We start from the raw sequence: 121,896 nt of genomic DNA on the forward strand, positions 1-121,896 counted from the left end.
CCTGCCTGGATTTCTGCGGTGTTTGCTTGATTGGTAGGGTGACTGTGCATGGGACGGTCCTGGCGAGAATTGCGGATTGTTCACTTCTGGGGGTGTGCGGAATTCTGCGTACCATTCCGGGAGGTCCAGGGTGTCGATCTGGAGGTCTTCACAAAATTTATTTAGATCCTCTGGGACTTTGAGCACAAATTGTTTCCCCAGGAAACTTGCTTGAAGTGCGAATGGGAACTTCCATCTGTAATTGATTCCCTTTTGCCGCAGCACCTCTAGGAGTGGCTTCAGGGCCCTCCTGTTTTTGAGCGTAATGGGCGACAGGTCCTGGAAAAGTTGTATTACAGCCTCCTCATGTACGATCCGTTCTTTGGCCCTGGCCTTTTGGAGAATGTCTTCCTTCAGGCAGTAGTTGGGTAGGCAGCATATGATGTCCCTCGGGGGGTTTCCGTCTGGTGCTCTAGGCCTGAGGGCCCTATGTGCCCTGTCAAAATCAATAGGGGATTGTTCTGGTCTGTCTATGAGGGTATTGAATATGGCAGTGAGAGTAGGCCTGATTTGTTCTTGGGATATAGTCTCAGGTACCCCTCTGATTCTGATATTGTTCCTGCGTCCTCGATTGTCTAAGTCTTCGATTTGCCGGTTCATATCGATCAGGTGTTGAGAATGCGTGGTTGCGATGTCGTCTAATCTAATCAGGGGTCTGTCTCTCCTCTTCCCCGCACGGTCTGATATTGCCAGTTGTTCCGTTAGGCGCAGAATTTCCATTTTGATGTCAGTGATCGCCGCAGCGAAGGAGCTTTTAATGTCAGCCGCGATGTCTGTCATGGCCGCATAGGTAAGCAAATGTTCATTCTTATTAGCGCCAGTATTTGAGTCTTCAGAGGCTGGTAGCGAGACCTCGTCATCCTCCATGTCTTCTATAATACTGTTACTCTGTGTAGGTGCTTTATTGGTGTTTCTACCGCCGCCAGAGTATTTAAATTTGCTTAGGTTTGCAGATGATGTTTTGCTCTGTGGGGTCCCCAAAGAGCGTAGGGTATGGTTATGTGTACTTCTCCGTGAGTGCGCTGACATAGTCAGTATGATCCGTTTTCACGTCTCAGGTCCCCAGGTCACCAGGGTTTTGTTACAGCATCACCTTAAAGGCTATACACCAGGCCACTGCCCCTATTGTAAGTTCCTGAAAGTAAGTGGCAGGCCAATGACTAAGTGGGGTGTACCTTAAGCACTGTAGTTGTTGTGGTCCTATTGTGCCCAGGACAGCTGGTCCTCTGGGTAGGCTCGTAAGGGGGTAAAGTAAGCTGAGTGTAGCAAGATGGCCACTGGCTTTTTATCTGTATGCCTGCTGGCACATATAGTCCCACAGCCTGCTTCTGACCCCTAAATGTCCCAGGTCTTGTCAGGTGAGGTGTCAGGGGGGGGCTCCCCAAACTTTACATCTTTGCAGGGTTCAGGATGTCCAGCAGCGGCAGGTACAAAGGGGGGGGCGGGGCTTTGCAGTACTCACTGTGTGTTGTAGGCCTAAGATGTGGCCTGTACTCCTGCGGAGCCTAGTCGCGGTTTGGGGCTCGCCGATGGTGGTCCTTAGCTTCCCTGGGCCTGCCCGGATGCTGCAGTACTCGGCCCCGGGTGATGCACTCCCGGGATACTGCGTCTCAGATGGTGGTGCGTGGCGTGGAGCGGCTCGTCAGTAGGCCCCAAGATGGCGCCCGTTACTGTCCACAGCCTCGCGGCGGCCCGCGGCCTCAATACTGTCCCCGCTGCACAAATAACACTCCGGTATACAGCCCAGGGTTCGTGGCAGCCGCCCCGTACAGGATGGGTGTTTGTTTGAGTGGAAATAGCTCCGGATGGCAACGGATTGCGATCGGCCTCCCGGAGCTCAGCTTCCACATGTCTGCTCTCCTCCTCGGCTGGACACGCCCCCTTCGGAATATCTTATTGTGTAGATAATTTTGTACTTTAATAGACAGGAAAAAACAGACATCCCGAAAAGTTACAGACATGGAAGCATTCTAAACAGTGATTATGATTTGACCTTATCAAAAAAAAAGATTTTCTAGTATTTCTCTGAGGTTGTATGATAATTATATAACATATATTTTGGCAAAAATATACATCCTAACAATCCAGCACTGGAGGTCAGTATGGCGAATATCTCCACAGCCACCATGTATTTCCCTCTGGTGCTCAGATAGGCCGGGATCATGGCAATCCAGACACTGCAGAACACCAGCATGCTGAAGGTGATGTACTTGGCCTCATTAAAACTGTCCGGTAATGTCCTCACCATGAAAGCCAGAACAAAACTCACAGCTGCCAGAAACCCCATATAACCCAACACAGAGTAGAACCCGATAACCGACCCTTCATTACACTGAACGAGGATCTTCCCAGGATAGGAGTCCATGTCATACTCTTGGTAGGGAGGAGACACTGACAGCCAAATAACACAGATCAGAACTTGGACAGAGGAGCAGAATATGACAACAGAATTAGAAGTCTTCTCTCCAACCCATTTCCTCCAGTAGCTGCCGGGTTTGGAGGCTTTGAAGGCAATGCAGACTGTGATAGTCTTGGCCAGAACAGAAGACACAGCGATGGAGAAGAAGACCCCAAATGACACTTGTCTCAGCATGCAGGTTATATCCACAGGACGTCCGAGGAAGAAGAAGACACAGAGGAAGCTCAGCAAGATGGAGGTCAGGAGGATGAAGCTCACAGTCCGGTTATTGGCTTTCACAATAGGAGCGTCCCGGAATATAATAAACAATGTCAGTATAGTTACAGCAGAACATAATATGGAGATAAAATAAAAAGCTAGAGCTATGATGTTTGTCTCATAGGAGAGATAGTCATATGTTTTGGGAATACAGATGAATTTTCTCTCATCCGGCCACATGTCAACAGGACATTTGTGGCAGATATCACTGTCTGTGGGAGAAAAAAAAAGCACAAAGTACAAACTTTCCATTATTAATCTAAATAAAATCATTGACAAAACATAATCAGGTACAGCATTATGTCTTACAGAAGAAGTCTTTTTTTAAACAATGGTCTATGATTAAACGCCTCCATGGTAAAATGCATTGGAGGAGGAACAGGATCTTTTGGATGATGTTTTATATAATGAATTGCTTGCTGTGAAACAAATGCTTATAAATAAAGAAGAATTTCACAATACTGCAGCTTTTCCTGTACTGAATTCTACCTGCAGGGTAGACCATTGTCAACAAGAGAAAAAGTGATAAGACATTAAAAAAAATTGAGTTGTGACTAGAGCAAGTTATGAGGATACATCTCCCAAAGAGAACACCTTTTACTATGACAACTGTCAATTTGTAGAGATTTTGAGACTCATTTTCTAAATGAGTTGTCCGGAAAGAAGTACCAGCCTCGCCAATTTCCTATGCACATGTGTGGTAGAACGGCACGCCGACACAATACAGCAGAACGGCTAATGTGCGTGTGCAATTCAGTGAAACGGCGAATGCGCGTACGCAAAACCTGAGCCTCCCACTGCCTATAAAATCCACTCTGTGCCATGGCCAAGTTGCTGGTTTGTCGTTCAGCTTCCTGCTTGTATCCTGATTACCCGTTGTGACCCGGGTTGACCTTGACTTGCGTTGATCTCTTCCTGCATCTGACCTTAGGCTTACCTCTTGGACCTCACTACTTGCCTCCTGTGTTTGACCCTCGGCCTATCTACGGATATTGCTTCCCATCTCCAGTGATTGACACCTCAGCCTGCTCCCTGACTCTGCCATTTGTCTCCAGTGCTTGACCCCTGGCTTGCTCGCAGACTTTGCCTCCAGTTATCTGTGTTTGATCCTCTGCCTATTTTACTGACTTCCTATCAGTCTTCAGCATTTAATCAGCCTGTTTACAGACCTGCTATCAGTCTCCAGCACAAGCCGGTTCTGCCTATCTAAGATTCTTGCCAGTCATCAGTGTTTGACCCCCAGCCTGTTGGACTAGCTGTTTGTCTACCTCCCTGAGCTTCAGCATCTTCCAGTTCTGCACAGCTGTCTCCTTTCCAGGGACCTTCACGCAAGACCTGTCCTGCCTGCTGGTGACTCATGCCTGTTTGTGCCCTTCACCCCCTGTACCATCTCCAGAAGTGGAGTGCGCTTAGTGGCAAAAGGTTACCACTCTCAGCATCTCGGCCTCAGTGAGTACCCATATCTGACAGCCTGTTCATCAAAAAATGAACATTATGGTTATTATTAAGTCCACGCCCCACACTATACAAGGCTGCCTGAACGTCGGCCCTGTGTAGTGTGTTTTTGTCGTGGATGGAGAGACAATGTGATTTAGATTGAGAAGGCAGGCAGGTTATTCAGTTAGCTGCATACATATATACATACACACAAACACACTGCATCCAGTGTAGCCTATATCTGACTGCAGACCATTCCTTGTGTACTTTATCTAATATACTTCAGGCGGTGTACACAGTACACAATACAGTGCACCCCTAGTGGAGTTGATATTACTTTTCTGGTAGTGTACATAGTACACAATACAGTGCACCCATAGTTGCTATTACACGTCTGGTGGTGTACACAATACTGTGCACCCATAGTGCAGTTGCTACTACTTTTCTGGTGGTGTACACAGTACACAATACAGTGCACCCATATTTGTTGTTACACTTCTGTTGGTGTACACAGTACCGTGCACCCATAGTGCATCTGCTACTACTTTTCTGGTAGTGTACACAATATATAATACAGTGCAGCCGTAGTTGCTATTATACTTCTGGTGGTGTACACAATACAGTGCAATCCTAGTGCAGTTGCTACTACTTTTCTGGTGGTATACATAGTACATAATAGAGTGTAGTGTGGTTTTGCTAAACACAATTTACAGCATGTCCAGAAGGCCACCAAGGAGAGGCAGATGCTCACAGGCCATTAAAAGAGGGCAAGCAGGCTCTGTGTCTACAGTCAACAGTGCTGGTTGTGGACGCGGTGCATCCTCTGAGTCAAAACATGCAGAAGAGTTGGTGGAATGGATAACAAATCCTCCTCATCCTCTGTCACCCAAGCTAACAGTAGTTTGCCTGCCAATGCATCTGTCAAAGCAGAATATTCCATCGGCTCCATGTCAACAGTCACTCCTTCCCTAGCCCCACCATCATGCACAGAGGAGTCCCCCAAACTATTCGAGCACAGTGTCGGGTACATGCTGCAGGAGGATGCACAGCAATGTGAAGGCTCCGATAATGGTACCCAGGTTGAGGAAGGGAGTAACACGAGCATAGAGAGAGGGGGTGCCCAAGAAGGACAAGAAACTGGCAGTCATGTTCCCCCAGGTGTAGCATACTGCCAAGTTTGCTCCAGTGATGATGAGGAAGGGAATGATGAGGTCACTGACTCTACTTGGGTGCCTGATAGAAAAGAGGAGGAGGAGGCCCATCTCCAACGAGGCAGGATGCCCTCCAAGAGGCAGCTTAAGGGCAGCCACACTATTGCATCCCACCGCAGAACTAAGCAGGTGCAGGGCGCTGCTGACTCCTCGCATATTTTGAAAAGTCCTTTGGTGTGGACTTTGACATGTGTGCAGCAGATCGCACCATTGCTATTTGCAACCTATGTCTAAAGCATATCAAGCGTGGCCAAAAATGCCACTTGGGAACCACATGCTTGACCAGACCTTGAGCAAGTACCCGGGCTTACAGGATCTCCTGAGGCAGGCCAGGAAAGTCTGTGGTAACTTCCGTTGGTGTTATAATGCCAGTGCTCAGCTGGCTGACCTTCAAAGGAAATGCAACCTGCCCAAGAACCCCCTCATTTGTGACATGCCCACCAGGTAGAACTCAACGTTGGTAATGCTGCAGCTGCTGCACAAACAGCAGGGGGCCATCAATGAGTACGGGTATGAGTATGGCACCAGGACAGGGTCAGGGGAGCTTGGCTTTTTTTCACCATGCCAGTGGCTACTGATCAAGGATACATGCACTGTCCTGTCACCATTTGAGGAGGCCATGAGGATGGTGAGCAATGACAGTGCAGGCATCAGTGATACTGTTCCTCTTGTCTTCCTGTTGGAGAACACGCTTTGTGGAATAATGGACAGGGCAATTGAGGCAGAACAGCTAGAGGAAGAGGAGGACCTCTTTACCTCTTAAGACCCTTTATCCAGATTGTATTACTGCGGGCCCACCGACCACACAGGAAGAAGAAGAGGAGGAGGAGGTTTGTGTCAGCATGGAGGTGGAGGACAACACTCAGCATTAGCAGCAGTCTTCAAGGGATCGTTTAATCCTCAAAAACCCATGGAGTTCTACGTGGCTGGGAGGAGGTGGTTGCGGATCATGTGATCCTTAGTGACCCAGGGGACTCAGGATCGAATGCCTCTGCAAACTTATGCTGCATGGCCTCCCTGATCCTGCAAAGCCTGTGAAAGGACCCTAGGATTTGTGGTATCAAGGAGAGGGATCATTATTGGCTAGCAACCCTTCTTGATCCACATTACAAGGGTAAGGTTGCAGAACTTATCTAGCCTTCACAGAGGGAGCAGAGGATGAAACATCTTCGGGAGGCCTTACAGAAAGGTTTGTGCAATGCTTTTCCAGAGCCTGGGAGGTTACAATTTCCTGGTGCAGAACAACGTGTTGCTGAGGCTTCGTTCAGTCACAGAAAGAGCGGTGGAGAAGGTGGCCGGCTGACCGATGCCTTCAGACAATTCTTCAGTCCTCAGCACCAAGGTCTTATGGTTGCAGCAACCATCGCCAGCGTCTGAATTACATGGTGCAGGAATATCTAATGGCAAGATCAGACTTGGAGGCCTTTCCAACAGAACATCCACTGGGTTACTGGGTCTTGAGGAATGACCACTGGCCAGAGCTTGCTCAATATGTAATTGAGTTACTGGCCTGTCCTGCATTCAGCGTTATTTCTGAACATACATTCAGTGCTGCTGGAGGCTTTGTAACCGATCACAGAGTGTGCCTGTCCACAGACTTTGTTGATCAGTCACATTCATAAAAATGAATCAGTCTTGGATCACCAGCTACCAAGCTTCTTATGCTGATGTAACCAATTGATTTTTCTATGGATGTGGGTTCCCTTGAAGACTGTCTATGCTGAGTGACTATACTATTCCTCTTCAATATTCATGATGCTACCTTCTAAGAATATTTTTGGTTCAGGGAACCACCACAATTGCCTAAGGCCCAATTTTCCTGCCCCTGTTTAACAGGGGCATGTAATTACAATTTGTGATCTAATATTTCACAGCAGGGCTCATTTCTGTGCTCAACAACAACATCTGTGAGGGGTTACAGTGTTTGTGGCACCACTGCCATTGCCTAAGGCCCAATTTCTTTGCCCCTGTTTAACAGGGGCATGTAATTACAATTTGTGATCTAATATTTCACAGCAGGGGCCGTTCCAGCGCCCACCAAGTGTAACTGTGAGGGCTTACAGTGTTCTGGTACCACCAACACCTAAGGCCCAATTTTTTCCATAGTATATACAGGCAGTCGCCTACTTACAAACATCCGACTTACAAATGACTCCTACTTAGAAACGGAGGGAGACAACAGGAAGTGAGTGGAAATCTACCCCTAGGAAGGGGAATTCTCTCCTGTAAGAGTTAATATGGGAAAAAGGTGTCTCCACTGATGCTTTATCACCAATCCTTGTTTCCCTAATAACCCCACATTTTCAAAATCTAATTGTCATTGGGACAGAAAGCGAGGTGGAATCTTCTGAGCGACCCATGGCATTCTTAAAGATTTTCATCTATATTCCCGGGACCCGACAATACATGACAGCCACAAGCAGTTTTAAATGACTTTTATTCCTTAATGCAGGACTTGGGTCCCCAAAGACTTTTTATGACAATAACTTGCATATTAGCCTTTAAAATTCGCACTTTTGATTTTTCACGTTTGGGTCCCATAGACTTTAACGGTGCTCGCACAAACTTTGTCGGTCCGCATGTTCTGCCGCAAACCAAACCTGGGGTTGTTTGGCTCATCCCTATTTACCAGTAGCAAATAGGCTGCATGAACCCTCTGTCATATTGTCCATCGGAATATCCGACCGTGTGTACAAGGGCTTACACTGTTTCTGATACCATTCATAGAGATATCTGACATTGTATGCCAATAACTGGTTAAGCCTTCAGCATGAAGCAACCAGAGAATTGATATTATTATTCACTTAAATAAAGATTTTATTTTAGTCGTTGAGTTATTTTACTCTTCTAGTTTTCCTCAGACGTTTCTCTCAGAGTATAAAATAATCTCATATTGTATATAAAGTGCTGGAGATGATCCCTCCAGTTTAGAGGATGCACACATCTGCCGGTGATGTCCTCTGTCATGGACGGATTTCTGGTCCTCATTGTCCTCTCCGGTATTCTCTCCATCCTACAAGGATTTCATTCCATGCCATCTACATATGATATTCATGGCCCTGCCTGTATCTTCCCTCCTCAGGAGCCATTGTTTGAATACAAGTTCTACCAGACAGGAGATGAGATCATCGGAGGACTCTTCTCCGCACACATCGCCACTGACAGGCTCAGACTGACTGATGATATATATGATGGATTTTATTGCTGTAACCAGTCAGTATGTTTTTATAATTTTCTTGTCTATATTTTATTGTTTTAGAGACATCACAGAACAGCGTCCAGCATCAGGGGTGAGGTGCTGGACTCATTATTACACATTGCAGATTTACAGTATTTGTATGTATGTGTATATATGCAAGTTTATATTACTGCACACGTCTGTCCTCAGTCCCAGGTACACACAGCACACGTCTGTCCTCAGTCCCAGGTACACACATCACACGTCTGTCCTCAGTCCCAGGGACACACATCACACGTCTGTCCTCAGTCCCAGGTACACACATCACATGTCTGTCCTCAGTCCCAGGTACACACAGCACACGTCTGTCCTCAGTTCCACGTCTGTCCTCAGTCCCAGGTACACTCCGGCCCAGGTCTGTCCTCAGGCCCAGGTCTGTCATTTCATGTAATAATAATCCTATTATCCCCCTAATAATTGTATCCATGCTATAATACAATTCTACAATCCTCATAATAATAATTGTATACCTGCTAGAATAAAATACTATTACATCCCCCCCCCCCCAAAAAAAAATAATAATTGTATTCCTGTTATAATTAAATTATATTATCCCTCCAGTAATTGTATCCTTGCTATAATTCAATCCTATCACCCCCCCATAATAATTGTATTCCTGCTATAAAAAAAAACCTAGTATCCCCCAGTAATTGTTTCCCCTCTATAATAAAACCTTATTACCCCCATCAATAAGACCGGGACTTCCAATTCTGAAATGAAAGAGGACGGAATGCCCCCAGAGCTCCTGTCACTCTTCAGTATAAAGGGGAACTCCGGTCCTTGTCTGTGGTGGAACCTTCCTGTTAGATATCCTCAGATCAGGACTGTACTTTATAATATAGAAGGTAATAGAGATCGTTCTCCTGGCTCTGACTGGTATGTACAATGTAAAATGATCTCTGTCATGTAGCTGTGACATTCCTCACCCCCCCCCCCCCCCTCCCCCATCACTGTGCATTGTATTCATCATCCATACAGAAGAAGTCTTCAGGGAAGAAATGTGATGACATTGTAAGGAGAGAACGGAAGGGGGAGTTCAGCCTGTGTGTGTCCCGATCGACATGGGTGTCAGCACTCCAGGCACCAGCACACACACAAACACACACACACACACACACACACACACACACACACTACAGGAGGACACCGAGAACACTCACATTTACAGATCATCTGATAATTGGGAATCAACAATTTATTACTTTATTCCCTGAAAATGTACATATTGTTTATTATCACAGATACTTATGGAGTACCATCAATTTACACTAATATACACACATACACACACACACATATATATATATATATATATATATATATATATATATATATATAATATATAATATATATATATATATATATATATATCTATCTCAATACATTTCTGTTTATAATGTACATCATTACAAATATTCAGTAACATAAGTTAAGACTATAAAAGATTGGTCGAAGTGGTAAGATTAACCACTAGCCACTGCCATTATACTGCGGCACATTGGCTCATTCCCGCAAATCACCATAGGTGTACATCAGCGCAATTGTCAGTTAAAGTGGCGCAGTGCCGAATTGCAAGAATTTGGCCTGGTCATTAAGGGAGAAAACCTCCTGGGACTGAAGTGGTTAACACATATAGTAACCGTTTGCAACAAAAGGAAGGGTTAACAGATGTTGATGCAATACTTGATAATCCAATCCTGCCTACCCCAATATAGTTCAAGCTGTAAGCAGTTCCTGTTCATCAAATTAACTAATTTTACAAGGAACAAAGAATGTCGTGTTAGGTTATGAACCACACAAAAAAAACAAAAAAAAACTCAGATTTAAGAGAATTGTGAAGGGTTAAATTATTTAAAATATTTAGAGGCTCTAGGGTGAGAGAGTCAAGCTTTCCATTTTTTTTTTTTAAGGTGATGGAGTAGATCTAATGCCGTATACACACGACCAGACTTTGACGGACTTGGTCCGGCGGACCTCAGCTGCAAAGTCCATCGGATTGTCCACCGGACCAAGTCCGTCAAAGTCCGGTCGTGTGTACGTGGCATTAGATCTACTCCATCACCTTAAAAAAAAAAAAATAATAAAAATGGCAATGACTTTCAAACGAACGGACTTGGCCACACACGATCACTCCAAAAGTCCGCCGGATTGGAATGCGATGACGTAAAATAAGGAAGTTCATAGCCAGTAGCCAATAGCTGCCCTGGCATCAGTCTTAGTTCGTCGGACTAGCACACAGACGACCGGATTGTCTGCTAAAAGCCGAGTCCGGTGGACAAATTTGAAACCAGTCTTATTTCTAGGTCCGCCGGACTTTTGGGAAGAAGAAGTTCACTGGAGCCCACACACACGATCGAATTGTCTGACGGACTCTGGTCCGCCGGAAAGTCCGATCGTGTGTACGCAGCATTACAGGCTAACATCAGTTCAAATTGTGCTTGGAATGTTTACTCTAGCATTGACATTTGATAGATTAGACGTGTCAATGGATTTCCATAAGCTGGTTATATTCAGTCTTACCCCTATTAATATATGAACTACAATCATTCTATATATCAAGGGATATTTATTGAGATATATTCCCAATAGCCGTAGCAGGAGTAAGCTTAGTTGGGTTTTCTGTAAAAGGTAGTAATGCATAGTTTCTGGAATTCTGTATCCTACCACAGGTTTTTACAGCTCCGTAGAATGTGTTAAGGTTACCAGTTTGTTCACAACATCTCCAACAATTAGGAGATGTGGAAAGGTATATTTTTGATAGTTTGTAGGGGGCCAAATACCATTTGATTTTGTATTGTTCGTGTGTTGTCCCAATGCTCAATACGTGAGGAGGCTTTACTGGATATCTTTATAGCATTCTGCCCTTGGTCCCACAAAGACTCTTGATCTAGGTCCTTCTCCCATTTGATCACAGAGTTTGTATTTTCATTTGATTGGGAAGCTGTTATTTCGTAAAAAAAAAAAAGAGAGAGATTCTTTTCTTTTTTTTTTTTTGTTCCACAAATTTTTTATTGGTAATGAACAAAGCGGAAAAAAAAATTACAATTTGTAAAAATACAATTTCAGTAACACTTATACAAAATATATCAGATATTTAAATTTTTTTTAGGAAAGCTCATTAACCTAGCAGTGAGCAGATAAGTGCAGCATATCAAAATGCAAGGTAAGATATCTATTTTGTAATTGATTCAAAGTTTACAAGCGAAACAGATATAACAATTTTTTTTTTCTTTAACAAGGTTACTCATAAAAAGGCAGGGGGGGGGGGGGGGTGAGAGGGGAAAAAAAAAAAAAGGGGAGGATAAGAGGACAAGGGATATTTTGTGCTTAGCGGGCCAGTTTTGTTATTCTTTCTTTTTACCTTTCATTCTTTCCTGATTCTTGTCTATGTGAACGTACACAACCTAGTTGAATGATACAGATTTTTTCTTTTTTTTTTTTTTCTTTCTTCTTCCTTGGTGATTACAGTATGGATGTTTTGTATTCCTGAGTACCTTTATATTCTATCCATTTAAGCCAAGTTGAGGTAAAGTTTGTCATTCTCTCCTGTGAGATACTTATGAGTTCCTCAATGGATTCTATAGAATTGATTCTTCCGAACCACTCTTTTTTTGACGGAGGGGTGGTTGATCGCCAATGACAGGGGATACAATGTCTGGCAGCGTTTGTCATAAACATGGTTAGGGATTTTAAATACCTTTTTTTGGGGATTGTGTTATGGTGTAATAAAAAGTGTGCTGGGTCGAAGTTTATCGTTTCTGAGGTAACTGCTGTGATGGTTTCATGGACCATTTTCCAGAACGTCTGGATTTGTGGACAGGACCACCAAATGTGTATCATCGAGCCTTCCTCTCTGTTACACCTCCAACATCTGTCAGAGGTCTGAGGGTAGAATTTGTGTAAGATATTGGGCGTTCTGTACCATCTTGATAAAATCTTGTATCCGCATTCTTGGGTGGCGACATTAAGTGAGCCTTTGTGGGTATATGTGAAGATGGTTTCCCAATTTTCTTTGGTAAGAGATAAATTAAGGTCGTGTTCCCATGCTAGGCAAGACGGGGTGGAGAACTCTAAACCGTCACCAAACAGTGAATTGTACAAGGTAGAGATGTTGTGTCTTTGTGGGTGTTTTTCTAGACATAGGATCTCGAGGGTCGTAGGAGTTTTGGAGTTTAAATGAGTCATTTCAGGTCTAGAGAGAAAATGTCTTATTTGAAGGAAGGTCCATTGTGAAATCAGACTAGGGTCGATGTCCTTGTTTATTTCATCGAGGGACAGAAGTTTGCCATTACGGAAGAAATGTTTGGCTATCACTTCTTTGTGTGGCCATTTATCTAGGAATGTTTTTCGTTCATTTCCAGGGGGGAAGTCAGGGTTATTTCTGAGTGGCGTTAAGGGACTGATCCAAGGGGTAGGGTCATTTTTTCTATAGGTATCATGAAATGTTGCCAGAGTGGGGCCTATAAGGGGGTGAGATTTGATTTCTTTTGAGTGGTGTTTGGGGCTTATCCAAGGTAAGTGATTGATTGGGTAGGTAAATTGCGCTTGTTCTAAGGACACCCAGTCCTTGATTGGTTGGTGTAGATTCCAGTCAACTATACGTGTTAGAAGGGCTGCCTGATGGTATTTCCTTAAGTCTGGTAGTGCAATTCCGCCTTTGTTTTTGGGGAGGTTTAGTCTCGTATATTTAATTCTGGGAGGTTTACTTCTCCATATAAAGGTGGAGCTTGCTTTGCGGAAGGAGGTAAAAAAGGAAGATGGCATTCTAATAGGAATTGTTTGCATTGTGTAGAGGAATCTGGGTAAGATTGTCATCTTTATCAGTGATGCCCTGCCAAACCAGGATATGTTTAGAGAATTCCATCTTTTAAGGTCTTCTTTAGATGTTTTTAGTAAAGGTAAGAAGTTAAGTTTGTATAGATCATTGAGGTCGGAAGGAATTTCAATTCCTAAATAAGTAATATTTTGTGAAGACCACTTGAATGGAAAGTTTTGTTTGCACAAGTCTACAACGTTAGAGGGCAGTGATATGTTTAATGCTACTGATTTGGAATGGTTGATTTTTAAATTGGATATTAGCTGGAATGTTTCAAGTTCTTGGATGATATTGGGTAATGAGATATGGGGTTGTGATAAAAAGAGTAGCATATCATCAGCAAATGCGGCAACTTTATAAGAACGGTCTTGTATTTCAATTCCCTTTATATCTGGGTTGGATCTAATTTTGTTCAGGAGTGGTTCCAAGGTGAGGACGAAGAGTAGCGGAGATAAGGGGCAACCTTGTCTTGTGCCGTTTTTCAGATTGAAGGCATTCGACAGGTGGCCATTTGTGCGAACTCGTGCGGTTGGGTTAGAGTACAGTGCAGCAATATAGGCTCTCATCTGGGGTAATATGCCGATATTTTTCAATACTGCATCTATAAAGTCCCAGGCCACTCTGTCGAATGCCTTCTCTGCATCAAGGGAAAGGAAGAAACCTTGTTTTTTTTTTAGAGGTCAGCCAATGGTGTATGTTCAGGGCTTTAATTGTGTTATCTCGGCCTTCCCTACCCGGGATAAAACCCACTTGATCTAGGGAGATCAACGATGATAGTAGGGGTAATAGTCTGTTGGCTAGGATTTTGGCGTATATCTTAATATCAACATTTATTAAAGAAATTGGTCTATAGTTTGTGACTAGGGTCGAGTCCTTTCCATCTTTGGGAATAACGGTTATATGTGCCTCCAGGACCTGTTTTGGGGGATGTTGTTCTAAGTGCAGTGACTGGAATGATTTCAAGAATCTTGGTTTTAGTATGTTGGTGAAAGTTTTGTAATATTGTAGGGGAAGACCATCTGGACCAGGGGCTTTACCTATTTTCATATCTTTAAGGGCCTTGTCAAATTCTCCACTATTAATAGAAGATTCGAGTTCTTGGGCGATGCTCTCTGCTATTTTAGGGGGGCTATGTTTCTCTAGATAATCTTGGATAAGTTTCGCTCTGACCTCTGAATTAAGGGGATATTTGGGATTAGAAGGGATATTATATAGAGACTGATAATATAATTCGAACTGTGTAGCTATCTCTTCATTTGAGGAATATGACACGCCTTGATTATCTCTTATCTGATGTATAGTGGAGGCGACTCTCTTGTTTTGGATCGCCTTCGCGAGTAGTTTTCCACTTTTGTTTCCTTGTTCATAATATATTTTGTGTCTTAAGATATATTGTCGTTTAGCTTTCAAATTCAATTCCTCAGTGAGTAGAGCTCTTGCTTTTGTCAATTCCTCAAACGTAGCGACCGCCACATTTTTTTTATGTAGAAGTTCTAATTTGTGAATTTGATCTATTAGGGAGTTGATTCTAATTTGTTTCTCTTTTTTGAGTGTAGTCAGTTTCTTTATGAATTCACCTCTAATGACGCACTTATGGGCTTCCCATTGGGTGATGGGAGAGGTGTCATCATTGTCATTTCGGGTAAAGTAATCGTTCAATACCTCCTCAAAGTGAAGCAAGTCAATGGGGTCTTTCAGGACAGTGGTGTTTAGTCTCCAGGTTTTAGTTCTGGAATTTTTTTCCGGAAATGTCAGTGTTACTGTAATGGGATGATGGTCAGAGATAGTCATAGGCTCTATTGTTGAATTCTTCAGAAGTGTTAGGTCTGGTTGTGAAATGAAAAAATAATCAATTCTTGAGTATTTTTGGTGAATTGAAGAAAAATAGGTAAAATCTTTGGTTTGAGGATTGAGAGTTCTCCACGTGTCGTATAACAATAAAGATTGCAACTGAAGTTTTATTTGCTTCAGGGCCCTAAAGGGAAGGCTCGAAGTACCATTTGAGGTGTCTGAGATGGGATTAAGGGGAGCGTTAAAATCGCCTCCTAGCAGAAGAATGCCAGAGGCAAAGTTTGTTAGTAGATCTTTGACTTTGCGAAAGAAAGCAACCTGTTTCGAATTAGGGGCGTAGATATTAGCTATTGTGATTGGGTGAGAAGACAATCTGCCTTTTAGGAAAACATATCTCCCCTCCGGGTCTATCATTGTATCTTGTATCTGTAAAGGGGTTTGTTTCGAGATAAGAATAGAGACTCCTTTCGTTTTCCCCTCTGGATTTGTGGAATGGAATCCTGTGGTGTAGTGCTTGTCACACAGTTTGGGAACATTATTAGATTTGAAGTGAGTCTCTTGAATGCATACAATATTCGCTTTATGTTTGTGGAATTCAGAAAGGAATTTGGTTCTTTTAGTGGGTATGTTGAGCCCTTTCGCATTAATAGATAAAAGTTTTAATGAAGAAACTAGTGATTGTCGTCTCTGGGGAGGCATTATGAAAATTGACTTCTTGTGAAGGCAAACTCGGGGAGTTCTTGTAAGGGGGAGGAGAGAAAAAAAACAAAAAAAAAAAACAAAACAAAAAACAAGCAAAAAAAAAACCAAAAAGGGGAGTGGGGGAGAGCCCCTAGGAGTGGGATGAGGGAGGAGGGTAGGAAATTTGGGGTTTACCTAGTAAAGGTAATAAAAGAATACACCGGAGGAAGGATTAGACCTGCTAATCCGACCTGTATTTATATGCCGGCAAGGTCAAGGAGTGAGAAAAAGGTTCACTCCTTGTGTGGGTACGAGGTCCAGAGGTGAACAGCTATGTGTCAAGGTGTAATTTAATTTATAAAGTGTTAAGTTTTTTGTGTGTGAGTCCGGCACCCAGGGAGTTTTATTGGGTACATTGTGACAAAAAAGAACAGGGTTGTAGTGTTGAGAGGTGTTGTGGGGAGGGAGAGTTAGGCTTATCTGCTCTTGAACGTTTACATTTAATGTCATAACCTTGGATGTCTTATTCTGATCAGATTTGCGGATGTGTGACCACTTGTTAAGTATGGGCAGGGGTCTCTCATGTTTGTAAAATTAAGAGAGATCATTCTAATGTCGTCTGAGGGTGGTGTTGTGAAGAGTGGCTACTAGTTGGTGCCCTCATACCGTTAGGTAAGATTAATGATTATAGTGTAATGTGTGTCAATCTCACGTGGTAACATAAACATTAGAAGAACAATTATAACAACAGTTTCTTTTAAAGTGGAAAAGGAAAAATGAGGCGCATTGAAAATCCTGCTAGACCAATAGACATTCAACAATGAGAATAGATTCCTAATAATTATTGCAATCAGTATTACAATTCTATTGATGTCCTCCCTGCGAAAAATATCGGATCGTTATGGATATTAGAACTAATAAGTAATGACTTTCTTGAGCCCAAGAAAAGTATATACTAGAAGAATTCTCAATACGCCCAAACAGACAATTTAGAAGAACCGTAAGGAGTAGGTCTACTTATAAACCATCCCTATAGTCTTCAAACAAAGGTCAGTAATAACAAATAACAATCAATTTTGTAGAAAACCATCTAGTGAAGCTAGGACAGAGGTTGTTCCAGTCGCCAGAGAATGTAGAGTAATTAAACCTTAGCTGAAGAAAACCCAAGTCTCCTAAAAGGTGGCATGACGAATCATTCTAACCGTAATGTTCCCAATCTCAATTGTACAGAGTAACACTTTGCAGAGCTAAAACCCTTCCCTCTCTTGGAAGGACTCTGTAACCGACCATGAAGGACTTAGAGGTGTTCTTAAATGGTTCATAATCTAGAGACCTCTTGTAATAGAGTCAATGTTGTGGGGTAGACAAATTAGTTCTGCCCCAATTGTACAGAATTAGGCACAGTGTCTACTGTCGTGTACACGCATGTTCAGTCATTGTTCAGATGACTAAATAGCAAGCCTTTTCATGGAAAGTACTCACAGTTCGGGTTTCGAAAAACTCTCTCAGGTGGCTTACCTTTGGGGTGTAATTTCTTACCCTGGTATGAATATGAAGGAGGATGACTCGCTGGGTTTGCGTGTTGTCAGATCAGAAGGCTCTATCAGACGATGGGGAGCCATGTTTTGGGAATAAGCAGGAGGCCAGAGAGAGAGGAGAGAAAGAAAAAAATAAAATAAAGCGAAAAACAAAAAGAGAAACATAAGGTATCAAGAGGAGGTGATAGATGACCATGAGATGTAGGCCTCTGGATGTTGAATCTTCATTGGAGGGGAGGGAGGGGTTGTATGATTGAGGTTCAAGGTGATTTCTGTGAGTGGGATATTGAGCTGCATGACTTCAGCTAGTTGGCGATTTGAGGTTATCTTGACATTGCAGTGGCGGAGGTCGACATTAATATTTTAGGTGTCCATCTGGTCTTGTCTGTCGATACGGTCTCTTCTTCTGGGTGGGGAGATTCCTGGGCTTCCGTGTGCTGCTCCTCTTCCATAGTGTGGGGCTGACGGTGATCTCCGACGGCGATCTCTGTTTATCTGCGTTCTAGGAGTCGCATTATTTGTGATTTCGATCCAATTTTCGTGTATCATGAAGGAGTTGTACCATTCGGGCACATCCGTATGAGGGAGGTCAAGCGATTCGCAGAATGAGTGTAGGTCATCTGGGGTGCGTAAAAGGGCTGTGTGACCTCTCCATGTAGCCGACAGGCAGAACGGGAATTTCCATCTATAAGGTATCCCTCTGGTCCGAAGTTGGTCCAGAAGTGGGCGCAGGGCTCTGCGTTGCTGTAGAGTGATATTGGAGAGATCTTGAAAGAGCTTAATTTCATTTCCATTGAAAAGCACTCTGTTTCTCTCTCTTGCTTTTTTCAGAATGGCTTCTTTCAAAGGGAAATTTACTAAACAGCAAACTATGTCTCTCGGTGGGTCCGTGTCTCTACCCCTCGGTCTGAGGGCGCGATGAATTCTTTCAAATTCGATCGGCGAATCTGGGGGTCTTTCTAGGAGGTCATTGAAAATAGATGTAGCAGTTTGTGCTATAGGGGTCTGGTCTGTTGCCTCTGGGATTCCACGGATTCTGATATTATGGCGCCTTCCTCTATTATCGAGGTCCTCGATATGGCGGTGCATCTCTATTAAGTGACACAGGTGATTATCTGATGATTTTTGTATTTGTTTCAGGGCATCAGAGTGGCGTGCTGTAGTTTGTTCTGCTGCTCCAAGCCTTGCTGACATGTGCTGGATATCTGTCTTTAAGTCAGTGATGGCTGCTGACAGTGTAGCTTTAATATCCAGAGCTACAGCTTGGAGATCTGCCAGGGAGAGGGCCTGAGGGGCTGAGCAGGTCTGGGGGGATATAGCCTGTAAGGCTGTGTTTGCACCAAAGTTGTGAATGCCTTGTGGGCTGATCGCGCCGTCCGCCGCACCTCCGGAGGTGCCGAGCGGGGTGGGCGGCTTAGGCGAGGCCGCGGCTTTGAGGCCTTCTCCCTGCGCCGGGCGGAACATCGCGGGGATGTTAGTAAGGGGTGTCTGACCTGCGTCGGCGGTGTCCCGGGATCCCGTGGTGCTCCGGTCTCCCTTTCCCATGGCTGGGGACTTGTTAGATTGCCCTGTGTGTTGATTTTTCGCTCCCTGGATGCCGGAGGAGTTAGATTAGGCGTCCATCGCTGTCCACGGCTAGGCCACGCCCCCGATTCTTTTCTACCTCATTATTTTTTTGTAAAGTATAGCCAGATTTCTAGAGGAATGTCTATGGCGTTAAACTCTTAAGTGGTGTGTTTGGTGGCTTTACATGTATACTATTCAGGTCACATCAGTCCCTGTACTCAAGGAGCTTACAATCTAAGGTCCATAACTCGCATTCGTATACTAGAGAAAGTTTCCCTACCAGCAAGAGTTTGGAGTGTGGGGGGAAACCCACACAGGCACAGGGAGAACATGAAAACCAGTGCTGTGGTTGGGATTTGAACTGACAACTCTAGTGCTGCTAGCACTGGTAGTTCATCCATAAAGGGTGCACCCTTCTATCCTGCCACCTGTCTATCAACATAGCTAGATTCATGCATCGCAAGACGGAATAGCACCAAATATAGTAAATAGATAGAGATTATTATATATATATTATATGATGAATATGAAAATAGAGACTAGAAATTGGTCTGACCACCCGAGTGTACAAAATGGAGCACAGGGCCTGGCAGCAAAAAGTATAAGCCCTTGTACACACAGTAGGAAATTCCGACGGAAAATGTCCGATCGGACCGTGTTGTCGGATAATACGATCGTGTGTGGGCTCCATCGGACTTTTTCAGTCAGAATGTCCGACCAACAAAGTTTGAAAGCTGGATATAAAATTTTCCGACAACATGGTCTGATCGGACTTTGTCCGATCGTTTGTAGAGAATTCCGATCGGACAAAGTGCCACGCATGCTCAGATCAAATTATTCGGTACCTAAAAATCTCCATAGGTGAAAGTTTACATATTTTTTTATGGTTAACAGGTTAGAGTTACAGAAGAGGTCTAGTGCTAGAATTATTGCTCTCACTCTGATGATCGCGGCGATACCTCACATGTGTATTTTGAATACCATTTACATATACGGGCGCGACTTCCGTATGCATTTTCTTTGCTATGCAAGCTCGCGGTGATGGGGGCGCTTATTTTTATTTTTTTACATTGCTTCCATGTTTACATCCAGGAGACTGGAACAAAGCCATTTCCGGCTTCATTACAGTTTGTCACTAGCCTCAGGAAGTGGCGGATGTTTGATCGGGCCCTCCGGTGCAACGGGAGGCTCGGGAAGAGCGGCGAGAGGCGGGGACGTGCCCTCCCGCTCCTCCAGGATAACAGCCGAGCGGCTTTTAGCCACATCGGTTGTTATTCCCTGGAAAGCTGATCGCCCGCTCTACAAAACGATACCAGGGTGATGCCTGCAGCTGCGGGCATCATCCCGGTATAACCCCCAAAAGCTGCGTACGCTCGGCAGGAAGGGGTTGAAAGATAACAGCCTTCAGGATGTCTAATGCCACGTACACACAATCGGAATTCCGGCCAGAAAAAGACAGATGAGAGCTTTTCATTGGAAAATGCGACCGTGTGTATGCTCCATTTGAATTTAGCTGTCCAAATTTCCACCAGCCAAAAATTGTTAGCATGTTCTCAATTTTCCCGACGGAAAAACTTTCTATCGGAAATTCCAATCGTGTGTATGCAATTCTGACACACCAAAACTCATGCATGCTCAGATTCAACTACGAGACTGAAGCTATTGGCTACTGGCTATTAAACTTCTCTTTTCTAGTCCCTTTGTATGTGTTGTACGTCACCGCGTTCAAAGCAATTGGAATTTGGTGTGACCATGTGTAGGCAAGACAGCTTGGAGCGGAATTCCATCGGAAATTCTGTTGGGAAAATCAGAGCTTTTTACACACGGCCGGACTTTCCGACAGAAAATGTGCAATCGGATCATGTTGTCCGACCGTGTGTAGGCTCCTTTGGACTTTTTCCCTCGGATTTTCCGATGCACAAAGTTTGAGAGCAGGATCTAAAATTTTCCGACAACAAAACCAATCGCATAAATTCCAATCGTATGTAGACAATTCCGACAGACAAAGTGCCACGCATGCTCAGAATAAACTAAGAGACGAAAGCTATTGGCTACTGGCCCGTTTATAGTCCCGACGTACGTGTTTGACATCACCTCGTTCAGAACGGTAGGATTTTATGACAACTTTGTGCAACCGCATGTATGCAAGACAAGTTTGGGCCACAATCCATCAGAAAAAAAAGACGGATTTTGTGGTCGGAATGTCCGACCGTGTGTACGGGGCATAACAGTATAGACTGCTTACAGCAGGCTTTACCACTCAATTGTGTAAAAATCAAATGCCATTAGGTTATTTTCCCTCCAGGTCTAATGTTATTCATTTATACAGAATAGAGTTAATCAGAAAGATATTGAAATATCACATTATGGCCAATAATTGGAGTTGATGATCACCAAAAAAAAAAACTGAAAATTTTAAAAACTTACCTGATGGTAATTTTCCTTTCCTGATGCAAAGCATGACAGCATACACGAATGGGAATAGACTCAGCCTCCCGCCCAATCAGAACTGGTTATACTATATAGTCACCTCCCCCTAGGTGGTATGCTCGTAACTATACTCAAATGCAAAACGCACAGGGGAGGGACCTGTATGCTGTCATGCTTTGCATCAGGAAAGGAAAATTACCATCAGGTAAGTATAAAATGTTCAATTTTCCTGACACAAAGCATGACAGCATACACAAATGGGATGTAGCACGCCCACATAACCTATAAGGGAGGACCATGCTGAAGCGTGAGGAGGAGGAGGAGGAGACCGGCAAGAAGAACCAAAGAGGGGGACAAGACCCCCAAAGTTGAAAGAAGACCCCCGGACAGCGGCGGCGAGGAAGAAGAAAGCCGGGCTCCTCTGCTAGTAAAAGAGCAGAAGATAGTAGAGGAGTCCGGCGAGAAGATCCCCTAAGATGGAAGAAGACCACCAGAGCTGTGCAATAAATTATTTTAAAAACATGTGTTGAGTTTTTTTTTTTTTTTACACTTTTTTTTCACCAGGTGAATGGGTAGGGGTACATGGTTGGGGGGCCGGGGGGGTGGGCGCTCGCTCGTCCCCACCCCCTTTCCTGACCGACCGGCCTGCGTGCTTAATGTCAGCGATGCTTGTCGCTTATCGCGAAAGGAAAATAAAAATGTTTCCTTTCCCGATGTGAGCTGGCTCGACGCTGGCTCCCGCGACAGAGATTGACACAATATCGCTGGCACCTACTGTAATTGGCCTTCCCTTAGGGTTTTCCAGGACCTGGAGGATGTTGCCCACATGAAGAACCTGAAGCCCTTGCTTCTACAAGAAGAACACTATTGGAAGCAATGTTCTGAAAAATGTGGAAAGGTCAATGGTTGCTGAACGAGCCCGAAGTGAAATTCTCAGAAGACTGGGCGTAGCAAAGTGCGCATGTACACAACAGCTAGATCTAGAGAACTGTTGAGGTTTTATCCGATAGTTTTGAGTCATTGTTCTCAATGATTCCATATGACGTTTTGGATCTTGATCCTTTGTTACACATCCTGCCTGACAACAATGGACCAATTTGTTTCCGTTGAACAAGATTTGGTAACATTTGCTTAAAGCCTTGATTGCTCTAAGGAACCATAGTGGGAATTAGAGGATTTGAAAGCATGGGAAGAGATTCTATTGACTTCCTTACTGCACCAAGTGCAACTTACCAGCGCACTTGGAATCTTCCATTGTTGTCCAAAGGTTTTGTTGCAAACAGATCATAACACAAAGACAAGTGCTGCATGCAGGGGCGGATCCAGAGTCCAGTCTCGGGAGGGGCACTGCTATAAAATATGTTTTTTTGGGGGCAATTTATATGGGAAATGGCTGGTATTGGCGCTTCAATCATTACAGCATCATGGTTGTTATGGTGTCAGGATGATTGAAGCGCATCATTTCTATTATTACATTGTAATATAAAATTAAATGGTTCAACTCACCATAATGCAGAATCAGTTGGGGCCCTGAGGGTGTCACTTGCTGTGTCGCCTGCCACCAAATGCAGATTGTCACTTGCCACGTCACTTGTCACCAAATGCGGATTGTCACTTGCCACGTCACCTGCCACACATTGCGGATTGTCACTTGCCACACAGCCTTCTGCTTTTTGGGAGAGCAAGTGTATGTTATGGGACTTTGGAGTACAATGTTTTATGCAAAAATGTTGTTGTTTTTTTTTTAGCTACACTATGGGCGTATATGCTTTTTATTTGAATTTTTCATCCTGCTGATGAACCAACCTAGACTGGATAACATTTATCACTTTGGAGCTTCCCTTCATAAGGAGATGTATGATGGTCCACAGGATCTGGTAAGAGGATTTAATACTTGGTGTCACCTGGTGGTGGAAGCACTATGAATTGTGATTGCGGGGACACTGGTGGAACAAGTGAATCCTGGATAATTTTTTCATTTGGACTTTCTTGTTTCACATATATTTTTCCTTTTTAGCCCTTGTGAATGGGCTCTAATACACACTTATTTACATATTTGATGTGAGTTCTTTATACATGTTTTTTCACCAAATAAGTTTGAGGCCATTATGATTTTATTTTTGTGTTTTCACAATATTGAGTTCAAATTTTTAGCACTGTTTCATATTTTTATCACAATTCTTGTCTCTAGCATCACAGATTGTCCAACCTGCAGAGGAATAGCTAGTCACATTCAACGCCCACCCATCCAAAGTCACCCAACTTCAGAGTCCTACAAGTGTGAATGATGATGACCTCCATACAGAATTTAAGGCACAAGGAATTTTCTTCTTAAAAATAGAGCTATAGCTGCCAAGTATAGTTGGGTAAAAATGGGCTTAAATTCAAGGACACTGTTAAGGTTTACACCCCTGTCAGTCTTACCCAGGGCATAAGATTTACACTGCCTTGAAAAAGGATTCATACCTCTTGACATTTTCCACATTTGAAAAGTGTGGGGGTGGGGGATTTGTATTCAGCCCCCTTTTACTCTAATACCCCTAACTAAAATCTAGTGGAACCAATTGCCTTCAGAAGTCACCTAATTAGTAAAGAGAGTCTATGTGTGTGTAATTTAATCTCAGTATAAATACAGGTCAGGGATAAAGTTGTGGAGAAGTATAAAGCAGGGTTAGGTTATAAATAAAATCTCCCAAGCTTTGAACATCTCACGGAGCTCTGTTCAATCCATCATCCAAAAATGGAAAGAGTATGGCACAACTGCAAACCTACCAAGACATGGCCGTCCACCTAAACTGACCGGCCGGGCAAGGAGAGCAATAATCAGAGAAGCAGCCAAGAGGTCCATTGTGACTGTGGAGGAGCTTCAGAGATCTACAGCTCAGGTGGGAGAATCTGTCCACAGGACAACTATTAGTCGTGCTCTCCACAAATCGGAAGAGTGGCAAGAAGAAAGCCATTGTTGAAAGAAAGCCATAAGAAGTCCTGTTTGCAGTTTGCGAGAAGTCATGTGTGGGAAGCAGCAAACATGTGGAAGAAGGTACTCTGGTCAGATGACACCAAATTTGGACTTTTTGGCCTCAAAGCAAAATGCTAGTGTGGTGGAAAACTAACACTGCACATCACCCTGAACACACCATCCCCACCGTGAAACATGGTGGTGGCAGCATCATGGTGTGGGGATGCTTTTCTTCAGCAGGGACAAGGAAGCTGGTCAGAGTTGATGGGAAGATGGATGGAGCCAAAAACCGGGCAATCTTAGAAGAAAACCTGTTAGGCCTTGTACACACGGTCAGATATTCCGACGGAAAATGTCCGATCGGACCGCGTTGTCAGATAATCCAACAGTGTGTGGGCTCCATCGGACTGTTTCTGTCGGAATATCCAACGGACAAAGTTTGAGAGCTTGGCTATAAAATTTTCAGACAACATGATCAGATGGGACTTTGTCCGATCTTTTTGTAGAGAATTCCAATCCGATAAAGTGCCACGCATGCTCAGATCAAATTACGAGACCAAAGCTATTGGCTACTAGCCGCAACGTAGTCCCATCCTAACGAATTAACGTCATCACGTTCTGAACGATCAGATTTTCCGACAACTTTGTCCGACCGTGTGTATGCAACACCAGTATCGGACAAAATCCATTGGAAAAAATCTGATGGATTTTGTTGTCGGAATGTCCAACCGTGTGTACAAGGGCTTAGAGTCTACAAAAGACTTGAGGCTGGGGCGGAAGTTCACTTTCCAACAGGACAACAACCCGAAACATACAACCAGAGCTACAATGGAATGGGTTAGATCAAAGCATATTCATGTGTTATGCCGCGTACACACAAGCAGACTTTTCAACGGACTAGGTACGATGGTCTTTCCGACGGACTTTTGACGGAGTTCTGACGGACTTTGCGAATGAATGAACTTGGCCACACACAATCACACTAAATTCCGACGGATTTGAACGTGATGACGTGCGACCGGACTAGAATAAGGAAGTTTGAAGCCAGTAGCCAATAGCTGCCCTAGCGTCGCTGTTTGTCCGTCGGACTAGCATACACACGAGTGGATTTTTGTATAGGAACTGGGTCCGGCGGAGTTCCGGAGGAAAAATTTGAAACATGTTCCATTTCTAAAGTCTGTCGGATTTTTGCAAATCAAAAGTCCGCTGCAGCCCACACACGATCGAATAGTCCGCCGGAATGGTTCCGTCTGACCTTTGATGTCGAAAAATCCGCTCGTGTGTATGGGGCATTAGAATAGCCCAATGCACGGATCTTCACTGTGTTTGGGCGTTCGTCTGAACACACAAATAGCCAATGTTTTATGGAAACTTATGTACAGACCAAACCTTGAGCTCATCCCTAGTAGAAACTTCCCTGATAGATTTACTTTAAAAAAAAAAGGAAATGTTCTAATGCAAAATTAACTTTAATGGCATCAGAGGTGAGGTTCAGACTTGTCAGGATTTTGGTTTTATGGTGAATCTCGTTCGTTCTAAATCTTTGATCCTGGCACATCTTTATATGAATTTCCCAGAGCATATTTTTGAAGAGTGGACCTTCAGGTCATAGCCAGCAGGCTTAGAAGGACCAATTATGCCGCGTACACATGACCGGACTTTGAGGGACTAGGTCCGACGGACTTTCGGTGGAGTCCTGACAGACTTTCTGAATGAAAGGACTTGGCCACACACAATCACACCAAAGTCTGACGGATTTGAAACGTGATGACGTACGACCGGACTAGAATAAGGAAGTTCATAGCCAGTAGCCAATAGCTGCCCTAGCGTCGGTTTTTGTCCATTGGACTAGCACACACACGAGCGGATTTCTCGGTAGGAACTGGGTCCGGCGGAGTTCCGGTGGAAAAATTTGAAACATGTTCCATTTCTAAAGTCTGTCGGATTTTTGAAAATCAAAAGTTCGCTGCAGCCCACACACGATCGAATGGTCCGCTGGAATCGTTCCGTCGAACCTTTGATGTCAAAGTCCGGTCGTGTGTACGCGGCATAAGGGAGCATTTGGATGAGCTGACTCTAACATCATAAAAGTGGCGATTCAGAACAGCCATATGGGTTACATTTACTGAAGGCAAATATACTGCTCACTTTGCAAGTTGCTCTCTGCAAAGGGAATTTACCCCAGATCTTAAATGAAATTGCACTTTGCAAAAAAATAAATAAAAAATACCCAAATCATGTACAAGGGGGAAAAAATGCTTTTTTGCTTGTACTTTATTGGATGATAGACGTTAACAGAGCTGAACTTACCAAGTGAGCAACCTATTTGTCTTCAGCAAATCAGTGTCAATGTACTGAAGCTACTGTAGGAAGAGGACAGAAAAAGCTGATATACTGCATAGGGAGAGAATAGGGGGCAGGTCAGTTAGGAAACCGTACTTTACTTTTTGAATTAATGTGTGAAAACTTTTATTCATAATCGGATCCCATCTAAAAAAATGTATTCCTTTCAGATTCCCCAAGCTTGGGGCAATGAGCCGTGTCCTCCGGGATCCAGCAAAGTACCGAGTACTACCGACTGGAGGATTGTATTCCTGCTATGATCACTGTGTGGCGGTTTCTGCTAGGGAAATCTCCAATAAAACAGGTAAAAAATTCCAGCATATAGCTATCCAACTGCTAAAACCTTATTTATACCAAGTATTAACGTGTTCATTTCATTTTAAAAGTGTTTTTTCTTTTCTTTTTTGAATCCATTGACCCTTTTGCTGCCGGGTCCATATGGCGTACAGACCTGACAGCGGGGAGTTTACACACAATCTGGTAGCTGCAGCAAACGGGATTGTGTGTAAATCTGACAAGCAGATTGCTACCGCCCAATTGCTGCCGCCTGATTGCTTCTACACAGGGCCGTCTTTAATATTGATTGGACCCTGGGCAAACATTTTCTTTGCTCCTCCCCTCATGCAATTTTGCTCTCCACTGGCTTTAACCACTTCCCGACCGGCACACGCCGATGTACGTCGGCAGAATGGCACAGGCAGGCAAATGGGCGTACCTGTACGTCCCTTAAAATTTGCCGCCCTGCCATCGCGAGCGCACCATCGGTCGGGACCCCCGTGAGTCCGGTCACGGGTCCTGTGGACTCGATTGCCGTGGGCATACCCGTGATTGTCTCACGGGGCGGCTGAACTGGGAGATGCCATTGTAAACAGCATCTCCCCGTTCTGCCTAGCAACAAGTGACGCTGATCTCTGCTCCATGTGATTGGAGCAGAGATCAGTGTTCACTAAAAGAAAGCCCAGCCCCCCACAGTTAGTAACACACCCCTAGGAACACTTAACCCCTACACTGCTACCCACTGGTTAACCCCTTCACTGCCAGTGTCATTTACACAGGAATCAGTGCATTTGTATAGCACTGATCGCTGTATAAATGACAATGGTCCCAAAAATGTGTCAAAAATGTCCGATGTGTCCTTACACAGTATACACCGATCGTTACCGGCCGATTTTTCGTTCTTGCTCTTCTGTAGTGGTTGTTGCCTGCGTGCTCTGAACCCAGTATACACCGCTATATCCATCTATATAGCTAGCTATCTTGCTCTTTTTAAATAGAGCTTGTAGTCAGTGGTAGGAGATTGTGCGTGCTGTCTGCGTGCTCTGAACCCAGTATACACCGCTATATCCATCTATATAGCTAGCTATATTGCTTTTTTTTAATAGAGCTTGCAGTCAGTGGTAGGAGATTGTGCCTGCTGTCTGCGTGCTCTGAACCCAGTATACACCGCTATATCCATCTATATAGCTAGCTATATTGCTTTTTTTTAATAGAGCTTGCAGTCAGTGGTAGGAGATTTTGTGTGCTGTCTGCGTGCTCTGAACCCAGTATACACCGCTATATCCACCTATATAGCTAGCTATCATGCTCTTTTTAAATAGAGCTTGCAGTCAGTGGTAGGAGATTGTGCGTGCTGTCTGCGTGCTCTGAACCCAGTATACAAATCTATATCCATCTATATAGCTAGCTATCTTGCTTGTTTTAAATAGAGCTTGCAGTCAGTGGTAGGAGATTGTGCGTGCTGTCTGCATGCTCTGAACCCAGTATACACAGCTATATTCACCTATATAGCTAGCTATATTTCTCTTTTTAAATAGAGCTTGCAGTCAGTGGTAGGAGATTGTGCGTGCTGTCTGCGTGCCCTGAACCCAGTATACACCGCTATATCCACCTAAATAGCTCTTCTCTAATTGAGCCATCTGCCATCTGCAGGAGTTAGTGGGTGTTGTGCGTGCCTCCAGCACAATATACACTACTCAATTGCTGGTTTTCCCAACTCCCTTCAGGCCATTACCATTTCAGCCGCAACATGCCAACGACTAGGTAGAGTGGATGACCAAGCCCTCTTCATCCTCCTCATCCTCTCTCACCCAGGCTCAGGGTACTAGCAAAGCAGCTGCCAACGCATCGTCTTCCCTCGTCTCAATGTCATCATCAGTGACTCCTTCCCTAGACCAACCACGTCCTCCTGAGGAGTCTCCTGAACTCTTTGAGCACAGTGTTGGGTACATGCTCCAGGAGGATGCCCAGTGTTTTGTAGGCTCTGATGATGATACTCAGCTAGAGGAAGGCAGTAGCGTGAATGCAGAGAGAGGGGATGCTCAAGAAGGACAGCAATCTGGCAGTCATGTTCCACAAGCTGCAGCATACTGCCAGGTTTGCTCCAGCGATGAAGAGGGAGGGGATGATGAGGGCACTGACTCCACGTGGGTGCCTGGTACGAGAGAGGAAGAGGAGGAGGAGGCACATGTCCAACGAGGCAGGATGCCCTCCGGAGGCCAGCTTAGGGGCAGCACACCGACTGAATCACACCGCAGAGCCCCTTCCTGTGCAGGGCGCTGCCTCTGCGCGTTATTCTAAAAGTTCTTTGGTGTGGGCCTTTTTTGAGACGAGTGCATCAGATCGCACCGCTGCTATTTGCAACATATGTCTCAAGCGTATCTCGCGTGGCCAAAACATCAGCCGCTTGGGCACCACATGCTTGACCAGACATATGTTGACCTGCCATGCAGCTCGTTGGCAAGCGTACCTCAAAGACCCACACCAAAGAACAAAGCGGACCTCTCCTTGCTCCTCATCAGCTGGGATCTCCAACCCCACTAGACCTTCAGTCCTCTCTGAAACATGCTCTGATAGGATGAAGGTGAAGAATTAGGTATGTCACAGCCAAGTGCTTCCAGGCACTCTGCTAGCAGTACACCCACGTCCGATTATAGCAGGCAAATGTCCCTGCCCCAGCTGCTGGACCGGCGAAAGAAGTTCACTCCCAGCCATCCACATGCCCAGCGGTTGAATGCTAGCTTGGCTAAATTGCTAGCACTTCAACTGCTGCCTTTTCAGTTGGTAGACTCGGCCCCCTTCCGTGAGTTTGTACAATGTGCGGTTCCTAAGAGGCAGGCCCCCAAACGCTTTTTTTCATGGAGGGTGATTTCGGCTCTCTACCGGCATGTGGAAGGCAATGTCCTTGCCTCACTGGACAGGGCGGTCAGAAGTAGGGTGCATATTACTGCTGACTCATGGTCCAGCAGGCATGGACAGGGACGTTACCTGTCTTTCACGGCCCATTGGGTCACTCTTCTGGCAGCTGGGAAGGATGCAGGACAAGGTGCAGTAGTGTTGGAGGTTGTTCCGCCACCACGCCTCCAAAATACTACTATTGGTTGTGACACACCTCTCTCCTCCACCCCCTCCTCTTTTTCTTACTCCATGGCCTCTTCCAGTGCTCTGTCCTCAGAACCAGCGGTGCTCCGTAGGCGTTCCAGGGGCTACGCAAGTACGCAGGCAAAACGATGCCATGCCGTGCTTGCGCTGGTTTGTTTGGGGGACAGGAGCCACACTGGGGTGGATGTTTTGTCAGCTCTGCAGGGGCAGGCCGAGAGGTGGTTGACGCCGCGCCAGCTTAAGCCAGGAATGGTGGTTTGCGACAATGGCACCAACCTCCTCTCCACCCTCCGACAGAGACAACTGACCCATGTGCCCTGTGTGGCTCACGTCCTTAACCTGGTGGTGCAGCGGTTGGGCAGGTACCCAGGCTTACAGGATGTCTTACAGGATGTCTTGAATCAGGCCAGGAAAGTCTGTGTGCATTTCCGCCGATCATTGAATTCCTGTGCTCGGCTGGCTGAGCTCCAAAAGGAGGTGAACCTGCCCAAGAACCACCTTATATGTGACATGCCCACCAGGTGGAACTCAACGTTGGCCATGCTGCAGCGGCTGCACACGCAGCAGAGGGCCATCAATGAGTACCTGTGCGACTACAGCACCAGGACAGGGTCAAGGGAGCTCGGTTTTTTCTCACCACGCCAGTGGGGCATGATCAGGGAAGCATGCATTGTCCTGTCACCGTTTGAGGAGGCCACAAAGATGGTGAGCAGTGACAGTGCATGCATCAGTGACACTGTACCTCTTGTTCACCTGTTGGAGCATACGCTGCGTGGAATAATGGACAGGGCACTTGAGGCAGAATAGAGGCAGGAAGAGGAGGACTTCCTTGCCTATCAAGGCCCCCTTTATCCAGACGGTGTTCCTGCTGTGCCACCCATCACACAGGAAGAGGATGAGGAGGAGGAGGAGGAGGATGATTGTGTCAGCATGGAGGTAGAGGCTGGCACTCAGCATCAGCAGCAGCAGCAGTCTTGTAGGGATGATTTACAGTCCCAAGAAACCCGTGGACTTGTACGTGGCTGGGAGGAGGTAGCTGCGGATCATGTTGTCCTTAGTGACCCAGAGGACTCCGGACCGAATGCCTCAGCTAACCTACGCTGCATGGCCTCCCTGATCCTGCAAAGCCTGCGGAAGTATCCTCGTATTCTTCGGATCAAGGAGAGGGACCATTACTGGCTGGCCTTTCTCCTTGATCCACGGTACAAGGGTAAGGTTGCCGACCTTATCTTCCCATCGCAGAGGGAGCAGAGGATGAGACATCTCCGGGAGGCCTTGCAGAAAGGTCTGTGCAACACGTTCCCAGAGACTGGGAGGTTACAAACTCCTGGTCCTGGACAACGTGTTGCTGAGGCATCGGTCAGAAGGAGCGGTGGAGAAGGTGGCCGTCTGACCGATGCTTTCAGACAATTTTTTAGTCCGCAGCCCCAAGGTATGATCGGTTCCAGCAACCATCGCTAGCGTCTGATTTACATGGTGCAGGAATACCTAGGGGCAAGGTCAGACTTGGACACCTTTCCCACCGAAAATCCTCTGGCTTACTGGGTCTTGAGGATGGGTCACTGGCCAGAGCTTGCACAGTATGCAATTGTGCTACTGGCCTGTCCTGCATCCAGCGTTCTTTCGGATCACACCTTCAGTGCTGCTGGTGGCTTTGTTACCGATCACAGGGTACGCCTGTCCACCGAATCAGTTGATCAACTGACCTTCATCAAGATGAATCAGTCTTGGATCACCCACAGCTACCAAGCACCTGAAGCTGATGTAACCGAATAATTTTTTTTTAAATATCGCATCCCTTCAAGACTGCCTATGCTGATGCTGAGTGACTGTCCTGTTATGTTGATTGTCTATCCTCTTCCTCCTCCGCTGATATGTTGGAAGAACATTTTTGGTACTGGGTGATGCCATCAGCCCAATTTTTCTGCCCCTGTTTAACAGGGGTGTTTAATTACAATTTTTGATGCAATGCTTTGCAGTAGGGCTAATTCCTGCACTAAAACTAGAGTATATGGGAGAGGTTGCAGTGTCCTGGCACCAGCACCAGTGCCTAAGACCCAATTTTTCTGCCCCTGTTTAACAGGGGCGTTTAATTACAATTTTTGATGCAATGCTTTGCAGCAGGGCTCATTCCTGCACTACAACTAGAGTATATGGGAGAGGTTGCAGTGTCGTGGCACCAGCACCAGTGCCAGCAGCCCAATTTTTCTGCCCCTGTTCAACAGGGACATGTAATTACAATTCTTGATATAATATTTCACAGGAAGGCCTGTTCCTGTGCCCACCCAGAGTAACAGTGAGGACTTATAGTGTTGTGGCACCAGCACCACAACCACCAAAGGTAAATTTTTCTACCACTGTTCAACAATGGCATGTAATTACAATTCTTGATATAATCGTTCACAGCAGGGCGCTCCAGCGCCCACCAAGAGTCACTTTTGAGGGCTTACAATGTTGTGGCAAAACCAACACCTTGTTCTGCCATTTCTGCAGAGCATATAGGGCAGGCCCCTACTTTCAAAAATCCAACTTACAAACATCTCCTACTGCAAATGGAAGGAGACAACAGCAAGTGAGATGAAAAAAGACGGACGGCAAAACAAATTATACAGGGGTAATAACCCTTCCCTATGTTTTCCAAAAAGCTTAAAAATAGTTTTTTTGACTGGAGCTACACTTTAAAAATGTACCAATGTTGAAAATTACAAACAGATTCAACTTAACACAACAAACCTACACAGTCCCTGTCTTGTTTGCACCGCCTGTATACTGCTGTTCTGAGTATATAGGGCCTGGGGGCCACACGCATTTCCTTTTTTTAATATGGGTACGGGGTTTCCCTTAATATCCGTACAAGACCCAAAGGGGCTGGTAATGGGCAGGGAGGGCTACCCATGCCATTTTTCTCAATGATTTTCAACCATATTGCCGGAACCAGATATTACATTAAAACCGCAAGCAGTTTTAAATGACGTTATTTCCGTTAAATGTCATTTTGTGCAGGGACTGTTCTAAACACGGGAAACACGTTACACTTCACAGGCATACTATAGACACCCCCCAGGCACGATATTTAAAGGAATATTTCGCTTTTTTCCCCCTTTAATCGTCATTAAAATCAGTGCTCCCGCCAAAACGGCAGTTTTTAAAACTTTTTTTTGCATTGACCCATGTCCCCTGGGGCAGGAGCCAGGTCCCCAAACCCTTTTTAGGACAGTATCTTGCATATTAGCAGTTAAAATTAGCACTTTTAATTTCGAATGTTCGAGTCCCATAGACTTCAATGGGGTTCTAACGTTCGTACGAATTTGGGGTCCGTTCGAAAGTTCTGGTGCGAACCGAACCGGGGGCTGTTCGGCTCATCCCTAGCGACCACCCACCCGAGACATGGGTGGGGCAAACCTTTACACGGTAGAACTTTTAATCGCAGGCTTGTTAGGCTTGCGGTTCTAGGGACGTTTTTGACCGTGCGTGGGCGTCCTGTTGGGCTGGGGATGTTTTGTCAAAGCTCTGGGTGGACGAAAAAGCCGTTTGTGAGCAGAAAATAATGGGCATTGCCTATGGCGTGGCTCCTTAGCTTTCCTGGCCTGTGGGAGTAGGGTACTCTCACCACCGATGGCATTTTTAATAATGTCATCTAATGAGGCCCCAAAGAGCCAGTCGCCAAGGAAAGGAAGATCCGTCAGGGCTTTTTGGATGCCTGGTCAGCAGACCAGAATTTTATCCAAATTAGGCGCCTCAGCACCACAGCTGACACTGAGGCCCTGGATAACAGAGGAAGAGTATCCAGGGCTGCATCACAGACCTACTTAAGGCCTTGCACTAGTTGGTCTGCTAGTTCCACTCAGGCAGGGGAAGCCTGTTGCTCTCTGAATTCGTGGTGCGAAAGTTTCGCCCACTCAGTCAGTGTCTGCGACACAACTGTGGATACCAGTACAGGTCGCAGGGCAGACCACACAACCGTAAACAAGGAACGAGTCACCGCCTCGGCCTTCCTGTCCGTGGGATCCTTGAATGCAGGAGTCTCCTCAACCGGGATCGTGGTTACTTTATTTAACCTGGATACTGGGGGGATCAGGACCGGAAGAGCCGACCACTTCTTGAGAAGGCTTTCCTCAAAAGGGTAACGCACCGCCATGTATTTGTGGACTGAAAAGGTCCGTTGCGGGCGACCTCATTCCCTGTAAATGAACTTGTCAAAATAAGTCAGATACGGGAACACCTTAGGTGAACGTGCTGGCTTGCGGGACCCAAAAGGGACCAGTACATCAGCAGATGGATCCGCTGGCTCCTGAATCTTCAGGGTATCATGCACAGCTGTGATAAGTGCTCCAACTAACGATTTGTCGCACCCAGACCCGGATGGGGACTCATCCTCACTGTCCGAACGGTCCTGGTCAGCGTCGTCTGACAAGACAGAGCAGGGGTCACCAGCCTCAGCACGACCCGAGTTTGCGCCAGAGCTCTCCCCAGAGGACAGGGAGCAGGGGCTGCTTTTTATCACCTTTCTTCCCACGCACCGCCTCTATCTTGGCAACAAATGAATTGAGGGCCGCCGTCAGGGTGTCCATGGGAACTGCACAGTCCGCAGGTGACCCATTTGCAATTTCCTGGATTTCGGGGGGGGGGGGGGAAGAAACACCAGTTTCTGAAGCCATGCTGACCCTACCCTGTCTGCCACCCGAAGGGGACTTAGGACAGTGACAGTCCCACCCTCCTTGCTGCCGCTGACTGAGGAGTTCTAACCCACTGGACTCAGCGCCCTAAGGGGTTCCGCGCTGTTCACAGCAGTGCCTGTAGACTCCTAGTGCTCCCAGGTGCAGAGGAAACCAAAACTGTGTCGGTGGCAGTCCGTCAGAACAATCGCTGAATGATCTGAAAAACGTGCTCAGACTACATAGAGGGGCCGCCCAGCGTCCAGTAACGACAAACAGGAAGCTGAGAGCACATGTAGCTGCTGCTAGAACACTGAAACGTGCTCAGGCTTCTAGAAAATGGCCGCCCGTGTCCTGAATAGGAAAGCACCTGGAAAATGGCCGCTTTGTGCATCGGAATTGTGTACACACAATCGGAATTTATGACAGATCTCAAATTTTGTTTGTCAGAAATTCCAATGGAAAGTGTCCAATGGAGCCTACACACAGTCTGAATTTCCGACAATAAGCTCCCATCCACCATTTCCCATGGGAAAATCTGACCGTGTGTATGCAGCATTAGATTGCATAGTGTATGGCCATCTTTATACAAGCACATAGGAGGGAGTGGACAGAGACACTCAGTTGTCAGGCCTCGTTCACATCTCCATGTAGTGAAAACTTACCTTCCCACAGGTGTTTTTCTTTTTTCTTTTGGTGCTTTGGAGCATTTTCACTTGTCACACATTGGGCAGCCCATTAACCTCCCTGGAGGTATGAGCAGATTTTTTAATCTCAAAGCGGAACCTTGTATTCCATAGAAATTAGGCGTTTCATATTGTAAGCCTGTAATTCTTAAGCTTCGTACACACGATCCGATTGTTGGCCAACAGAGCGTCTGATTTTCTTTCTTCAGGAAGTGTGCCTGGTTCTTGTCTTGCTTTCTAATGTTACACAATTGTCAGCCAATAAACATGAACATAGTGATGTACTATGAGGAATTTCAGCTCTTGAGTGCCACCCTTTGGGCCCCTTCTGGTAATTTTGTTGGACAACAATTGTCAGAAGGAGCTTTTAGGACAACAGCCTGTCAACAGACAATCCCCTGCCAACAATCGTACCGTGTATACGAGGATTTAGGAATTACTCACTTAAAGCGGAGGTCCACCCTAAAGTGGACCTTCCGCTCATTGGAATCCTCCCCCCCTCTGGCGCCACAATTGGCACCTTTCGGGGGGAGGGGGGTGCAGGTACCTGTACAGTACAGGTATCTGCACCCACTTCCGGGAAAGCTCTCTGCGGAAAGGGGCGTAGATTACGCCCCATTCCGAAAGTCCCCCTGTTGCCTGGTGGGAAACACACAGATCCCAGAGGCAGCGGGTCCATCCTTATTGCGCAGCGCGACTCGCGCATGCGCAGTAGGGAACCGGGAAATGAAGCCGAAAGGCTCCACTTCCTGATACCCATACCCAAGATGGCGGCGGCAGCACCCGAGAGATGATCGAGAGATCGGCTTCGGGTGCTGACATCGCAGGCGCACTGGGCGGGTAAGTGTCCTTATTTTAAAAGTCAGCAGCTGCAGTATTTGTAGCTGCTGGCTTTTAAAAAAAAAAAAAAACGGCGGAACTCCCGGCAGGCTCCCGCTTTAAATCTGTCCAAACAAGAGTCTAGTAGACATCCCGGTTATGATAAAGTTTGAAACATAAAATTATAACATAATAAATAATTCTAAATAGTTATAAAAAAATAACAATAATAAAATACATTTCCGCAAGAATCACTACCGCTCAATTCTGCAAGTGATTCTAATTTATTATCGCTGTTTTCTAGCTGGTCTAAAACCACTTTTGACATAAAGGGACACTTTTTGGTTGCTATGGACAATCTCCAGTTTCCAGGCAGAAAGAACACTATATATAATATAAAACTGCATGCAGGGCACTGGGGACAAAAGGGAGGTGAAATGATTGATACATTCATGTAATCTGTAAGATTACAGTGTACAGTATGTGTTATATTTTTGTACTTTTTGAATTTGCCCCCCTGGGCTCCACCCCCCCATGCCTCGTGACATTTGCAGGGAACGGAGCCCGGCACACAGAGGCATCAGTTTATTGTGTGTTTGCCGAATTTGGGGAACCTTTCACATGTAATGACAACACAAGTACAATGTACATTTGCAGCATTTCTGAACCGCATGGCAAAGCACAAATTTTCTGAGCAGTTTGTCAGGCATTGGGAAATACACAGATGCGAATGGAGCCCCGTTGTTCTTGTGTAACTGCACCAATTTCACTTTCAGGCCCCATTCACACTTATAGTATGGGACGCACATGTTTTTTGGCTCATTTTTCCCATGACACACACAGGGCAGCCCAATGATTTCGATGGACTGTGCTTCACGTGGCAAAAGTAGCTCATGGGACATTTTGGCGTGGTGCAAGTTGCATGTTTTTTTTTGCTGTGTTTGTCACCTGTTTTTCATGTGGCAAAATTTGTGTTTGCTTCTGTGTTTGGGGAGCCATTAACAATAATGCCGCGTACACACAATCAGATTGTCCGGCGTACTTAGTCCGCCAAAACGCATTTCAGCAGACCATTCTATCGTGTGTGGGCTTCAGCGGACTTTTCCAGCGTGAAGTCCGGCGGACTAAGAAAGTATTTTTGCACTCCAATCTTCCCGTCGGACTTGGGTTTCAGTGGACAATACGTTCGTCAGTATGCTAATCCGGCAGACTAAGAATGACGCATGCTCAGAAGCAAGTACGAAAAAGGAAGCTATTGGTTACTGGTTATTGAACTTCCTTTTTCTAGTCCCGTCGTATGTGCTGTACGTCATCGCGTAAGCGAACGTCGGACTTTCTGTGTGTCCGTGTGTGGCCAAGTCCGTTCAGTAGAAAGTCCGCTGGATTGTATGTCGGATTGTATGTCGGACTAAGTACGCCAGACAATTCGATCGCGTGTACGTGGCATTAATGACACTGAAAGTGCAACTAGGTGATTTTAGGTGTATAAAGGTGATCATACATTAGGTGACCATACATCTGATTGTACAATCTCTGTGCAATCTCCTTTAAAGCTACAAAAGTATGCAATAGGAGGACACATCATCTACCAACCACTCTGTATCCAATCAGGCAGGCCTTTGAATTACATCAGGGGTGTCCCATAGGCTGCATGTGGCCCCAGGGAGTTTAGCATGCAGCCTGAGCCCATCTGCTTAGAGACATGATGGGGGCGCTGTGAAAACGTAAGGCCCGTACACACGATCAGAAAATCGGAAGTAAAACTTTGTCAGATGAACAATCTGACTATTTTCTGATCATTAGTACGGTGCTGTCGATAGCCGAGTCCGAATTTTCGGATGACAAAAACTGGATGTGGATGCTATAAAACGTTTGTCGAAATGTGAACATAATGTCTGATTTTCGTTTAATCAGCACAGTTTTCATTCAAACAAAATCGTAAGAGCAAGATTAGGAATGCATACAAAACTATTCAACACATGACATCACTTCTGAAGTGGAATTTTCATATATGAGACTAGCATGCAACAAAAAACTGATGAAAATAATCTGATCGTGTGTACCCGGCTTAAAGTGGTTGTAAACCCTTACAACCAACTTTGACCTACAGGTAAACCTAGATTAAGGCTTACCTGTAGGTCCAAGAAATATCTATATTTACCCGAAGACAGCCACCGCTGTCTACGGCACATGCGTCGTAGACAGCGGCGTGCAGGCGCACTGGGGCTGGCCGCAGATCGTGGCGATATGCCGCGAGTGTGAAGTCACTAGGGCTGGCCGCAGATCATGGCGATATGCCGCGAGTGTGAAGTCATCGTGGCTCTCGCGAATCACAGCGCCGGAGCAGCGAGACCCGGAAGTCGCTCAGGGATACATGGCAGCGACGAAGAGGAAGACGGAGGACCACTTCGGGGGCTTCATTCTCAGGTAAGTTATTCATAATGAGCTAGTATGCTATGCATACTAGCTCATTATGCCTTTGCCTTACAGGGTGTACTTTAAAAAAAAAAAAAAATTTGCCTTTACTTCCTCTTTAAGATGAGGAGTGAACTGAGCCAACCCCGACTTTCCCCCCAGAATGTCCATGAACTTTCTAACCTCCGTCTGGCCACAAAAACATATTTGAGCTAAACACTTCTTCCAAGGAAACACTCTCCTATCCCGCGAAAAACTAGCAGCACAAACGAAAGATCGGAAATTCCCTCTATGGATATACTTGCAAATGCAACATTTTCTCTTAGATCCAAAACACAGCCCACACTGGACCAGACCTCTCACCCCCATAGAAACATTATGTTCGGAACCCACACCGCAAAGACATCTAATTTCCACCATCTACTCGCTTCTTTTTGCTAACCACCCCAGGAAGCACAAAAACTGCCAATATTGGGAGAAAGAACTCTCAATCACCATCACAGGTGACCAATGGGAACAAATATTTGAAAACACCCTCAGGGGCTCAATTAACGTATAAACCCAAGAAAATGTTTACAAGATCCTCAACCGCTGGTACAGAGTACCAACCCTCATCAACAAATACACACCCACAACATCAAATCTATGCTGGAGATGTAAATCCGAACCTGGCTCCCACGTCCACATCTGGTGGTCCTGTCCCATAATCCCAAAATTTTGGATGGAAGTCCACCACATAACATCAAAGATAACTTCTCTTACCTTGGACTTCTCCCCCCGCGCAACTATTATTATACCACACCACATTACCAAGGCAGCTATACTTTAAATCCCTGACAATGCACTTGCTGAACGCAGCTAAACTATGCATCCCAGTCTTATGGGGCAAATCCAGGGCTCCTTCAACCAAAGACTGATTCCTCAGAATCAACAAAATCGCCAAAATGGCAGAGCTCATAGACATTTCACAGGAAAACATCACCAAACATAATACCCGATGGGCTTGCTGGTCCCATTTGGAAACCACTCTAGATTACGCATGCAAATACACGTTACCTAAAAGGACTCCATATCTCACCCCTCCAACAACCCCATAACACTCCTCCATATATTAAATGCATGGAGGGGTTGAGGGAGGATGGGTTGAGGTTCGGGGCCAGATAGGAGGCAACCGCCGCCCCCCCCCCCCGACTCGACCAATTCCACCCTCTCATACCCCAGCCGTACTCACCCCATACCCGTCTTAGCGCCCCCCTTATAAACTCAATTCCTACTCCTGTACACAAACGAGCACATTCCCCACCTCCACCTTCCCTCACACAACCAACGGAATCAACCAAGACAACCAGCTGGACTGGTGACCTCGACTCTTACACAAAACACAAGATACACACAACAATTGTCTTAACCAAGGTCAGATAAATACCTACCTTACATCTCTGCAAAAGCACCAAAGACCTATACAATACATTCTATTAAACCAGATCAAAGGCCAAGACAACAATACCCAACAGGTACGCACTAGCTCAGAAATCCGACAAATCCACCACGCGGGTAGACTAAACTTTAACCCAGATTACAATAAATCTCATAACATAAACTCCCCAAGTAAACACTACCATATGCTATTATGTCATTTCAGTTGACGTTCTTGTTTTCTTATTGGAAAATTGTAAAACTTGTATACATCTTTAATCCATTGGATTCGTGTATCTACTGTTTTATTTGGATATATTTGTACAATAATCCTTGTTTTTCTTCAATAAAAACTTTATTGGAAAAAAAGATGAGGAGTGAAGGATGTGTGCTAATGAGGTCAGCTGGTAAACTCCTTCTTGCGTTTTACTGGTCTTTCTGTCTCTGTCTGTATACCAGGGAGTCTCTGAAGCTTTCTAAAAAATACAGCAAGGGCTAAGCAGTGGAAGTCCATCCATTAGGGGCACATGGGCACAGCCCCCTCTATTCTTAGCTGCCACCCCCTATTCACCCCCTAGCAATGTGTCCGGGCCCCTTTCAGGACACCGGGCAAATGAATTGTGTTTTTGAAGCACCCGATTAGAGACAAAGGCTCTAATAGGCTTCAAAATGGGGCGGGGCTCATGACGCATAGCATTGCGCTAGTAGCCCACCCAGGTGTTTCAACAGTGAATTAATATTGGCTATTGAAACACTGATCCTCAATTCGGTCAATCAGAAATTGTTTTCCTATTGGCCGAAAAGTCCCAAATGGCCACCGAGGAGGAGGAAGGAAACAGAAGCCGCCGCAATGCCCATAGAGAGCAGGGGAAGTGGAAGACGCCGCCGAGCAGGGGAAGATGCTGGTGAAGCCCGGGAGAAGATGGGGTAAGTGCTCCAGATCCGACCGACCGGGGGGTGTGTTACTGTTTGCCACCCCCCAAAAAAAATTACCACCGGCCACCACTGGTGCTAAGGTAAGGCCATGCTCTCAAAATTCAAAGAAAGCTAGTATTTTTCTGCAACCGAGGTACATTATAGGCATATTGGTACATAGGGGTTCTGGATTTTAGAAAAAAAAAAACTTAACTTAGCCTTTAAAGCTGAGAATACATTAAGGAAAAAAATGTGTTTGCCTGCCTACAGAACCACTGTAAATATAGAGTAAGGCTTTAATAAAATTCTAAGTAAATAAAGGGGAACAGATTATGCATTTCTCAAACTGATTGGGTTTTGTGACTCGGCTGAACAGGGGCAATGGCTATGTACGCCATGAAAGGTTGTTCAGAATTTACGGTGGAGAACCAGCAAAGTTTTTGGCCAAAGTTTAAGATTCACAAAGTTCTTCTATCCCAGGCATTCACTTGCAGAGCCCCGAACCTCATCCTTACAGGATAAAAAGAAAAGGGGGGGAGGTGGGACTTTAAATGAAGTATGTCAATTGAAAAAAAAAAAATAATAAATACATGTGAGTAGATGAATTGATTTAGATTTAATTTATAATCAATAACCCCTAGGGGTAGTCCATGATCTGAATGCATAAAATGGTAGTACAGTAGTATAAATATTACGTGGATCAATTTGATACTCTCTCTATTTAACTGAGGTTCCACATATATTAATATTTCTCATATTCATTTGCCTTTTTAGTAAAAACATGCATCCCACCCCTGATGACTGGCAAGAAGCCAAGAAACGCGTCGGGTTCTCAAACTAAGGATGCCCAATTAGGTTTATTTTAATCCTTGATAATATCAATTTTTGTCCTATAGAGTTTGTACTCATTCATGTGATTTTATGATTTTGATTAGTAATTTATGTATTTCTGTTATGAACTGCATCCATGTATGTCCATTGACTTGTCTATACTCCAGATTCTCTGATTATTATTATTATGAAAAAATATTAATTTTATATCTATATTTATATTACTGTATTACCATTGTATGCATTCAGATCATGGACTAACCCTAGGGGTTATTGATTATAAATTAAATCGAAATCATTTCATCTACTCACATGTATTTATTATTATTTTTTATTTACAATTGACATGCTTCATTTTAAAGTCCCACTTGCCCCCCTTTTCTTTTTATACAATTTACCCGGGATGCAAGCATGCCATTGCTACTTGGTACTGCGGGAGGTCACTTCTCTTAAATCTCATCCTTACAGGGTTTGTAAAGGTAAATAAAAAACAAACATGTCTATACTTACCTACTCTGTGCAGTGGCATTGCACAGAGCAGCCGGGAACCTCCTCTTTTCAGGTCCCCCACTAATGCTCCTGGCCCATCTCCTCTATCCAGTGCCTCCGTGGGAAGCCGCTTCCTATGTGGGCACTTGTACGTTCTCGCACCCGAGTCCCCCTGCTGTATCCAATGGCACAGACAGAGGGACTCGGCCCTGCCCCCCGCTCCATCGTCAGTGGCTCCCGGTGCCCCAGCGAGATCCAGAAGTGAGGGAAGAAATGATCTGCCGTCATGCACGGTGCTGGTCAAAAGGGGTCTCAGGTAAGTAAAGGGGGGCTGGGGGGGGGCGGCGATGATGACACTTCAACATTTTTTTTATTGTTTAGGCTTTACAACCCCTTTAATTCACAAGGCTTTCACAAACTATGTGTCATTTAGGTAAATCTACTTTAATGAAAGGTCTGATATGTGTCATGTTATTGATTATTTCAGGTCATTTAATAGTTGTAAAATGTTGTAATATGCGCTGTTTTCCTCCTGCAGATAGTGACCTCTGCCACAAATATCCCCATGAACAGTGGCCAGATGAAAGAAAAGCGAGTTATATCCTCAAAACCTATGAATGTCTGTCCTATAAGATGGACATCATGACTCAGGCATTTGAAATTATTGCCATATTATGTTCTGCTATAACTATACTGACATTGTTTATTATATTCCGGAACACTCCAATTGTGAAAGCCAATAACCGGACTGTGAGCTTCATCCTCCTGACCTCCATCTTGCTGAGCTTCCTCAGTGTCTTCTTGTTACTAAGACATCCTGTGAATATAATCTGTATGCTGAGACAAATGTCTATTAGGATCTTCATCTCTATCGCTGTCTCTTGTGTTCTGGCCAAGACTATCACAGTCTGCGTTGCCTTCAAAGCCTCCAAACCCGGAAGCTACCGGAGGAAATGGGTGGGAGAGAAGACTTCTAATTTTGTTGTCATAATTTGCTCTTCTGTTCAAGTTCTCATATGGTTGTCAGTGTCTCCTCCCTACCTAGAATATGACATGGGCTTCTATCCTGGGAAGATCATCATTCAGTGTAATGAAGGGTCAGTTATTGGGTTCTACTCCATGTTGGGTTATATGGGGTTTCTGGCAGCTGTAAGTTTTTTTTGGCTTTCATGGTGAGGACATTACCGGACAGTTTTAATGAGGCCAAGTACATCACCTTCAGCATGCTGGTGTTCTGCAGTGTCTGGATTGCCATGATCCCGGCCTTGAGGGATATAAAGGTTGGCTGTGGAGATATTTGCCAACCTGGCCTCCAGTGGGTTTACTAGCATAGCATAGCTTGTGTGTGAGGGATATCTGGACTGTTCAATGTACCTGATTTGACCTGAGGTGTGGAGTAACAACAATGCTTTACCCTCTGATGCTTCTCACAGGTACCTGTGATAGTCTTTAATAAATCCTCAAGTCCCTTAAAAATCTTTTGAATTATAATTGCAGGCTTTGAGTAAAGGCCAGATTTTTTTCTTAGCCCTTGTACACGCGGTCGGAATGTGTCCGATCGGACCGTTTTGTCGGATATTCCGACTGTGTGTGGTCCCCATCGGATTGTTTCCGTCAGAGTATCCGACGGACCAAGTTTTCCAACTTGTTGATAAAATTTTCCGACAAAATGCTCCGATCGGACATACTCCGATCATGTGTAGAGAATTCCGATCGGACAAAGTGCCACACATGCTCAGATCAAATTCCTACACCAAAGCTATTGGCTACTAGCCTGAACGTAGTCCCATCGTAACGAAATAACGCCATCACGTCGGATTTTCCGACAACTTTGTCCGACCGTGTGTATGCAACAGTTTCGGACAAAATCCGACAGACAAAATCCGGAAATTCGGAATGTCCGACCATGTGTACAAGGGCTTACACAGGTATCTGCTCCCCCCTCCCCCCTGGAAGGTGCAAAATGTGACACCGGAGGTGGGGGAGGGGGGGGGTTCCGAAAAGCGGAAGTTCCTTTTTTGGGTGGAACTCCGCTTTAAGCAATTATGCATTCAAATAGAACATCACTTTCCAGTGTAGACTAGTTGGGCCTAAATGTATATTTAAAGATAAGTATTGATTTTAAATACCCTATGAAGGAAATAAGAATAAAAGGGGTTTGATATTTGCAAGGTGAACAGGTTGGGGGGGTATGGGGGATTGGGTGATAGTTGTGCAGCTTGTGATGGAGAGGAGCTGTTAATCAGATAATCGCTTCTATGGTCCATGATCCAGGGTTCCCACCATTTATAAAATATTAGGAATTTACCATGAGCTTTAGAAATAGAGTATGCCATATGAAAGGGTTTCTTGTGGATTTGCAGAGATGAGTTAATAGTAAGGGTTTATCAAAAAATTTCCATAATCTGGTTACAGCAAGTCTAGAAGCAACGAGGATATGTAGAAGTAGTGTACTGTATGCTTTTTGGATTGGCCACTGTTCTAGTCCTACCCCCAGTAAGACCTGTTGTGGGGTGAGAATCTGTTGAGCAGTGGACAGGACCACCAGATGTGAAGTAACAATCCACTCTGTCCGCAATCCCACCAGCAGTTGAGAGAATAATTAGGATATATATGAGTTCGCTTAATCCGGGGTATTGTACAAAAAATGAAACATTTTATGAAAAATCTGTTTTACTAAGCAACTAAAAGATCTACCGTATTTATCGACGTATAACACGCACCCCAAGTTTAGGAAGGAATTGAAAAGAAAAAAACTTTTAGGAGGGAAGTTTAAGGAAAAAAAACTTACATTTAAATGCCCATCAATGCAGCCTTATCAGTGTCATTTCCAGCCTTGTCAGTCATTTGCAACCCTGCATTGCAGCCTTCCATTGCAGCCTTGTCAGTCGATTGCAGCCTTGTCAGTTATTTGCAGGCTTGTCAGTGCCTTTGCCATTTTAAAAATGGTGCCGCCGAGATACAGAGAGGATGTCCTGTGCCTGTGTCTCGGCCGCGCTTGTTCTTGGCAGCTTTCAAGTATTTTCAGCCGCACTCGGCCATTCTCACCTATTTTCTGCTGCACTCGGCCGTTCTCTGTGGCTTTCTGCTTCCGGAAAGCCGCCGAGAACAGCCGAATGTGGCCGAAAATAGCCAAGAACGGCCGAAAATAGCCGAAAAAATTACTGTATAAATGTCACTGGCAGGGAAGGAGTTAACACTAGGAGACAATCAAGGGGTTAAATGTGTTCCCTAGGTGCATTCTAACTGTGGGGGGGGGGTGGGACTTACTAGGAGGAGAGAGAGATCGTTGTTCATACTCAGTATGAACACACAATCAGTCTCCTCTCTCTTGAGAGAATCGGGATCTGTGTGTTTACACACACACACCGATCCCGGTTTTCACTCTGTCACAAGCCATTGCGGGTGCCTGGTGGTCATCGCACGAGCCCCCTAGGGGCCAAAAGGCAAAGCGACATAAGGTAACATTGTTTTGCCCAGGGGAGCCAAATCTGCTGCAGTAAAACCGTGGCGGCTGGTCCAGAAGCGGTTAAACACAACTACTTTGCTTTCAATAATGGCATCTATCTTCAATCTATGGGTACTGCTTTGGCAAGTAAAATGGCACCCTAGTACGCAAATGTATTTGTAACAATGCTTATAAATTTCTGTATTGTAATAAGTAAAGTTTTATCAGAAGAAAGGCTCCAACTGATGTCCTTTTTTTATTGTTGCTGTTAAGACTGTTGTTTGGTTTTGCAAGAACCATGCTCCAATGCATTGTGGGGAATGTAATGAATGAGGAAATGACTCAGATGTAGATTGCCAGAGAAGAAACTACCTACCCACAATCCCAACTTACCTACCCACAAGGCCAAGCCACAGAACTGCTTGCTGGGTAGGGATATAAAGGAGAGAGGCGTGGCATTCTTCGCTCTCTCGAGACAACATTAAAGACCTGCCTGCAGGGAGTTGTGGGTGTGTGACTCCGGCCGGGTTGGTGTGGAGCGGAATTGCTCTGCCTCTACAGAATTCCGGAGCACAGTTGTGCTGGATCGGTGTACGGATGGATCGGAGGACCGGAGATAAACAGCGGGTTCCTGCATTACAGTCAATCAGAAGGAGCGGTGTGGAGGTACGGCGCCAGCTTGGAGTGGGACTGAAATATCAGGAGTGGAGCGGGACAGGCGTCTGGGCCCTGTGTGGTGAGCGGGCAAATGCCCAACTTGATTTAACATCTTATTGCTACACAAACTTAATACAGGAAAGCTAGTGGAACCTATAGTCCCACAGGAGGGCTTCACTCAATTAGACTGTGCACAGTGAGGCCTTAGCCCTTGTACACACGGTCGGAGAATCCGTCGGAATGTGTCCTATCGGACCGTGTTGTTGGATAATCCGACTGTGTGTGGTATGCATCAGACTGATTCCGTCGGAATATCCGTCGGACCCAATTTTCCAACTTGTTGGAAATATTTTCCAACCAACTGGTTCGATCGGACATACTCCGATCATGTGTAGAGAATTTTGATCGGACCAAGTGCCAAGCATGCTCAGATCAAATTCTTACATCAAAGCTATTGGCTACTAGCCTGAACTTAGTCCCATCGTAACGAAATTACGTCATCACGTTCTGAATGATCAGATTTTTTGACAACTTAGTCCGACTGTGTGTATGCAACAGTTTCGGACAAGATCCGATGGACAAAATCCAACGGACAAAATCCGACGGATTTGGTTGTCTAAATTTCCGCCCGTGTGTACAGGGGCTAAGAGTTCGATTTCCGTTATCATCAAGTGGATGCGGTGTTGCACCCTATAGTAAGGAGAATTTATACCAGTGCTCTAGACAAGCATACAGTTCCTTGTTATCATCTTTTCTGGATTATAAATACTGTAGTCTAATAAACTAGCTGAAGAAAGTAGACCAAAGACTTTATTTTTATTACTAGAGTACTCTTGCTTCTTTTATATGCTATAAGAACTGCAATTACAACCTAGGGGAAGCCCTTGAGTAGAAGTTTTTGCCAGGTCACCTGAGACCAGGTGACAGATGCACTCCATAGGAGTCGGAAGTGCACCACTAAGGTAATGGACCTTTGAACTGACTGCTGCGGATTGTACCCAGGAAGGTTCAGGAAGCAGGTCTACTGGATCACTAACACAGATCCCAGTTGGAGCTAGAGCATAGATTCCCCAGGGCGCGGAGTCTAAGAGCCAGCAGGTGTTCACCAAAGCCTCCAGTGGTGAGGATGGACTTTGCTGCAGTCTGGCTCCAGGTCGCGGCCCCTAGGGACTCACAGCTCATGCTCACGGTAGACTACAGGACAAGGAAACAGCAGACTGGAACAACAAGGATAGTAAGGGGATAAGGCAGAGGTCAGGGCAACTAGCAGACAGGAACAACAGAGTACACGCCAAAGGTTCAGGGTCACAGGCAGACAGGGATGGTTGGGGACATGCCAAGAGGTCAAGGTCACAAGCAGACAGGAATCGTAGAGAATACGCCATGGTCGGTAACAGAGACAAACGTAGAGCACACGGCAAGCAGGAAACAGGAAGCCAAACACACAGTGAATACACAATGGTTGATCAGCACCGCTGGCTTGCTTGTGCACAGGTCACTCTAGGGTTCCCTGATAGGGCCTGGGGTGGAGCCATGCTTACAGGAGAGGTTATAAAAAACACCAGGTGGAAGTGGCTGGACTCTTAGCACATGATGAGAGGTAGGGAAACAGAGGAAGATTACTGCAATACCATGAAAGTTTTAAAATATATATATATATATGTGCTGCATTACATTTTAGCAACATATTAGAAATTGCATTTACAGTTTGGTGGGTGTATGCATTGCTACCATTGGTTATTAGTGATATCTGAGTTTAAATACTGAATACATACTGTTACCATTTTGTTAGAGTAAATTCTCTAAGTGGTTCAGTACTTTTTTGTACACTCTTATTTGTTGACACTGAATCACAGTATGGAACCCGAGGTGCCAGAGGTAAGGGATGATCTGAAGAGTCGGGGTAACCAGTGGGGTACAGAGTTAATCAGCAGCCCCTACTGGGGTGCCACGCTACATATTTATGGCTGACCTGGAGGACAAGTTCCTGAACAGTTTAAAACAAAAGTCATAGAGATATTATCGCTATATTGATGATATTTTCATCATATGAACAGAAAGTGAAGGAAATCTAAACCAGTTTTACTTATTCATCAACACTTTTCGCCCATTGATCAAACTAAAAATTGAATATTCAAACCCACACATCAACTTCCCAGACACCACAGTATACAAAAGGGATGACAAGCTTTGCACGTCAATATACATGAAACCCACCGATAGATGCAACAATCTCAGAACATTAGCAGATTCCTTCCATAATAAAGGTTACAAGGAAGAAACCATCAATACAAGCATTAAAGTGGCCTCAAAAACCTGAAGAGAAAGTCTCCTCCAATACAAAGAGAAAAAATAACCATGTACCTCTAGTAACCACTAGGGATGAGCTTCGTGTTTGACTCGAACATACGTTCGACTCGAACATCGGCTGTTTGCACGTTCGGCGAATACCGAACGTTATCGGGTATTTGCGCCAAATTCGTGTGGCGCTCATGGCCCACAATGCACTGCGCCATCGCAGTGCATTGCTGGCTCATGATTGGCCAAGCACGCATTGTGTTGTGAACCCGCATGCTTGGCCAATCACAGCGCCGGCAGCGAGGAGAGCCATGATTGGCCACGGGCAGGATGCCTGTGGCCAATCATAGCTCAGGCTGTGTAGTACACGCCCCACACTATATAAGGCCCCCAGCGCGGCAGCCTTGTGTAGTGTGTTGGTGTCTGTAGGAGTTAGTGGGTGTTCTCTGTGTACCTTCAACACAGTATACACCGTTTGTTATCGGCAGATTTTGCGTTCTTGCTCTTCTGTAGTGGGTGTTGTCTGTGTGCCCTGACCGCAGTATACACCGCTATATACACCTATATAGCTAGCTATATTGCTCTTTTGTAATAAAGCTTGCAGTCAGCTGTAGGAGATTGTGCCTGTTGTCTGTGTGCCCTGACCACAGTATACACCATTACTTCCACCTATATAGCTAGCTATATTGCTCTTTTGTAATAGAGCTAGCAGTCAGTTGTAGGAGATTGTGCCTGTTGTATGCGTGCCCTGACCGCAGTATACACCGTTATATCCACCTATATAGCTAGCTATATTGCTCTTTTGTAATAGAGCTTGCAGTCAGCTGTAGGAGATTGTGCCTGTTGTCTGCGTGCCCTGACCGCAGTATACACCTTTATATCCACCTATATAGCTAGCTATATTGCTCTTTTATAATAGAGCTTGCAGTCAGCTGTAGGAGATTGTGCCTGTTGTCTGCGTGCTCTGACCACAGTATACACCGTTATATCCACCTATAGCTAGCTATAATGCTCTTTTGTAATAGAGCTTGCAGTCAGTTGTAGGGGATTGTGCCTGTTGTCTGCGTGCCCTGACCGCATTATTCACCATTAAATCCACCTATATAGCTCTTCTCTAATTGAGCCATCTGCCATTTGCAGGAGTTAGTGGGTGTTGTGTGTGCCTCCAGCACAATATACACTACCAAATTGCTGGTCTTCCCATCTCCCTTCAGGCCATTACCATGTCTGGAAGGCCAACAAGGAGAGGCAGACAGGCGCGAGCCGATAAAAGAGGGCAAGCAGGCTCTGTGTCTAGAAACAACAGTGCTGGTCGTGGACACGGTGCATCGTCATCATCAGCAGGTGGCCATGGGACACGCTTGTCCTTCTTTTCGGCAGCTGGATGTGTTGAGCCGCATCATGCCGAAGACTTGGTAGAGTGGATGACCAAGCCCTCTTCATCCTCCTCATCCTCTCACCCAGGCTCAGGGTACTAGCAAAGTAGCTGCCACCGCATCGTCTTCCCTCGTCTCAATGTCATCATCAGTGACTCCTTCCCTAGACCCACCACGTCCTCCTGAGGAGTCCCCTGAACTCTTTGAGCACAGTGTTGGGTACATGCTCCAGGAGGATGCCCAGTGTTTTGTAGGCTTTGATGATGATACTCAGATAGAGGAAGGCAGTATCGTGAACGCAGCGAGAGGGGATGCTGAAGAAGGACAGCAATCTGGCAGTCATGTTCCACAAGCTGCAGCATACTGCCAGGTTTGCTCCAGCGATAAAGAGGGAGTTGATGATGAGGGCACTGACTCCACGTGGGTTCCTGGTAGGAGAGAGGAGGAGGCACATGTCCAATGAGGCAGGATGCCCTCCTGGGGCCAGCTTAGGGGCAGAACACCGACTGAATCACACCGCAGAGCTCCACCTGTGCAGGGTGCTGCCTCTGCGCGTTATTCTAAAAGTTCTTTGGTGTGGGCCTTTTTTGAGACGAGTGCATAAGATCGCACCGCTGCTATTTGCAACATATGTCTCAAGCGTATCTTGCATGGCCAAAAGATCAGCCACTTGGGTACCACATGCTTGACCAGACATATGTTGACCTGCCATGCAGCTCGTTGGCAAGCGTACCTCAAAGACCCACACCAAAGAACAAAGTGGATCTCTCCTTGCTCCTCATCAGCTGGCATCTCCAACCCCACTAGACCTTCAGTCCTCTCTGAAACCTGCTCTGAGAGGAATGAAGGTGTAGAATTAGGTGTGTCACAGCCAAGTGCTTCCGAGCACTCTGCTAGCAGTACACCCACGTCCGATTATAGCAGGCAAATGTCCCTGCCCCAGCTGCTGGACTGTCAAAAGAATTTCACTCCCAGCCATCCACATGCCCAGCGGTTGAATGCTAGCTTAGCTAAATTGCTAGCACTTCCACTGCTGCCTTTTCAGTTGGTAGACTCAGGCCCCTTCCGTGAGTTTGTACAATGTGCCGTTCCTCAGTGGCAGGTCCCCAAACACCACTTTTTCTCATGGAAGGCGATTCCGGCTCTCTACCGGCATGTGGAAGGCAATGTCCTTGCCTCGCTGGACAGGGCGGTCAGCAGTAGGGTGCATATTACCACTGACTCATGATCCAGCAGGCATGGACAGGGACGTTACCTGTCTTTCACGGCCCATTGGGTCACTCTTCTGGCAGCTGGGAAGGATGCAGGACAAGGTGCAGTAGTGTTGGAGGTTGTTCCGCCACCACGCCTCCAAAATGCTACTACTGGTTTTGACACACCTCTCTCCTCCACCCCCTCCTCTTCTTCTTCCTCCATGGCCTCTTCCAGTGCTCTGTCCTCAGAACCAGCGGTGCTCCGTAGGCGTTCAAGGGGCTACGCAAGTACACAGGCAAAACAATGCCATGCCGTGCTTGCGCTGGTTTTGTTTGGTCGACAGGAGCCACACTGGGGCAGATATTTTGTCAGCTCTGCAGGGGCAAGCCGAGAGGTGGTTGATGCCATGCCAGCTTAAGCCAGGAATGGTGGTTTGCGACAATGGCACCAACCTCCTCTACGCCCTCCGACAGGGACAACTGACCCATGTGCCCTGTGTGGCTCACATCCTTAACCTGGTGGTGCAGCGGTTCTTGGGCAGGTACCCGGGCTTAAAGGATGTTCTGAAGCAGGCCAGGAAAGTCTGTGTGCATTTCCGTCGATCATTTAATGCCAGTGCTTGGCTGGCTAAGCTCCAAAAGGAATTGAACCTGCCCAAGAACCGCCTTATATGTGAAATGCCCACCAGGTGGAACTCAACTTTGGCCATGCTGCAGCGGCTGCACATGCAGCAGAGGGCCATCAATAAGTACCTGTGCGACTACAGCACCAGGACAGAGTCAGGAGAGCTTGGTTTTTTTCTCACCACGCCAGTGGGGCATGATCAGGGATGTATGCACTGTCCTGTCACTGTTTGAGGAGGCCACAAGGATGGTGAGCAGTGACAGTGCATGCATCAGTGACACTGTACCTCTTGTCCACCTGTTGGAGCATATGCTGCATGGAATAATGGACAGGGCACTTGAGGCAGAACAGAGGCAAGAAGAGGAGGACTTCCTTGCCTCTCAAGGCCCCTTTTATCCAGACAGTGTTCCTGCTGTGCCACACATCAGGAAGAGGAGGAGGATTGTGTCAGCATGGAGGTGGCGGCTGGCACTCAGCATCAGCAGCAGCAGTCATTTAGGGATGGTTTACAGTGCCAAGAAACCCGTGGACTTGTACATGGCTGGGAGGAGGTAACTGCGGATCATGTTGTCCTTAGTGACCCAGAGGACTCCGGACCGAATGCCTCAGCTAACCTATGCTGTATGGCCTCCTTGATCCTGCAAAGCCTGCGGAAGGATCCTCGTATTCTTCGGATCAAGGAAAGGGACAATTACTGGCTGGACCTTAGGACCTATTATGATGTCACAGTCCCAGAGGATGCTGGGACTGTGACATCATACTGGGCGGGGACATCATCCGGTGATGTCCCTATATAAGTCGCCACGCCACCGCCTGTAAAAGAGCTAGAAGAAGGCGTGGTGGCCCAGCAGAAGAACCGAAGAGGGGGACAAGACCCCCAAAGTCGGAAGAAGAGGCCGGCGGCGAGGAAGAATGCCGGGCTCCTCCGCTAGTTAAAGAGCTAGCAGAAGATAGTGGAGGAGTCCGACAGGAAGACCACCGAAGACGGAAGACCCCCAGAGCTGTGCAATAAACTATTTTAACCCTGTGTTGTGTTGTTTTTCTTTGTACTTTTTTTCACAGGTGAATGGGTAGGGGTACATTGTACCCCATACTCATTCACATAGGGTGAGGGGCCAGTATCCGGGGGCCCCCTTATTAAAGGGGACTCCTGGATTCCGATAAGCCCCCCGCCCGCAGACCCCCGACAACCAATGGCCAGGGTTGTCGGGAAGAGGCCCTTGTCCTCATCAACATGGGGACAAGGTGCTTTGGGGTGGGGGGCCGCGACGCATCCCCAAGGCACCCCCCCATGTTGAGGGAACGTGGCCTGGTACGGCTCAGGAGGGGGGGCGCTCGCTCGTCCCCCCTTTCCTGGCCGGCCGGGTAGCGTGCTCGGACAAGGGTCTGATGTGGACCTGGGGGGGACCCCCACGCCGATTTTTTCAGCGTCGGGGTTCCCCTTTAAGTCCATACCAGGTGTCGGGGCCAGCGACGCATCCTTTGCGGGCCCCGCCTACCTGGAGACATGCTCAAAATGAGCGGACTTTCCTCCGCGTGTGTGGGCGAGTCCGCTCATTTCAAAAGTACGGCGGTTAGTCCGGCGGACTTAGTACGCCGTATTAGTCCGCTGAAAAAGTGCCGTGTGTGGGCAAGTAGCCCGTTCGGAAAGTCCGGCGGACAATCCGGCGGGAAGTCCGCTGGATAGTCTGCTACGTGTGTACGCGGCATAAGGGTGCAAATTTTTGATTTCACTCCTCACTACCTATTAGTTTCGAAGGCCATAAAATGCCAAAATAACACAACCCCCCCCCCCAAATGACCCCATTTTGGAAAGTAGACACCCCAACCTATTTACTGAGAGGCATGTCGAGTCCATGGAATATTTTATATTTTGCCAAAAGTTGCAGGAATATTACAAACTTTATTTTTTTTGCACAAAGTTGTCACTAAATGATATATTGCTCACACATGCTATGGTCATAAGTGAAATTACACCACAAAATAAATTCCGCTGCTTCTCCCGAGTACGGGGATACATGTGTGGGACTTTTTGGGAGCCTAGCCACGTCTGGGACCCCGAAAACCAAGCACCACCTTCAGGATTTAAATATAAAACACTACCAAAAAAAAACTGTTAGCGATCGCAGGGATCAGGCCTGACTCTGCGAATGCTGCAGTTATGTGTTTAGTGTTTTGTAAGTGACAGTGATCGATCGATACTGCACTTGGGTGGGCTGGGCAGAGGGGCAAAACGCAGGTGCCAGCAGGTATCTGGGCTGATCCCACTAACAGTGCATTTTTTTGGAACCCTAAACTGCTGGGGACGCTAGTATAGATCTGATCAGATCAGATATTGATCTGTTCAGATTCTATACCACTACGGGAGGTGTATGCTTTGCGCGTGGGTGTTAGCGGTACTGGCACAAACCTAGCGCTGCCTGGGGCGACTCAGACCCTATCTGACCCTAAAACCTAATTGATATCACACGCTGGGTGATCAGGGGGTTAAACCTTTATTGGGTAATAAATGATGGGTGCTCTGATGCTATAAAAAGCAAACTAACTAACCAGAGTCACCCGTAACCCTTATACTGTGATCACTGGTGAAAGGGTTAAATAGGGACAATCAGGGGGTTAAAACATTTATTAGGTAGTATATGGGGGTCCCTGACGCAGGTGCGTTACATCAGAGGGGGGCGGGGTCACCCATACGTCACTGGGGAAGCCCGTGGCTTCCCTTATCAGCGTCAGAGGGGGCGAGGTCAGGTGACGGGTGGCCCCGCCCTCCTAATATAAGAAACGTCAGCGCTGGGATCCCCGCAGTCTCTCCGCAGTGGAGACAGAAGAGGGATGCATTTTTGGACAGCGCTGGACTGAGAGATCCCCCGTCGCTGGATCAGATCAGCCATCACTGGACCCCGGAGAGATGATCATCCATCGCTGGATAGCAAGAGTGGATTACCACCGCTGGAATCTTTTTTTTAATTTTTTTTTTTATTTTTAATAAAGGAATTTTTCAAAAGTGTGTTTGTTTTATTTAACCATTTTTACACTTTCTTTGTGAAATGGTAGGGGTACTTTGTACCCCCTTACCATTTCAAACAGGAGGGGGGGGCGGGATCTGGGGGTCCCCTTGTTAAAGGGGGCTTCCAGATTCTGATAAGCCCCCCGCCCGCAGACCCCCACAACCACCGGACAGGGTTGTGGGGATGAGGCCCTTCTCCACTTCAACATGGGGACATGGTGCTTTGAGGGGTCACAGACCCCCAAAGCATTCTCCCAATGTTGAGGGCATGTGGCCTGGTATGGTTCAGGAGGGGGGGCACTCTCTCCCCCCCTCTTTTCCTGCGACCTGCCAGGTTGCGTGTCAGATAAAGGGTCTGTTATGGATTTTTAGGGGGACCCCCACGTCAATTTTTTTAAAAAAAATTGATGCAGGGTTCCCCTTAATATCCATACCAGACCTGAGGGGTCTGGTACGGATATTTAGGGGGATCCCCACGTCAATTTTGTTTTTAAATTTGACATGGGGTTCCCCTTAATATCCATACCAGACCTGAAGGGCCTGGTAATTGAATCTAGGGGAAACCCCACGCTTTTTATTTTTAAATTTTTTTTTTATTTTTTATCAATGAATGAATTGTCGGCTAATACAGAGATCACTCATTGAGTGTTCTCTGTATTACTGGAGCCGACAATGGAAAGTGATTTTAAAAGACTTTTTTTCCATGCAAAATGACACTTTGTGCAGGGACAGTTCTAAGCCCGGGAAACATGCGCCCCTTCACAGGCATACTATAGACACCCCCCATGTACGACATTTAAAGGAATATTACACTTTTATTGTTTCACTTTAATCATTATTAAAATAACTGCTCCCGAAAAAACGTCCGTTTTTAAAACTTTTTTTTGCATTGATACATGTCCCCTGGGGCAGGACCCAGGTCCCCAAACACTTTTTAGGACAGTAACTTGCATATTAGCCTTTACAATTAGCACTTTAGATTTCTCCCATAGACTTGTACAGGGTGTTCCGGCTTTTCGAATTTGCCGCAAACAGCCCAAATTATTCACTGTTCGCTGAACAGGCGAACAGGCAATGTTCGAGTCGAACATGAGTTCGACATGATTTCAGCTGTTCTCCTGTTCGCCGAATAGTGAACAATTTAGGGTGTTTGCGGCAAATTTGAAGGCCGCGGAACACCCTTTAAAAGTTTATGGGAGAAATCAAAAGAGCTCATTTTAAAGGCTTACATGCATGGTATTGTCATAAAAAAGTGTTTGGGGTCCCGGGTCCTGCCCTAGGAGCCATGTATCAATGCAAAAAAAGTTTTAAAAAATGTAAAAATGTTTTTTTTGGGAGCAGTGATTTTAATAATTGTTTAAAGTGAAACAATAAAAGTGTGATATTCCTTTAAATGTTGTACCTGGGGGGTGTTTATAGTATGTCTGTAAAGTGGCTAAATTTTCCCATGTTTACAAAAGTCCGAGAGCAGAATTACATTTCTAAAGGGAAAAAAAGTAATTTAAAAGTACTCGCGGCTATAATGAATTGTCGGTCCTGGGATTACACATAAAAGTTCATTGATAAAAACGGCAGGAGATTCCACCACAGGGGAACCCCGAACCAAATGAAAAAAAAAATGTGTGGGTGTCCCCCCAAATTTCATACCAGGTCCTTCAGGTCTGGTATGGATTACAAGGGGAACCCCATGCCAAAATTAAAAAAATAGCGTGGGTTCCCCCCAAAAAATCATACCAGACCCTTATCCGAGCACGCAACTAGGCAGGCCGTAGGTAAAGAGGGCTCAGACGGACCGAAAAAGAAAAAAAAAGCTGCATATGATCTGCCTCCATGGGAGACACCTGCCTTAGCCTCTCAGGTGACAGTTTTTTTTTATAACTGAGGGCGGGGCCACACAATGACATTATATTATAGCCACGAGTAGTTTTAAATTACTTTTTTTCCTTTCGAAATATATTTTTTCTGTCAGACTGTTCTAAGCATGGGAAACATGCACCACTTTACAAGCATACTATAGATCGCCCCCCAGGTACGAAATTTTAATAAATATTTCACTTTTATTGTTTCACTTTAAGCATTATTAAAATCACTGCTCCCGAAAAAACCTTTTTTGCATTGATACATGTCCCGTGGGGCAGGACCCAGGTCCCCAAACACTTTTTAAGACAATACCACGAATATAAGCCTTTAAAATTAGCACTTTTTATGTTCGTGTCCCTTAAACGCTTCAGCCCTGGAAGCGTTTAACCCCTTCCTGACCTTAGCACTTTTTGCGATTCGGCACTGCATCACTTAAACTGACTATTACACGTGCGACGTGGCTCCCACACAAAATTGACGTCCTTTTTTTCCCACAAATAGAGCTTTCTTTTGGTGGTATTTGATCACCAATGCGATTTTAGTTTTTTTGCACTATAAACAAAAAAACTCATTCTTTTTTACATTTTGCTATAATAAATACCCCCAAAAAATATATAAAAAAATCATTTTTTTTTCCTCAGTTTAGGCCGATACGTATTCTTCTAATCCAGTAGGCCCATCTAATCCGATACATATTCTTCTTATCCAGTAGGCCCATCCCTACTGGCTGTATATATATATTAAATACACCTCCCTGAAGTATAGACTTCAGAAAGGAAAAAGAAAAAGTAAACCAGGAATGGCCTGCAGTCAGATTTAGGCTACAATGGATGCAGAGTATATGTATGTATATGTATAGATATAGATGTAGAGAGAGAGATAGAGAGAGATATGTATGAAACTGGCTGTATGTGTACATACAGCCAGTGTGTGTGTGTGTGTGTGTATATACACTGCAGCTAACTGAATTACCTGCCTGCTCAATCTAAATCACACTATCTCTCTGTCCACACCAACAACACACTACACAGGGCTGACGTGCAGGCAGCCTTATAAAGTGTGGAGCATGGACTTGGTCCCCCTGAGCCATGATTGGCCAAAGGCACCCTGCCTTTGGCCGATTACGGCTCTCTTAGTGCAGGTCATCGTGCATGCTTTGGCCAATCTCGCAGTGAATTATGGGGTGTTCTGTGGTGCTCGAATTTGCCACGAACGCCCCATAATGTTCGTTTTTTGATGAACGGGCGAACATCTGATGTTCGAGTTGAACTTATGTTCAACCCGATTATCAAGATCATCCCTACTGCAGGGGATGGCACAGGAGCAGCTTCACGGTTCTTTGCAGCCTCCCACTCACGTTCTATCAAGTACCTTCCTTGTATCAATTATTGGCTTGACTGGAGGTCTCTGGTACATCCTCCCTGGGCAGTGCTTGACACATGACAGTACCAGACCCTTCCTGCTAGCTGGCTTCCTCCAGCATCCTGATCAACTATTTGTATCCTATAGCTAAGGCCCAACTCTCTGGCCTTTCTTGAAGGTTGATTACTGTCCAAGTGGCAATATTGTACAGCAAAGGGAAATAGGCCACTGGACAGCAATATGGCATAGCAAAAAGGGAAATGATTCCCATGGCAGTGATATGGCAAATCAAGGGTTAACAGTCCACAGAGTGGCAATATGGTACAGCAATAAAAGTAGGTTCAAGCACTCACACTGAGAAAGCCAGATGGTCCTGGGCAGCTGGGGAGGTGGTCTGGGTGGGGGGAGACTGGTTAAGGATGGTCCATGGAGATATGGACAAGCATATGCTGGGTCCAGAAAGACAGGAGCAGAAGATGCAGACAGAGAGACAGCTGTACAAAAAAAAGGGACAGCTCTGGGAGTTCCAACCTTAATCTTGGGTCCACACAGGCACACACAGCCTCTTTTTCTCAGCTGTGCCCTGCCAGAGACACTCCAACTGTGCTCCTGATGTGGCTGCATGGGAAGGGGGTGGGGTATGTTTCCTGGGCAATCCAATGCTCAGGATTATGCCCCAGCTCAGATATATATACCTGAGCCAGAGGGCAGTAGTCAGACTCTTGTTGCTAGTCTCCTGAAGGTTACCCATGCCTGTAAGGAACTCCTGGAGCCACTCTGTGTCTCTCCTTGTCCAGCTCTGCCTGAGCCTTCTGCTCCTCTCTCTGTTTGGACCCAGCGATTCTCTGCCGGAGGACCTGCCTCCATGGACCAGCCTGGGCCAGTCTTCCAACACTCAGACCACCTCACCAATTTCCTGGGACCGTCTGGCTTCCTCAATGTGAGTGCTTGAACCTTTCTGTAATGCAAGACCCTGGCATCTATGGGAAGGAGGTCTGTGGTTGGTATGAGGACAGGGGCGTAACTATAGGGGGTGCAGCAGTCGTGACCGCAGCTGGGCCCTGTGATGCAGGGGGCCCATGCAGCCCCCTCTACATATGGCCGGCAGCAGCATAGGCAGCTAGGGGTACCAGTGCACCATGCATACGGGTGGCTGGAGGTGGAGGGTGACTAGCAGAGCTCCATGCTCGACTATCGCACTGGCTGCTCTTTAGTTGTGCATTCCCCGCATGAGCTGTGTCCTCGACTGGCTCCTCAGAGTACCCCTCTCCTGCTCCATGCATTGCCGCTCAGTCCGATGTCTGTTCTCCCCAGCCAGAGTCCCGCCCCCCCGAGTCCGGCCCACACTGCACTGCATACCTCTCCCGGGTAAACAAACTTTAAGCACACAGATGCAGTGCAGCCCTATAAGAGACGGCTCCCCGGAGGACACTGCAGGCTTGTCTGCCAGCCCCCCTCCTCCCCGTCGTACACAGATGATGAAAGGTCTTTCTGGGAGATATGCTGATTGCCCGTCCAGCACACTGGATGGAGCCCAGGCCAACATGGATGAGTGCGCGGCCTACAGCTTGGTAATGGTGAGTGAGAGGACCCCATCCCCCACACACCATTACATACCCCTTCCATCTCCCCCTGGGGACAGGGACCCCTTCTCACCTGGGGGCAGTAACTTCTTGTTACCAAGGCCCAATTTTTCAGCCCCTGTTTAATGGGGGCATTTAATTACAATTTTTGATGCAATGCTTTGCAGCAGGGCTCATTCCTGCACTACAACTAGCGTATATGGGAGAGGTTGCAGTGTCGTGGCACCAGCACCAGTGCCTAAGGCCCTATTTTTCAGCCCCTGTTTAACAGGGGCGTTTAATTACAATTTTTGATGCAATGCTTTGCAGCAGGGCTCATTCCTGCACTACAACTAGCGTATATGGGAGAGGTTGCAGTGTCATAGCACCAGCACCAGTGCCACCAGCCCAATTTTTCAGCCCCTGTTTAAGAAGGGGCGTTTAATTACAATTTTTGATGCAATGCTTTGCAGCAGGGCTCATTCCTGCACCACAACTAGAGTATATGGGAGAGGTTGCAGTGTCGTGGCACCAGCACCAGTGCCACCAGCCCAATTTTTCAGCCCCTGTTTAACAGGGAGTTTAATTACAATTTTTGATGCAATGCTTTGCAGCAGGGCTCATTCCTGCACTACAGCTAGAGTATATGGGAGAGGTTGCAGTGTCCTGGCACCAGCAAGCAGTGCCTAAGGCCTAATTTTTCAGCCCCTGTTTAACAGGGGCATGTAATTACAATTCTTGATATAATATTTCACAGCAGGGCCCATTCCTGTGCCCACCAACATTAACTGTGAGGACTTATAGTGTTGTGGCACCAGCACCAGCACCACAACCACCAAAGGCTCAATTTTTCTACCACTGTTCAACAATGGCATGCAATTACAATTCTTGATATAATCGTTCACAGCAGGGCGCTCCAGCGCCCACCAAGAGTCACTTTGAGGACTTACAATGTTGTGGCAACACCAACACCTTGTTCCGCCATTTCTGCAGAGCATATAGGGCAGGCCCTTACTTTCAAACATTCAACTTACAAACGTCTCCTACTTGCAAACGGAAGGAGACAACAGCAAGTGAGAGGAAAAAAGATGGACGACAAAACAAATTATACAGGGGTGATAACCCTTCCCTATGTTTTCCAAAAAGCTTAAAAATAGTTTTTTTGACTGGAGCTACACTTTAAAAATGTACCAGTTGAAAATTACAAACAGATTCTACTTAACACAACAAACCTACACAGTCCCTGTGTTGTTTGCATCGCCTGTATACTGCTGTTCTGAGTATATAGGGCCTGGGGGCCACACGTATTTCCTTTTTTTAATATGGGTACGGGGTTCCCCTTAATATCCGTACAAGACCCACAGGGGCTGGTAATGGGCAGGGGGGCTACCCATGCCAATTTTCTCAATGATTTTCATCCATATTGTCGGAACCAGATATTACATTAAAAACGCAAGCTGTTTTAAATGAGTTTTTTTCCGTTAAATGTCATTTTGTGCAGAGACTGTTCTAAACACGGGAAACACGTGGCACTTTACAGGCATGCTAAAGACACCCCCCAGGCACGATATTTAAAGGAATATTTCACTTTTTTTTCACTTTAATCGTCATTAAAATCAGTGCTCCCACCAAAACGGCCATTTTTAAAAACATTTTAGGCATTGACCCATGTCCCCTGGGGCAGGAGCCAGGTCCCCAGACTCTTTTTAGGACAGTATCTTGCATATTAGCCATTAAAATTAGCACTTTTTATTTAGAGCTTTCGAGTCCCATAGACTTCAATGGGGTTCTAAAGTTCGTACGAATTTGCAGTCCGTTCGAAAGTTCTGATGCGAACCGAACCGGGGGGTGTTCGGCTCATCCCTAGTTATAAGGCTGTATGGCTGCCCTTTTCTTCAATAGAATCACCCTTGTAATATGGTGTTTTGCCCATTGGTGTTCTCATGTTTGAGCTGACTATTACATACACTTACTTATGGTATTACGGAATATGGTTCTTGCCTTTGTTACATCTGTTGTCATGGTAGTGTTTGTAATTATGGAAGGGTTGACAACATTCGTAATTTCCGCCGTCTGATGGAATTACAGCGGACCAAGCGGTATGATAGGATGAGTGGTTACTATAGAGACCATTCACTCCGCATTTAAGAATGGGTGCCATGTCATTTCCATGTCCGCTGATGAAGTACCGCTTCTAGGGACGTAACATAGGGACGGAGATCAAGTGACGTCACCCGCGGCTATCGCTGTAGTCATAAATCCTGTCTTGTAAGTGTGCAATTTTATCTATGGAGAACACTATGGTCTGTCTTTTTGCTTACATGGTATAGGAGATATGACTATTGCTACATAATACCAATTGTGAATGTCTCGTGGATCTTCCAGCGGCTAATATTTGAATATGAGGAGGTCTGGCTACATGCTGTACAGAGGAAATCGTGGATGTGAAGGCTGATAATTAACCTTGATGATCAGGCGTGTTTGACCCTCTGTAACTCAAGGGTCCACGCCATGAGGTGAGCGGCCATTTCTGTCATTGGTGGAGGTTTTATTCAGCACTGAGTCACTTTATGCATGGTTTGATTACTCACCATTGAAGATTCACACGTGGATTACTCTTCATATGTGTTATCTGGACATTCATATAATTTAAGATTCATTATTTTAATTAGTTTTATTTCATTATTATACATTTTGTTAGTATAGCGCTGCACTGTTTGATTGAAAGATTAGTTTGAAGGCAACAGAGTTGATCTTTCTCCTTACAGGAAAGGGGCCCAGGTATTTCAGACCAAGGTTCGTGGAGGGACACTTAAGTTTCAGATTTGCAGTGGATAACCAGACCTTGTCTCCTGGTTCCAGACTACAGTTACCCCTCCGCTTCCTGGCAATTTTTTTTTTGTTGTTGTTTGCCTGGGCTTTAGAGATGGTATCTTGAAGCAATTTGTTGTTGGAGTAGAAAAAAATCATTCTGTCTTGAACAGCAAGCACAGAAGATTCCACGGGTATTTCAGGCAAAAAGGGAGAGTGGTAGCCGTAGTTGGCGTAAAAGGGTGTTTGTTTAGTAGCAGACTGGATGGAGTTATTGTATGCACATTCCGCTAGTGGAAGAAGAGATGACCAATCATCCTGTGAGAAAGAGGAGAAACAACGCAAGTATCATTCTAAAGCCTGTCTGGTTTTGATGTTCAAAGCTTCACAAGGGGCCCTCCAAAATCTGGAAGTGAACTGTACCCCTTGATCAGAGATACCATGTAGTCTCACAATTCATCAGATGAGTGTGGAGGCAGTCTCGATGGCAGAAGGGGTTCTTTGTAAGGGTACAAAGTGTGCCATCTTGGTCAAAAGATCGATCATGACAAATATGGTGGTATAGTTTTAAGACAGAGGGAGCTCTACATTGAAATCCATGGATATCATGCTCAGGAAGGCATTCAAGTAGACCCCAAGTTTTGGTTCGATCAGTCTTGCTGCATTGACAAATTACACAGGATTTGACATATTTATTACAGTCCCGTATTAAGTCTGGCCACCAAAAAGAATGGGAAATTAGATCAGTCCTCTTGTGGATCCCAAAATGGCCTGCCAAGAGTTGATTGTGGCAACGCTTCAGGACGGAAACCCTAAACTGTTCCTGGACAAAGATCTGTTCATTATGGTAATAGAGCCGTCCTTTAGCTGGAGAGATAAGTCTTGAGCAGGGGGGTGATCCAACAAATCAGCTCTTATTCATTCATCACTCTTATTATATCATCAGGTCTGATTGGAGAAGGAGAAAGTTCTTGGTCGGTAAGATCGTGTCTGGTTCCGAGGGTCGAATGGGATCGTGGAACATTCGTGACAGTGTATCTGGTTTACCATTCTTTGAACCAGGGCAGAAGGTAATATGAAATGTGAAGCGGGAGAAGAACAATGCCCATCTTGCCTGCTGAGGTCTAAGTCTTTTAGCTGTTCTCAAGTACTCAAGGTTCCTGTGATCGGTGAAGATGAGTATAGGGTGAAGAGTGACTTCCAATAGGTAACGCCACTCCTCAAGGGCAGCTTTAATGGCTAACAATTTCTGGTCGCCTACATCATCGTAATTCCTCTCAGATGGATTCAATTTCTTGGAGAAGAAAGCCACGGTATGGGGTAATGATTTAGGGCCCTGTGGTTGCGATAATAAGGCCCCTACTGCATTTTATGAGGCGTCCACCTCCAGAACATAGACCAAGGATGGATCAGGATGCTTCAGGATGGAAGCCGAGGTGAATAAGGCTTTTAACTGCTCAAAAGATACTTGTGCTTTTTCCAGGCTTTCATCAATATATTTGTGCAAGGCCTCCAGTTCGGGTTCCGAGAGATGGTAAATTCAGCTGAAGGGGATCTCTGCCCCTGGTAAAAGTTCAATGGGACAATCGTAAGTCAGATGGGGAGGAAAAGTATCTGCATTCTTTTTATTAAACACATCCAGGAATCCATGGTATGCAATGGGTACTAACTTCATAGTTTCAGGGTCAGAGTGGATGCTGAGGAGAGAAGCAGAATTAAGTCTTTTCCGGGTAGCAATGTCTCTGACAATAATTGGAAGAGAAGGAGATATCTCCAGTAAGCCAATCAATAAGAAGGTTATGGGCCTTTATCCAAGGTAATCCCAGGATAATAGGGAACAAGGGGGAAGTTATGAAATCCAAACAAAGAAGTTCCTTATTTTCTGAGGAAGTCTGGCACAGAATGGGTACAGTCTTGTGTGTAACTGGCCCTGACTTGAGACCAGAGCCGTCCGCAAGATGCACAGTAAATCCCTGTATCTTGGTGCATACAAGAAGTTGATGCAGAGTCCACAAAACAGCCGCAGGCTCCAGAGTCTATAATTGCGGTTACAAGAATAGTCCTTCCCGGTAACTGGAGCTGGAGTGGAAGAGGGAGATGTGGAGATGTAGAAGATTCCTCCCAGGAAGATGCATCATGTGAGGAAGACTAGGAGCGGGCGTGACAGTTTTTCTTATAAGACAAGTCTGAATGAAATGGCCTGCCACTCCACAGTAAAAGCACAGTCTGTCATGTTGTCACTGGAGGTGTTCAGAAGAGGACAGAGGTGGCTTTGGAAGGTTTCTACGGGAGATTTGTGGTACTCTTTACTCTTGTGAGGCACCCTTGGTATTCTAGTAGTAACTGTAGAAATAGAAGCAATAGTTTTTGGGGGTGCAAGTGGCTTGGTATTAACCCTCTCAGATTGCCTTTCATGTAGCTGTCAGTCAATTTGGATGACAAGATGGATCAAGCCTTCCAGAGATGTGGGTACCCCTACATGGGCAAGTTCATATTTTAGTGTGTCAGAGAGTCCAAGACGAAATTGATGATGGAGAGCAGCTTTATTTCACTGAGTATACATACTCCAAACACGGAAGTCAGTTACATAGTCCTCAATGGATCTTAAGACGTGTTGGAGTTTACCAAGTGTTTATTCAGCAGTCTGCTGGAGGAAAGGATCAGCATAAAGTTGGGACATGGCTAAGAAAAAGGAGTCAGAGGTTGTCAGAGCCAGATCATGTTGTTCTCTAAGACGATGATCCCAGGAATTTGGTTCATTTAGTAGGAGTGTGATGATGAATCCCACTTTAATGCTTTCAGATGAGAAAGTTCGAGGTAACAAGGAAAAATAAAGTTCACAAGCATTTTGGAAGGTACGGAACTGTTTGCGATCCCCTGAAAAACGCTCAGACAAAGGCACTCTGGGTTCAGGAGGAAGAATGGTTTCACTGAGCAGGCAAAAGTCTGTTTACACAAAAGAACTCACAAGAGCAAGGAGGGGTCGAGGAAGGTGAGACATTAAGCAGGTTTGGTAGTCGACCTTCCATCCGGCCAAGGTCCTCTTGGAGATTCCGTACAGTATGGGCTAGTGCAGAAATTGATCAGCAGATGTCCATAAAAGGCGAGGCCTCCTTTCAGACTCCATTGTTGGCTGACTGATACTGCCACGTACCTGGTCAGAGTCTGAAGTGACAAGGTCAGCCCCTCTTGTATCTCAAACCCAGGTCCCGCTGAGAGTGGAGACAGAAGGACCCAATGGATAGGAGGAACACGAGTGCCTGCAGATGTAGCCATGGAAGCTTGAAGAAGATGATGCCATTTTGGGAATGCAGAAAGTTGCAGCAGGTCGCAAGAGCAGAGTTGCAGGCACCCGGAAGACAGCGTTGAGCCAAACAGGAGACAGAAGCAAAGTCACAGGGATAGCCGGGTTTAGAAGCAGGTGGACAGCAAGGTACCAAATCATCAGGCAGGAGCAGGGTCAAATAGGAAGCTGGGATCAGGAGCCAGTAATCAGAGATGTAGGAGAGTCCAGAAGCAAGGTCAAGGTTCAGCAATGGATATCAGGCAAGTAATAGCAGGATTCAACAGGGAAAGGGTTCAGGAACAGCTGAAGATCAGTCAGCATCTGTTACAAGTCAGTGCACCCCTTAAATAGGCCGTCTGGTGCCAAAGGGACGCGCAGACACTCTCCTATAGACACGCACTCTCCTTTGCGCATGGGCATTGACGCACCTGTGATCCGCAAAGTTTCCCATGCTTGCGCGTGAGCACAACAATAGTTCTCTTAAAGGTACTAACATAAACGCATCTGCTGCTGAGCTTTAGTCAAGCAATGTTTTTATATGCCGCTATCAGTGCCCAGGCTGATGCTGAGTAGAGGTGCCTTGACAATGCCTGTATTCAATACCCATATTTCGCTTACGTGCCCAGATATGCTGCTGTTTCTCTCCCTCGGTCAGACTTAGAGTGAGTATTTTAAAGGCAGCCACCTTGCACTTGTGCTATGTGTAACGGCTGCGCAAAGCCATGCCTCCCACGACGTAGAACGGCTCCTCTCTCTTTTAAAAAAAAAAAACGTTTCCTGCGCGTGTGCGCAGTGATCCCTATGATGGGAATCCCGGGGGGGGTATCAGGGGGGAAGAGAAGCCCACCCCAGGGGCATGCCCAGTGCCATGCAGGCAGGGGTCCCCCGAATCCCAACTCAAGGACTGACAGTAGTGTAGTAGGAGCAAAGCTGTCCACAAGCAATGCTGACACTGAGCCTGGAGAAGCATGGTAATGTTGCTTCTAGGAATGTTTATAACGTTGCAATCTCTAGTGGTAAAAAACAGTCATGACAACATCTTACTCAGATTTTAAAAAAGTCCTTAGGAAAAAACCCAGGATCTTCTTAACTTACCCTTCCTGCCACAGGGTACTGCTGGAAAAATCACAGCGACCCAATCTTCACCCATCACGTCTGATTGGTGTCATGCCAGACCTTCAAGGACAGGGTCCCCTCTGTACATAGGGTCCACTGCCTTGGACCTGTATAGCGTCCTGCCAGAGCAAACCTGTGGTATAGCAATGTGACCAAGGTGCTGGATCCCAGGGCCCAGCTCTCCTGAGAGAAGCGTTACAGGCAAAACATCGTTCTTCCATATCGAGGCTCACGTACCATCCACTTTAGCCTTTGTTTTTGGCTCTTTGAATGGATCCGATAGCATAGCCCCCTGACCCTGTCCAGGCCATCTATGGAGCACTTTTTAGCATAACATTAACCATGACTAACACCTTTAGAAACTGGTGAAAAAACTGAGGTACTTCCTGTATGGGAGGGGTTATATAGGGAGGGGGACTTCCTGTCTTTGATTATGCCAGTGTCCAATCACCTGAAGGTGGCCTATAACCCACATAGTAATTACTATGGCTGCTCTGTGTCCCGTGATGTACGATAAAGAAATCATTTTTACCAGAAAAAAAAAAACATGCAATATATATATATTTGTTGCATGTGTTTTTTTCTGGTAAAAATTATTTATTTTTATAAAAGAAAATTGAGTACACCCCTCAAATTTTTGTAAATATTTTATTCTATCTTTTCATTTGACAACACTGAAGAAATGACACTTTGCTACAATGTAAAGTAGTGAGTGTACAGCTTGTATAACAGTGTAAAATGTCTGTCCCCTCAAAATAACTCAACACACAGCCATTAATGCCTAAGCCGCTGGCAACAAAAGTGAGTACACCCCTAAGGGAAAATGTCCAAATTGGGCCCAAAGTGTCAATATTGTGTGTGGCCACCATTATTTTCCAGCACTGCCTTAAACCTTCTTGGGCATGGAGGTCACCAGAGCTTCACAGGTTGTCACTGGAGTCCTCTTCCCCTCCCCCATGATGACATCACGGAGCTGGTGGATGTTGGAGACCTTGCGCTCCTCCCCCTTCTGTTTGAGGATGTCCCGCAGATGATCAATAGGGTTTTGGTCTGGAGACATGCTTGGCCAGTCCATCACCTTTACCCTCAGCTTCTTTAGCAAGGCAGTGCTCCTCTTGGAGGTGTGTTTGGGGTGGTTATCATGTTGGAATACTACCCTGTGGCCCAGTCTCTGAAGGGAGGGGATCATGCTCTGCTTCAGTATGTCACAGTACATGTTGGCATTCATGGTTCCCTCAATGATCTGTAGCTCCCCAGTGTTGGCAGCACTCATACAGCCCCAGACCATGACACTTTCACCACCATGTTTGACTGGAGGCAAGACACACTTGTCTTAGTACTCCTCACCTGGTTGCCCCCACACACGCTTGACATCATCTGAACCAAATAAGTTTATATTGGTCTCATCAGACCACAGGAGATGGTTCCAGTAATCCACGACCTTAGTCTGCCTTCAGAAAACTGTTTTCAGGCTTTCTTGTGCATCTTTAGAGGAGGCTTTCTTCTGGGATGACAACCATGCAGACCAATTTGATGCAGTGTGTGGTGTATGGTCTGAGCACTGACAGGCTGACCCCCCCACACATTCAGTCTCTGCAATAATGCTGGCAGCACTTATACATCTATTTCCCAAACACAACCTCTGGATATGATGCTGAGCACGTGCACTCAACTCCTTTGGTGGAGCATGGCGAGGCCTGTTCTGAGTGGAATCTGTGCTGTTAAACCGCTGTGTGGTCTTGGCCACCGTGCTGCAGCTCAGTTTCAGGGTTTTCGCAACCTTCTCAAAGCCTAGGCCATCTTTACATATGTAGAGCAACAGTTCTTTTTTTCAGATCTATAGAGTGTTCTTTGCCATGAGGTGCCATGTTGAACAGCCAGTGACCAGTATGAGAGAGTGAGAGCAATAACACACAATTTAACACACCTACACCCCATTCACACCTGAGACATTGTAGCACTAACAAGTCAATTGACACTGAGAAGGGAAAATTGGCTAATTGGGCCCAATTTGGAAATTTTCGCCTAGGGGTGTACACACTTTTGTCGTCAGCTATACAAGCTGTACACTCACTACTTTACATTGTAGAAAAGTAGTCACATGAAAAGATCTAATAAAGTATTTACAAAAATGTGAGGGGTGTACTCACTCTTGTGAGATATATACTGTATATATATATATATATATATATATATATATATATATATATTAGGGAAGTATGTGTATGTCTTGAAAAGGAATAATATTATTTCTGAACTACTGGAGTGTGATGAATAAGAAATATAAAAATAAACCAACTTTATTAGATCAGTTAGCCCTTGTACACACGGTCAGAGATTCCGACAACCAAATCCGTTGGATTTTGTCCGATGGATTTTGTCCGAAACTGTTGCATACACACGGTCGGACAAAGTTGTCGGAAAATCCGACGTGATTACGTTATTTCGTTACGACGGAACTACGTTCAGGCTAGTAGCCAATAGCTTTGGTGTAGGAATTTGATCTGAGCATGCGTGGCACTTTGTCCGATCGGAATTCTCTACACATGATTGGAGTATGTCCGATCAGAGCATTTTGTTGGAAAATTTTACCAACAAGTTGGAAAACTTGGTCCGTCGGATACTCCGACGGAAACAGTCCGATGGAGACCACACACAGTCAAAATATCCGACAAAACGGTCCGATAGGACACATTCCGTTGGAATCTCCGACCTTGTGTACAAGGGCTAACACTATCTCATATGGATTTAAAGCTTTAAGACTGATGTTTCTTTTCTTCTGTTCTTTGTTCTGTAGTGTAAATCGGTGTCAGTCGATGTGTAGAAAATTCCGGTGATTGTGTCTCCTCCTGAGCAGATCTGCCGGTGACTGAGAGGACCTGCTGTGTGCCATGAAATGCTCTCCGATGTTCTATGTCTGGTATCTGCTGATACTCGTACTTCACATCACATCTTATGGAGTAATGTTGACCCGGAGCTCTTCACCTGGTTGTAGACTTTCTATGATAAGGCCATTGTTTGAGTATGAATATTACCAGGATGGTGATGTCATTATCGGAGGATTAGTCTCTGCTCACACAAACAGCGATACTGATTTTTATATTAAAGATCGATCAGATATGTTTCCAGATTTACCTGCAGTCATTTCCATATGTCAAAGGTAAGTTTCTATTTAACATCTTTGCTCTCTCTGTATAACAACTTGCCAACCGCTTGACTGGGAATATACGTCATTACTTTGACATTAAAAAAACAGTGTAAAGGCTGCGGCCAGATGCTATACCCCAGTATTTTCTTTATCCTCAGGCACCAGACTTTCTCCACTTTTAAAAATGATGGGAGAGGTGCCCCCCCCCCCCCACACACACACTTTCCGGTGTTTCCTGGGCTTACAATACCGATAGCTGAGTCTGGGAACCATCCAGCCCTGGCAGCGGCTAGCCATAGAGATAAGCAAGATGGCTGCCACTCATCTCTATGTCCTTGGAGGACCAGAACGATGTCATGACATCACTTCCGGTTATCAGTCCAAAGAACACATGTTTTCTCTTAAAGCCAAAGACACATTTTATTTTGATCTTCTGCTTTAAGGCTACTTTCACACCCCAGTATAGAGCCGCTAGTTTTAGCAGTGACTTTCGACTGCTAGCGGGGCCCTTTTAACCGAAGAAAGGGTTAAAAGCGTCCATTCTGTGTCACTTCCGAATCGCTTTTCAGGCACTTTGGAAGCTCTGCCCGTTTATTTCAATGGGCAGGGGATGGTGGAGAAGTGGTGTATACACCGCTTCCCCACCGCTCCAAAGATGCTGCTTGCAGGACTTTTTTTTTTCTCATCCCACAAACGCGCAGGAGGCACGAGAGGCGCTTTTCAGGTGCTTCACATGCGGTATTTATAGCACCAAAAGGACTAAAATGCGCTTCAGCGTGAAAGGGGTCTTAAGGGTGGAGGAGAGATTTGGGGTCTTTTAGAACTCCAGATTTCTACATAAAGAGGACCTGTCATTTTATTATTGTTATCACAAGGGATGTTTACTTATGATAGCAATAAAAGTGATTAAAAAAAATAAAAATAAAGAGCTAGTGTAAAAATGAAAAAAAAGTAATACAATTTTAAAAGAAGAAATTGAAAGCGCCCCCGTCCCCACATGCTCGTGCACAGTAGTGAACGCATACGTAGGTCACACCCACATATGTAAACTGTGTTTGCGTTACACATGAGAGGTATCACCACAAACATCTGAGTGAGAACAATAATTCTACCACTTGATCTCCTCTGCTGTATCCCTACTGCCCCGTACACATGGTCGGATTTTCCGATTGAAAATGTGCAATCGGATCGAGTTGTCAGAAAATCTGACTGTGTGTGGGCTCCATCTGACTTTTTCTGTCGGATTTTCCGAGGCATAAAGTTTGAGAGCAGGATCTAAAATTTTCCGACAACAGAATCCGATCGCGTAAATTCCGATTGTGTGTAGACAATTCTGACGGACAAAGTGCCACGCATGCTCAAAATAAACTAAGAGACGAAAGCTATTGGCTACTGGACCATTTATAGTCCCGACGTACGTGTTTGATGTCACCTCGTTCAGAGCGATCGGATTTTCCGACAACTTTGTGCGGCCGTGTGTATGCAACACAAGTTTCGGCCAAAATCCGTCCGAAAAAATCTGATGGATTTTGTGGTCGGAAAAAATCTGACAGATTTTGTGGTCGGAAAAAATCTGACAGATTTTGTGGTCGGAATATCTGACCGTGTGTACAGGGCATTAACCTGTAGAAATTTTAAAGCGTCACCAAAGGAGATTTTTAAGTACAGTAGTTTGGCGCCATTCCACGAGCACAAGCAAATTTTAAAGCATGACCTGTTAGGTATCTATTCACTCTTCATTGGTATCATATATTTACTTTTCATATTATTAAAAAAAATTGGGATTTATATTATGTTTTTTATTAATTTTCGTGTATTTTTTCCAAAATAATTGCATTTGAAAAACCTCTGCACAAAAACCATGTGACAAAAAGATGTAACAACCACCATTTTTTTCTCTAGGGTCGATGCTAAAAAAAATATATAATGTTTGAGGGGTTCAAAGAGAAAATTGAGTACTGTCCGTGATACTTTTTTTATATTTGCACTAACATACAATTTTTCAGGACAAGCTTTCGGGGTATGTCCCCTTCATCAAGGGGTTCTAAGTAATTTTCGAGCAAAAAAACACTGAAAAAAAGGCCTGGTCCTTCAGTGGTTTTAACAAAGAGAACATATATAATGTTTGTCTTCATTTTTACTGTATCATTTTATGAAAATGTATAAATGTATCTGCTAATGTTTTATATATGCTTTCCTAATTAGAATACAGTATATGTTTCTCCAATATACATTTAATACATGGGGCTTAAATTATATTTTGTCTTCAGGATGCCATTCTGGGATTTCTGATTAATAGTAGGGTGTTGTGTGCCTCCTGCACAATATACACCTGAAGCTACCCCTTATTGCTGGTGTTCTTGCATTTCAGTAACACAGGCAGGCAACTGCAGTAATTACAGTTGGTGTACTGTGTCATCTGCTCAGAGTGCACCTAAAGCTACCCAATTGCTGGTTTTGCCATTACCCTGCAGGCCATCACTATATCTGGAAAGCCAACAAGGAGAAGCAGACAGTCACGAGCCAATAAAAGAGGGCAAGCAGGCTCTGTGTCTAGAGGCAACAGTGCTGGTCATTGATGTGGTGCATCATCATCAGCACGTGGCCATGGGACAAGCTTGTACTTATTTTCGGCAGCTGGACGTGTTGAGCCGCATCATGCCGAAGACTTGGTAGAGTGTATGATCAAGCCCTCCTCATCCTCCTCATCCTCTCTCACCCAGGCTCAGGGTACTAGCAAAGCAGCTGCCAACGCGTCCTCTTCCCTCATATCAATGTCATCAGTCACTCCTTCCCTAGACCCACCATGTCCTCCTGAGGAGTCCCCCGAACTGTTTGACCACAGTGTTGGGTACATGCTCCAGGAGGATGCTCAGTATTTTGAAGGCTATTATGATGATACCCAGCTAGAGGAAGGCAGTAGCGTGAGCGCAGAGAGAGGGAATACTCAAGAAGGACAGCAATCTGGCAGTCATGTTCCATCAGCTGCAGCATACTGCCAGGTTTGCTCCAGTGATGAAGAGGGAGGGGATGATGAGGTCACTGACTCCACGTGGGTGCCTAATAGGAGAGAGGAGGAGGAGGCACATCTCCGACGAGGCAGGATGCCCTCTGGGGGCCAGCTTAGGGGCAGCACACCGACCGAATCACACCGCAGAGCTCCGCCTGTGCAGGGCCCTGCCTCTGCGCGTTATTCCAAAAGTTCTTTGGTGTGGGCCTTTTTTTAGTCGAGTGCATCAGATCGCACCGCTGCTATTTGCAACATATGTCTCAAGCGTATCTTGCGTGGCCAAAACATCAGCCGCTTGGGCACCACATGCTTGACCAGACATATGTTGACCTTCCATGCAGCTCGTTGGCAAGCGTACCTTAAAGACCCACACCAAAGAACAAAGCGGACCTCTCCTTGCTCCTCATCAGCTGGGATCTCCAACCCCACTAGACCTTCAGTCCTCTCTGAAACCTTCACTGAGAGGAATGAAGGTGTAGAATTAGGTTTGTCACAGCCAAGTACTTGCGGGCACTCTGCTAGCAGTACACCCATGTCCGATTGTAGCAGGCAAATGTCCCTGCCCCAGCTGTTGGACTGTCGAAAGAAGTTCACTCCCAGCCATCCACATGCCCAACGGTTGAATGCTAGCTTGGCTAAATTGCTAGAAATTTAACTGTTGCCTTTTCAGTTGGTAGACTCGGCCCTCTTCCGTGAGTTTGTGCAATGTGCGGTTCCTCAGTAGCAGGTTCCCAAATTCCACTTTTTCTCATGGAAGGCAATTCCAGCTCTCTACCAGCATGTGGAAGGCAATGTCCATGCCTCGCTGGACAGAGCGGTCAGCTGTAAGGTGCATATTACCGCTGGCTCATGGTCCAGTAGACATGGACAGGGACGTTACCTATCTTTCACAGCTCATTGGGTTACTCTTCTGGCAGCTGGGAAGGATGCAGGACAAGGTGCAGTAGTGATGGAGGTTGTTCCGCCACCACGCCTCCAAAATGCTACTACTAGTTGTGACACACCTCTCTCCTCCACCCCCTCCTCTTCTTTTTCCTCCATGGCCTCTTCCAGTGCTTTGTCCTCGGAACCAGCGGTGCTCCGTAGGCATTCAAGGGGCTACGCAAATACACAGGCAAAAAGATGCAATGCCGTGCTTGCGCTGGTTTGTTTGGAGGACAGGAGCCACACTGGGGCAGATATTTTGTCAGCTCTGCAGGGGCAGGCTGAGGGGTGGTGGATGCCATGCCAGCTTAAGCCAGGAATGGTGGTTTGCGACAATGGCACCAACCTCCTCTCCGCCCTCTGACAGGGACAACTGACCCATGTGCCCTGTGTAGCTCACGTCCTTAACCTGGTGGTGCAGCAGTTCTTGGGCAGGTACCCGGGCTTACAGGAGGTCCTGAGGCAGGCCAGGAAAGTCTGTGTGCATTTCCGTCGATCATTTAATGCCTGTGCTTGGCTGGCTGAGCTCCAAAAGGAGTTGAACCTGCCCAAGAACCGCCTTATATGTGACATGCCCACCAGGTGGAACTCAACGTTGGCCATGCTGCAGCTGCTGCACACGCAGCAGATGGCCATCAATGAGTAGCTGTGTGACTATGGCACCAGGACAGGGTCAGAGGAGCTTATTTTTTTTTTACCACGCCAGTGGGGCATGATCAGGGATGCATGCACTGTCCTGTCACCATTTGAGGAGTTCACGAAGGATGGTGAGAAGTGACAGTGCATGCATCAGTGACACTATACCTCTTGTCCACCTGTTGGAGCATACGCTGTGTGGAATAATGGACAGGGCACTTGAGGCAGAACAGAGGCAGGAAGAGAAGGACTTCCTTGCCTCTGAAGGCTCCCTTTATCAAGACAGTGTTCCTGCTGTCCCACCCATCACACAGGAAGAGGACGAGGAGGAGGAGGAGTAGGATTGTGTCAGCATGGAGGTGGAGCCAGGCACTCGGCATCAGCAGCAGCAATCTTTTAGGGATGATTTACAGTCCCAAGAAACCCGTGGACTTGTACGTGGCTGGGAGGAGGTGGCTGCAGATCATGTTGTCCTTAGTGACCCAGAGGACTCCGGACCAAATGTCTCAGCTAACCTACTGTGCATGGCCTCCCTGATCCTGGAAAAGATCGTATTCTTCGGATCAAGGAGAGGGACCATTACTGGCTGGCCACTCTCCTTGATCCACGGTACAAGGGTAAGGTTGCGGACCTTATCTTTCCGTTGCAGAGGGAGCAGAGGATGAGACATCTCTGGGAGGCCTTGCAGCAGGTCTGTGCAATGCGTTCCCAGAGACTGGGAGGTTACAAATTCCTGGTCCTGGACACCGTGTTGCTGAGGCTTGGGTCAGTCACAGAAGGAGCGGTGGAGAAGGTGGCTATCTGACCGATGCGTTCAGACAATTTTTTAGTCCGCATCCCCAAGATATGATTGGTTCCAGCAACCATCGCCAGTGTCTTATTTACATGGCTAAGGAATACCTAGGTTCAAGGTCAGACTTGGACACCTTTCCCACCGAAAATCCTCTGGCTTACTGGGGCTTGAGGATGGATCACTGGCTAGAGTTTGCACAGTATGCAATTGAGCTACTGGCCTGTCCTGCATCCAGCGTTCTTTCTTTTGTACTTTTCAGTGCTGCCGGAGGCTTTGTACCCAATCGCAGGATGCGCCTGTGCACCGACTCGGTTGTAACCGAATATATTTTTTTGAAATGTCACATCCCTTCAAGACTGCCTATTTTGATGCTGAGTGACTATCCAGTTATGTTGACTGACTATCCCCTTCCTCCTCAATGATCCTGCTGATATCTTGAAAGAACATCTCTGGTTCTGAGGGACGCCACCAGTGGCTAAGGCCCAATTTTTCAGCCCCTGTTTAACCACTTCCCACCCGGCCAATGCCCATATACGGCCGGGTGGGAGCCGTCTACTTCTGATAGGATGTTCAGGAACGTCCTTCAGAAGGAGCGGGATCGCGCGTGCGCGTGCCCGCACAGTGGCGCGATCCCGATGTGCTCGTGTCACCCGAACACGGCGCATCTCAGATCAGCAGGAGGGCTCTGTGATTGGCCCTCCTGATCACATGATGGCCGTGTCCAATCATGGCCGTCATGTGATGTAAACTGGGGGGGCTACCCATGCCATTTTTCTCAATGATTTTCATCCGTATTGCCGGAACCAGACATTACATTAAAACCACAAGCAGTTTTAAATTACTTTTTTTCCGTTAAATATAATTTTGTGCAGGGACTGTTCTAAACACGGGAAACACATGCCACTTCACAGGCATACTATAGACACCCCCCCCAGGCACAATATTTAAATATTTCACTTTTTTTTCACTTTAATCATCATTAAAATCAGTGCTCCCGAAAAAACGGCCATTTTAAAAAAAACTAAAAAAAAAATGTTTTCAAATTTGAATTCAAAATGTATTTGAATAGTTTTCTTTTTTCCAAAGAGAATAAAATAGAATATAAAATAAAGGAACAAAACTGAAAAAAAATATAACAGAAAATAAAATAATAGAATATAATGAAATATAAATGAATAGAATAGAATGACAAAAAGAAAAGAATCAAATAGACTATATTCATCTTCTGATAGAAAATAATAGAATAAAAAATAATATAATTTTAAAAACAATAAAATAAAATAGAAATAATATAACCATTTCCCAAAATTCAAATAGAATACATTTGAATTTGAATGGAAAATAATAGAATATAAAGTAACAAAATAATATAGGAAAAAACGTAGAATCAAACGAATATAACCATCCTCCTATTCTAATCTATTCTTTTCTATCTTTTTCACACAAGATGACCACTCTGCAACTGTTCAGATGCTCCGTATAAAAGTCGCAGACCTAGAGGACAGGTCGCGACGTAATAACATTAAAATCAGAGAGGTTCCTGAGTCTCTGGGCCCCCCTGAAATAGTCCCATACTTGCATCAGCTATTTCACAAACTCATTCCGTCATTGACGACAAATGATGTGCTGATCGACCGTGCACACAGGATACACAAGCCACAGCATCTACCGGCTTCAGTCCCCAGAGACATATTAGCACAAATTAATTTCTTCCACATTAAGGAAAATATAATGCGTGCCGCGAAATCTCTGCTCACCCTCCCAGAGCCCTTTGCTAAAATCTCTCTGTACAATGGCATCTCGGCAGCTACCTTCCAAGCATGCAAATCCTTTGCTCCAGTAACGGCAATACTCAATGAGCATAAGCTACCCGATAAATGGGGTTATTCTACCAAGCTACTGTTCATGTACCACAATCAGCAAGTTTCCATACACACCCTCAAAGATGGGGGTGTGTATGGAGATGGGCTCAAGCAACTGAATAACTAAGGAATTATCTCTCATGATCTCCCAGCTATTCCAAAATCAGGGCCACCATCCAGAATCTCCAACCTCTGGGCATCGAAAGCTCTGCCATAATGGTAACATGTCTTGATCCAACACCCTCCATAGAGGAGGGATCTATCTCAGACTGGATTATATTGTATTATATTATACACAGACTTAAGGACTTATCCTAGGCACTCTTATGCCACCGTGCTCCAGCACCAGCTGTCCTACTACCAGCGGCCCTTGAGCCAGAGTTGTAGGGGAGGCCTTTCTCTACACGTCAGGCTCACCACCAGGTAAGTGACAACACCACACTGCCCACCCCCACTCTTCTACCACTCCACGCCCCCTCACCAGCACCTGCCGATATACAGGTGCCCTAAACCCCCACTGCTGTCCTCCCTCAGGCTCCCTTTGATCCCTGGCACATCGGGATGCCCACGGCCGCGTGCCAGGAGAGCAAAATAACCAAGGAGAAAAGGAAAGAGAACACCTGTAAAGATCCATTCTGTGCGATCAGGAGCGCTGCACCAACAGGAAGGATCAGGGGAGAGCACAGCCCGCACCTTCTCTCCTCACCGTCCGGTTCTCTCCCCACAGCCCAGTTCTCTCCTATTCACTCCCAGCGGTGGATTGGCAGGAGTAGTGATGTTTTTCTCTCACTATTCCTGTTAGCTGCGGTGCCCCTCTCAATGTGGCGCCCAGGGCACATGTCCCCCTAGTTTCGGCCCTGACTGTATGTACATAATGAAAAAATATAAACAATGCAATTGAAATACAAAGTGTATATGATCTTAAAAGGAAAAACTGACAAGAGAGTATATATATTTATATATATATATATATATATATATATATATATATATATATATATATATATATATATATATATATATATCAACGGTCTCCCTCGGGTTCCATAAAGTAAATGGATTGGAAACAAATCCAATTATCTTGTGAGTCCCAAATCAAACAGATGCTGATTTCAAGGTGTGTGGACACTTTAGTATGAAGACACCACCGTGCTCAAAAGTACTAAAATTGTCTGCTTACCAGACCCACATAGGTCACAAGTAGTGATGGACGAACTTCCGACGGGACGTTTCGCGAACGCGAAACGCGAACGGGCACAAACGTTCGCGAAAACGACCGTTCGCCGCGGGCTCCATTGACTTCAATGGGAGGCGAATTTCGCAAACCTTTAGGTCGAATTTGCGGCCACGGGGTAATTATTAGGGGGTAGCACGTAGTCCCACCACCTGGACAATAGCATAATACATGTATGAGGTGAATTTGGGATCGATAACTACAAGCATTTTTTTTTTATTTGGGAAATTGTTCTGACAATTCAGGACTATGGAGCTAATGAAGGCAATGGAGGAGAGGGAAGGTCAGGGACCAGGGTAGGCAAACAAGAGGGTGCAGGAGATACAGAGCACTGACAGCAGCACCGTAATACAGAGCACTGACATCAGCACCGTGACATACAGCGCTGACAGCAGCTCCGTGACATACAGCGCTGACAGCAGCTCCGTGACATACAGCGCTGACAGCAGCTCCGTGACATACAGCGCTGACAGCAGCTCCGTGACATACAGCGCTGACAGCAGCTCCGTGACATACAGCGCTGACAGCAGCACCGTGACATACAGCGCTGACAGCAGCTCCGTGACATACAGCGCTGACAGCAGCTCCGTGACATACAGCGCTGACAGCAGCTCCGTGACATACAGCGCTGACAGCAGCTCCGTGACATACAGCGCTGACAGCAGCTCCGTGACATACAGCGCTGACAGCAGCACCGTGACATACAGCGCTGACAGCAGCTCCGTGACATACAGCGCTGACAGCAGCTCCGTGACATACAGCGCTGACAGCAGCTCCGTGACATACAGCGCTGACAGCAGCTCCGTGACATACAGCGCTGACAGCAGCTCCGTGACATACAGCGCTGACAGCAGCTCCGTGACATACAGCGCTGACAGCAGCTCCGTGACATACAGCGCTGACAGCAGCTCCGTGACATACAGCGCTGACAGCAGCTCCGTGACATACAGCGCTGACAGCAGCTCCGTGACATACAGCGCTGACAGCAGCTCCGTGACATACAGCGCTGACAGCAGCTCCGTGACATACAGCGCTGACAGCAGCACCGTAAGCAGCCCCAGGAGGAAGTCAGCACAGCACAGGGATGGTGTGATCCCCTCATAATAAGAACCCCCAGGAGGAAGTCAGCACAGCACAGGGATGGTGGGAGCCCCTCATAATAAGAACACCCAGGAGGAAGTCAGCACAGCACAGGGATGGTGGGAACCCCTCATAATAAGCAGCCCCAGTAGAAATATGACACCGCTCAACCTCTTCAAAGAGGAGGGTAGGGGCATATAGTACGGTGTGCTTTTTTGGGTCAGGGAAGTGAGCCAAATGAATTAAGAAGGTCTGTGTGCTTGATTCCAAAAATTGTTTATAGACATATACATGGTCTACTGATCACATGTGTTGAATTCCTCCGAGATCCATGCCTCATTCATTTTTAGAAATGTGAGGTAGTTAACACTGTGGTGAGCTAGGCGAGTACGCTTATCGGTCACAATCCCCCCTGCTGCGCTGAACGTCCTTTCGGACAGGACACTGGATGAGGGGCAAGCCAACAGTTCGATTGCAAATTGGGCAAGCTCTGGCCAGAGGTCAAGCCTGCCCACCCAGTAGTCTAGGGGTTCATCACTCCTCAGAGCGTCCACATCGGCCGTTAACCCAATGTAGTCGGACACCTGACGGTCTAGGCGTTCCCTGATGCTGGATCCGGATGACACCTGTCGATGGGTCGGCTGAAAGAATGACCTCATATCCGAAGTCACCAACACATCTTCAAACCGGCCTCTTCTTGCAGGCGCTGTTGGATTGGTACCCGCAAATCCTTCTCTGGGAGTGGGAATTGCTCCTCTGCCAGCGCACGCAAAAGCAGAATGCAGCATTTCTCGAAGCAAGGCCTGGAAGTGCTGCATTCTGACAGCCCTCTGCGACGGCGGTAACATTTCCGCCATTTTGTGTTTGTACCGGGGGTCTAAGTACGTTGCCACCCAGTACTGGTCCTTGACCCTCATGCTTTTTATACGGGGGTCCCTATTAAAACACTGGAGCATGAAGGCCCCCATTTGCACTAAAGTGGAAGCGGTGTGGTGGCCTGGCTCCTGCTCATCATCCAGGATAATGTCGTCCTCTTCATTCTCCTCTCCCCATCCTCGCACAACAGGGATCCCAGAAAGGTTTAAAGCATGCTCTTCTTGCTCCTGCTCATCCGCCCCGGCACCATCCTCCTCTGACTCCTCATCAGACTCCTGTTGTTGACTTGTCTCAGATAGAGTAGCCCCCCCTGGGAATTCATCCAGCATTGCGACTTCCTCATCTTCCCGCTCCTGCTCCTCCACAGCCTGATCAATGACACGACGCAATGCACGCTCCAGAAAGAAGGCATAAGGTACCATGTCACTGATGGCGCCATGGCTGCGACTGACCAGTTTGGTGATCTCCTCAAATGGCCGCAGAAGTCTGCATGTGTCGCGCATGAGCAGCCACTGGCGCGGTGAAAAAAAAACCAGCTCCCCAGAACCGTTTCTTTCGCAGAGTTCATACAGGTAGACGTTAACTGCACGTTTCTGCTGGAGCAGCCTATCAAGCATATAGAAGGTTGAGTTCCATCGCGTCGGGCAATCGCAAATAAGACGTCTGACCGGCAGATGGTGTCGCCGCTGAATGTCAGCAAGGCGAGCCATGGCCGTGTAAGATCTTCTGAAATGGGCCGAGATTTTCCTTGCCTGCCGCAAGATGTCCTGGACCCCAGGGTATTTGACAAGGAATCGCTGCACGACCAAGTTTAAGACGTGTGCCATGCACGGCACGTGCGTGATTTTGCCCTGTTTCAATGCGCTAAGCAGATTGGCACCGTTGTCACACACCACTTTACCAACTGTCAAATTGAGCGGTGTTAGCCACTCATCTGCCTGTGAACGCAAAGCTGAAAGGAGTGCCGGGCCAGTGTGGCTCTTTGCTTCCAGGCACAACAGACGCAGCACGGCATGGCAACGTCTCACCTGGCATGTGGAATAGGTTCTGGGGAGCTTGGGCGGTGCAGTGGAAGAGACGCTAGCAGCGGAAAAGGAGGAGGCAGCTGAGGAGGAGAGGGAGGAGGATGGAGTAGGAGGAGGAGAAGAAGAGTCAGGCCTGCATGCAATCCGTGGCGGTAAAACCAAATCTACACGGGTGCCACGGGTTACATGCTTGACGGCCGTCAGAAGGTTCACCCAGTGGGCAGTAAAACTGATATACCTTCCCTGCCCGTGTTTGCTAGACCACGTGTCTGTGGTCAGATGTATCTTGGCACCGACACTGTGTGCCAGAGATACATTCACTTGCCGCTGAACATGGCCATATAGCTCTGGGATGCCCTTCTCTGAGAAATACTTCCTTCCTGGGACCTTCCATTGTGGTGTTCCAATGGCCACAAATTTGCGAAAGGCCTCCGAGTCCACCAGTTTATATGGCAGTAGTTGGCGGGCTATGAGTTCTGACAAGCCAGCCGCCAACCGTTGGGCAAGAGGGTTATCCGGCGTCATCATTTTTTTACGCTCAAACATTAGGCCCACGGAAGCCTGCCTTTTTGCAGAAAAATGTGAGCTTGGCGTGATGGAAGGTGGAGTGGAGGACAATTGTGAGGAGAGAGGAGAAGGAGAAGTAGAAGACGAGGCTGGACGGTGAGAGCCTGCAGTGTGGCTTTGTGTGTTCCGTTGCTCCCACTGGGCTCGGTGATGGCTGCTCATGTGCCTTCTTAAGGCGGTCGTCCCTAGGTGAGTATTGGGCTTACCGCGACTAACGCATTGACTGCAAAGATTGCAGATGGCAACGCTATTGTCAGCAGCGGACACGTTAAAAAAAGCCCACACTGCGGAGCCATGTGCCGGTGTCCTGGGAGCGCCAGATGTGACCGTACATGGTCGATGACTCGCTCCTGATACATTTGCAGTCTGCTTTGTCCCTGCTGTGCAATGTAAGTCATTGCTGCTTCTCCTCCCTATCTGCTGGTCCATATCTCCCTCTGAACTCCCCTCCTCTTCCTCTCTTGTGGGCACCCACGTGACATCACTAGACACGTCATCATCAACGTCACCTTCCCCACCGCTATAAGTAGAGTAGGCAGCAACACCGGGGACCAACCTCCTCCTTGGGCTGATCTGGGTACTGGCGTCAGACTGCTGAGTAGCGCTTGTTGCTACCTCCTCTTCCTGATCCAATACCAAGAGTGGCTGCGCATCAGAAATGTCCTCTTGATATGGATCGGAAAATAATTCCAGTGACTCAAGCGGAAGGTATGTGGTGGTGGTGGTGGTGGTCGTGTTGTTGGTGGTAGTGTCTTTGGGGGTGCACATAGCAGAGAGTGAAGAAGAGGGTGCAGATCGAGAGGATGAGGAGGGTGCAGAAGAGTAAGGCTGAGCGAGCCACTCAACCAAGTCTGGTGCATCCTTTAAAGTAATTGAACGCACCTTCTGCAACTTCCCACTTTGGCTCAAGCCTGTTGCTCCTGCCCTACCCCTACCACCCCTGCGGAAGGGCCTGCCTCTTCCTCTGCATGTCATTTTTTAAATGACCCTGTGACAAAACTCTTAGTCCCTATACCGCTGAAGGACTGCTGCAGTATAGGTGAGCGGTCAGCAGTGGTGCACGTCAACCCTATCTATTGTGGACCTATAGCGGTCCTTACAGAACAGCAGACTGTACCGCACTCAAGCCTATGTACCGTAGCACCCTATACCAAGTTACCAGTCCTTATAAGAACTTTTGTGGACCAAGCAGGTTGTGTATTAGTGTTTAGCAGACTGTACGTCAGTCCCTATACCGCTGAAGGACTGCTGCAGTATAGGGCAGCGGTCAGCAGTGGTGCACGTCAACCCTATCTATTGTGGACCTATAGCGGTCCTTACAGAACAGCAGACTGTACCGCACTCAAGCCTATGTACCGTAGCACCCTATACCAAGTTACCAGTCCTTATAAGAACTTTTGTGGACCAAGCAGGTTGTGTATTAGTGTTTAGCAGACTGTACGTCAGTCCCTATACCGCTGAAGGACTGCTGCAGTATAGGGCAGCGGTCAGCAGTGGTGCACGTCAACCCTATCTATTGTGGACCGATAGCGGTCCTTACAGAACAGCAGACTGTACCGCACTCAAGCCTATGTACCGTAGCACCCTATACCAAGTTACCAGTCCTTATAAGAACTTTTGTGGAACAAGCAGGTTGTGTGTTAGTGATTAGCAGACTGTACGTCAGTCCCTATACCAATGAAGGACTGCTGCAGTATAGGGCAGCGGTCAGCAGTAGTGCACGGCAACCCTATGTATTGTGGACCGATAGCGGTCCTTACAGAACAGCAGACTGTAACGCACTCAGGCCTATGTACCGTAGCACCCTATACCAAGTTACCAGTCCTTATAAGAACTTTTGTGGACCAAGCAGGTTGTGTGTTAGTGATTAGCAGACTGTACGTCAGTCCCTATACCAATGAAGGACTGCTGCAGTATAGGGCAGCGGTCAGCAGTAGTGCACGGCAACCCTATGTATTGTGGACCGATAGCGGTCCTTACAGAACAGCAGACTGTACTGCACTCAGGCCTATGTACCGTAGCACCCTATACCAAGTTACCAGTCCTTATAAAAACTTTTGTGGACCAAGCAGGTTGTGTGTTAGTGTTTAGCAGACTGTGCGTCAGTCCCTATACCGCTGAAGGACTGCTGCAGTATAGGGCAGCGGTCAGCAGTAGTGCACGGCAACCCTATGTATTGTGGACCGATAGCGGTCCTTACAGAACAGCAGACTGTAACGCACTCAGGCCTATGTACCGTAGCACCCTATACCAAGTTACCAGTCCTTATAAGAACTTTTGTGGACCAAGCAGGTTGTGTGTTAGTGATTAGCAGACTGTACGTCAGTCCCTATACCAATGAAGGACTGCTGCAGTATAGGGCAGCGGTCAGCAGTAGTGCACGGCAACCCTATGTATTGTGGACCGATAGCGGTCCTTACAGAACAGCAGACTGTAACGCACTCAGGCCTATGTACCGTAGCACCCTATACCAAGTTACCAGTCCTTATAAGAACTTTTGTGGACCAAGCAGGTTGTGTGTTAGTGATTAGCAGACTGTACGTCAGTCCCTATACCAATGAAGGACTGCTGCAGTATAGGGCAGCGGTCAGCAGTAGTGCACGGCAACCCTATGTATTGTGGACCGATAGCGGTCCTTACAGAACAGCAGACTGTAACGCACTCAGGCCTATGTACCGTAGCACCCTATACCAAGTTACCAGTCCTTATAAGAACTTTTGTGGACCAAGCAGGTTGTGTGTTAGTGATTAGCAGACTGTACGTCAGTCCCTATACCAATGAAGGACTGCTGCAGTATAGGGCAGCGGTCAGCAGTAGTGCACGGCAACCCTATGTATTGTGGACCGATAGCGGTCCTTACAGAACAGCAGACTGTACTGCACTCAGGCCTATGTACCGTAGCACCCTATACCAAGTTACCAGTCCTTATAAAAACTTTTGTGGACCAAGCAGGTTGTGTGTTAGTGTTTAGCAGACTGTGCGTCAGTCCCTATACCGCTGAAGGACTGCTGCAGTATAGGGCAGCGGTCAGCAGTAGTGCACGGCAACCCTATGTATTGTGGACCGATAGCGGTCCTTACAGAACAGCAGACTGTAACGCACTCAGGCCTATGTACCGTAGCACCCTATACCAAGTTACCAGTCCTTATAAGAACTTTTGTGGACCAAGCAGGTTGTGTGTTAGTGATTAGCAGACTGTACGTCAGTCCCTATACCAATGAAGGACTGCTGCAGTATAGGGCAGCGGTCAGCAGTAGTGCACGGCAACCCTATGTATTGTGGACCGATAGCGGTCCTTACAGAACAGCAGACTGTACTGCACTCAGGCCTATGTACCGTAGCACCCTATACCAAGTTACCAGTCCTTATAAGAACTTTTGTGGACCAAGCAGGTTGTGTATTAGTGTTTAGCAGACTGTGCGTCAGTCCCTATACCGCTGAAGGACTGCTGCAGTATAGGGCAGCGGTCAGCAGTAGTGCACGGCAACCCTATGTATTGTGGACCGATAGCGGTCCTTACAGAACAGCAGACTGTACCGCACCCAAGCCTATGTACCGTAGCACCCTAGACAGACCAAGTTACCAGTCCTGATAAAGAGCTTTGTGGAACAAGTGAGTTGTGAATGATTAGCAGACTGCAGCAGAAGGGCAGCAGTCAAGTATAATATTCTTTCTATATTTGGAAGAAAGAATATTATACGTGTACAAGCCTATTACCGTACCACTGATACCAGTCCTGAAAAGAACCTTTGTGGAACTAATAGTAACAGCAAGTCTTTAAAATTATCCTCACTGCCTGACACACTGCTTCCTGCCTGTCCCTATACAAATTGGCAAAAAAGAGTAGGCTGGAACGATTAGCTGGAACAGCTCTTTTGTGGACCTGATAGTAACAGCTAATGATGATGATGATGATGATGATGAAGAAAGACTAATCTGGCTGAGCTGTCCCTAAAATAGCAGCATACAGCGCTCTGTCCCTTTATCTAAACTGACAAAAGAAACTCAGGCTGCTGACCTAACACCTATACCAGTCCTGAAAAGAACTTTTGTGTACCAAATAGCTAGCGTTTTCTCTGTCCCTACTCCACACAGGATCCTTTCCCTACAGTGACAGAAGAAAGAATGTAAAATGGCCACCGGATCGGGTGTATTTATAGGTTAGGGGGAATGTCCAAGTGTCCATGAGCTGTCATGTCTCAATTGGTTGTCCTGTAACACATGATAAACGTGTCACGAAAGGTTAAAGTTCTTGTATACATTAAACACGTAAGTCCGCCGGGGCGAACGACGGAAAAAGGCGTTCGAACCCGCGGACGGCGAAAGTCGGAAATTCGCCGCGAAACGACCGCCGGGCGAACCGTTCGGCCATCACTAGTCACAAGCATGTGTACTGATCCACAGCTTATGGCTTTATTCCTCTGCCAAATCTCTGTAAACATCTCTTGCAATAGAAAAAAAAAAAAAAAAAAGCATGACAGGAACCCTTAAATGTGATACCTGGGGTCAAAAAGACCTCAGATCTAACATTTACACTAAAATGCAATAAAAAAAAATTAAATAAATAAATAAATGTAAGCCCTTGTACACACGGTTGGACATTCTGACAACAAAATCCGTCGGATTTTGTCCGAAACTGGTGTTGCATACACACGGTCGGACAAAGTTGACGGAAAATCCGATCGTACATAACGTGATGACGTTATTTCGTTATGACGAGACTACGCTCAGGCTAGTAGCCAATAGCTTTGGTCTAGGAATCTGATATGAGCATGCGTGGCACTTTGTCTGATCGGAATTCTCTACACACAATCGGACAAAGTCCGATTGGATCAGTTTTATAGCTCAGCTCTAAAACTTTGTCCGTCGGATATTCCAATGCAAACAGTCCGACGGAGCCCACACACAGTCGGATTATCCGACAACAAGGTCCGATTGGACATTTTCCGTCGGAATGTCCGACCGCGTGTACAAGGGCTAATGTTTTTTGGAATGGTATGGAGCCAAGTGGGGGCCATCTTTCCCTCACTTGGCTCCAGGCTGTTGAGGGGAGAGGACCCGATCGTCTTAGCAGCTACCAACACCTCCAGTAAGCGACACAGATGACCAGAGCCCAGTGGGAGCGGGAGCCTCTCCTGCCCCCGATAAAAGTGATCCTTTGGTGAATTCACCACAGAGACCTCTTTTATATGTAATCTGTTGAAGAGGATACCGGGGTTATGGCAGTTAGCTGCTGCCATAACAACAGTATTCCACTTCAAACAGCCGACGTACAAGGACGGTGGGCGGTCCGCCAGTAGTTAATCATTGTTTACTATGGTTTTCTGGAATGTGGTCAGGTTGTAATCTCAGAAGTAACCCTTATGTGTATTTTAAAACCCTGTCTATATCCTGCAGACCTGATGCTGAAGAGTACAAAAGCATTTTGGCGATGATGAAAGCTGTCAATGAGGTTAACAAAGACCTCAATCTTCTGCCCAATATCACCCTGGGCTATCATATATTTAGTACTTGTAATGATCCAAGAAATACTTTTGGATATGCCACAAATATATTGTCTGGAGGAAAGGAAGCTCCTAACTATTACTGTCGGGGACGTGGAGAAGTGGGCGGTTTTATTGGTGAAAGTACTTTTCATACAAATCGTGCGCTAGTCCAGTTACTTAGCCTGTATCGGTATACGCAGGTAAGTGATCACGTCAATATATTATGTATGTAATATGGTGGGTGGATTTACTAAAAGCAAATAGACTGTGTTCTTTGCAAGTGCAGTTGTACTAATTTTAGCCAGAGCTTGGGATATGTGGTAAAGCTTCCCTTCGGAGAGAATACCCAATCAGGTGCAAGGAAAAGAAAAAAAATAAACAGCATTTTCTGCGCGAAATGAGTGCAACTGCACTGGCAGAGTGAACAGTCTATTTCCCATCCTGAAGTGTCTAATAGATGTCTTAGTTCAGTCAAAGTCGTAACTTTACTTTTCTAGAATGAGTGCAGATCAGAATGAAAAGAAATTTGAATATTTCAGGTGCATAGAGTATTGTAACTTGGAAAAATGATTCAGTGATTGTCAGGGCTTTGTTTCTTGGAGAATAGGTGCAGGAACTCGACCATGTCCGCCACGCACACATACCTGCCAAAGGGCATCAAATAGTAGCTCTTTTCTTTGCATACACCCCCGTCCCTTCACTGCCCTCATCTTCTCCCCCTCTTTAAAAGCTCCACCATCTGTCACATGTCTTACCTTTGTTGCAATATTAGGCTGAAACACCTATCCGGCTGTAGTACCTCCCAGCATACTATACTCTAGTCACTTGCAAGGGAGATCATGCAGTAGAAGCATCAACAATTGGTCACCAGGGAAAAAATGAAGACCACAGAGGGTGTAGCCTACCACGGCCCCTCTCCTGCCCATGACTGCACTGAAACCTGGGCACCTGTTCTGTATCTCCCTTATCCCTGTCCGGCACTCAGTGGGATCTGCACAGGAGATCTGACCTGTGGGAGATGAGCTATCACCTGTAAATGTAGAATCTGGACTTCAGTGCTACCACGTGATAGTGGCATCCACCCACGGATCCTAAAAGAATTGAGCTCTGTAATTTCAAAGCCATCGTATCTAATTTTTAGGGACTCATTCATGACAGGAATAGTACCACTGGATTGGCGCAGGGCCAATGTGGTGCCTATATTTAAAAAGGGAACAAAGTCTTTACCAAGTAACTATAGACTTGTTAGTTTAACTTCTATAGTTGGGAAGATACTGGAGAGATTAATAAAAGACCACATAGACGAGTTCTTGCAGGAAAAAAATATTTTAAGCAACAGACAGCATGGAATCATGAAAGACAGAAGTTGTCAGACAAACCTGATTTCTTTTTATGAGGTTATGAAGTAAAACCTTGGACAGAGGGGTGGCGGTGGAAGTGGTATACTTGGACAGAGGGGTGGCGGTGGAAGTGGTATACTTGGACAGAGGGGTGGCGGTGGACGTGGTATACTTGGACAGAGGGGTGGCGGTGGACGTGGTATACTTGGATTTTGCAAAAGCGTTCGATTACAGTTCCACACACACGGCTCATGGGTAAGGTAAAGTCTACAGGTTTGGAAATATCAGTTTGTAGATGGATAGAAAACTGGCTAAAAGACAGAATTCAGAGAGTCGTGGTTAATGATTCTTACTCTGAATGGTGTAAGGTTATCAGTGGTGTACCCCAAGGTTCAGTGTTGGGACCCTTACTTTTTAATATCTTTATGAATAATATTGGGTTTGGGATCAAAAGTAACATTTCCATCTTTGCAGATGACACCAAGCTATGCAGTGGAATAACGCCCTTACAGGATATCTCCAATTTACAAGCCAACCTCAGTGCTCTGTCTAATTGGGTGACTATGTGGCAGATGAGGTTTAATGTTGAGAAATGTAAAGTTCTGCACTTGGGGGCTAAGAATATGCATCATACATTTTAGGGGGAGTACAACTGGGGGAATCCATAGTGGAGAAGGATCTGGGGGTTTTGGTAGATCATAAGCTCAATAATAGCATGCAATGCCAAGCTGCGGTTTCCAAAGCGAGCAAAGTCCTTTCCTGTATTAAGAGAGGTATGTACTCCAGAGAGAGAGATATAATTCCCCCCCCCCCCCTGTTTAAATCATTAATAAGACCTCATCTGGAATATGCAGTTCAGTTTTGGGCTCCAGTTCTCAAAAAGGATATAAGGGAACTGGAGAAAGTGCAGTGAAGAGCAACAAAACTGATAAGAGGCATAGAGGAGCTCAGCTGTGAGGAAAGATTAGAGGAACTGAATTTATTCACTCTTGATAAGAGGAGATTAAGGGGGGATATGATAAAAATGTACAAATATATAAGGGGTCCATATAGTGAACTCGGTGTCGAGTTATTCACTTTACAGTCAACAAAGAGGACAAGGGGGCACTCCTTACGTCTAGAGGTAAAGAGATTTCATCTCCAAATACGGAAAGGTTTCTTCACAGTAAGAGCTGTGAAAATGTGGAATAGACTCCCTGCAGAGGTGGTTCTGGCCAGATCAGTAGATTGCTTTAAGAAGGGCCTGGATTATTTCCTAAGTGTACATAATATAACTGGGTACTAAAATTTATAGGTAAAGTTGATCTGGGGAAAATCCGATTGCCTCTCAGGGGATCAGGAAGGATTTTTTTCCCCTGCTTTAGCAAATTGGATCATGCTCTGCTGGGGTTTTTTGCCTTCCTCTGGATCAACTGTGGGTATAGAATTGGGTATATGGGATTGTATGATATTATTATTATTATTATTAAATTTTTTTGTGGTTGAACTGCATGGACTTGTGTCTTTTTTCAACCTAACTATGTAACTATGTGAGCGACGAGCAGCAGACTCGAGCCAGAGGTGGTGGAACTGAGTTTCTCCTAGTTCCTGCTGACAAAAAGCTCCGGTGATCGTTATCCACAAATCCCATTGGGTCCCACCACTTTACTTAACAGTTTTAAAGTTTTAATTGCTTGAACAAGGTAGCGCTCCAGATGGTTCAATCCCACCTTGTCCCTTCGGTAGGTTCTTAGAGATGTCATCTGGTGTTTTGGATATAATGCCCAGAATATTCGCTCAACAATCAGGCGCTCTAAAAAAAAAAAAAAAAGTATTTGTTTCATTTGTTTAAGTCTCCTTTTAAGTAGTTAAACTGGCCAGAACTGTATATATATGGATATCTGACAACATTACTGTATTGTATGTGCAGGATCTGTACAAGAAATCATTTCATTCAGTAGAGTAGTCAGTGACTTCCTTCACAATTAAGCATCCTCAATAGGTTCCACCATTACTTCCAATTTGGAATCTCACCGTCCATAGATGGCAACTTAAAAGACCGTCCCACACTGTGAATCCCTTGTAATCTACATATAGGGGTGGGGGGACAGAAGCAGGGGATCACAGATTACAGCACAATGCAAATTAAAGCAGTTGTAAAGGATTTTTATATTATAATAATAAACATGTTATAGTTACCTTCATTGTGCAATGGTATTGCACAGAGCAGCCTTGTACCCCCTCTTCTGGGGTCCCCCAATGACACTCCCTCCTCCTCGTTTTCTGTGTGTGCCCCCATAGCAAGCTGCTTGCTCCCGAGCATCCATTGACACACATAGTGTAGCTCGGCCCTGCCCCCGCTCTCTCTTCACATGCTATGATTGATAGCAGCAAGAGCCAATGGCTAGTGCCACTTCAGATGGGCACAGCACCGGATTTAGATAGGATTTGGATACGTGTAAAGGGAGGTGAGGTGGTGCAATTTTTACCCTAATACAGAGAATTCATTAAGGTAAAAAAAAAATCTATACTTTAGAACCACTTTAAGCAATCAAGTGGCAACATTAGGGGTCCATCAGGTGTGTGCATGGAGAAATACATATTTCTGCAGAGAGAAGTCCTATGCATGAATAAAAGTCAGGAAGAAATGAACAAGAAATGCTAACATTGGGTGTAGAGCTAGAAATCGATGGAGATCTCCATTCACACCACCAATGTTCACAGGCAACTGTGAATGTGCTTCTGGTGTCATTACATGACACTAGCACAGTGCAGGGGTGTAGATCTACCCCCACCCCCAGAATCCTGCAATTTTCCAATAAGAAAAAAGTGGCACATATTTGTGACCTGGAAGGACAATTATAAATGGTTTTCCATTTTTTTTTTTTTACAAATAAATATGTGAAAAGTGTGGGGGGGGGGGGGGCATTTATATTAAGCCACCCCAAGTTAATACTTTGTAGAACCGCCTTTCACTGCAATTACAGCTGCAAGCCTTTTTGGGGATGTCTCTACCAGTTTTGCACATCTAGAGAGGGACATTTTTGCCCATTTTTTCTTTACAAAATATCTCAGGCTCTGACAGATTGGATAGAGAGCGTCTGTGAAGAGCAATTTTCAAGTCTTGCCACAGATTCCTAATTGGATTTAGGTCTCGACTTTGACATTCTAAAACATGAATTTGCTTTGATCTAAACCATTCCATTGTAGCTCTGGCTGTATGTTTCGGGTCGTTGCCCTGCTGGAAGGTGAACCTCCATCCCAATCTCATGTCTTTTGCAGACTCTAACAGGTTTTCTTCTGTATTTAGCTCCATCCATCTTCTCATCAACTTTGACCAGCTTCCCTGTCCCTGCTGAAGAAATGCATCCCCATAACATGATGCTGTTACCACCATGTTTCACGGTGGGGATGGTGTGTTCAGGGTGATCTGCAGTGTTAGTTTTCTGCCACACATAGCGTTTTGCTTTTAGGTCAAAAGTTTAATTTTGGTCTCATCTGACCAGATCACCTTTTCCCACATGTTTGCTGTGTCCCCCACATGGCTTCCCGCAAATTGAAAATGGGACTTATTATGGCTTTCTTTCAACAATGGCTTTCTTCTTGCCACCTTTCCATAAAGGCCAGATTTGTGGAGTGTACAACCAATAGTTGGACAGATTCTCCCACCTGAGTCGTGGATTTACTCCAGAGTTACCACGGTCCTCTTAAATACTCCCATTTTGTTTTGGTGTTGTACTAATTTGAATAAATGGTGGTTTTGTTATAATGAAAATAAAATAATTTCTTTTTTGAATTTACGTATATATAGCGACTCTTTTGGAGAATTCTGTTTCTCCTAGTTTTTCTTTTTCTCTACCATGGGCCTCTTGGCTGCTTCTCTGATTAATGCTCTCCTTGCCTGGCCTGTCAGTTTAGGTGGACAGCCATGTCTTGGTAGGTTAAGTTTAGCTAGATCTGAATGCAGTTCTTTCCTGGTGTACTGTTTCTAATATACTTCAGGCAGGCAGGTGATTCAGTTAGCTGCAGTTTATTTAATGCATATATACAGTCAGTCTTGTGTATATATATATATCTACTGTATCCAGTTTACTTAGATCTGACTGCAGTCCGTTCCCGGTGTACTTTTTTTATTATACTGTCGGGCAGGAAAACCTGAAATTTCAAGGTACATTAGATAGCTTGTACAGAACTTCTGTAAAGGAGAGATATGGGCCTATTTTAAATTAGATAGATATATTAAATTTTACAGGAAAGATTTAAAGCTAATATATTCATTCTAACCAGGGTATTTGGTCACATCTAAATTATGTATCCACCTTGTTTCGAGTTGTAACAAGGTGAAATCGATCTCACCACCCCGGGCATGCACATGTACATGCTCGAGTGCGGAGAATCGAACCATGCTAGAATCAAAATTGTGTTGGTGGCCAATATGTCTGTTGAGAGCCGTAGTACAGAGGCGTTTAAGCAAAGGTAACATATGATCACTAATACGTTTGAAAAAAGGATGTTTTGTTTTGTCGATGTAGAAACATCCAAAACTGCACATAGCAAGATATACCACCCCTACAGTTTTACATGTAACATTGTATTTGACCGTGTGTTGATAACCATTAGGTAAGAGTATTAGTAGAGTTTGAAATAAATGAGCAAATGTCACATGTCCCACAAGGGAATGTGCCACATTCACTCAATTTGAAAAATCGTATTTTTGGAGGCGAAGTGACTAGTTATAAGACGATCTTTCATAAACAGTGATCTCCGATAGGTAAGTATAGGATAAGGTTTTATATATTTCTGAATAGTTTGATCAGCTGTTAATAATGGCCAGTACTTCATAAAAAATGCCTTTCATTTGAGAATGCTGTCATGAAAATTGAGTTAGAATGCGGACTGACTGGTCAGTGGAAGGAGGTTTCTTTGAATGAATGAGATCATTCCTATTCAATTTAGCCACTTTATTTTTAAGAGTGATTTGCTATACCCTCGCTGATGTAGTCTAAAATATAAATCATTGGCAGCAGATTGGAAAGCAGCATCCAAAGTACAGTTGCGTCTAAGGCCCAAGTATTGACTACATGGGATGCTGTCAAGCAATGGCTGAAGATGTGCACTGTTGGCATGTAAAATGGTATTGCCTGAAAACGGTTTACAATAAAGAGAGGAACGGATGATTCCACTATTGTTAATATGTATCTGCAAATCAAGGAAATTAATCCTTGACTGATTGCATTCCATTGTGAACTTTAGATTATAGTCATTAGTGGCCAGCAAGTCCACCAGCTGCAAGAGTTCAACCTTGGTACCTGTCCAAAATAACAGGATGCCATCAATATAACAATGCCATCCTAGGACATGCTGCAATAAGTTGGAAAGTTGAGCGTTGGCAAAAAGTTACCTCTCCCACCCCTCCAGGTACAGATTGGCATATGAGGGGGCACATTTGGTCCCCATTGCCACACCCTGCACCTGGAGATAGTGGGGGGAACCAAACAAAAAAATATTATGGGTCAGGATTAGGGATGAGCTTCGTGTTCGAGTCGAACGTACGTTCGACTCGAACATTGGCTGTTCGGTCGTTCGGCGAATTCCGAACGTTTGGGCCGTTCGCGTCAAAATTCGAGTGGCGCACGCACGGACCACAATGCACTGCGGTGGCGCAGTGCATTGCTGGCTCATGATTGGCCAAGCATGCACTGTGACCCCGCATGCTTGGCCAATCGTAGCGCCAGCAGCGAGGAGAGCCATGATTGGCCACAGGCATCCTGCCTGTGGCCAATCATAGCTCAGGCTGTGTAGTGCACGCCCCACACTATATAAGGCCGCCTTTGAGGCGGCCTCGTGTAGTGTGTTAGCATCTGAAGCAGTGGGTGTTCTGTGTACCTTCAACACAGTACACACCAATCGTTTTTGGCTGATTTCCTATCTTGCTGCTGTGTAGTGGTTGTTGTCTGTGCCCTGACCGCAGTATACACCACTATATTCACCTCACCTATATAGCTAGTGATCTAGCTTTAACCACTTAACAACTGCCCATTGCCGATTAACGGCTTCAGGGTGGTTGTTTAACTCTGAGAGGCCGTTAATTAACGGCCTCCCAGAATTCTGCTCTTGCGCGCCCCCTGGGGCGCGCACTCGAGAGCATCCGTGACCGCCGGCGCATCACTGATCACGGTAAACGGCCGCTCGTCGCGGCCGTTTACCACGTGATCGCTCCGTCAAATGACGGAGTGATCACTTGTAAAGAAACCGGCGTCATGTTATGACGCCGGTTCCTCCCTCCCCTCTCTGTACCGATCGGTACAGCGGAGGGGAAAGAGATCGGTGTCAGCAGCGATGTGGGCTGCATCTGCAGTGCCCACATCGCTGCTCACCGAATTTAACCCCTCAATTCCCTGCCAATACTCTGCAATACCAGTGCATACTCTGCAGTACCCTGCCATTACTCTGCAGTACCCCGCCATTACTCTGCAGTACCCCGCCATTACTCTGCAGTGCAGTACCCTGCCATTACTCTGCAGTACCCTGCCATTACTCTGCAGTACCCCCCATTACTCTGCAGTACCCCCCAATACTCTGCAGTACCCCCCAATACTCTGCAGTACCCGCCATTACTCTGCAGTACCCCGCCATTACTCTGCAGTGCAGTACCCTGCCATTACTCTGGAGTACCCTGCCATTACTCTGCAGTACCCCCATTACTCTGCAGTAACCCCCATTACTCTGCAGTACCCTACCATTACTCTGGAGTACCCCCCAATACTCTGCAGTACCCTGCTATTACTCTGTAGTACCCCGCCAATACCCCGCCAATACTCTGCAATACCCTGCCATAAATTGCCATACCCAGCCATACTCGGTGATACCCTGAAATACCCAGCCATAGACGCCCCCCACCCCTCACCGCCCTCCGGTGCTTCTACCAACTCGCCAGTACGATCAAAGCCAGAATATTTTTTTTATTTTTTATTTCAGGCTTCCCAGCCTAGAGGTGAGATGTGGGGTCATATTGACCCCCAGATTTCACTGTAAAGAGGACCTGTCACCCCATATTCCTATTACAAGGGATGTTTACATTCCTTGTAATAGGAATAAAAGTGATCAAAAATATATTTTTGGGGAAAAAAATGTCAAACTAAAATAAATAAAGTAAAATGAACAATAAAAAAAAAAAAAAAAAATTAAAGCGCCCATGTCCCCATGTGCTCGCATGCAGAAGCGAACGCATGCTTTAGCCCCGCCCACATATGAAAACTGTGTTCAAACCACACATGTGAGGTATCGCCGAGAACGTTAGAGCGAGAGCAATAATTCTAGTCCCAGACCTCCTCTGCAACTCAAAACATGTAACCAGTAAAAAAAATTTTAAGCGTCGCCTATGGGGATTTTTTAAGTAGCGACGTTTGCCGCCATTCCACGGGCATGTGCAATTTTGAAGAGTGACATGTTTGATATCTATTTACTCAGCATAACTTCATCTTTCACTTTATGCAAACATTGGGCTAACTTTACTGTTTTTTTTGTTTGTTTTTTAAGCACAAAACTGTTTTTTCCCCCCAAAAAACGCGTTTGAAAAATTGCTGTGCAAATACCGTGTGAGATAAAAATTTGCAACGACCACCATTGTATTCTCCAGGGTCTTTTGGTATGCATATGCTGTGTGTGTGAAATAACCTGATAATATGACAATTTTGTGGAAAAAAAAAAAGGAAATAGGCCGTCAGTACTTCAGGTGTGATCAATTTTCAGATATTGGCACCATAGCTTGTGGACTCTATAACTTTCACAAAGACCAAATAATATCCACCAATTTGTACTTATTTTTACCAAAGATATGTAGTAGTATGAATTTTGGCCAAAATTTATGAAGAAAAAATTACTAATCTGCTAAATTTTTCTAACAGAAACGAAGAAAAATTCATTTTTTCGCAGAATTTTCGGTCTTTTTTCTTTTATAGCACAAAAAATAAAAAACTGAGAGGTGATTAAATACCACCAAAAGAAAGCTCTATTTGTGTGAAAAAAAGGACAAACATTTCCTATAGGTCCAGTGTTGCATGACTGAGTAATTGTCATTCAAAATGTGAGGGCACCGAAAGCTGAAAATTGGTCTGGTTATTAAGGGTGTTTAAGTGCCCAGTGGTCAAGTGGTTAATAATAGAGCTTGCAGTCAGTAGTGTTAGGAGATAGTGCGTGCTGTCTGCGTGCTCTGTACCCAGTACATACCGCTATAATATAGGGCAGGCCCCTACTTTCAAACATCCAACTTACAAACATCTCCTACTTGCAAACGCAAGGAGACAGCAGCAAGTGAGATGAAAAAAGATGGACGACAAAACAAATTATACAGGGGTGATAACCCTTCCCTATGTTTTCCAAAAAGCTTAAAAATAGTTTGTTTGACTGGAGCTACACTTTAAAAATGTACCGGTTGAAAATTACAAACAGATTCAACTTAACACAACAAACCTACACAGTCCCTGTCTTGTTTGCACCGCCTGTATACTGCTGTTCTGAGTATATAGGGCCTGGGGGCCACACGCATTTCCTTTTTTTAATATGGGTACGGGGTTCCCCTTAATATGCGTACAAGACCCAAATAGGCTGGTAATGGGCAGGGAGGGCTACCCATGCCATTTTTCTCAATGATTTTCAACCATATTGCAGGAACCAGATATAACATTAAAACCGCAAGCAGTTTTAAATGGTGTTATTTCCGTTTAATGTCATTTTGTGCAGGGACTGTTCCAAACACGGGAAACACGTGGCACTTCACAGGCATACTACAGACACCCCCCAGGCACCATATTTAAAGGAATATTTCACCTTTTTGTTTTCACTTTAATCGTCATTAAAATCAGTGCTCCCGCCAAAACGACAGTTTTTAAAACTTTTTTTTGCAGTGACCCATGTCCCCTGAGGCAGGAGGCAGGTCCCCAAACCCTTTTTACGACACTATCTTGCATATTAGCCGTTACAATTAGCACTTTCCATTTCGAACGTTCGAGTCCCATAGACTTCAATGGGGTTCTAACGTTCGTTTCGAACGCGGGGGTCGTTCGCAAGTTCTGGTGCGAACCGAACCGGGGGGTGTTCGGCTCATCCCTAGTCAGGATGAACTCAAGCAGCTGGAGGACGAACTGGCCATAAGATTCGAAAGTAAAACCCCGTTCATTCAATTGTGTTTGAATGACCTGAATTCCTTTCTTGTGCGGAATCAAATTAGACATTCAACATCAAGGGCCACTAACTAGGTATCTGGAAGAGGTGGTTTATCGTCTAGAATACGAAGTAGGTCGATTGTATCTTTTAAATACGAAGATAAAGATATCACATGTGGAAACAAATACTTATCGACTAAAGCACTCGCGTTTTCAGTCAATCCTTGACAACCTGACACGATTGATCAGCCAGGAGGATTGTCCATTGATTTATGTAGTTTAGGTAATGAGTAAAAAGTAGGTGCTCTTGGATGCTTAACATTGAGATACTTCCAGGTGTTTAAATCAATAGTGCCAGATTGATAGGCCTTAAAAATTAAACAATAGTATTCGGCATTGGAGTTTTCAGCTATGGTTTTGGAAATAGGGCAATACCAATGTCGGTTGTCAAGGATGTCCAGGCACATATTTTCATAGGCCTGGCATCCATAACACAGACATTGCCCCCTGGTTTGATCAACAGATCTGGGTGGCATTGAAGATCTTTGAGAGCTTTACGATGTTTAGGTGATAAATTGTGTGATTGTTGGTCATCTAACTCCAAATTTTTAATCTCAAATGTAATTTGTTGAACAAATGCCCAACTATTTGGGTTTGTTTGAAGTAGAGGAAATTATTTTGATTTTGTTTTAAAAGATGTAGATAGTCAAATATACTTTCAGGCAGGCAGGTGATTCAGTGAGCTACAGTGCATAAAATATATATACCAGGGATCCTCAAACTACAGCCCTCCAGCTGTTGCAAAACTACACATCCCATGAGGCATTGTAAAACTCTGACATTCACAGAGATGACTAGGCATGATGGGAATTGTAGTTCCTGAACAACTGGAGGGCCATAGTTTGAAGACCCATGATATATACAGTCTCCTACATATATATATATATATATATATATATATATATATATATATATATATATATATATATATATATCCACTGCATTCTAGTCTAGCCAAGCCTACAGTCAGTCTGACTGCAGGCCATTCTTGGTGTACATTTTCAAATATACTTTTAGGCAGGCAGGTGATTCAGTGATCTGCAGTGTATAAAATATATATACAGTCTCTTACATATATATATCCACTGAGTTTTAGTCTAGTCAAGCCTATATCTGGCTGCAGGCCATTCCTGGTGTACTTTTTCTAGTAAACTTCAGGCAGTGTTTTGCTAATAAACAGATGCTCACAGGCCACAAAAAGAGGGCAAGCAGGCTCTGTGTCTACAGCAAACAGTGCTGCTCATGGACACGGTGCATCCCCAGCAAGTGGCTATGGGGCACACTTGACCTTTTTTTCGGCAGCTGGCCGTGTTGATCCACAACATGCAGAAGATTTAGTAGAGTGGATAACTAAGCCGTTCTCATCCTCCTCATTCTCTGTCACCCAGGCTCAGAGGAGTTTGCCTGTCAATGCAGCTGCAGTGTCATCAGTCACTCCACTGGCTCAGTATCATCAGTCACTCCTTCTCTAGCCCCACTATCATGCATAAAGGAGTCCCCCGAAATGTTCGACCACAGTGATGAGGAGGGAGGAGACAATGAGGTCACTGACTCTATATGAGTGCCTGATAGAAGAGAGGAGGAGGAGGAGGCACATCTCCAATGAGGCAGGATGCCCTCCAGAGGCCAGCTTCAGGGCAGCCACCCGACTGCATCACATCGCAGAGCTCTGCATGTGCAGGATGCTGCTGACTGCCCACATATTTTGAAAAGTTCTTTGGTGTGGGCTTTTTTGATACGTGTGCAACAGATTGCACCATTGCTGTGTGCAACACATGTCTGAAGCGTATCAAGCATGGCCAAAACAGCAGCCGCTTGGGCACAACATGCTGGACCAGACACATGACCCATGTAGTACGTTGGCAACAGTGCTTAAAAGATCTACACCAAAGAACAAAGCAGACCTCTCTTTGCTCCTCATCAGCTGGGATCTCCAACACCCCTATACCTTCAGTCCTCACCTGCACTGAAAGGAATGAAGGTGTAGAATTAGGTGTGTCAAGTACTTGCAGGCAATCTGCTATCGTTACACCAACATTCAATTGTAGCAGGCAAATTTCCCTACCCCAGTTGCTTTGTGGAATGTGCGGTACCTCGGTGGCAGGTTCCCAAATGCCATTTCTTTTCACAGAAGGCCATTCCGGCTCACTACCGGCATGCGGAAGGCAATGTCTTGGCCTCGTTGGACAAGGCAGTCAGCGGTAAGGGGCATATTACCGCTGACTCATGGTCCAGCAGGCATGGACAGGGACATTACCTTTCTTTCACTGCATGCTGGATAACTCTGCTGGCAGCTGGGAAGGATGTAGGACAGGGTGCAGTATTGTTTTAGCTTGTTCTCCCACCACGCCTACAAAATGCTAGTAGTGGTGATTCAGGCTGACCTTCAAATGGAATGCAACCTGCCCAAAAACCTCATCATTTGTGACATGCCAACCAGGTGGAGCTCAATGTTGGCAATGCTGCAGTGGCTGCACATGCAGCAGAGGGCCATCAATGAGTACGTGCCTGAGTATGGCACCAGGACAGGGTCAGGGGAGCTTGGCTTTTTTTTGCCATGCCAGTGGCTACTGATCAAGGATGCATGCACTGTCCTGTCACCATTTGAGGAGGCCACAAGGATGGTGAGCAGTGACAGGGCATGCATCAGTGATACTGTCCCTCTTGTCTTCCTGTTGGAGCACGCGCTTTGTGGAATAATAGACAGGGCTCTTGAGGCAAAACAGAGGGAGGAAGGGGAGGACTTCCTTACCTCTCAAGGCCCCTGTCGCAGTACTACTTACAGTGAGTCCACAGGCGAGCAGGTGACATGAATCTCCCAGGGCGTGGAGTCTAAGGGCCAGCCGGTATTCTGCCAGGGACCCCCTCACAAGGGTTTGGGCTTAGCTGCGTGCTGACTCCAGGTCACAACCCCCATGTCCACCCTGCTCGCTAGGGAAGTACCAGAAGACACTGTTAGACAAGGATGGATGGCTGGGTGAAGCAAAGGAGAGCCGAATAGTGAGCCAAGGTCAGGGCGGGGTGCAGAGAATGTAATCAGAACAAGCCGGGTCAGTGCACAAGAGATAAGTTCACGAGAGGTCAGGTAAAACAGGTTACATGAAGAAAGCTCAGAAACAAATGTTGCTCAAGCAACCAGTAGCTGGTTTGAAAGGGATTTAAATAGAGAAGCACATGAGGGGCTGGACAGGAAGTAGCAGGAAGGAATCATATATTAGGCAACAGGTGAGGGGCGGCGAAACCCATAGCTGCAGAGTGTACAGAGCTGAACACCAGCTAGTGGAACAACAGGTGCCAGCCGACCTACAACAGTAAAGGTGAGACACAGATCAGCTCCGCAGCTGATCTGTGACAGCCCCCTTTATCCAGACAGTATTCCTTCAGGCCCGCCGATCACACAGGAAGAGGAGGAGGAGGATGAAGATTGTGTCAGCATGGAGGTGGATCCTGGCATTCAGCATCAGCAGCAGTCTTCAAGGGATCATTTTCAGTCCCCAGAAACCCATGGATTTGTACATGGCTGGGAGGAAGTGGCTGTGGATCATGTCATCCTTAGTGACCCAGAGGACTCTGCATCAAATGCCTCAGCAAACCTTCATTGCATGGCCTCCCTGATCCTGAAAAACTTGCGAAAGGACCCTCGTATTCGTGGTATCAAGGAGAGGGATCATTACTGGCTGGCAACCCTTCTTGATCCACATTACAAGGGTAAGGTTGCGGAATTTATCCAGCCTTCGCAGAGGGAGCAGAGGATGAAACATCTTCGGGAGACCTTGCAGAAAGGTTTGTGCAATGCGTTTCCAAAGCCTGGGGGGGTTACAATTTCCTGGTCTTCCTGGACAACGTATTCCTGAGGCTTCAGTCAGTCACAGAAGTAGCAGTGGAGAAGCTGGCCATCTGACCGGTGCGTACAGACAATTCTTTAGTCCGCAGCCCCAAGGTCTGATAGGTTCCAGCAACCATTGCCAGCATCTGATTTACATCTTGCAGGAATACCTACGGGCAAGATCAGACTTTCCAATCGAAAATCCACTGGGTTACTGGGTCTTGAGGATGGATCACTGGCCAGAGCTTGTACAATATGCAATTGAGCTACTGGCCTGTCCTGCATTCGGCGTTCTTTCTGAACGCACATTCAGTGCTGCTGGAGGCTTTGTAACCCATGACAGAATGTGCCTGTCCACAGACTCAGTTGATCGGCTCACCTTCATAAAAATTAATTAGTCTTGGATCACCATCTACCAAGCACCTGATGCTAATGTAACCGATTAATTTTTCTATGAATGTGAGATCCCTTGAAGACTGGCTATGCTGAGTGACTATCATGTTATGCTGAGTGACTATCCTATTCCTCCTCAATGTTCATGTTAATAGCTTCTAAGAACATTTTTGTTTCAGGACACCACCACCAGTGCCTAAGGTACAATTTTTCTGCCCCTTAACATGGTCATGTAATTACAATATTTGCTATAATATTTCACAGCAGGGCTCATTTCTGTGCTTAACAAGAGTATCTGTGATCCTTTACAGTGTTGTAAAACATCGGACTTACAAATGACTCCTACTTACAAACGGAGGGAGACAACAGGAAGTGAGAGGAAATCTACCTCTAGGAAGGGAAATTCGCTCCTGTAAGTTAATATGGGAAAAAGGTGTCCCCACTGATGCTTTATCACCAATCCTTGTTTCCCTAATAACCCAAAATTTTCAAAATCCAATTGTCATTGGGACAGAAAGTGAGGTTAAATCTTCTGAAAAGGGGCACAGACAGTAAAGTAAATGTTACAGAGGTGATGATAACCCTTCCCTATGTTATCCAAAAAGCTTAAAAAAATTTTTTTTGTCTGGAGCTACACTTACAAAATGTATCTTTTCCAAATTACAAACAGATTCAACTTAAGAACAAGCCTACGGTCCCTGTCTTGTTTGGACCGCCTGTATACTGCTGTTCAGAGGATATAGGGCCTGGGGGCCCAATGCCTCTTTTTTTAATTTGAGTGCATGCTTCACCTTAATATGCATACAAGACCCAAAGGGCCCGGTAATGGGCTGGGGGGAGGGGTTACCCATGCCGTTTTTCCCAATAATTTTCATCCATATTGCCGGGACCCAACATTACATTACAGCTGCAAGCAGTTTTAAATGACTTTTATTCCTTTTAGAAATGTCATTTTGTGCGGGGACTGTTCTAAACATGGGAAACATGCGCCACTTTACGGGCATACTATAGTCACCCCCAGGCATGATATTTAAAGGAATATATATATTCTGCAGGGGTATCCACTCACTACCTGATGTGTCTGCCTCTGCTCCCAGCGCTCATATATGTGGTCAAATTATTCCCACTTGGGGTTAAATCTCAATGTTTAGCTGCTGTTATAAATACAAACATATCATGAAGACGTAAACACGAAACGCGTCAGGGCGTGGTCACGCGAGCAGAGAAGGGGAGTAAGAGCCGACAAGGACCCGGGTCTCCACACGGGGACTGCGACAGACGTAAGCTGCAGCCCACTGGTGAGGCGCTTGTATGGCACAATAGACACCCCAACTTTACAGGTTTTTTTGTAAATGATTTTAATGCAAGCATATTATATAAGGGGGGTAGGGTAATTTGATTATCAATAAAGACTACTACACTATATTAGACCCCTTGAATCTTTTCCATGTCCGCAACCGATGAGTGGGAAATCTACGGAGCACACAGAACTACACAGAGGGATTCCGCATAGCGGAGACAGGCTAAAAAGAGACTTGTGTCTGGTAAGCGGCCATCTGAGTGTATATTCACGGAGGTGAAAAGTTTGGTGAAGGTGTAGGACTCCACCCACGCATACCCAGATACATAGGAAGACAGAGCGCAGGACATGAACATTAATGTTATATAAAAATGAATGTGAAGGACTCTGTTTTGTGAAGCTGAACTGATTAATGGGAACATTGTGTGGTTATATTGCACACATACAATTTGGTTGTATGTTAAGTGGTTATAAGCTCTTGCATAATGTATTTGATCTAAAGGCACTGCATGATTCGAATAGGTGATTGATGGTGTCACTGGTATGCAGTATAAGCGCTGTTAGTGATCGATTTTGGTTTCCAGGTTGACCACATTTTCTTGTTCATGATATTTAAAGGAATATTTCACTTTTATTTTTTCACTTTAAGCATTATTAAAATCACTGCTCCCGAAAAACTTCCTTTTTTAAAACTTTTTTTTGCATTGATACATGTCCCCTAGGGCAGGACCCAGGTCTCCAAATGCCTTTTAGGACAATAACTTTCATACTAGCCTTTTAAAATTCACACTTTTGATTTGTCACATTCAGGTCCCATAGACTTTAACGGTGTTCGATTGTTCGTGCAAACTTTCGATTTTCAACCTAGAGATTGTGTGCTTTTAAAGAATCTAGGGGGACTTATCTACCTATCGACCTGGGTCTACCTGGGAAACATGAGTTGGTGGATCATTGGTGGGCTCAACCTTATGTCATCTACAAACAACTTCCCCGATTGCCAGTGTACCAGATCAGACCTGAAGGAAAGGCAGGGCCCTTGAAGATGTGGCACCAAAATCATCTGCTCCCTCTCTCAAATGTTGTTTGAGTACTTCTGACATCCACCCCCCCGATCAAGAACAGACATCCCCCAAGACTTTGTCGCGTCGACGACCTCCCACTCCACTTGTGGTAAGGGAGGATGAAGAGAGTGAGGATGAAGAGAAATAGAAATAGTTACTGAACTTCATTGCTATCAATCTTTCAGTAAAGTTTTAACTGCTTTACTTGACTGTATGTGCCTCTAAATATACAATATTTTGTCACCACAAGATCCTTGGAACCCAAGAGTATCAGAGGTGTCAAATGACTTGCAAGGTCAGGACAGCCAGTGGGGTGCAGATCCTATAAGCAGCTTTCAAAGGGGAAGTGCTGCGAAAGTTTTTAAAATGCAGGAGGAACTGCTGAAATATTAAAAAACACTAGGAAAAAAACCCTGGATAACAGTGAGAAAAGCACTAACTATTGATGATAGTTAGTTTAGAGGAGTAGGTGTGAGCCCATATTCAAGTCTCTTTAAAAGGCATGCTTGCTTGAGGACACTGTTCTGTATACAAACGTAGATAAAATAAAGAAAGTTCAGGATTCAATTATTTCTTGACTGTTCATCTTCATGGGAAATATGTACAGTGCCTGAGAAAAAGTATTCATATCTCTTGGCATTTTCCACATTTTGTCATGTTACAACCAAAAACGTAAATGTATTTTATTGAGATTTTATGTGATAGATCAACGCAAAATGGCACATAATTGTGAAGTGGAAGGAAAATGATACTTTTACCTTTTACTCTGATATTCCTATATTCCTAACTAAAATCTAGTGGAACCAATTGCCTTCAGAAGTCACCTATTTAGTAAATAGAGTCCACCTGTGTGTAATTTAATTTCAGTATAAATACAGCTGTTCTTTTAAGCCCTCAGAGGTTTGTTAGAAAATCATGGTGAACAAACGGAATCATGAAGGCCAAGGAACACACCAGACAGGTCAGGGATGAAGTTGCGGAGAAGTTTACAGCAGGATTAGGTTATAAAAAATATCCCAAGCTTTGAACATCTCACGGAGCTCTGTTCAATCCATCATTTGAAAATGGAAAGAGTATGGCACAACTGAAAACCTACCAAGACTTGGCCGTCCACCTAAACTGACAGGCCGGGACAGGAGAGCATTCATCAGAGAAGAGCCAAGAGATCCATGGTAACTCTGGAGGAGCCGCAGAGATCCACAGCTCAGATGGAAGAATCTGTCCACAGGACAACTATTAGTATTATTATTATTGTACATGATTTATATAACGCCAACAGTTTACTCAGCAATTTACAATTTAGAGTAGGGATGAGCCCGATATTTGAGCTGAACGTAAGTTCGTCTCGAACATCGGGTGTTCACCTGCTCGCCAAATAGCGAACTTTATGTGGTGTTTGCGGCAAATTCGAAAACCGCAGAACACTGTTTAAAAGTCTATGGGAGATTAACATGAAAAACCAAAAGTGCTAATTTTAAAGGCTAATATGCAAGTTATTGTCATAAAAAGTGTTTGGGACCTGGGTCCTGCCCCATGGGGACATGGATCAATGCAAAAAAGTTTTAAAAACTGCAGTTTTTTTCAGGAGCAGTGATTTTAATGAAACAATAAAAGTGAAATATTCCTTAAATATTGTGCCTGGAGGGTGTCTATAGTATGTTGATATCCAATCATGTAGATGGATCAAACAGCCGAAAGTGTCAGCGAGAAATCCGAAGGGGACCAGTGGATAAACATGGAGCACCCCTTACAGGGTAGAACAGACCCAATACAGGAACCCAAAAAAAATCCATCCACAGAACTTGGAAGGAGAAGAAAAAATGGGGCTCCGATGGTGCAGGTCAAAAAGGTGGGTTTTAATTTAATAAAAATCGACATACATAAGTAAAAGTGATCACAGTTCAATAAAAACAATATGGGGAGTTGTGTACCTGACCCAACACATTTCGTTCTACTAGGACTTCTACTCACATGATCGACTGCATTCAAGTTCACAAGTAAGGATGAGCCAAACACCCCCACTTTGGTTCGCACCAGAACCTGCGAACAGACCTAAACTTTGTGTGAACTTTAGAACGCTATTAAAGTCTATGGGACCCGAACATTCAAAATCAAAGTGCTAATTTTAAAGGCTTATATGCAAGTTATTGTCATAAAAAGTGTTTGGGGACCTGGATCCTGCCCCAGGGGACATAAAGCAATGCAAAAAAAAGATTTAAAAACTGACGTTTTTTTCGGGAGCAGTGATTTTAATAATGCATAAGTGAAACAATTAAAGTGTAATATTCCTTTAAATTTCGTACCTGGGGGGTGTCTATAGTATGCCTGTGAAGGGGCGCATGTTTCCCATGCTTAGAACTGTCCCTGCACAAAGTGTCATTTCTGTAGGACAAAAAGTCATTTAAAATCGCTCGCAGCTATAATGAATTGTCGGCTCCCCGTAATACAGAGAACAGTCATTGAAAGTCATTGATAAAAAAAAGGGTGGGGTTCCCCCTAATTCAATTACCAGGCCCTTTAGGTCTGGTATGGATATTAAGGGGAACCCCACGTCAAATAAAAAAACTGGCATGGAGTTCCCCCTAAAAATCATACCAGACCCTTTATCCGAGCACGCAACCTGGCAGGCCGCAGGAAAAAAAGGGGGGGGGGGGTGAGAGAGCTCCCCTCCTGAACCGTACCAGGCCACATGCCCTCAACATCGGTATGATGCTTTGTGGTCCCCCGTAAAGCACCTTGTCCCCATGTTGATGACTACAAGGGCCTCATCCCCACAACCCTGGCCGGTGGTTGTGGGGGTCTGCAAGCAGGGGGCTTATCAGAATCTGGAAGCCGCCTTTAACAAGGGGACCCCCAGATCCCGCCCCCCCATGTTTGAAATAGTGAGGGAGTACAAATAACGCTACTATTTCACAAACGAAGTGTAAAAAATTGTTAAGAAAGACACACACTGTTGAAAAAGTCCTTTATTAAAAATAAAAAAAATAAATAAAAAAAATTCCAGCGGTGGTAATCCACTCTTGCTTTCCAGCGACGGATGATAATGTCTTCAGGGTCCAGCGATGGCTGATCTGATCGCAGGTTTCCGTTACATCAGAGGGGGGCGGGGTCACCCATACCTCATTGGGGATCCTGCAGTGTCTCCAGACAGTGGAGACAGAGGAAGGATGGATGGACTGCGCTGCGCTGGACTTGAAGGAAAGATCATCCGTCGCTGAATCTGATCAGCCATCGCTGGACCCCGGAGAGATGATCGTCCGTCGCTAGATTACCACTGCTGGAATCTTTTTTTAATTTTTAATTTTTAATTAAGGACTTTTTCAAAAGTGTGTTTGTCTTATTTAACTATTTTTTACACTTTCTTTGTGAAATGGTAGGGGTACTTTTGTACCCCCTTACCATTTCAAACACGGGGGGGCCGGGATCTGGGGGTCCCCTTATTAAAGTCATTGGCTCCCGCTGCTTTCAATCAAATCCAGTGACTTGGGGGCTGGAGGCGGGCCCGAGTTCCGCTGTCTGTGTCAATGGATGCAGCAGCAGAACTCAGGAGCGCACCTGCGTGAGTGGCCACATGGAAAGCAGCTCTCCGCGGGGGCACTCGATGAGAAGGAGGCACCAGGAGTGCCACCTGGGGAAACCCCAGAAAAGGAGGCCCAGGGCCACTCTGTGCAAAATCCTTGCACAGAGCATGTACTGTAAATATAACATGTTTGTTATTAAAAAACAAAACAAAAAAACAAGCCTTTACAATCACTTTAAACTGAGCTCTATGGGTCCAGGCAGGAAGGGGGAAGGGGAACAACCAGGCTTTTGTCAGACCGCTCCCTTCTATCCCCTGACATCACAGTCCCAGGAAACTGTAAGAGCACAATCTCCTTCTCCTTCTCCCTCTCCTCCTTCTCCTTCTCCCTCTCCTTCTCCTTCTCCCTCTCCTTCTCCTTCTCCTTCTCCTCCTTCTCCTTCTGCTTCTCCTTCTGCTTCTCCTTCTCCTTCTGCTTCTCCTTCTCCCTCTCCTCCTTCTCCTTCTCCCTCTCCTTCTCCTTCTCCTTCTCCCTCTCCTTCTCCTTCTCCTTCTCCTTCTCCTTCTCCCTCTCCTTCTCCTTCTCCTTCTCCTCCTTCTCCTTCTGCTTCTCCTTCTGCTTCTCCTTCTGCTTCTCCTTCTCCTTCTGCTTCTCCTTCTCCCTCTCCTTCTCCCTCTCCTTCTTCCTCTCCTCCTCCTTCTTCTCCTCCTCCTTCTCCTCCTCCTCCTCCTCCTTCTCCCTCTCCTTCTCTCTCTCCTCCTCCTCCTTGTCCTTCTCCTTCTCCTTCTCCTCCTCCTCCTTCTCCTTCTCCCTCTCCTTCTCCTTCTCCTTCTCCTCCTCCTCCTCCTCCTCCTCCTTCTCCTTCTCCTTCTCCTCCCCCTCCTTCTCCTTCTCCTCCTTCTCCTTCTCCTCCTTTTCCTCCCCCCCTCCTTCTCCTTCTCCTCCTTCTCCTTCTCCCCCTCCTTCTCCTTCTCCTTCTCCTCCCCCTCCTTCTCCTTCTCCTCCTCCTTCTCCTCCTTCTCCTTATCCTCCTCCTTCTCCTTCTCCTCCTCCTTCTCCTTCTTCTCCTTCTCCTCCCCCTCCTCCTTCTCCTTCTCTCCCTCCTTCTCCTTCTCCTCCTCCTCCTTCTCCTCCTCCTTCCCAACAGTTTCCACAGTGCTTTACAACATGGGGCAGACAGTACACTTACAATACAAATCAATAAAGGAGGGACTAGAGGGCCCTGCTCATTAGAGCTTACAGACTAGAAGGGAGGATCAAGTGGAACAAAAGGTAATAGCTGTGGGGGACGAACAGATGGAGAAAATTAAAATACAGTTGTTAGGTGGTGTGGGTAGGGTAGGCTTCTCTGAAGAGGAGGGTTTTCAGGGATCGTCTAAAAGCTAATAATGTAAGAGCTAATTGGACAGATTAGGATAAGGTGTTCCATAGGGTTGGAGAGGCTCTGGAAAAGTCCTGGAGGCAAGCATGGGAGGAGGTAATGAGGGAGTTAGAGAGCAGGAGGGCCTGAGAGGAACGAATAGGTTGGAATAGGTTGGTATTTAGAGACTAGGCTAGTGATGTGCACGTAGATGCACCTGAGTCCCTGCACCCGAGATCTGTGGCAGGAAACAGCACAATGACCATGGATGGCAGCACCTTTTCTTTGCGTCTGGTCTTCTTCTCGCCTCATGGTCTCTGTCCTCTGCTCCCAGGCAGCCTCCTTGTGTCCTTTCTTTGCTTCACTCCCTTTCAGTGCGGGCATATTGGGCTGTATAGTCTTTCTCCCAAGGGATTACAGTGGGGTCACCTGTGCTGGGGACTACATGTTCCAAGATGACGTACTGCTTGTGCAGACCTGAGCTCTGTCTCCCCATTGGTTCCCTCCCTCTGCCAATCAGGAAGCATGGGAGGGAGCAGAATGGGCGCCAATCGCTATACTGCGCCAATCGCTATACTGGGCAGAGTGAAGAAGGATGGGAGGGGGGAGAATTCCCCTGCAGCTGCTGACCGGCTCTGTGTCCTGTGAGCCGGTCAGTGTTTGCTACTTCCAAGTCCCAACAATGGCCGACGGGAGGTGTGGGGCAGTGGGGGGGGGGGGGGGGCGAGGGGGCTGAGCGGCACCCGCTACAAATGCATTGGACCTGTAGAAGCACAGATTGGAAAAATAGTTTGTTCTATGTAACCAAATTAAATACAGTATATATCAGGGGATCTTATAGAGGGTGAGAAGTTGTAGGTGAGTTAAGGGCTGGATGTGAGGTTGGAGAAAGTAAGTAGGTATTGTGTACTGTCATAGCTTGCTATAATGCAAACACTGACAATTTATTAGAATAAAAAAAAAATATATATATATATATATATATATATATTGATAAAAAAGATTGTTGTGTGCAATTTATACAGTTAGGGCCATAAATATTTGGACAGTGACACAAGTTTTGTTATTTTAGCTGTTTACAAAAACATGTTCAGAAATACAATTATATATATAATATGGGCTGAAAGTGCACACTCCCAGCTGCAATATGAGAGTTTCCACATCCAAATCGGAGAAAGGGTTTAGAAATCATAGCTCTGTAATGCATAGCCTCCTCTTTTTCAAGGGACCAAAAGTAATTGGACAATGGACTCTAAGGGCTGCAATTAACTCTGAAGGCATCTCCCTCGTTAACCTGTAATCAATGAAGTAGTTAAAAGGTCTGGGGTTGATTCCAGGTGTGTGGTTTTGCATTTAGAAGCTGTTGCTCTGACCAGACAACATGCGGTCAAAGGAACTCTCAATTGAGGTGAAGCAGAACATCCTGAGGCTGAAAAAAAAGAAAAAATCCATCAGAGAGATAGCAGACATGCTTGGAGTAGCAAAATCAACAGTCGGGTACATTCTGAGAAAAAAGGAATTGACTGGTGAGCTTGGGAACTCAAAAAGGGCTGGGCGTCCACGGAAGACAACAGTGGTGGATGATCGCCGCATACTTTCTTTGGTGAAGAAGAACCCGTTCACAACATCAACTGAAGTCCAGAACACTCTCAGGGAAGTAGGTGTATCTGTCTCTAAGTCAACAGTAAAGAGAAGACTCCATGAAAGTAAATACAAAGGGTTCACATGTAGATGCAAACCATTCATCAATTCCAAAAATAGACAGGCCAGAGTTAAATTTGCCCAAAAACACCTCAAGAAGCCAGCTCAGTTCTGGAAAAGTATTCTATGGACAGATGAGACAAAGATCAACCTGTACCAGAATGATGGGAAGAAAAAAGTTTGGAGAAGAAAGGGAACGGCACATGATCCAAGGCACACCACATCCTCTGTAAAACATGGTGGAGGCAACGTGATGGCATGGGCATGCATGGCTTTCAATGGCACTGGGTCACTTGTGTTTATTGATGACATAACAGCAGACAAGAGTAGCCGGATGAATTCTGAAGTGTACCGGGATATACTTTCAGCCCAGATTCAGCCAAATGGTGCAAAGTTGATCGGACGGTGCTTCATAGTACAGATGGACAATGACCCCAAGCATACAGCCAAAGCTACCCAGGAGTTTATGAGTGCAAAAAAGTGGAACATTCTGCAATGGCCAAGTCAATCACCAGATCTTAACCCAATTGAGCATGCATTTCACTTGCTCAAATCCAGACTTAAGACGGAAAGACCCACAAACAAGCAAGACCTGAAGGCTGCAGCTGGAAAGGCCTGGCAAAGCATTAAGAAGGAGGAAACCCAGCGTTTGGTGATGTCCATGGGTTCCAGACTTAAGGCAGTGATTGCCTCCAAAGGATTTGCAACAAAATATTGAATAAATAAATATTTTGTTTGGGTTATGTTTATTTGTCCAATTACTTTTGAGCTCCTAAAATGTGGAGTGTTTGTAAAGAAATGTGTACAATTCCTACATTTTCTATCAGGTATTTTTGTTCAACCCTTCAAATTAAACGTCACAATCTACACTTGAATTCTGTTGTAGAGGTTTCATTTCAAATCCAATGCGGTGGCATGCAGAGCCCAACTTGCAAAAATTGTGTCACTGTCCAAATATTTATGGCCCTAACTGTATATCACATTTATTATATTCTCATTGTTTGAATAATAACATCCCATTAAAATATTTCCCAACATATCATCCAGATCAATTATCGAGTCACTGACCCCCGACTGAATGGTGGAGAAATATATCCAACTTTATTCCGCATGACGCCGGGCGATCGGGCCTATCAAGCAGCTATTATACAAGTTTTGCAGAATTTTGGGTGGAACTGGGTTGGAATAATTTCTGATGGCAGTAGTGATGAGGAGGCCCAAGATCTGAGTAAGATGCTGAGAGAACACGGGATCTGCACAGAATATATCATTCATATCAGATTCTATTTTTCTAAAGATTTGGAGAGATTGGCTGCTCTTAAAAAACCAACATCTAACGTTATCATACTTTGTGGAACTTTCACAATGTCCTTTTTTTATCTCAACTCTGTACCATCGGCTGGAAAAAAGGTCACATTTATTTTCCCACCATCATGGAATAAACTAAGTAATCTGTATGAGGGTGAGTATTTGAGAATGAACTGCAGCTTGGTACTTCAGTGGCCACAACATAGCAGCCTAAACATCAACATTTATCCTCACGGGGTCAACGTCTCCAGTTGCCTGCATGACCCGATACTGGAAGATATTTGGAATTTGTTCTTACGGTGCAATACTCCAAACCCGCGGAAAAATGACCTTTTTCTCGAAATCCACACAGTTTTTCCGGAAAATTGTTCAGACGTAAAAGATATTTCTGATTTTTTCAGCTATAGTTCATCTATACATTTCTATGCGTACAGGGCTGTGTATGTTCTGGCCCATGCTCTACATGGAATGTACATGAAGGAAAATAAATCCGAACAACATGGATTCCAGCACAGAGTAAGTTGGATAATATTTAAAAAAATGTAAAGTTTTAATATTAGGTCTGGTATGGATTTTAAGGGGAACTCCACACCAAATTTAAAAATAAAATGGCGTGGAGTTCCTCCTAAAAATCCATACTAGACCCTTTATCCGAGCACACAACCCGGCAGGCCGCAGGAAAAGAGGGGGGATGAGAGAGCGCCCCCCCTCCTGAACCGAACCAGCCCACATGCCCTCAACATTGGGAGGATGCTTTGGGGGTCTGTGACCCCTCAAAGCACCATGTCCCCATGTTGATGTGGAGAAGGGTCTCATCCCCACAACCCTGTCCGGTGGTTGTGGGGGTCTGTGGGCGGGGGGCTTATCAGAATCTGGAAGCCCCCCTTTAACAAGCCCCAGATCCCAGCCCCCATGTTTGAAATGGTAAGGGGGTATAAAAGTACCCCTATCATTTCACAAAGAAAGTGTAAAAATAGTTAAACAAGACAAACACACTTTTGAAAAATTCCTTTATTAAAAAAAAAACAAAGATTCCAGCGGTGGTAATCCACTCTTGCTATCCAGCGACGGATGATCGTCTCTCCGGGGTCCAGCGATGGCTGATCTGATCCAGCAAGTGCGTTACATCAGAGGGGGGCGGGGTCACCCATACGTCACTGGGGGTCACCCATACATCACTGGGGAACCCCAGGCTTCCCTCATCAGCGTCAGAGGGGGCGGGGTCAGGTGACGGGTGGCAAATATCTCCTAAACCGTGTAGGTTTAGGAGATATTTCTTGGACCTACAGGTAAGCCTTAATCTAGGCTTACCTGTAGGTCAAAGTGTGTTGTAAGGGTTTACAGCCACTTTAAGTGCCCAGTGGTCAAGTGGTTAAACAGATTTTCAGAATTTGAGATCTCTTATATCTGTATATGGTAATGTGTGTATTTTTGTCTTCTATGAAAAGCTGCACAAATATGTGAGAAATCTTCATTACACCGACCCAACCGGAGGTGAGATCTACTTTAATGAGAGAAGAGAACTTTCAACCGATCTTATTTTATACAGCTGGATTTATCATAACACAACAGATGTTCAAAAGGTCCCGATTTCCATTTTTAAAGGCCCAGACTTTGTGTCTGAAACAAGTCTCAATATCAGTCATCACATCTTCTGGAAGACAGGCAAAGTAAGAAATGACTTGATTGTTTTCTGTTTATATCATTTGCCGATAGGCAGGGGCTTTGCTAGGTCTACAATAGATATGGGGCTAGAGCCCATAGCAGCATAGTAAAGAAAGTCATACGCTTGGGCGGGCATACACATTTATATATACAGTAATATACATGTGTGTGTATCCCCAGAGAGCCCCCCACTGACATCCGGGTCCCCAGAGAGCCCCCCTTACATGAGGGTCCCCAGAGAGCCCCCTTACATCAAGGTCCCCAGAGAGCCCCCTTACATCAGGGTCCCCAAAGCCTCCTCTTTACATCAGAGTCCCCAGAGAGCCTCCCCTTGCATCAGGGTCCACAGAGAACCTCCCCCTTTAAATCAGGGTCCCCAGAGAGCATTCTCCTTAAAATCAGGGTCCCCAGAGAGCCTTCCCCTTAGCATCAGGGTCCCCATTGAGCCCCCCTACTTACATCAGGGTCCTTAGAGATTCTCCCCTCCCCTTGGGGACTCCTGCAGATATTCGGGGCTATGGGCCCCAGATTTGGGGCTGTAGCCCCAAAAGCCACCCCCTAGCTATGCCACTGCCGATAGGGTTGCCATCTGTTCAGGACTCACCGGACAGTTTGGCTTTTGAATCATGTGTCCGGGTTTCAGTATGGCTGAAACTCTGACACGTTAATCAGATTGGGCTGTGGCTACAAGTAACTGAGTACCACAACTGCCAAGTGCATAGGCGTGCGCATGGGCCCGGTGTGCCTGGGCTCACCCTAATCACCTGGGTTGCCAACTGTCTGGAGGGCTAACTGCAATTGACTAAGCCATGTGGCTGTGACTCTCTCGTACACTGCCCAGAGCCAGTACAGTTCTGCCTCTCACCCCAAATGGGTGGGAAAGGAGAGAGGGCTCAATCTGCTCCTCCTCCTCCTGCCCCTACCCCTCTATGTCTGTCTCCGTGAGGGCAGGAAAATTTGAAGCCCAGCAGCTAGAAAATACAGTACATGGTGGATGAAAGGTGCCAATGCTTGAGCCTCTGTCCTCGGGTGAGGGAGTTCACCATCCATTGTCTTTTACTTAAGTTTCACTCTTCCCTGCCTTCTCTCTCCTATCTAAGTGAGTACACTAATGCCCCGTACACGCGAGCGGATTTTTCGTTGGGAACAACTTGGATGTTTTTTCCGATGGAATTCCACTCAAGCTTGGCTTGCATACACACCGTCACACAAAAGTTCGCTGAACTTTCGACCGCCAAGAACGCGGTGACGTACAACGCTACGACGAGCCGAGAAAATTAAGTTCAATGGTTCTGAGCATGGGTCGAATTTGGTACACACGATTGGAAATTCCCATCGGAACTTTTTCCGACTGAAAAATAGAGAACCTCCTCTCATTCTTTTGCTGGCTGGAATTCCGCCTGCAAAAGTCAGATGGAGCGTACACACGGTCAGAATTTCCAACCAAAAGCTCTCATCCCACTTTTGCTGGCAGACATTTTGATCGTGTGTACGGGGCTTAAGGCAAGGGGGACTCAGATGAAAGTGGTGCTCTGCAGACTTTGATGTAAGAGGGGCTTTGAGCACCCTGATTTAAGGGGGAATGCTGGGTTCTCTGATGTAAGCGGGGGGATTTGGTGAGCAGAACCCCCTCCCTACATCACAGTTCCTCTCTACAACAGAGTGCAGAACGTTCCGCCTTAAAAAAAAAAGAATAAATGCCATGCACCACTAAAGTGTTTGGGTTTGGCTTGAAGAAAAGGTGGCAGCCCTATTTGCCGAGGAGATTCATAGTTTGGATATTTGGATATTATAGGGATTTTTAGCCTTATTTAAAGACATACTAGCAAATGTTCCTGTTTGTGAAAAGGACGTAATTCTTGGAGTCGGTGAAGGTTGTTGATTTCTTCAATCGTGTGCAAAGTTCCTTATAAGATATTTACATTCTATTGTGTATATTCAGTATATGTGTTATGTAATAAAGCTGGCATAGAAGGCAATAAGGATTGTAAACCTCTGACATACACTATATTACCAAAAGATTTGGGACACCTGCCTTTACACAAACTTAAACTAATGGCAACCCAGTCTTAATCCATAGGGTTCAATATTGAGTTTAGAAGATATATATATATATATATATATATATATATATATATATGAATGGCCGCGCTTAGGAAAGAGGGTTTAGGTTGCTGCCGCCCTTTAATTCCTCAGCCTCTGTTAGGAGTCTGTGGCTCTATAGCTACTGTGCTGTGTCAGGAAGGTCTGTGTAGGCTTCACGAGGTGCTGTTAGGCCTCCGTAGCCATCTTGCCACTCATTGCCCTCCTGTGGAAACATAAAGGTGGTCAGCTTCTTGGGCTTCCGTTCTAACAGTCTTTTGCAGGACATCATCGGCGGAGGTATGTTCCTTCACTGGGGTGAGAATGGCGCAGAGAATCAGTCTCTAGAGGGCCTGCTGCTCTCTGCAATTCTCCCTGACGAAGGAGCTGTGCGGCTAAGCGTCCATCTTACAGCGCCGGTAGGCCACGCCCCCCACTATTTATGTCCTTAAGAGTCCTCAGTGGTACCTGCAGGATGGAACTGGTCACTCAGTGGATGGTGGGCCTCTAGAGGGCTCCTTCTTGGTTTTCCATACTTCCCTGGTTGAATTACCTTCTCCCAATACCAGGTACTCAAGCTTACTACCTTCCCTCGGCTCTGCCTTTACTCCCATTATTGTGCAAGTTTGGCTTCCTCTGATTAGTGCTGTTCTGTTAGAATCGCTTATGGAGTATAAACAATGTATGTTTTTTCTTACTGGGCGTAGGCCACAGTTCCCTATGCTGTATACCGCTGTGTTCAAGAGTCATCAGTCATGCTGTCAGGAACCATGAATCAGACTGAGACAGAAGTACAATCAACTCACACTTATTTATTAATACAAAAAAAAGGGAAAAAAGAAAAAGCGTAGTTAAGCATAGCCAGAGTCCAGTAGCCAGATCGGGTAGTCAGCCAGTCCAAAGTTCATTAACCAGATCGGGTAATCAGCCAGGCCTGAAGTCAGGGATCCAAGGAGAGCAACTGCAAGCAGGAAAAGAAGCCAGGAGGGATGTCAGAAAGCCAGTCTTGAAACAAACAGCAGGAGATGGTTCCTTGTGATGTGACCAACGTGAAGGCAATGGAGAAATGAGCTGGAAGGCTTTAAATAGGCAGGTCAGGCGAGCATCATCGGGAACAGCTGGTAACTGTGGAAAGAGAAGAGAGCTGGCAATTAGCCGACCAGCCCAGAGGAGGAAGGTCTAAGCCACCCCTGACACATGCTTGAGAGTGGGAACTGGTTCCTCAACAGAGGAAGAGAATATTTGAGACTCCCTCTTGGTTCTCCAGACAGCCTTGGTCAACCCACTCTCTCCCAACATCCATCTGAGGTGATATTGATTCCTGTTGGGGCCCCAACTATTTGTAGCATGGTCCTCCAAGAGTGTCCTATGACAGTATTTAATAGAGACAAGCTAGCTGGTTGACATAGTGCTGGGGACCTAATGCCACGTCCCATGTACAGAATGAAAACAAGGGAGCGCCCCTGGGACTTTATAGGCAGTAGTCACACCAGACAAAAAAGTAAAGAAGTATAGTAAAAGTACAAAGTTTTATTGAATCTAAAATCTGAAGGCCAAACCACAGATAATTATATGGAAGATCCCAACATGTCTAACAGACACACAGACCACTTCCTCCGCAGGACATCATCTGCTGGTGCAGCACATAATCCTCTCCCCTCAGCTGCTGATATTAGTTCCGGGAAAATGTCAGCCCCATGTGAGGGAAGCGCACTGGTCAGATGATGTCGGACAATGATCAGCTAATATCACCTAAGCACCAGTTGAATCGTGTATGGGTCCACCGGCTGTACCATCTATTACGTTCCTGACTGGACAGTTTACCATGCCTGCTGACCAGATCAACTCCTGAAGTCTTGGGAGGAAAAGGCCCTGGCTGGTTATAAGCCACAAGTGTTCAAACTTTTGCAGCTGGTAAGCGTGTGGATTCACTATATCTATATAATAAGTCACGAGATTTGCATTGAATTTTTTTCCTGTGGATCAGCTCTACTTTGAAGGGATCATCAGAATCCCTAAAAGCCACTGGAGGATTTTTCATAAATCGCAGATTTCACAGTTGGGACTTCCTTAAACATTTTCATACTATATTTTTTATTATGAATAAAATTTTATTTTTAAATATTTTTATTTTCAATCACTTATGGTTTTGTGTTCACATAATTGTTTACATGTCACTTACTTCTAAGCCCTTGTACACACGGTCGGAGAAACCGTCGGAATGTGTCCTATCGGACCGTGTCGTCGGATAATCCGACTGTGTGTGGTATGCATCGGACTGATTCCGTCAGAATATCTATTGGACCCAATTTTCCAACATGTTGGAAATATTTCCCGATCCAACTGGGCCGATCGGAGACATACTCCGATCATGTGTCGAGAATTTTGATCGGACCAAGTGCCCCGCATGCTCAGATCAATTTCCTACATCAAAGCTATTGGCTACTAGCCTGAATGTAGTCCCATCGTAACAAAATTACGTCATCACGTTCTGAAAGATCGAATTTTTCTCCAACTTTGTCCGACCATGTGTATGCAACAGTTTCGGACAAGATCCGACGGACAAAATCCGACGGGCAAAATCCGACGGATTTGGTTGTGGAAATCTCCGACCGTGTGTACAGGGGATAAGATTGTCCTGTATTTGGCTCCATCCATCTTCCCATCAACTCTGACCAGCTTCCCTGTCCCTGCTGAAGAAAAGCATCCCCACCACATGATGCTGCCACCACCATGTTTCACGGTGGGGATGGTGTGTTCAGGGTGATATGCAGTGTTAGTTTTCCGCCACACATAGGGGGTTATTTACTAAAGGAAAATCCATTTTGCACTGCAAGTGCACTTGGAATTAAACTCGCTGTAGATCCGAAGGGGGAAAATAAAAACAGCATTTTAGCTTGCGCATGATTGGATGATAAAATCAGCAGAGCTTCCACTCATTTCAGATCTACCCCTTAGATTTAGAGCCGAGCGACTCCACTTCCAAGTGCACTTGCAGTGTAAAGTGGATTTGCCTTTCATAAATAACCCTCATGGTGTTTTGCTTTTAGTCCAAAAAGTTCAATTTTGGTCTCATGTGACCAGATCACCTTCTTCCACATGTTTGCTGTGTCCTCCACATGGCTTCTCACAAACTAGAAACAGGACTTCTTATGACTTTCTTTCACCAATGTCTTTCTTCTTGTCACTCTTCCATAAAGGGCAGATTCGTGGAGAGCGCGACTAAGCCCTTGTACACACGGTCGGAGATTCCGACGGAATGTGTCCGATCGGACCGTTTTGTCGGATATTCCGACTGTGTGTGGTCTCCATCGGACTGTTTCCGTCAGAGTATTCGACGGACCAGGTTTTCCAACTTGCCCGTAAAATTTTCCGACAAAATGCTCCGATCGGACATACTCCGATTATGTGTAGAGAATTCCGATCGGACAAAGTGCCACGCATGCTCAGATCAAATTCCTACATCAAAGCTATTGGCTACTAGCTTGAACGTAGTCCCGTCGTAACGAAATAACGTCATCTGAACTGTGTGCATGCAACAGTTTCGGACAAAATCCGTCGGACAAAATCCAGCAGACAAAATCCAACGGATTTGGTTGTCGGAATGTCCGACCGTATGTACAAGGGCTAAGAGTTGTCCTGTGGACAGATTCTCCCCCCTGAGCTGTGGATCTCTGCAGCTCCTCCAGAGTTACCATGGACCTCTTGGCTCTTCTATGATGAATGTTCTCCTTGCCCGGCCGGTCAGTTTAGGTGGACGGTCATGTCTTGGTAGGTTTCCATTTGTGCCATACTGTTTCCATTTTCTGACGATGGATTGAACAGAGCTCCGTGAGATGTTCAAAGCTTGGGAGATTTTTTTTATAACCTAACCCTGCTTTATACTTCTCCACAACTTTATCCCTGACCTGCCTGGTGTGTGCCTTGGCCTTCATGATGATGTTTGTTCACTAAGATTCTCTAATAAACGTCTGAGGGCTTCAAAGAACAGCTGTATTTAAAACACACACAGGTAGATTCTATTTACTAATTAGGTGACTTCTGAAGGCAAGTGGTTCCACTAGATTTTAGTTAGGGGTATCGGAGTAAAGGGGTCTGAATACAAATGCACACCACACACTTTTCACATATTTATTCGTAAAAAATATTTGAAAACCATTTATTATTATATATATATACCATTTTTATAATTTTTCTTCCACTTCACAATCATGAGCCACTTTGTGTTGGTCTATCACATAAAATCCCAATAAGATACATTCATGTTTTTGGTTGCAACATGAGAAAATGTGGAATATTTTAAGGGGTATGAATACACTGTATTTTGTAATTCCTCACGAGATGGACATTTACAAAATAATAATAATAATATTAATATCTGATTTCAGGTTCCGGTATCTCGGTGCTCTGATCCCTGTTTACCCGGCAGAAGAAAAAAGCTTGGATTTTCAGTACATAAATGTTGCTATGTGTGCGTCTCGTGTTCAGAAGGAGAAATTTCCAGCATTTCTGGTAGCATTTGCATTTGTTAATAAATTATTGTTGAACTGGGGAAAAGTTACCGCTCTAGTTAAAGTGTATATTGGGGGAAAAAAACATATCAACCTCAGCTCTGCAATGTGTGCACATTTCCCCGTGTGTTATCACTCGTACGAATCCGAAATATGAATTTGTATGCATAAGAATTCCGTACGAAATACGAAACTTGGTTTACGAATTTCGGATCCAAATTCATAACGAAAATTCGTAATTGTGACGAAAAGTTAACGAACCTAAAAGTTATAACCCCCAGGAAGCCAGCCCGGGGATGGTGGGAACCCTATGGGGAATTTCTAGGCTTACGAATTTCATACGAAATATGAAATTTTGTTAACGAATTTCGGATCCAAATTAACATAACTGTGACTGGTGTTTTGTTCACCAATCAGAGGAAGACAACGCAGCACAGGAATGGTGGGGACCCCTCATAATGGGCACAGCAGGTGGACAGACCCAGGAAGACAGCACAGGGATGGTGGGAACCCCTCATTATATATATATATATATGTGTGTGTGAAGGGCAACTTGAAGTTTCTTTCCATGAGTGATCGAGGCTGCCCGAGAGTGGAGTGTGGAGGAGTGGTGGAGTCCATGGATCACTTTCTACTTCAGTGCCCTTTTAATATAGAGGTGTACAAGAGGGTGGGGAGGGCTCTGAGTATACCCTTCCTCCCCCATATGAGTTATGCAGAGTGGGTGTATGGGGCTTTCCAGACTCGTCGGGATTATGATTTGGAAACACTTTTTTTAGTTAGTTTAGTAGTCCGTTATTTCACGTGGAGTGCACGGTGTCAGGTATCCTTACAGAGTAAAATCCTTCCTGTGGAAGTGGTGGTGCAGAACATTCTGGGTGAGGTTGGGAAGATTCGGGGTCTTGAGAAAGACAGGTGGCAGCAGGAGGCCTGGATAAAGGCGTGGAGGAATATCAGGGCTCTGTAGCGGCTGCCTGTTGATCTCGGGGTGTGCGGCTTTCTTTGTATTCTTCTTTCACTCCCTTAGATTTTCAGATCCAATATAATTTTGAT

At 45.6% G+C, this 121,896-nt stretch overlaps 2 protein-coding genes across 2 annotated transcripts; both read left to right on the forward strand.

The window, feature by feature from the left end:
* Positions 1-24,843: 24,843 nt before the first annotated feature.
* On the forward strand, positions 24,844-45,581 carry LOC143986450 (vomeronasal type-2 receptor 26-like). The gene is made up of 2 exons (XM_077484795.1): positions 24,844-27,030; positions 42,869-45,581. The coding sequence occupies exons 1-2, from the start codon at positions 26,916-26,918 to the stop codon at positions 43,504-43,506; spliced, it is 753 nt and encodes a 250-aa protein (XP_077340921.1). The 5' UTR covers positions 24,844-26,915; the 3' UTR covers positions 43,507-45,581.
* Positions 45,582-58,905: 13,324 nt separating this feature from the next.
* LOC143986459 (vomeronasal type-2 receptor 116-like) lies at positions 58,906-120,869 on the forward strand. The gene is made up of 9 exons (XM_077484804.1): positions 58,906-59,096; positions 63,476-63,599; positions 64,013-64,063; positions 70,040-70,091; positions 77,604-77,727; positions 87,484-87,772; positions 112,325-113,101; positions 114,034-114,255; positions 120,721-120,869. The coding sequence occupies exons 1-9, from the start codon at positions 58,906-58,908 to the stop codon at positions 120,862-120,864; spliced, it is 1,974 nt and encodes a 657-aa protein (XP_077340930.1). The 3' UTR covers positions 120,865-120,869.
* The last annotated feature ends 1,027 nt before the right edge of the window (positions 120,870-121,896 follow it).

This window comes from Lithobates pipiens, unplaced genomic scaffold (assembly GCF_037356315.1).
Source record: "Lithobates pipiens isolate NorthernLeopardFrog02 unplaced genomic scaffold, aLitPip1_a1.2 Scaffold_160, whole genome shotgun sequence".
In the NCBI taxonomy this organism is placed as follows: domain Eukaryota; kingdom Metazoa; phylum Chordata; class Amphibia; order Anura; family Ranidae; genus Lithobates; species Lithobates pipiens.

Coding starts and splice junctions, on each gene's coding strand:
- LOC143986450 (XM_077484795.1), top strand. CDS start 26,916: ATGAGCCGTGTCCTCCGGGATCCAGCAAAGTACCGAGTACTACCGACT. Junction 27,031..42,868: donor GGAAATCTCCAATAAAACAG/GTAAAAAATTCC, acceptor TTCCTCCTGCAG/ATAGTGACCTCTGCCACAAA.
- LOC143986459 (XM_077484804.1), top strand. CDS start 58,906: ATGCCTGTAAGGAACTCCTGGAGCCACTCTGTGTCTCTCCTTGTCCAG. Junction 59,097..63,475: donor GACCGTCTGGCTTCCTCAAT/GTGAGTGCTTGA, acceptor TTATATCATCAG/GTCTGATTGGAGAAGGAGAA. Junction 113,102..114,033: donor AACATGGATTCCAGCACAGA/GTAAGTTGGATA, acceptor TTCTATGAAAAG/CTGCACAAATATGTGAGAAA.